The 133,630-nt window shown below is 51.1% G+C and overlaps 7 protein-coding genes across 43 annotated transcripts; 5 read left to right on the plus strand and 2 right to left on the minus strand.

Annotated features, from left to right (window-relative positions):
- Window positions 1-1,173: 1,173 nt before the first annotated feature.
- Window positions 1,174-19,733, plus strand: DDX6 (DEAD-box helicase 6). Of its 6 annotated transcripts, none has more exons than XM_087778266.1 (14): window positions 1,174-1,261; window positions 3,526-3,989; window positions 5,517-5,580; window positions 6,060-6,164; window positions 7,436-7,565; window positions 8,050-8,196; window positions 8,434-8,532; window positions 9,289-9,407; window positions 9,877-10,005; window positions 10,337-10,453; window positions 12,039-12,102; window positions 13,019-13,120; window positions 13,896-14,083; window positions 15,460-19,733. In XM_087778266.1, the coding sequence occupies exons 2-13, from the start codon at window positions 3,790-3,792 to the stop codon at window positions 14,069-14,071; spliced, it is 1,452 nt and encodes a 483-aa protein (XP_087634392.1). In that variant the 5' UTR covers window positions 1,174-1,261; window positions 3,526-3,789; the 3' UTR covers window positions 14,072-14,083; window positions 15,460-19,733. The 6 variants fall into 6 exon arrangements, with proteins under 6 accessions (XP_087634392.1, XP_087634389.1, XP_087634394.1 ...); XM_087778263.1 differs by having other exon boundaries at window positions 1,192-1,321; XM_087778268.1 differs by having other exon boundaries at window positions 1,192-1,321; window positions 15,746-19,733.
- A 1,531-nt stretch (window positions 19,734-21,264) lies between these two features.
- Window positions 21,265-30,850, plus strand: VPS11 (VPS11 core subunit of CORVET and HOPS complexes). Its single transcript, XM_087778256.1, has 16 exons — window positions 21,265-21,522; window positions 21,684-21,832; window positions 22,023-22,158; window positions 23,224-23,387; window positions 23,487-23,734; window positions 24,141-24,342; window positions 24,625-24,776; window positions 25,764-25,950; window positions 26,357-26,500; window positions 27,012-27,200; window positions 27,504-27,665; window positions 28,145-28,284; window positions 28,593-28,795; window positions 29,332-29,503; window positions 29,616-29,838; window positions 30,567-30,850. Exons 1-16 carry the CDS (start codon window positions 21,369-21,371, stop codon window positions 30,729-30,731), a joined length of 2,790 nt encoding a protein of 929 aa, XP_087634382.1. The 5' UTR covers window positions 21,265-21,368; the 3' UTR covers window positions 30,732-30,850.
- Window positions 30,851-30,880: 30 nt separating this feature from the next.
- Window positions 30,881-41,134, plus strand: HMBS (hydroxymethylbilane synthase). Of its 11 annotated transcripts, none has more exons than XM_087778271.1 (14): window positions 30,881-31,041; window positions 31,119-31,172; window positions 32,964-33,036; window positions 33,731-33,780; window positions 33,880-33,935; window positions 35,049-35,126; window positions 35,446-35,523; window positions 36,743-36,818; window positions 37,525-37,638; window positions 38,178-38,216; window positions 39,299-39,418; window positions 39,658-39,711; window positions 40,316-40,402; window positions 40,679-41,134. In XM_087778271.1, exons 1-14 carry the CDS (start codon window positions 31,018-31,020, stop codon window positions 40,850-40,852), a joined length of 1,077 nt encoding a protein of 358 aa, XP_087634397.1. In that variant the 5' UTR covers window positions 30,881-31,017; the 3' UTR covers window positions 40,853-41,134. The 11 variants fall into 11 exon arrangements, 10 of the variants coding, with proteins under 10 accessions (XP_087634397.1, XP_087634400.1, XP_087634399.1 ...); XM_087778273.1 differs by having other exon boundaries at window positions 30,961-31,041; window positions 32,852-33,036; XR_015709142.1 differs by having other exon boundaries at window positions 30,967-31,041; window positions 31,119-32,505; window positions 32,852-33,036; window positions 39,658-39,793; window positions 40,679-40,699.
- Window positions 41,135-41,692: 558 nt separating this feature from the next.
- On the minus strand, window positions 41,693-44,845 carry H2AX (H2A.X variant histone). Its single transcript, XM_087778297.1, has one exon. It carries the CDS (start codon window positions 42,533-42,535, stop codon window positions 42,107-42,109), a length of 429 nt encoding a protein of 142 aa, XP_087634423.1. The 5' UTR covers window positions 42,536-44,845; the 3' UTR covers window positions 41,693-42,106.
- A 153-nt stretch (window positions 44,846-44,998) lies between these two features.
- DPAGT1 (dolichyl-phosphate N-acetylglucosaminephosphotransferase 1) lies at window positions 44,999-50,405 on the minus strand. Of its 3 annotated transcripts, none has more exons than XM_087778270.1 (9): window positions 50,135-50,405; window positions 49,911-50,031; window positions 49,613-49,826; window positions 48,921-49,067; window positions 48,704-48,788; window positions 48,060-48,248; window positions 47,329-47,416; window positions 46,809-46,964; window positions 44,999-45,349 (listed from the first exon to the last, which is right to left on the minus strand). In XM_087778270.1, the coding sequence occupies exons 1-9, from the start codon at window positions 50,287-50,289 to the stop codon at window positions 45,326-45,328; spliced, it is 1,179 nt and encodes a 392-aa protein (XP_087634396.1). In that variant the 5' UTR covers window positions 50,290-50,405; the 3' UTR covers window positions 44,999-45,325. The 3 variants fall into 3 exon arrangements, with proteins under 3 accessions (XP_087634396.1, XP_009467361.2, XP_087634395.1); XM_009469086.2 differs by having other exon boundaries at window positions 44,999-45,610; XM_087778269.1 differs by lacking the exon at window positions 44,999-45,349 and adding an exon at window positions 45,620-46,188.
- Window positions 50,406-50,778: 373 nt separating this feature from the next.
- C2CD2L (C2CD2 like) lies at window positions 50,779-75,216 on the plus strand. Of its 6 annotated transcripts, none has more exons than XM_087778257.1 (15): window positions 50,779-51,215; window positions 59,117-59,212; window positions 59,709-59,828; window positions 61,708-61,818; window positions 62,722-62,838; window positions 63,470-63,587; window positions 63,753-63,876; window positions 64,414-64,478; window positions 65,039-65,166; window positions 65,460-65,631; window positions 66,373-66,474; window positions 67,095-67,228; window positions 67,732-68,014; window positions 69,457-69,666; window positions 74,802-75,216. In XM_087778257.1, the coding sequence occupies exons 1-15, from the start codon at window positions 50,964-50,966 to the stop codon at window positions 75,029-75,031; spliced, it is 2,262 nt and encodes a 753-aa protein (XP_087634383.1). In that variant the 5' UTR covers window positions 50,779-50,963; the 3' UTR covers window positions 75,032-75,216. The 6 variants fall into 6 exon arrangements, with proteins under 6 accessions (XP_087634383.1, XP_087634384.1, XP_087634388.1 ...); XM_087778258.1 differs by having other exon boundaries at window positions 62,725-62,838; XM_087778262.1 differs by lacking the exon at window positions 74,802-75,216 and adding an exon at window positions 69,909-69,980 and having other exon boundaries at window positions 62,725-62,838.
- On the plus strand, window positions 70,513-87,635 carry LOC148052854 (uncharacterized). Of its 15 annotated transcripts, none has more exons than XM_087778286.1 (12): window positions 70,513-70,644; window positions 70,731-70,775; window positions 76,649-76,850; window positions 79,197-79,307; window positions 79,674-79,835; window positions 80,415-80,548; window positions 80,869-80,979; window positions 84,700-84,951; window positions 85,123-85,232; window positions 85,685-85,764; window positions 86,026-86,139; window positions 87,025-87,635. In XM_087778286.1, exons 4-9 carry the CDS (start codon window positions 79,220-79,222, stop codon window positions 85,189-85,191), a joined length of 816 nt encoding a protein of 271 aa, XP_087634412.1. In that variant the 5' UTR covers window positions 70,513-70,644; window positions 70,731-70,775; window positions 76,649-76,850; window positions 79,197-79,219; the 3' UTR covers window positions 85,192-85,232; window positions 85,685-85,764; window positions 86,026-86,139; window positions 87,025-87,635. The 15 variants fall into 15 exon arrangements, with proteins under 15 accessions (XP_087634412.1, XP_087634417.1, XP_087634422.1 ...); XM_087778288.1 differs by lacking the exons at window positions 70,513-70,644; window positions 70,731-70,775 and adding exons at window positions 76,098-76,457; window positions 78,600-78,651; XM_087778294.1 differs by lacking the exons at window positions 70,513-70,644; window positions 70,731-70,775 and adding exons at window positions 76,098-76,457; window positions 78,600-78,651 and having other exon boundaries at window positions 79,680-79,835.
- The last annotated feature ends 45,995 nt before the right edge of the window (window positions 87,636-133,630 follow it).

A 133,630-nucleotide genomic window follows, 5' to 3' on the forward strand; every position in this document is an offset into this window, starting at 1 on the left:
AGGGGCTCCGCACCAGGGGCGACCTCTCCGCCCCCAGGGCCGGCAGTTCAGCACATGGCAGCAGCCCCCCAGCAGAGCTGCAGGTAGTCTGGGAGTGAACGAAAGAAAGAAATGAAGGACGAGGCTGTGCTGATCTGGCTGATGTTGAGGGCAGGGGTAAACAACAATCCAAAGGCGGCTGTAGATGTGAGGAACTAGGAAAAAACAGCAATGCGAGAGGAAACAAATGGGTTTCCCTGTCTTTTTGTGCCTGTTTTGGAAAAACATTTGAAGAAAAATTTGCCTGCAAAAGAGTTTTGGAATTACCAGCGGTTTTAGGCTAGTGTTTTAAGCTTGTTCACCGAAAGGGTTGTCAGGCGCTGGAACAGGCTGCCGAGGGAAGTGGCTGAGACCCCATCCCGTGTAGAGGTGGTGCTTAGGGACGCGGTTTAGTGGTGGACTTGGCAGCGCTGGGTTAACGGTTGGACTCGATGACCTGAAAGCTCTTTTCCAACCTAAACGGTTCCATGATTCTGTGATTCCGTTCCTGTTGTGCCTCAGCTTTGTCAAAATCCTTGTATAAGTAAGAGCTATCTGAAAAGGAACGGTTTCCAAGCTGTCATGCTCGGTGGTTATGACTCCTGCCTGCTGCGGGAGTCAGTCTTTCACCCTTATGTTGGCGTTAGCTGTGTTGCTGCGACTACGCAAGGCAGTCGCGTTACCTTTCCCGGCTGCTTCTCGGGAAGCAGGAACGTGTTCGATAGCTTCGCTATGTGGTCCGAGCCGCGTGCCGCTTCCCAGCCAGAGAAGTCGTCGACGCCCGTGGGTTCCACCTCTGTCACTCTGCGTGGCTTGAGGGACCCGTAAACCAGCAAAAGCGCTTCCGTGGCGGCAGGAGCAGTGCCGCCCCGGCGCTAAGAGAGGATGCGGCTGCCTCGGCTCACAAATATTTCTTCTTTTCGGGCCAAGCGGAACGGCAGCAGCCCCGCCCCCTGCAAGCACGCCCGCCCTGTGCAGGGAGGCCAGAAGCGCCCGCAGCGGGCGCGGAGCGGCTCCTCCCGCCTCGGGGTTTCCCGCCCCGCCCCGCCGGCGGAGCGGCCGCGGCCCCAACCGGCACCGCGCGCAAGGCGCGCGCGGTCACGTGGCCGGGGCCGCCCGCGCGGGGCCGTGCGTGATTGCGTCGCGCGTGCGGGGCGGGGCTGGCCTGCCCTGCCGGGAGGGGGAGGGCGCACGGGAGGAAGGAGGAAGCCGCCATCTTGGAGCGTCGAGTCGCCATAACAAGGCACCAAGGGGGAGCGAGAGGATTTTATACCGGGGCGAGGGGGGAGCGCGGCTAGTGGCGGTGAGGACGGGCCAGGGCGCCGGGGCGGGCGCGGCCCCGCGGGAGCGGGGCGGGGGGGGCCGCTGCCGCCCGGTCGAGCCTCGCGGCCTGCGGCGCGCCGCGGGAGCGGCGGGGCCTGAGCGGGGCCTGGCGGCGCCGAGGGGCCGCGAGCGGGGCGGGGGCGGCCGGGCCGGGCCGGGCCGGGGGCGGCCGGGCCGCGGGGCGGGGCCGCGGCGGCGCTCGCCGCCGGCCGGGGCGGCGGGCGGGGGCCGCTCCATTGTTCGCAGGCGGGAGGTGCCGGTGTGGCGCAGCTGCGTTTCGCGGGCGGCGCCGGCCCCGCCGCGGGACCCAGGGGCCGCGCCGCTCTCCGCCGCGGCGGGGGTGACGCCGCAGTGCGGCCCGGGCTTGCCGGAAACAATGGGCACCGCGGGGGCTCCTGCGGCCGGGCGAGCTGCGGGGCCGCTTTGTGCCGGGGCCGGCTCGGCCCCGCTGAGGCGCGGGGGGGGGTTGGCTGCCGGCAGAGGAAGGGAAAAGTCTAGCGGTGGCTGCCCGGACCGCCCGCCCGCTTGCGTGGTTTGCGCCTGGAGAGAAGAGGGGTGTCGCGGGGGGGGGGGCTTTTTTCCGTCGGACCGCCGGTTTGCGAAATGGTGGCGCGTCTCGTCTCGGAAGGGGGAGGTTTGTTGGGTTCGATGAGGTTGTGTGTTCTCCTTTAATCTCTGGCCTTTTAAAGCGTAGTTCGGAGCGAGGGAGGTTAAGGGACTGGTAGGTTCCGTCTCCTGCAACATTGGGGAACTCCTCGGCGTTAGTATCCGGGTCTTTTAGGCAGCCCTCGTTACTTTTGTGACTCCTCCGGTTTTTACAAAGTTAATGGGCAGGAGAAATCTCTCTTCGAAGATGCCTTGAAATAGCGCTTCCACTCAGGAAGATAACTAGCAGGAAAAATCCTAGTTCTGCAAACTTTAAAGTTTTGCTATGAAGCTAGAATTGACACGCTTGGGAACAGCTGGGAAGTCTAGGAAGAGTCTGAATTCCTCTTCTGTCCTCTTCAAATGCTCTTGAACATGCCTATTATTCACTGGGGAAACGCGTGCTTTTTGTGGACGCTGAAGGTAGGCAGCAGTAGTCTGCTGGTTTTTCCTTCGCGTTTTCCCAAGATGCAGATGCGTGGTGATGAGAAATTGTACAGGCAAGCCTACTTTCTGTTGCTTCCGGAAGGTTTCGGGCTAGGAATGTCTGGGGTCTGTAATATCGTCGTAACGAGTTTTTCAGCTCTGATCTGTTGCTTACTTTATGTAAGGTGCAGACTTTGTATTCTCTCTTGACGGTTTTGCCAACCTTTCTGTTAAACACGGTGTCAATATTAAGTCATGTGTACCAAATGTTATCTTTTGAACGCAATATGAGTTGTTACTGACAGCTGGAAGGTAACGTCACGTGGAACACATAAGCAGGAAGCTAGGTATCTAGTGCAAATGTATATTACTCACTGCTTCAGTTTAGGCTCAGTCACTTAGACTTAACAAAACAGGAAGCTGCTGTCAATTCAGCTTGATGATATCGTTAGTTTCGCTATTGCGAATGGTGTTAAATCAATACCCAATTTAAAAGTTTGAGTAAGCTGGTTGAAGTAACTTCTGGGTTGGAGGAGGGTAAGCTGTTTGTTTGGGTTTTGTCGTGGTTGTTTTTTTTTTTTAATTAAAAAAAAGAGAACGTAATTTCTGTTTCCCTTTTGAAATGAAAAGGGCGATCAGAATAACTTAAGGGGTTTGTCAGTTCTGACTGGAATGTCCACTCGATATTGTGGTCTTGCTTCCTCTCATAAACTTGTGTGTAACGTTGTTGCTTAGCATTTTAGGGCTGCTTTGCCGTGTCCCAGAAGTGGGGGAATTTCAAGAACTGGCAAAGCAATTGATATAATTCACGTTTACTTTCGGGGGGGGGACAGGTAGTATTTTTCAAGCGGTTACTCACTGGAAGGCTGCTGAAAGTACAGATGTTTAGAAAATTATCTTTGGTGACTGAAGGTGGTGGGCGCAGCTTTATAGAAAGGGGAAAAAGGTTTGATGTGTACCTCGATGATTATGACCAAGAAAACAGAAAAGCGAGTACCGTTGTTGCGTGCTGCCTGGGAAGAAGCGATTCTTAAAATACAAAGGTAAACTGATGCGGTGATTTACGTAGACGAAAATCCACATGCTAATTGTTATCGTCTGCTTCTCTTTCAGATTGAAGCAAGTGAATTCTGATACGACTCAACTTTGTTAGAGGGCTTTTTTTAAAAAAAAGTTGATCCACAGTGCATCAGAGCAAGTTACTACTTTACTTTTGAGTGACTTACAGGTGCTTGCCTGCATTGCAATAAAGGACTCATATATTGAGCAAGACTTATTTATCTCTTCGTTTTGGAGAGTCTAATAAACTGTTATTACAGTTTCTGTACTGACTTTCAAAGTTTTGAAGTCTAAAAAGACATCTTTAAAAATACAAACATGAGCACGGCCAGAACAGAGAACCCTGTTATAATGGGTCTATCCAGTCAGAATGGGCAGTTGAGAGGCCCTGTAAAACCCAGCGCGGGCCCAGGGGGTGGAGGCACACAAACTCAGCAACAGATGAACCAGCTGAAAAATGCCAACACAATCAATAACGGCACTCAACAGCAAGCACAGAGTATGACCACCGCTATCAAGTAAGTGTTTGTATCAGCTGCCACAAAAGGAACGTTTGAAAGTCATGTATGGGAAAGCGTTCTTGGGTTCCCATTTTAAAAAGTTTTTTTGCTGCTGTTTTATGACGTTGGCCGTTAGAAGCATCCTGTGATGTGCGTTATGAAAAGAAAGCTGTTTTTCTGTGCGTGAGCTCCTCTCTGACAGTGATCTTTGCAGCGTGTTCATTGTGAAAATCGAATTCGACGCTTTGGTTTTCAGAACGCGTAGCTGCTTGTCAGAGGTGGCCCGCTGGGCAGCAGCAGCAGCATCCTGTTTTCTTTGCTCATTGCGAGTGGTATGAGAGGGAAGTTGGGGAGTGGGAAGGAACTGAACTGAAATTTAAGACAGAGGAAGAAATGCCACCTAGTCTCAGTCCAGTTGTGTATGCCTTTTCAGTTGTTAGTTGCAGTTCTTTCTCATGGTGAGAAATTCTTTATGAAGTCGGTTATCTTTTGTCATTGGTCTTAAATAGTAGCGCTTGCTCTCCTCAGTGTAACGCTCTGGCTTTAATTCGTCAAAGCCTGAGCTGAGATAATACGGTACTACTGTGATACCCTCCTACCATCAAACTGGTTTTGGAAGTGTGCTAATAAAACGCGAGCGTGCTGGTTGGAAATTCTGAAAGACGTAAAAGACTTGGATGGTACGGTAGCATGTTCCTTTTGTTTTTTCCTGTGGCTCCTCCTCCCCCTGAACAACATTCGCTTTTGCTTTGTTACTCAGTTATTTGTGAAGGAAATGCCAGCTGTCACCAGAGAGCGCATAAGGGAATACCCAGGTTCTTAAAATTTGCCTAACTCATTTTTTGTTTGTGTTTGTTTGTTTGTTTGGTTTTTGTTGGTTTTCTTGTTTTGTGCGTGTTTGTTTTTTTTAATGGGTTACTCTAGTGAAACTGATGAGTTAAACCCATCAAGATTCACTCATAATTTCCTGGGATTGGGGAAGAGAAGGACTTACTCTCCTCCGTACAGTGGCTTTCAAGAGAGGATGGGTGTCTGAATCTCATTGAGAGCAAAAGATTGACTGGTCAACAAGTGGAGTGTGTGCTTACTTTTCTCTGTAGAAGTGTTTTTGATCTTCTCTCACTGCTCACAGATTAAGAATGGATGTTCCCTGGGCAAGAGAATTTTTTTAAGTGATGACATATTCTCGTGTGGATTTATTATAGCCAGTTTCTGTCATATGACTAAGTCCGTGCTCAGTTTTAAATCTGTGTTCTACTGGATTGATTCAGTGCCCTAAAAACGGGGCTTGAATCACGACTGGATAAAGATTTCACAAATTCTCTGTGCGCTTGGCAGACTGCTGATTTTCTCTGTTTACAATTTCCTGCCTGTTGCATCCTGCTTAGCTCAGAGAAGACTTGAGCTCATATGTGTAGGCGCTTTTAGCTTTCAGGAGGTGAAAATATTACGTGTTCATCACTGTATCTAAGAAAACAAAAATGCAAAATAAAATTATTAAACCAGATTTTTTTAAAATTTATTTTTGCTTTATTTTTGCTATAGACCTGGTGATGACTGGAAGAAGACTTTAAAACTCCCTCCAAAGGATTTGAGAATCAAAACTTCGGTAAGGATGGTTGACTTGTAGGAATAAATATTAAATAAAAGATGTGGGAGAAGCTGCAGTGGCAAAACATTTGTCCTAAGCAAAGATTCAAAAGCAGTTCAGCTGTTGCTGTTTTAAAGGAAGAATTAATTTGTTCTACAATTGCTTGGGAGAGACGCTGCTCTTGGAAAGCTCAAAAACAGAGTTTACTGTGGATTTCTTACTTTATTAGTGTCACAGCATGGGACTGATTGTCAGTGTCTCTTGCAAGGCAGATTGAAAGATGTCAGCGTGTATTCACGGTACTGTATTTGGTTATGAGAAAGCTGACGTTTCCTTCTCCGCTGTATGGTATCACACAGATTGGTGGGAACTCCTATACAGTAATGGAATGTGCTTTGTGGTCTTCCTGCATAGGCAGTCTCTCCTTGAGTCAGACCAATCTACGGCTGCGGGTTGTATGACCTGATCTTATGGATGTGCTTTTTTTGATTACTCAGGACGTGACCTCCACAAAAGGAAACGAGTTTGAAGATTACTGTTTGAAACGGGAGTTGCTGATGGGAATTTTTGAAATGGGCTGGGAAAAACCATCTCCTATACAGGTTGTTTACAAACATACTACCTACAAGCAGCGTTTAATTTTTATTGAAAATTTATTGAAATTCTTATTTGTGCTTAAACGTCGGATACTTGTGCCATGGTTTGGGAAAGCTGGGGTTGTGAACGGTAGAACTTGGTGGCCCTTTGGGGAAGGAGAACATTTCTAACGCCTGACTAAATCACTAAGTCGTGCAGTGGGTGACTTAGAGACAGGACTGACCTATGCTTTAGAGAAGTTAACCTGGATTTTCCTTTTCACTCTGGAGGTATTAGTGTGTTAATCCTCTGTTCAGTCACATCCTTCACATAAGTAGTCCCAGTGAGAACAGGGCTGTTCTGTACGTTTTCCGGAAAACTGAGTTACCGTAGGCTGCGTACCTTTAGTTGTTCCAAAGATAACTATGGCTTGGCTTTTTTTATCGTAAGTGTCTGGAAGGAGCATAATGGAGATTATGGGAGAGAGATTAAAACGTTAGCAAGTTTACTTTTCTGACCCTCCATCTTGCTTTTACTTTTAAGGCTTGTTCTATTAAGAACTGTTGATGTGTAAACTTCAGGGGGGCGGGGAGGTTGAACGCTCTTTTAATTGCTCTTTGGAGGATTATCATTTACACAGCTCTGCCACTTTATCTCCTTAAGGCATGAGAAAGCTCTGGCTTTTAGGTAATCTGTCTGCTTTAAACCGAATCTAACCATGCTGCCTTTCCAAAAGGCTGAGGGTTCTTTATGTGTTGCTGTAAAAGACAGTAAAGAGAAAAATACCTGGGGCCTGTGCTTAAATGGCTGAAGTTTCAAAAGGAAAGCCTGCTGGTTTTATGAGAACTATATCACAGGAGCATGCAGGTTTGAGTTACGTGGGCTGAGGTGGTTCTGATGTTAAGATATAGGTGGGTATCTTTTTCCATAGGAGGAGTTTGCTAGCGACTGTCATTGTCTCTGCTTTTTGCCCTGATTTTTTGCTTTTTTCCTAATGTGTCAGTTACGAGTTTACTGTCGCTGTGGTACCTGATCCCTGGTTCTCTTCTGAGCAGACAAGATGAGGACTTTTAGGTGGGATATGGGGAGCGGAGCTATCACTTTGTTGCGGAACTCTTTACTGATAGGTTTAACTCCTTCCTGCTGTGAGTCTGCGGTGCTTGCGGTTGCAGGATATTTTGTTCATGAAACAATTGGATTTCACGTGATACTGTTAGCGAGGGGAGTTAAATTTGGCCAGCTTGTTTAGCGAGTGTGGCTTATGGTTGCTCATGCATTGTCTGTCATTGCATTTCAGGAGGAGAGCATCCCCATTGCTTTATCTGGTAGGGATATCTTGGCTAGAGCGAAAAATGGAACAGGCAAGAGTGGAGCCTACCTCATTCCTTTACTTGAACGGCTAGACTTAAAGAAGGACAATATACAAGGTCAGTTGAGATGGATCTCGCTTAGCTGCAGCCAGGTAATGGTAACAGTTGCTGTCTAGCAGACTCGAATCTAAAACCGGTCAATGAAATTGAGCAGCGTAGGTTATCTGCTTGTGCTTTCAACGAAACTTACTGGGGAGTGGTGGAGGGGAGGGGGAATTTTATAAGTCCCACAGTTGCTTTCAAAACCTTGAAATGGAAGACGTCTTCTGGACTTTACTGTCTTGCCCTGGAAAGTGGATTTGGAGTAATAGGTGAGTGTGCTGGCCAGGGGACTCGTGCGGAGGGAATATCAAGGGATGAAGAACCCTGGCACAGAATTTGCCTTGTCGTAAGCAGTTTCTAGGTCTTGTTCAGGATATGCAGAGTGGAACTGCAAAACCATAGAAGTACAGCTTTCATAAAGTCTCTGTCTCCTGTAAGGATTAGTGGTTAAGGTACGGTGTGTTACTAGTAACTCACACTGCCGCTTTTAACTTTTCAGCAATGGTGATCGTTCCCACCCGTGAACTAGCCCTGCAGGTCAGTCAAATCTGTATCCAAGTCAGCAAACACATGGGAGGTGCCAAAGTGATGGCAACAACAGGAGGAACCAATTTGCGAGATGACATAATGAGGCTTGATGATACAGGTCGGAGTGCTTTTGCTATGCTACAGTTGCTGTTTGTTTGTGGCTTTTACAGTGTGGCAGTGGAATTTCTGCTTGTTGTTATTGTTTGCCTGTTACGGAACAGACTACAATATGTCTTGTTCGCTGTTTGTATGCTGTTGTTATTCTCTCAAACTGTTTGTGTGAAACACGGCCACGAATGCCGGAAACATTGTTTTAGTCACCTTAACCATTTTTTTTGCTCTTCTAACCTTACAGTGCATGTGGTGATAGCTACCCCTGGGAGAATTCTCGATCTCATCAAGAAAGGAGTAGCAAAAGTTGAGCATGTCCAGATGATAGTATTGGATGAGGCAAGTTGCTCATGTTAAACATTTTGGGATTGTAACACCAAGCTAAAGCAATGATGTGGCTCAGCGAGTATCCTCGTTATGCAAGCAGCAAATCAAAAACTTTGCTTAGAGACACTATGAGGTTACAGCTTATCCATTTCTCAGTATTTTTGAGAGGGTGTTTTGGCAGAAGAATTTTTCTGCACGTGAATCTTTTAAGAAAACAACCTAGGAAGATTTGCCTTTCCTGTCATCTTTGTTATTCCTGAAGAATAGATTAACAGTCTTTTCTGAAATGGAGTGCATTTCATTTAGTTTCAGTTTATAATGAGCGAGCTGTGCTTACCACATAATTGTATATAAAACTGATTTATGAACATCCAATAGCGTATAGGCTTCTGAGTGAGAGGTTGAGAAAATAATTGTGTGAAAGCTCTTGGATGACTCTGATAGCAACCCTGATAACTGTTTCCAATTTAGATTCATTTACTTTTCCTGAATTTGATCCTGTTTAAATCAAAGTGCTGAAAAACAGGAGCAGGTAAACTTCCATTTACTGATGAATCCTGTCTCCAGCAGCTAAATCGCACATCTTTTGGAGCGTGCTGTGTGCTCCAAAGGGGACGGTCCCATCGTAAGGGCAGGGAGAATGCTCCTAGTGTTCTGTTTTGGTGTCGTGACTCCCGCCCCGCCCCCCCCCCCCCATGTGGTACTACCAGAAGACTGGAATCTTGCCCCATTAATTTAACTTACTCTTTATTACTTCTGTTGTTGCAGGCAGATAAGTTGCTGTCTCAAGATTTTGTTCAAATAATGGAAGACATTATTCTCACGCTACCTAAAAACAGACAGATTTTGCTCTACTCAGCCACTTTCCCTTTGAGTGTACAGAAGTTCATGGTGAGCGCAGACGTATTCATATACGTATGATGGTGGTGACATTGCATGTGAAGCGTGTGAATGAGTGGTGCATAGCTGTTAGTGCTCGTTTTTTAAATGCATCCAAACTTCACCAATTTAATCTAAATCAGCCTAAATCTAGGACAGAAGTTTGAAAATAATTTTTGACCCGCAATTAATGTGCGCAGTTCTTGCCTAGGAGGTGCTGTTTTCCACTTTGTACATCAGTTGTGTGCCGTCTGCACTGATTTGCTTCCAGAGGGTGTTCCTGTTTGGCCTGCTCGGTTGCCTGGGATTTATAAGTAATCCTTTGTGAAATTTTACCCACCGTGTCTGTTTTGTGTATAGCATGAAGAGTGAGCAGCTAGGTAGTATATCCTTGCCACGAAGGAAGGTAAATGTGCCAGAGGGTGGGAAGTACTTGTGTTGTTTTGCATGTAGCTATGCCCACTTTATCTCTGTTTTTCAGAATTCCCATTTGCAGAAACCCTACGAGATTAATCTGATGGAGGAGCTGACCTTGAAGGGAGTTACCCAGTACTACGCCTATGTCACCGAGCGTCAGAAAGTGCACTGCCTCAATACGCTGTTTTCCAGGGTAAGCAGTAGGGCTGGGTCAAGAACATACAGAAGCTTTTTTCCTTTCGGAACCAAGAATAAGACCGAGGGTGGCAAAGACTGCTTAAGGACACTTTTTCCTTGTCAAAATGTGCTGTTCAGCTGAAGCTAAAAATGCGTACTTCTTGACCCGCACCTTTGCGTTATAGAACTTTGTTAGTTTTTTTTACCTCTTGTACAAAAAAATATACTGTGTAAATTACCAGCAGCATACTTGCTTCGCTTTCTTTCTGGAAGGGATTTAAACTTATGCCTTGGATCATTTGTTAGTAAAATGCTGCGTTTACTGAGCACACTACTTATATGTTCAGCTCCAGATTAACCAGTCGATCATTTTCTGCAACTCCTCTCAACGGGTTGAATTGCTAGCCAAAAAGATCTCCCAGCTGGGCTATTCCTGCTTCTATATCCATGCTAAAATGAGGCAGGTGAGTATGAAGTCTACAGCCGTTTATTCCACGCCACCCCAAGCTTTACTGCATAGCTGAATTAAGTCTCGTGCTTGCTTTAAATTTGCATGTTCTTTGAAAACTGAAATGTGTTGCTTTGCTGTCGATTTGTTTTTAGACTCCCCTGCCCCCAAACGTCTTTCCAGACTATGCAGTGTAGCTAGTCAGTTGGTATTTAAGAGTACTTCAGGTCAGGTTAATGAGTCCAGTGTAAGCACGGGCTGCGGCCCGAAGGCGTGATTCTTAACTGCTGCCGCCTTGCTTTTGCCAGCATGGTGAGCTATGGGAGACCGCTCAGTGTAACTGACACAGGTGAAAACGAGCCTGATTTAAAACAAAGGACAAAAAACCCAATAGTGAGCTGACTGAGTGCCCTGCGTGGCTTTGCAAACAGTAAATCTTGCGCTGTAACTGCAGGGGAATCCGAGAAGTCGGGGAGGTGGCTTTGATCAAACCTCTTGGCAAAAGCCGCGACTGGTGCATGGCAACTGAGCACCTGTGGCCTCGATGTAGATGATGAAAAATGCCAACGCAGCTTTGCTGGTGCAGAGGCTTCTGTTAATTGTACGTTAGCTCACGTGTCCTCGAGCTTCATACTCGTAATTTCCAGCAAGTGTACTATAAGATGTCAGAAGCTTGAAGTGACGCATGTAAAACAGTAGAGCTTTGAAGTATTTTTTCCATTTTATATGTAAGCTAGAACAAATTTGAATGAAAGCTTTAGAGGAAACCTAGATTGCTGTTCATGCAACTGACAGGTAATGCCAATGTTTGCTGGACCATATGCAGACCGGTAATTAATTAAGCAGAAATAGAAGCGGTGTCAGTATTGAGAACAGAGAGAGATGCGAATGGGTGCCTTGAAGTCTCATTTTTGTATGCTTTTGATCAGGCAGTAGATGATCTTTGTGGCAAAATGCAGGGGGGTGTGTGTGTGTGGAAACCTTCAACTTGTTCATTCCAGCTGTTAATTTCACTCCTTAACAGTGATACTACTTAATCTTTGTGTGGCCCAAAGTGACTCATTTGTGAGAGGAGAGTTTTCACAGACAATTGACTCCTCCCACCCCTAATTCTGAATCGGTAGTGAAAAATACTCCCTACTGGAAAATGACATTACCGACGACTTCTGTTTTTAAGCGAATGAATAAAACACGCATTGAATTTGGCAGGGGGCTGGGGGAAGAGAATGTTCAAAATAGCAGTTTAACTTCCTTGATGCACATTTCACGTAATTGTAGCTTAAGATACTCCTGTTCCGAGATGGCTTTGATGCAACTATAGGAGGCTTTAAAACCGCAGTCAGTTAAGTGTCTTTGTCTACAAGTGGTACCAAGGGCCCCTTTGCTAAGTTCTTCAGCACATATGGGTAAGAAGTGCTAAAAAGTACGTACTAGCAGCTTTGTTTGACTCAGCTGTTCTCTAATGATGAGGGGGAGGAATTCACATGGTTGAAGTTCTGTGTTTGTAACTTGAATATACCTGAGAGTCACGGCTGTTTGTGTGCTTCTTTTGTTTGTTTGGTTTTTGCTTTGTGTTGATATATCTATATATGTGTTTCCAGGAGCACCGCAATCGTGTGTTCCACGATTTCCGAAATGGCTTATGCCGCAATCTTGTTTGCACTGGTAAGAGTTCCTAAACATTTCCCTATTTCTAAAGGTTGTGGTAGAAAGTGGATTAGCCGTTGGCCCAGGCAGAACAGATCACTCGATTTGTAATAAAACAGTATGTTTTGGTAAGATGTCTTTGTCAAGCCTGCGTGTAGTAGGGTGCGGCACTCCTTTAGGCATGTGGATTTTTGTCTTTTGTGACAAACTGAGGGCGCAACTTGCTAACAAATCATTTTACTGTGGTAGTATTCCTGCACTGGTTGTGTTTTCTGTATGTTTTCATACGTGAGTGCTCTCCCGAGTTGTTGGGCCGTAAGCTTTACAAAATACCGGTAGAACTGGGGCCAGCATCCCCCAAGTAAGTTTTGCCGATTCTTTGGATGTTTATAGCTCATCTAAATATTTTTATAGTTTTGATTGACCTGTGTATGATCAGAGCTCTCCATTGTACGGCCTGTTTGGGCAGTACCGTGGCAGTGTCTGCTGATCACTACACGTGCCTGGGTCGTCTTAACAAAAATTGCTAGAAGCAGAAGAAAAACAGTTGAGCTAGTGGGATGTAGTTTGGATCTCAAGTCTGTTGTGACATTGGCAATGCACAATCATGTGTGAGGAGATGCTCGTATAAGACGACCTGCTCAGAAATAGTCTAAGGTGGAAAAAAACTAGCTTTGTGCTAATTGCTTTTTCGGCATAGATGTGCAGATCTGGTGTTTGGTCGTTCTTCTTGTATTATTCATGTTTATAATGGATAAAGAGCAAGAAGAAGCCGTAACAGAATTGTATGTAAACGGTCTTTGATACAAGGGAAGCTTCTATCTGGAAATTAGCCCAAGCCAATGTTAATCGTTGTTAATCATTCCATGCGAAATACTGTCAGCATTTGATCTCATTGAAATTAACTTTCTTTGTGACTTGGATTGTCTTTCAGATCTGTTTACCCGAGGTATTGATATCCAAGCTGTGAATGTGGTGATAAATTTTGATTTCCCAAAGCTGGCAGAGACTTATCTCCATCGTATTGGCAGATCAGGTGAGAGGAAAAACATCTTTTAGGTACAACTTTGCTGATGACTGTGATGTTTCTTTGGCTTCTGTTTATTACTGTATCTGAGAACTATTTTAGTTAGCTTTGATTTTTCTGACAAATTTATTTTTGGATATCATCTCAGATGGTTATCCTCGCAAATATCTGATTAAAGGGCTGTTCTCTCAAGAGAATTGGCCTGAACAGCCAAATGAGGAAAAAAAAAAAAAAGCAGATTTTGCTTTAATCTCAGGAGACATACTGATGCTCCTCTTTACAGTTTGGGAAAATTCTATACTGAAAACTTGGCTTCTGTGGTGTCTTAAGCGTAGTTTCCTCCTGCATGTGCTCCAAGATATGTTTCTGATGTCTGGACATTGGCAAAGTATACCCTTAAAAAAGGCAGTGAACAAAGGAACTTGGTGTACTTGAACTTTGTAGTTCAGGCTTTTTCGAGAACTCCTATTGAAGAAGGGCTGGACATGCATAATGGAGTAGTGGAAGACTTTTCGCTGTAATTAAATGAGGAGGTTTGGTCAGAGCATTTTGAACCTCCTGGGTTTTTTTATTCCTATAACAGTATGAAGCTCTGTACCAAAAACTGATGTGAAAGTTGTAGAGACCTGTGGTGAGGTCTGGATTTGCTTTTGTCATCAGAGCGCGATGTTGTTAACTCCGCAGTCTGCAGACTTTTTCAATCAGCCTTCTATTACTCAGTCTTTTTTTTTCTTTTTTTTCTTTCTTTTTTTTTTTTTTTTTTTTTTTTTTTTTTTTGGTCAAGGTCGCTTTGGTCATCTTGGCCTGGCCATCAACTTGATCACCTATGATGATCGATTCAACCTGAAAAGTATTGAGGAGCAGTTGGGAACTGAAATTAAACCCATACCAAGCAACATTGACAAGAGCCTGTATGTGGCAGAATACCACAGTGAACCTGTAGAAGATGAGAAACAGTAAACGTGTGCGTATGTAAGTGCCTTCCTGAATAGAGATGTGTTGGATGAAAGAAGAGCTGATGTGTGAATGTTACCACAGGGGAAGAGGGAAACTGATGTGCTGAAGAGGCACTGAATGTGTAAACAAGGGTTTGAAATAGACTGTCAGTGCAAGGAATTCTGTGGGTGTGCTGCAGCTGGGAGGGGAGGATGAGTAATTTTTAGTTGTTTTAATTGAAATGCTGACCATATGCTAAGGAGACCACAAATGGGGGAAAAGGGGGAGTGGGGAATGGTGTTTGGCGAGGCCAGGGTGGCTCTTGGTAGCCTAAGGGATTCTTTCTGTATTGCTCAGCTAAAATGAGAAATTGGTGAAGGGCAGAGAGGAAGGTGGTCCTCAGAAAGGTGAGGAGAGAAAACGGATAGCTTTGAGAACAGAGCACCAACAGAAGAGCCTAAGCATCTCACCAGTTAGAAGGAAGAGGTTCAAGCTAAGGGTGCTGCATCTTTCGCATCCTTTGGTTCGTAGAACTCTTGCAAGTAAACACAGTAGGTAGCAAAGCTGTGATTTGTCTTTGCTGCCACTGGAGGTCGTCTACGTAGCTTTAAAAGAAAATGAGGTTTCGCTGTCGGAGGCTCCCTAAGCGTGCCCTTTCTGATGGTCGCCTAGGGAAAAACTGCCGAGTTGAGTCCTTTTATAAGAAAAGAGCTCGCCCTGGATTGTAGTTAAACAAAATAGCTACGGGATGATGTTTGATCTGGTTTTAGTAAAGGTGCTATATCATGCGAGATCAGTCACCATGCAGTTTCGGTTGGAAATCATTCTTTTGTATGCTCTTCTCAGAAACTATGAATTAGAAAGAGAATCCCAATGAAGCTGCTGAAATTATTGTCGGGTGACCAGGAAAGAAAAAAAAAAAAGCAGCCATAGAAGCAGACTGCTAGATAGTGTTAAAATGAACCTCTGTCCCTTCTTTGAACTCATTCAAGGATAGCCCTGGCCAGTCATGCCAAGCTGACTTGCAGCCTCTGCTTTGCTGGCTGAGCATTCTCCATGTTTTATAAATAAATAAAAAAAACCCAGGCAATGAACTCGGAAAGGGCTCTTGGGTGGCTTCCTTAAGGGGAATGCTGTGACCTTGCCTGAGAACTGTTCGCCGCTTCCTAAAGGACAAGAAACCAGTAGGTAGTCATGCTCCATAGGTATAGCAGGGCGTTAGCAGCACCTCTTTCTGCAAAGCTGTGGTTGAGGTTGAGCTGTTCCAAATGCCCTTTGCTTTTCCAGAGCTGCTAGATAGTCAGTGTGATTCATTACTTGCATTTTGGTTTTGCATAGAACTGATTTAACTGTGGGTGTTGTGGTTGTTTTTTTTTGTGTGTTTTTTTTGTTTTGGTTTGGTTTTTTTTTAGGCTTTGATTACACATGCCAGAAGGTGAAGCCCTTTGATCCAGATCTGTGACACATCGTTTCTTTGGGGATACCCTTCTCTTTGTGGGTTTTTCTTCGTCTTTTCATTTCGGAACTATGAAGACTAAAGAGCTCGGCCTTTTTTTCTTTTTAAATTTGGCAGCAAGGAAGAAAGAAGATAAAAGGAGGAATGTCGTTTTGTTTTTCCACTTGTTTGCACTGTGTGCTGATTGAACATTAGTTGCACTAACTGCTGGTTTTAAATTTTTTTTTTTCTTTGGGTGGGAGGGGCAGCAAGGGAAGAAGAGAAACCCTGAAAAGAGAAGAATCTTGATGAACACGAGCTTGTCTGCTATTTCAAATTCTTCAACCATCGACTGAGTGCATTTCAACTTCTCCCTGGTTACTCATCTGTTTTTAAGCTAAAGAGCTTGTTACTTATTCGTGCAAAGTGCCTTATGCTATGAGACCATTCAGAACATCACCTTTCCGTCACAGCCCAAGGAATCAACAGCCGTTTTTGGTTTCAGGTCAAAGTTCCCCTCTCTTCCCCCTCTTCTCCTCCCCAAGTACTCAAGCCCAGGGCTGGGAGGTGAAACATATTGGTAATACTACTTTTTTTCTTCAACTTTTTTTTTTTAATTGGAGGAGTTGATATGCATCTGCAGTTCACCCATGCTGTAAATACCTGTATTTAAAACGAAACCAACTTAAAATCTGGGCTGATTAGGTGCAGCATCATAGCTCCAGAAGGAAAGAGTAGCCTGTCATCCTTTGCAGGAGCCATAAGAAAAGCCCTATGCTCTAGCAGAACACTAAAGACTGGTTTCCGTAAGAGTCTCCATTAGTAGTTACAGCACTTGATATGTAGACTTGTTTCAGAGCCATGGCCCTCTTTCCTCTGGTGCAGTGTGTCCCATAGAAAATCAGATGTGTATATTGTACAAACTTTGTAAATATGATTTTTTTTTTTTCTGTTTGGGTTCATATATAACTTTTTCTTTTGTGATGAAGGTTGCTGGGGTTAAAGGGATTAGACTGATTATGGGAGCAGCTAAAGATGAGAGGGGCTCAGTTTTCTGCAACACTAAACAATGAGAAGTGCTCTGACCTCTGTGAAGAGCAGGCCTCTGCAAGCGTCCCTTGTCAGGGTGGGTTTGCTCTGGTGCTAGCAACACTGTCCTGTACCGCTCATACGGAAGAGATCACTTGTGGGGCTATGAGGCCTCAAAATCTGTAGCTCGGCCTGCTGGGAGATGCTCTTCGATTTCCCCCTTAGAAACTTCAGGAACTTGACAAGCTCTGAAGGGGGCCATGACCTGTGTTCCACCATGGCGTGAGGGAAATCCAGTGGGTGTCAGTGTTGCTGAGCAGTATATGCATAAGGCGTGGATTTGGGTTTAAGAGAAACCGTAGAAAACCACTTTACGTGCATAAACTGACAGTTCTGGAGCTTTGTGGGATTGATTTACTTCCTGCAGCATTGTGCGTTTTCTGCCCAGAGCGGCCTCTATCCAGACCTGTGAGCAGGTAATGGCAAACCCCTGTTAATGTCAGAAGCTGCAGAAAGCTGCTTGCCATCTCCTCTGTTTTGGCATGAATTGCTGTCTGTCATTTTGCATTGTATATTGCTGAAAAGTGCTTTCTGGTCAAGTAGTGTTGCTTTAAATTGTGCCCCTCCCAACATGCTTGATGTTTGGCCTGATCTACAGGCAAAAGGAGTGAGACAAATCAAAAAACGTACTCTTTTCAAATTCCCTTTTAGCCTGTTCACCAACACTGTCAGGAGGCACCTGGACGATTGCAATCCCTTTTGCTCAGTCATTTATTGTGTATACAGATGCTGCACTCGCACCACGCTCGCTTACCTTTTGAGGCAGGAATTAATTGTCTTAATTTCTCCCCATTTTGACACTTTTTCTAAATTCAAGTAAAATTGTTCGGGACTACGAGGTGGACTTAGCCATCCATTTCCTTGAGGATCATAAATAGAAGCCAGGTGCCTCCTGACAACAACTTTACAGGATGGAAAGGTTTTTGCGTTTGGGATTTTTTTTTTTTTTATTTTGTCAGCAGTGACTCCATAATTGTAGCAAATGCTGCACTAGAGTACAAACTCAAGAGCTTGGTCACAGACACTCTGTGAGCCACACAGCTTACATCTGACTGGCAGGTACTAAATGTAAACAATATTGGGGTGCTTTTTGGGGGTGGGGGGTGGGAGTTTGCGGGTGGTAACTTTGACCAAAAGTAAAAAATCTTGCTCTTGTACTGCAGCCAGCGTATGATTTTCCAGAGAGACAGAAGAGGGATCATTTTAGTGCAACAAAGACATGAAAAATGTAAATAAAAGTTTTGTATCTTGCCAGGGCATGCACATGTAACAAGAACAGGATAGCGATGTTGAGTCAGATGTGTGTGCTCTGCTTGGATTTGTGGTAGGTTAGCCTGGTGCCATGCCTTGATGGTCCCTCTTGAAGCACAGAACTTTTGAAAGTATTACTTGGCCTCTAATTGAGGATTGGCACTTACCTAAACTATCGGGGGCACCATTTTTAGGTGGCTTCTTGTCGAGAAGGAAGCAGCCTATTTTTGGTGCTAGTAGGCTATCTCTAATGGATGCGATCTTGCAAATGGAAAGATGCTCCAAAGGACTAGGATAATCCTAGTTTTTTTTTTTAATTATTGTTTCGTTTTTGTTGTTTTTTTTTTTCCCTACCCAGGAGCATGTATAAATCTTGGCTTCCTGAGATTCTTTGCGAGCTCCTGTTTTTGCTGGTCACGTACCAGCCTTTACATTTATGCAGTAGTCGGAGCCTTCAGTGACGAGCCCTAGGTCAAATACTTCCTCTGACAAAGACAACACGAATGAGAATCTCTTGTATTTTGCGCTTTTCCCCTCGGAAGTCTAAAAGCGTAGCTCCGTGCATCTGATGAAATGGAGCTTCACAGCTGGGTGAAGTGGCTGTGAAGAGGGCGATGCGAATCTTCAGCCAGCTTACTCGAGAGAAACTGCAGGCTGGTCTCTGGGTGTGCGCCGTCAGCGAGCGCGCTGCGGTTGCTGGAGGGCTTTTCCCAAAGGGAGGGGGGTGGGTTGGTCTCAAATACATGTTTCAATTTCCAGAATGAGATGGGAGCATCTTTCCTTTGCCCTCTGTGACTTTTTTTGTGGGTAAGAACAGGAAAGCTCAACATGAATTCATGTTGCGTACATGTTGGTATCAAATCATCTCATTCTGATCTTTTGTTCTTTATTTTTACTTGGGATGGGGGAGGGTGTCTGCTCCAAGGATTTAAAAATGCTTCACATGCCTTTTTTTTTTTTTTTTTTTTTTTTTTTAAATGACTGATAGGACACAAACCTGAGCAGACGGCTGTCCTGCCTCGGTTTCTGTTCTAGAGGTTACAGAGGTGCCATGCCACGGCTCCTGAGCTGCCGTCGCAGTGGTTCTTGTCCTGGTGCTGGACTCTGTAATGCCGCTGGGGCCCAGCAGCTGTTGCTTTCTGAGGACGGAGTGAATTTTGTTCTCGGGAACGCCAGCGGTACGGCTGCTGCGGTAAAGGTTGGGCACCAGTAGTCTGCACAGGGAGTTTTCCGATTGCCGTGAACTTCTGGTCCATCTTTTGTGAATCACAGTTTATCTTCATAATAAACTAGGTCTCTGGACCAAAGAGCACGCATCCGATCTTCAAAATGAGGCTTCGGCAGATTATCCTACAGGTTTTGCTCAGTTCACCAGTGTGTTGCTAAAACGTCCCTACGTGGAAGCATTGTTAAATTCTGATGTAGACAAGTCAGGGAAGGGTAAGGAGGGGTGGGGGGAGGGATGGGGTTTATTAAGATACAGCCTTGCTGTATTTTAACCAGTAATTACGGGGAAGGGGTGTCAGGAGAAGAAAATAGTCACTGTTCCCTTTATTGAAAGAAACTGGAACTTTTATTTCAAGAAAAGAAATTATTTGCAATTCAGGTGGAACGTCGTAATCCACTGGTCCCTAGGCAAGAGGTTGGTATTCTTACTGTTAACCAGCAAACAACATGGACTAGTCCTTGAAAACATTCAGGGGAGGGAGGGGAAAATTGGCTTTCTGTTGAATCGGTAATTGGCAAACTCTCCAGTGGAGCTCAGATTTTGTTGAGACTGTGTTTTTTCTGGCTGTATGCGCGTCGCAGCACTGACTTGTGAAGAGCTTCATGAGTTCCGAGTGCAAAAAAGATGAATGGTAAAATCCTGATTTTGTTGATTAAATTCAATAAAAGCTCCCTGGAACTCCAGTTTGATCTCGTTTTCTCTTTTAACTGCGCTGAACGGAAAGCGTGCTGACATCTTTCTAGAGAACCCTGGCCCACGTCGGATGCTTGCAACGAGCTTTGGAGAGAAGCCTCAAGAAGAGGAGTCGATCTTGATAAACGGAAAGGCGCTCTGCGCTCGAGAGTGACGCGCAGCTGCAGGAGGTGTTCTCTGTCCGTACAGACCCTCCAGCCGAGGCGGCGTGCGCTCTTCCAGTGTCCAAGGCTCCACAGTCACATCTCAGCCGGACTGGTAGGCTTTACCTGACATCTGGTTGCGGTGCCGAATCGGCCCTGATGGTGACAATGAGAGTTCCTGTGAGGGGCCGGAGCAGCGCTGCGCAAGTCTGGTGGGGCTGTGGCTTGGCATCTTCAGTCAAGAGTCACCCCTGCACTGCACTCTGCCTTGCTGGCGGCTTGGGCTCCAGGAAACCTCTCGTCTGTGCTGTGGTTCTGGTCGCGTTTGTTCACAGGCAGGACAGCTGCACGAGTTCCACAGGTAAGCGGAGGGTGCGGGAGGCAACGGGCTCTTCTGACCAGAGCAGCTTGCGGTCTCAGCTGAAGTTACCTGTGAAAGGTGCACTGCTGCTTCTCGCTTACATCAAAGGGAAAGCCGGCCAGAAAGGGAGGGAAAGCTGTTGCCAGCCTTCAGCATATACATTAATGCTATATTCCTGGCCCGTGGTCAGTTCTCTTCTTGGCGACCAGAGTAGGTGAGCGCCAGCAGCAGTTAAAACGAGGAGCGAGGTAAAAACTGTTCAGGTATCCTTGTGGGAGAGGCCTTGTAAAACATGCCCCGTGCATGTAGCTGAAGCACGGTGCGAAAATTTCAGGCAAATCTCAAAAGTGAGACTGCAGCTTTTCATCAGAGAGCTCTTTACGTCGTTGGGTGGGGGAAAAGGGTTGTCCTGTTCAAAGCATTTGAACCTTAAGCTGGCAGTGCTGTGAAAGCTCTGAAAACAGCTTGTAAGGTGTGACCGTGGGTACGTGACAGGCAATGGTGCGAGACCTTCCGGAGACGAACTCGCTGGCGGCTCTTTGAAAACCTCCCGGGTAATCGTCCAGCATGAACACAGCGTTAACTGTGTACGCCAGTTTCTGATTCAGTAGATCTGGAGTTATTCCACCTGATGGATTCTTCAGCTAGAGCCGGCCTGATTTGCAGTAGCTGCACTCCAGCAGTGTGCAGGCTTGCATAAAACTCGAGACGTTTTCTCTTCTCTACTGGCCAGTGAAGAAAAGGGAATGAAGACTGGAAATAAAGTCACTACGAAGGACAGTGACTTTTGCAGGTTTTTAAAAACTTGTGAGGGGTATTGCTGTCACCCACTCTCAGTCAAAACTTCCTTAGACCAAAGCATGAAAATGGAAGTCTATTAAGTACTTTTAGTCTGATTTAGAAGTGTAAACGGACAGCTCAACTGTGCTAGGAGCTCACATGTCAATATTTTTGGGGGAGGGGGGGAAGCCGGTGCTACTGGAGGGCTAGGATGTACCAGCGGGGGCTGCGGGGAAGGCCGGGCCGCGGCCTGCAGAGCCCCCGGCGGCGCTGCCCGTAGGAAGGGAGGGGCGGGGAAAGCGGTCACGTGAGACGCGAGGGGCGCTCGGCCCCGCCCCAACATGGCTGCCTACCTGCAGTGGCGCCGCTTCGTCTTCTTCGACAGAGAGGCGGTGAAGGAGCCGCCGGGGCCGGATGGGGCCGGCGGGAAGCCCTTCGCGCTGCCCTCGGGCATCGCGGTCTGCGACTCGGGCCGGGGCAGCCTCGTGTTCGGGGATATCCCGGGAGGCGGCGGCGCCGGGCGCCTTGGCCTGCGCGGGGCTCGGTGGGGCCGGGGCTGCAGCGGGGTGGGGCGGCTCTGGTTCTGGTTCTGGTGGGGGGTTTTGTTGTTGTTGGTTTTTTTTTTCTCTCCTTTGTGTGCCTTAACTGTGATCTACATATGGAAGGTCAGATTTGGTTTTTGCCTCGCTCCCTTCAACTCAGTAGTTTCCAAGCTTACAAGCTCCGGGTGACGCATCTGTACCAGCTGAAGCAGCACAGTATCTTGGTTTCTGTTGGGGAGGATGAAGAGGGTATTAACCCCTTGGTAAGTCAAACGACAAAGAGAGGAAAATGCATTTGTGTTACGGGTCTTTCTTAGAGACTACTGCGACTACCTTGGTTGACCGTTCTTACCTTAAGGAGCTTGTGCATTCTGGGCCCTGTTCTGTTTGATGCTAGGTCTTGGTCTCCTAATACTTCACATTTTGCTTATGCCAGATCGTTGTCATTTGTAGGTTAAAGTCTGGAACCTGGAGAAACGAGATGGTGGCAATCCTCTTTGCACACGAATTTTTCCAGCAATACCAGGTAACAAGCCCACAGTTGTATCCTGCCTAACCGTCCACGAGAATCTTAACTTTATGGCTATTGGTAAGTAAAATTGAATTGTAACAGCTGAAGAAAAATATCACGGTCCTTACTCAGATGTCAGGAAAGAAATAGATAGCACAAAAAATCAGCGTAGTCTGTCCTGACGGTTTTTCTTCTCACGCAGTTTTGATGTTATTCTCACAGAGAGAGAGCGTATCTTGCGCTGTCAGAGAGCTTGAGGAGATAAATACGTAAATTTAGCCTGAGTCTGTATGCATTACAGTAATAACTTTGATACTTAAAAGGGAAGCACGTATTTTTAGTTGATGTCATCTTTCCCTGCCAGTCAATGTTAGAGGTTATGCATGTATTGAACTTGGTACTAAATTTAGCTTTTGTTGTAGTACAGGAAAAAAACATAGGTTTTGCGATACCTAACGTTACAGAAAGATTTTTTTTTTTTTTTTTCCCAAGCACTGTATAGAAACCTTTTTTTAAAAAAAAAAAAGCCAACTTCTCTTTTTGGATTTAAGCATTCCCTTGTGATATTTCTTGCTTAACTTCTGACAGAGTAAGAGCAGTAACGTTGTGAGGTTGCAAGCGCTTTCAGTGAGTTGGTCCCTGGACTGAAATCAAAAATCTTTCTGTATGTGCGTTGTGGCCTTCCACCCTGGATCAACTTGCAGGACTGGGGCTGTCGGCAAGCTGTGAAAACCCCACGTTTTGCTCACTCTTAGGAAATCTCCCTCTAGTCTTTTTACAGCGTGTAGTATGTTTCGAAAAAGCTAGTGAACAATTGCCAGATGAGAAAGCTGTTCGTAAAACAAAATACAGACAGACTCAAAAAAAATAACCTGCAGGTGAAGTTTGTGTGTGGAAAGCGAGTTGAACCTTGCTGAACGGTGACATCCTGCATGCAGTCGGGTAACAGCTCTGAACCGTAACAGGAGCAACCGGGGGTGGTTTGGCACATACTTCCTTGACACAAGAACCTGCGGCAGCCCTATTACTTAATACCTTACTGGCGAGCAAGGTGTTGTCACCGACTGGAGCCGTCCTAACTTACGCTGGGTAATATTTCAGGTTTGCCATATAAGTAACAGTTTAGTCTGTTCCCTTCGCTAGGCTTTGCAGATGGGAGCGTTGTACTTACAAAAGGAGACATCACTCGAGACCGGCATAGTAAGACGCAGATCCTACACGAAGGCAGTTATCCGGTTACTGGCCTCGCTTTCCGACAGTCTGGCAAAACAACGCATCTGTTTGTGGTGACCACAGAGAACATCCAGGTGGGAAGTTAATTGAAAAAATGAGACTCTGACTCACAAATTGCATTGACTTCAGAGTCTAGTTCCGAGCGATCCCAAAACCTTGCGTTTCCTCTGTAGTCTTATATGCTTTCAGTGAAAGACTATCCTCACCTGGAGCTGGACACTCACGGTTGTGGACTGCGCTGCTCATCTCTCAGTGACCCCTCCCAGGATCTCCAGTTCATTGTGGCAGGAAACGAATGCGTGTACCTTTATCAACCAGATGAACGTGGCCCCTGCTTTGCCTTCGAGGGACAAAAGCTGATTGTTCACTGGTATCGGGGGTACCTTGTCATTGTCTCCAAGGACCGAAAGACTTCTCCAAAGTAGGGCTCCTCAGAACAGATGAGTTCTTTTCGGTCTTGCACCTTCCTGCTTTCCCTCTTTTTCTGCCTTCCCTGTGAAGCTCCGCTCCTGGGGGCCAGTTGCAACTTTGTCAGAGGTTGTTAAGATTCATCCGGACCCGTGTATCGATTAACTTCTGTTGTGAGAGTAGTGCGGTTAAGCGTGCTGAATGAGTGGGGTTTTTTTTTCCCGTCCTATGAATTTCTCAGCCTCACACATAGATGGAATTTGCATATAAATACATGGTGTTTTGCCTCTGGATCCGCTTAGTTTAATCGCCCAAATGAACCCTATTTGTCTTGCTCTCTGGACATCCCTAGTTTGCATAGGTATCAAGGATTCAAGTTACGCTCTCCTTGTTTTCTAAAACTTTATTCTGCTTTCCAGGTCAGAGTTTGCTGGGAATGAGGCACAGAATTCGGACAAACAGGTCCTGAATATCTATGACTTGTGCAACAAATTCATTGCATACAGCTCAATCTTTGATGATATAGTGGACGTCTTAGCAGAGTGGGGTTCTCTGTATGTACTGACCAGAGATGGGAAGATTCACGTACTGCAGGAGAAGGATACGCAAACCAAGCTCGAGGCACGTAAATCTGTTTTGTTATTACTGTCTGCCTTACGTCTGCAAGATTGTACTGGCTCTGCAGATTGAAAACTGGAACCATTCGGGTGAGTGAGTTACATAACACGTGCCCCGATAGCTTTTCAGCATAACCAGTGTGATAAGGCATTCGGTATTTAAAAGCCTGAGCACGTGTATGTGCACAGCACCAAACAGAAGAAACAACTTCTTTTCCAGGTGCGTCTGAAGGTGTTTTGCGGGGTGGTGTTTCCCTCATTGCTGCTCTTACCCTGTATTTAACAGATGCTATTCAGAAAGAACTTATTTGAAATGGCCATTAACCTGGCCAAGAGCCACCACTTGGACAGCGATGGTTTGTCAGAGATTTTCCGGCAGTATGGCGATCATCTGTATAACAAGGGGAACCATGATGGAGCCATCCAGCAGTATATCCGGTAAGCAGGGGTCCTGTGGAGCCACGATGGTGTAGTACAGGTAGGAGTTACGGAGGCCTTGGTTTCTGCTTCAGCCCAGGAATAAACCAAACCAAACAAACAAAAAAAAAAAAAGCATGACTTGAGGTGAAAATTCTACCAGTAGAGAGAAACGTGTCAGTGAGATTAAAAGTCTCACAAAAAAGTTGCTTGAAAATGGCTCTGTGCGCCTTAGGATAAAGTTCTCCTCTTTGATCATACTTTAACACGAACAGTGAAGGCACGTTGGGATGGAGTGGGGCCTGGCGACGTCATTGTAAACAAGGGATCTCTCTAGGTGAGATGGGTGATGTGATTTGACCATGTAGAGCAGTCGTCTTGGAAAATGCTCAAACAGCTGAATGTCAGTTTTAAAACATCTCAAGTTTTTTAAAACTTGGAGCAGCCTATTTTGGGGCTTACTGAAAACTTCATGTTTGATCTCTTCTTTAAAATGCTACAAAGCATTACGTTCATGTAGAACTGAAACTTTGGAGTCCCGACATCTAGCGCGAGTCGGCATGTAGTTTATTGTCAACTGGCATTAAGTGTCGGGATAACTGTGGCTAAACTGCTCCGTGTGGCCAGGAGCTTTTAAAGTTGAGTTTGAGTTACGTGACTGAAAGGAAGGAAAATGTAGCTTTTGTTCCCCTTTTTTTGGGCTTCCCAGTTAGCTGCGGTCAGAGCGTAGTTCATCTCCTCACTGCCTCCTTTAAAGGAGGATTAAGTCCTTGTGTGCTGTCGCCACTGTCCCGATCGCGGCCTTTGTAGAGGGTGGTTTGTTTCACCGTGCGTGCGGATGGGCGGTCTTACACCGTAACTAGTTGTTAATTCTGATGCGTAGCTGAGTGGTCCCGAGTGGGTTAGTGCCTGCTGAGGTTAAAGCTTCTCCGTGCTCTGGGGTTAATTTCTCCATTTCTTCTGACTTACCGGCTATATGGTCTCTTGCAACGTGACTCTCCCCTCCAGAACTATAGGGAAGCTGGAACCGTCTTACGTTATTCGGAAGTTCCTGGACGCTCAGCGTATCCACAACCTCACTGCTTATCTGCAGACGCTCCACCTGCAGTCCCTGGCCAATGCAGACCATACTACACTTCTGCTGAATTGCTATACCAAACTCAAAGACAGCTCGAAACTGGAGGAGTTCATTAAGGTATTGGGGGAAGGTGAAATCGTGCCAAGTTGTTATGTCATCATTGTAATTAAAAAGGGGTAGCGGTGACATTGTGAATTGGCTCCTGTGGGGCTCTTGAGAGAGAGAGGAAGGGATTTCTCCCTCAGTACCCTTGTCTTTGCTCCTTTATTGCCAAGCTCTTGGTCACATCCTCAGTTTGGCTGGCTTGCCCTCTGAGTCTGGAGTGTGCTGGCTTTTGCCAGTGTGACTGGCAGCCTAATGAGAGGTGGTTAGACTACTTCCTTTCTGCACGTGTGATCTTCCCCTTGCATGAGAGGTACTAAGTTGTCCCTGCTCTGGCTTTCCTCCTCTTACATAAACGATTGCTGCTTGTGGACCGTGGGAATGTCACTGAGGGACCATCTTTCTGCTTCTGTTCTTGTAGACGAGTGAGAGCGAGGTCCACTTTGATGTGGAAACGGCCATCAAGGTGCTTCGTCAAGCGGGTTACTACTCCCACGCTGTGTACCTGGCAGAGAAGCACGCGCATCATGAATGGTACCTCAAAATCCAGCTAGAGGACATCAAGGTGAGGAGACGTTACTGCTCCCGTGTTCTTATTGGGGAGAATACCACTTCTCTAGGCTCTTTAGTGAGAATACCATTTCACTGAGCTCTTCCCTGCGGCTAGTGTGCTGACAGGACTGCTGAGGCAGCAGTAACCACGCCTGCTGCTGCTTGCATGTTAGCTTTCTGCTTTTGGCTTGTGCGGTAGACTAGGGGTGGAAATCGGAGGGGCTTATTCGTTCTGTTTCAAATGTGGCTTTTTACAGTGCCCTTTAAGAGGAGGGAGGGTCGTTACTGAGAGATTGATCTAAATGGCGCTCTCTTTCCCCTGGGCCACAGCCAGTCTTCCTCCCTGAGGAGGAAAACAAGCAGGAATAGTGAACGATAATTCAGAGCAAATGGCGTTTAAGGCATACTCGCAGTATGTATTCCGTGCTTTATGCCCTAACCTCAAAGTGGAGAGCAGAAGCCAATGTCGTGTGATCCCCGCCCCCCCCCCCCCCCCCTTCCCCCTTCTTTGGCTGCCTCCACAGAACTACCAAGAGGCTTTGCGCTACATTGGAAAGCTGCCTTTTGATCAGGCAGAGAGTAACATGAAGCGGTATGGTAAAATCCTGATGCACCATGTCCCTAACGAGACCACGGAATTGCTGAAGATCCTCTGCACTGATTACCAGCCTTCGGGAGACAATGAAGGCCCTGGGATGCTGGAAGGAAAAAAGGTACGGTTTGCGTTGACTGAGAATTGTTGCTGTTGAGTAGTAACTTCGCAGCAAGCGAGTGCTCCTGTGCACCTCGTGGTGCAGGCCTGATGGTGTAATGAGAAGCCCCGTCCTGGTAGTCCCCGAGACAAGAGGCTGCTTAAAGCTATTGCTCAGAACCAATTCCTGCTGTAATCGACATCCCGTGCCGTGCTGTATCCGTAGCGTCGCAGACGGTGGGAATGAGCGCTCTGCACAGCAGGGAAGAAGCGCCAGTCTGGCTGCGACTGATCTGGGTGCTTGACTTTTCTGGCTGTGTTATAGGCTAATTCAGAGGAGTTCATTCCAGTCTTTGCAAACAACTCCCGAGAACTGAAGGCTTTTCTGGAGCACATGACTGAGGTGCAGGCTGACTCTCCGCAGGGTGTCTATGACACTTTACTGGAACTTCGACTCCAGAACTGGGCACATGAACAAGATGAGCAGGTTTGAGCTCCTCCAGCTTTGTGTTTTCAGAGGGGGACTTGGTGTCTTTGCATCCTATTTGCATTCCTGCCAACCCGTAACCTTTGCAGATGGGCATTGACAACATGAGGCAATATGTAACGCTGTGCTGGACAAATGGCACATAAATGGGAAAGCAGCCTGCTAGCTGGGAGAATACTCCTTTCAGTGAGGCTGAGCTTGTTTTGCATGAATCTCATTTGAGAACAGATTGCAGACAATACAACCTCTGTGGGCAGATGCCTCTCCCACAAAAGTAGCTCCGTTTGCTTGCTGGGGTCTCTGAGGATGCTGGCTGTTTGGGCAGAAGTCATGTCCTGTTTGCTTAAAAGGGATAGAGGGCAAACAGCAAAACTGTCCTCCTCTTTGAAAGAGCTGCGGATTACTCTCGGGTCTTGGTGCAAAATGTTCTCTGTGCGTGTGTGCATTGCTCTCCCCGACCTCTTCCCCCTTCTCCGTAGATCAAGGAGAAGCTGCACAATGAAGCCCTCACCCTCCTGAAGAGTGGAAGGTTCAAAACGGTCTTTGATAAGGCCTTGGTCTTATGTCAGATGCACAATTTCAAGGATGGTGTCCTCTACCTCTATGAGCAGGGCAAACTGTGAGTGTTGCTCTTGTCCCTAGAGTCCTATCCCTCCCCCCCACCCCGCAGGGATTTCCGAGCTGTAAGTGTCCCTGCCTTGCAATGGTAACCACCTCTTCGGTGTCTCGAGATGGGAACTGCAGATCATTGCTCAGCTGAGCATATCTTGTTGTTAGAGCAGGGCAGTTACGTAGAGAGCGAATGACAGACCTGTCTTGGCTTCTGTGTGAATGTCCGGGGCTCGCGTGGCTGGCTGAAAACCTGACGTCCCTGTAACCACTCAAAAGGAGAGATCGTTGCAGCTGACGAGTCTCTCTCTCCCGTAGTTTCCAACAGATCATGCACTACCACATGCAGAACGAGCAGTACAAGAAGGTGATTGAGGTGTGCGAGTTGTATGGAGACCAAGAGGCTTGTCTCTGGGAACAGGCTCTCGGCTACTTTGCACGGAAGGAGGAGGACTGCAAAGAGTATATCGCTGCGGTGCTGAAACACATTGAGAACAAGAATCTTATGCCTCCGTTGCTTGGTAATAATGACATGTGGCACCCAAAAAGAACCTCCAAAACCCAAACTAGTTGATAGCACGCTCTGTAGGTTAGAGATTTGAGAGAAGTATCAATGAAGTTTGAGCCCACCGTTTGAAGTAATAACCTGCTCTGTAGGGAAAAGCGATGCCAGTCCCAGCTCCCTAATTAGAGAAAAAGATCTGCGGTGTCAGTTGTAGAGATGTCTGTACCTGGTTTCTGTTCTCTCAGCGTGGGGCGGCAAAGGCCTTGCTGAAACCCCTGCTGTGTCTTAGTGGAGAAGTTGGAACGGAATCCAATCTGCTACATCCTTGCTTTGCCCCTTTTGGTCGGAGCTATCCAAACATGCTCCCAGTCACCCATTTCTGGAGGAGGCCAAACTGAAATCGAGTCTTTAAATGAGCTCTCCGATTCTGTAAGAATGCTGACTGCCTTTGCCTGTAAGTGGCCTTTTACTGGAGAGCGGGCTGTCCAGGTAGGACTAGTGTAGCTGCGGGTTTTTCGCTTGTGTTTAAACTAACGCCTCGGTTGCTCTTAGTTGTGCAGACGCTGGCTCATAACTCCACAGCCACACTGTCTGTGATCAAGGATTATCTTGTCAACAAGCTGCAGAAGCAGAGCCGCCAGATAGAGCAGGATGAGCAGAGAATTCAAAAATACCGAGAAGAAACTACAAGGATCCGCCGGGAGATTGAAGAGCTAAAAGCAAGGTGTGGGCCAGTGTGCTGTCTCGTCTTACGTGGGATAGAACTCTTGTTTTCTTTTATTAAGGAAAAATATACTTTGTCTTTCTTGCCCTTCTGCCTCCTCTCACTCTCTCAGTCCCAAGATCTTTCAGAAGACCAAGTGCAGCATTTGCACCAGCGCCCTGGAGCTGCCTTCAGTCCACTTCCTGTGCGGTCATTCCTTCCACCAGCACTGCTTTGAAAGCTACTCTGAGAGCGACTCCGAATGTCCTACTTGCATGCCAGAAAATCGCAAAGTGATGGACATGATCCGAGCCCAGGAGCAGAAGAGAGACCTGCACGACCAGTTTCAGCATCAGGTAGGGTAACATTGCCTGTCTTAGCAAGTTTAAATAAATAGGGTTTAGATTGGTTTACAGATCAGGGTAAGGCTGAACGTATTTTGTAAATGAGGTCATGTTGATTGCAAATAATGAGGCATTAGGCCCTAGGGTGACTGCGTTATGTACGGGGCATGAAGAGTCCCCGATGCTCTCCAAAGATGAAAGAGGGGCTATTCTCAACCAGGGCCTGAAATGGAGCGAGACCTATCGGTCAGCGTGACAGCTGGTTGACAGGTTGTATAGAACAAATGAGGGAGAAAGGAAAAAAAAAAAGGTGTGTGGATTGGGACGGGGACGGGACGGTGCAGTTGGGGTAGACCAAAAGTGTTGCGTCTGCATCGTGTTTCCCAGGGGTGAAGCGGCGCGGTTGAGAAGGGGGTCTTTAGCTAGAACATGTTAACGTACGCGGAAACTAGAGTAGCTGAGGCAGTCGCTTTCCTGCTTAAGAGAATTGTTGTTTACCTCTTTGGTGCGTGGCTCAAATGGAGGATTGAAACAAGAGGTGGAACGGCCAGCGGCAGAAAACCTTAGCAGAGGAAAGCCGCTACTGCGGCACTTGCATTGAACTAGCAGAATAGCTGAGGAGCGGCTTGGGCTGCCGCGTCTCCAGTAAAGGGGCTGTAAGTGCAGGGGGCGAAAGGAAAGGGGCTGGAGGCAAGAGGCTCTGGAGGCTTTTACTGATGCTGCTGCTTTGCGTCCGGCAGCTCAAGTGTTCCAACGATGGCTTCTCCGTTGTTGCCGACTACTTTGGTCGAGGCGTCTTCAATAAGCTCACCCTCATCACCGACTTGCCCTCGGGAAAGGCGGCTGCGACTATTGAGGCTGGCCTGCAGCGGGAGCTGCTCATCCACACCAAGCGCAGTACCTGACCCTGCGCCGCCCTCCCGCCTTGGACGGGCTTCCCCCGTGTGGCCTCGGGCAACCTGTACGCGGGCTTCACCCTGACCTGGCCTTCAGCCCCTCAATAAACCGGACCAGCTGGCCACTGCGCCGCGTGTGCCGGGCCTCCGGGAGGGGCGGGGCGGGGCGGGGCGGGCCTCCGGGCTTCCTCAGCGCCGTGGCCGCCCGTCGGTGGCGTCGGCAGCCGGACGTGACGTCTGGAGGCGGAGTCCCGCCATGGGGCAGTGCGGGGATCGCTGAGGGCGCGGCGGCGTGATGGCCGAGCGGGACGCGGCCGCCGTGAGTCGCGGGCTGGCGGGAGGGGGCAGGGCGCGGGCGCGGCGCTGGGGCGGCCGCTGACCCGGTTGTTGCCGCAGGGCGAGAACGGCGCGGGCGGCAGAGCGGTCCGCGTGGGCACCCGCCGGAGCCAGGTAGGCAGCGGCGGGGCCGGGGTGCGGGGCGCGCGGAGGGCTCCCGCCCACGGCACCCGCGGCGGCGCGGGCAGGCCGCCGCCCCGCCGGGTCCCGGCCGTTCCGCGGCCGGAGCAGCAAGGGCTAGCTACGGCTCGGCGAGCGGGGGTCGGAGGGGACGCCGTCCGGCGCCGCGGCTGCGGGCTCTCCCGCCCGTGGGCGGCAGGGAAAGGGCGAGCTCCCTCGTGGGAGACCCGAGAGTTCACGCGTGCCCGTTCCTTTCCTGGGTCTCCCAGGCGAAGTCCCGAAACGCTTTCGGTGGAGGCCAGGTGACGGTCGGGTCTGCACAGTGCTGCCTCGGCGGAGTTAGCGGAGGGCGAGGGTGCGAGCGCCCTTCGGGGGATAACGGGGGTCTTGCTGTGGGCTTTTTAACTTGCGAGGCCTATGCAGCTCTTCTCGGGAGGCGGGAAAAGAAAAAAACAACCGCCCAACAAAATCCCCCCAGCAACTAGTGGCTTCAGCCCACAGAAAGGACGGGGAAGGGACGTGTCCGGAGATAGGGTGGGTATCTCTTGCCAGCCGGCTGCAGCAGGGAGGAGCAGGCTCGCAAAGGGAGATAAATGTCCTTCAGGCCTTTGTTCTGAGCTAATCTTGTTCGTTCTGGTAGCACGTTCTAGGAAGAATTCTGGACTTTCAAGAAGGTGCTGTGCACGTGTACTACCTCTTTTTTGGACCTGAGGCTCTTGTGGCACTTCACAGAGGGAAGCAGCTACTTATGCACACTTTGTATGTAGGGAAACTACAGTCCTGAGAGTAAAGTTAATTGCCCCAGGGTACACAGCTCATCAGTGGGAGAGAAGCTGAAGCTCGCCTGCGGTTGCTTGAGTGTGCTGCTGCTTGCATGTGTGGAATGATCCTCTGCTAGTGTAATTCTGTTTTTATTTTACTTGTTTCTGCTGTCCTTATGGAAGGGAACGTTCTTCCTGCACTTTATTGCTTTAAGATCTGTTGCTTGCTGTGCGTGTAGACCTAAGCTGTTACTTTTATTTTTGTCTGTAGAACCTCTAAGTAGAGCTCTGATCTTGCAGAAGATAAGTAGCTCATATTTACCAGTAACTATAGATTTTTCCAGCAGCACGGTGAAATCCTACTGGCTTCTCCCAAAAGTTGCAGTATTGGTAACATGCGTACTCTTAGAAAAAGCAGAGGGTGCCCAGCATGCGATATGACTTGTTCTTTTGTCACCGAGCAACAGGGGGATGGTTTTTGCTTACCTTTCTGCCCGCTTGCCGACGAGCGGGCATCTTTCAGCAGTCGCAACCTGCAGAGGTGAAACCAATTGGCTCAACGTTAGGTAGGTAAATGAGTAAGGGCACCGAGGCGGTATAGAGAAGTGGAATTTCTGACTGGGGGACAGCTAGCGACCTTAATAACACAGCTGGAAGTAGAGCGTGTGAATCCTGACGCGCAGTCTTCTGCTCTAGTCGCTCTTCCTAACTCGATAAATGCTTTGCTTTGCCTTGTCAGCGCTTGGATCGCAACGGTGCTGGACAAGGGGAGACATTATTCAGCCACTTAGCTGACAAAACCAATTCTCTGGTGAAATGCTCTGGTCACGATAGGAGTTCACATGGTTCAAGGAGTTTGTACGTACGAGCGATTTTACTTGCGGCTACTTACTTCTAACGCTTTCGATTTAGAGAATGTAGCAGTCACGCGTGCCTGACCATCGAAGAATGGCAAGGTGTATGGAAAGCTACTGTATGGATGATGTGCTCTTTGTATGGGGCTTTGCTTTCTGCTTCGTTGCAGCTGGCCCGGATTCAGACTGACAGCATAGTCAAGATGCTCCGTGAGCTATACCCCGACCTCCGCTTTGAGATTGGTAAGTTGTTTTTGGATGCTGCCCTAGGGTAGATGGCAGCGGGAGCTAGCCGCTTATCTTTGCGTGCAAGAGTTGTGTGTAGAGCGCTGTCATGAGCAGGAGGATTCGACCCCGCTTATCTAAGAGTGCTGTCTGAATTCAGTTAGGCTGTGTGGCTGGCTGAGCAACTGCTGCTGGTTTCTTCTAGGAGAGAAAGGCGGATTTCACAAGCTCCTGATGATTGAAGTTCTGAGTATGTCATGCAGACGGTGTTACGTTTCTCCATTTGAGAACCTGGTGTCACCCGGGCTGCACCCCGCTATGCATTAGGGACGTTTTCGTGTCCGGGGCTTGAGGCGTTCAACAGTGCAGGAATAATGGGCGCCCAGCCTTGCACTGAAGAGAACTGCTGAGTACCTGTTTACTGGCGCTCCAAAGAAAGACCGTGGCGATTTCCGTTGGGTCAGCTCTTCCCAAAACCTGCCCTCTTTCCCCTCGCTCTGTTTTTGAGGACAGTGAAGGAAGCCTCAGTTTCACTTGCCTTGAGCACAGTGTATTTCTAGAAGTGAGCTGCTCTTATATTTATCTCGAATCTGTGTTCATGCAGTAGTCTGTGATGCTGTACTGCTCATTACATGCTACGTTGATATTTCCAGTCTAGGCCTACGTGCTCTGACCAAGCCTCACGTTTTACTTGTGCTCTCTCTCTGAGCAGTTGCCATGTCCACGACTGGAGACAAGATCTTGGATACAGCACTTTCCAAGGTAAAGGTTCTCTTCTTCCTCTGCACAAGAAGCGATTGTGTTTGATGATGTATTTGCAGATTTTTCTTTTGTGATTCATGTTTCTCCATTTACGCGTAGATCGGGGAGAAGAGCCTCTTTACCAAAGAGCTGGAAAATGCACTTGAAAGAAATGAGTAAGAGCTCGTTGTTTTCTCTTCTGCCTCTGCAATTTGTGGCGCTCTTTGGACATCTTTGGCTTGCTGCGTATGTGATCTAGTTTCCTTCTGTTCTGGTACCTCTCTGGCTAAGAAATCCTTTGATAAGTCATTGTCTTTTTCTCCCCGCCCTTTTCCCCCCGGGCTTAGGACACACATTTTGAAGCGGAGTTGTTGCGACACTTGGTCTGCTCTAATTAGGTTTTTTACTCCTGTGATTTGTGTTTTACACGTGCGTCAGAGAGGATGTAATCTAATCTAATTCCTGCTTACGAGTACGTTCTTTTAAAAATGCTTTGCTTGGTGGTGTTAACATATTGCATAACGTATTTAACATTTATTAACCTATTTGCATGCTAAATATGCAGGAGAATTGGGCATAGGCTGCAAGTTGTGCTGCTTTCTGTGTAACTTCTTTCTACAGAAAAACTGGGTTCAGGCTCCTGCTGGAGCAGAGAGAGATTAGCACTTCTTTTTTTTTTTTTTTTTTTTTTTTTTCTTCCCCCTCTTTTTTACTTTTTCAGTATCCTGAGGAGGGTTTCAGTGGTGCTTATGCCTTAGTTAAAGTGGGTTTAAAAACAAAGATATTCTTCTGCATCTCTGACACGTAGGCACACGATGCTGCATTTTCAAGTAAAGTCAGTGAAAAAATACTGGAGACTTAAGCATTTGCAGTGATGTTTGCTGGCCTTGTAACGAAGTAGATAGCGTTCACTTTGGCTAGCTATTATTTTCAGTTTGAAACGTAGTATCAGACAACGTACTGGTTGCATATTGGTACGATGAGTCTCTCTGTGGGAACGTCTCCAGCGTTTTCCCCTCATTCAGCCTGATTGTTGCGATGCGTCTTGCATCGTTGCTGGGAGGAAGGCGTTGTCTTAATTTTACAAGTGGGAAAAGAGAGACAGAGGAAGGTGAAGTCGCTTTTCTGGAGCAACACTGGAATTCTATAGTAATTCTGGCTATAGAATCCTGAAATTCCTCCCTCTTCTCCAAATGAATTCCCAGGGTGGATTCACACTTTTCTGTAGATGACCTGCAGGCCTCTGGTAGGTACCGACTGTTCAGTGATTACTGTCCTCTAATTTTTAGAGTTGACCTTGTGGTTCACTCCTTGAAGGACCTGCCGACTTCTCTTCCTCCTGGCTTTACCATTGGTGCTGTCTGCAAGTAAGTGTGGGCACAAGGCTTGATTCTCTGAGGGACTTGCATTTCACAGTGGTGGTGGTAGGAAAGCAAAGGCAGCTTAGGTCTTTTTAGGCATTCAAAGTTTGACCACCCTCCGATTAATCTCTGAAACAGTGGAAACGCTAGAGCTGTCCTAGTGTTTGTAGCCAGCAGGTTTGCTGGAAATTCTTGCTTTTGCAATGATGATGGGGTATTTTGGAGCCAGAGGCAGTTCCTCTAGGGACTGATAGCAGAACTGTTAAGCTTAACAGCCTTCCGTTAAATGATGTGTCAGCTATTCTGCGCTTGCGTTATTTTGCAGAAGGGAAAACCCACTTGATGCTGTTGTCTTTCATCCTAAAAACCGTGGGAAAACACTGAGCCTCCTTCCTGAAAAGAGGTGAGTGAGGAGAGGCAGGGGAAGACAGTCAGGTGTAAAAACACAAGGGAGGAGTTGGTTGATACTTCCCAGCGGCAAGTCAATGAGCTCCTTGCTTTATCCTGTAGTGGTTTTATGCTGCCTTCTGTTGGCTTTCCATAGACGTGACACCGAACCCACTTGCTGAAAAGAGCAACGCTATCTCACAGGAGTGCTGCACGCTGACTGAGGTTGGATCTCTCGAGCCACCCTTGAGTTGCAATGTTTTCTCAAGTTAGACCCTTTCTTATCGCAGTCTCCAGAGTGAATTCCTGCTCCTTTGCGTTGCGCGTACTGCAGGGGAATGCATACAATATGGGCAGGGTGTCCGGTGCAGTATTTTAGCTTGCGTGGGCCTGAACTACGCTCTTGTTCTCAGCCAGCCGGTTCTGATGTCTTCGTTGTTTTTTTGGCATCACTCTGTTACGGTTCTGGTGGGAGCATGAGCAGTTTCTCCATTTTGAATTACCTGCCTTGTCATAGAGGTTATTGGAGTCTTTTGTCTGAGACAGCTGAGTGACATTACTCAGATTAAGGTAACTATTAGAAAGATTTTTTTTTTTTCTATGTTAAAGTAAAAGAAACAAACTAGCTGTGACACAAACATAGATTCGCGCTTCCGTGCATCTGGAGAGCAGGAAAATCACGTCTGGTTTAGGTTCCAGGGTGCCAAGAAAAGTGAATAGCATACATCTCTAGAAAGGAAATGCTTACTGCCCCGGCTGGTAGTTTTCTGTGGTTTCCAGTTGCGCACCCTGCTGTTTCCAAAGGTTCTTCTCCCACTGCATTTCTGTCATTGATGAAGTCCCTCCATTTTAGTAACTTCAGTTGTCTGGCTATGTCTGGTTCAGTTTGGGGCAGCCAAGTCTCTTTTCTGTGACAAGCGTTGTGGTCTTTAAATGAGGTTTCATCAGTCCTTGACGGTGGCTAGGGGCTGCCCTCCAGAAGCATCTCCTGTAGATCGGTTCCTTGGGAGTGGCTTGCCTGCATCTAGCTTCAGCCAGGCTTTGTGCTAAACCTCACAGAGTGGTTTTCTTTCTTCTAAGGAGATATAAATCATTGGCAGGTTCTTGGATCTTTATTTCAATTAAAAAAAAAAAAAAAAGACGTCATTTGTTTCCTTGACATAGTTCTGACGCATCTCTGGCTGGAGGCAAGCGTAGGAGTATTCTGGATTTCATTGATTTTATTTTCTCCACAGTGTGATCGGAACCAGTTCACTTCGGAGAGCAGCCCAGCTCAAGAAGAAGTTCCCTCAGTTAGAATTCAGGGATATTGTATCCTTTCCTGCCAAAACATGGGAGCTGGGTAAAGCTGCAAACAGGAAAATATAACTTAATGGGAAAGCTAGAATCAAGGCTGATTTATGTCACCTGACCTACAAGAACAAACTGCTTCCTCAAAGGCTGCCCTCCATTAACCTGCTCCGAGACGGTTGTATAGCGTACCGTAGCCCACTCTGTCCTCTACTTTCTCACGAGGCTGTAAAGAAGGGGCCAGCCTTAATCTGGCCGAGATTCAGGATGCTGATGAATTTTACATTACGGAATGTTTGGAAAAATGCTTGACGGGTACCTACCGTGTGTTTGTTGCGGCGGTGTGGCCAAATGCCAATTGGTTCCCAATACCCTCGATGCGATGTGGGCCACTGAACTAGTGGTAAAAGGCATCATTGCTTTGGTCCTAGTAACCTAGTTCTTCACTAGGCAAAAGGAGTTGGTGCTGGGAGTTAATAACGTACTTAAATGACACACGTATCTTTTGAGACTCAGTGCGTGAATTAATATTCCATAATGCTCAGCAAAATTTTATGTGAAGAAACGATTGTCCATATTGAACCCCTTCTTTCAGGACGCTCCTCTGACTGATTCTCATTTGGAGGCTGTTGGATTCTGTACATTCTGTAAAGACATTCAAACAAATGTTAAGTGGTTATAGGACTGTTTGCCTGCTGTTTCTGTGCTCGCTTAACTGCTTCTACAGAGAGGGAATTTAAATACTCGCTTAAAGAAGCTCGATGAGAAGGAAGACTTCGGTGCCATCATCCTGGCTGCTGCTGGGCTGAAGAGAATGGGCTGGGAGAATCGCATTGGCCAGGTGAGGGGCAGCAAAGCAGAAAATACCATTCTCTGCCAAACGGTCAACTGCTTCCCTTTCAGACTTTCAGACCTTGCGGTTGTCCTGTCAAAGATGAGCATGCAGTCTCCTGAATCCATTGCCACGCTAGCTCATGGTTTGATGCGCTTCACAACGGATAATTTCTTTTTTTCTGCTTGGTTGGTTGGTTTTGTTTTCTTGGTACAGAAATTTATACTGCTCAGCTTTCCACAGTGCAGTAACAGTTTGTAATCTGATTGTCTCCCAGCATTTCACAATACTTGTGTCTAGCAACGCAGCAGTGTTCATGACTAAGATTTTTCTGACTAGCAAATTCACAGACTTTTACAGTCCAGGTGAAGGACAGCGCATTATCTTACTTCAGCGGTGGAAACGCTGAGGCACGGGAAGGGGGAGGTGATATCTCTTTGGTCAGGCACAAAATCAATTGATGTTAGAGGTGAGCATAGAATTGGGCTCTCGCTTCCTATATTCTGAACAGCGCAACTTGAGTTAACTCTGATTTTGCTTTCTTCCAGCTCCTAAGCCCTGAAGATTGTCTGTATGCTGTTGGACAGGTACGTTACAACTTTTGTATCTTAAGCCGTAGTGCGTATTGAAAGCTGGCAGCAGAACGACATGTCAGAGTAGTTAATCGTGCCGAATACTTCTCACGTGTTGGTTGCCAGAGAACGACTACGTCGATCTCTTTTGTTGGCCGTTACGCTGTTTTAGGCACAGCTTGTGGGAAGAACGGTAGTCAGCTCCGTTACCTGGTGTGGTGGGGGCTGATTTCCATCAGTAATGGGAAAAACAGTAAAAGGTAAAGGTAACGTGTGGCTCAGCTACACTGGGGCAACACGGCAGATACGGGGCAGGCTCCGGCAGGGTCAGCATTGCGCTGTAGCAGGATAATTGTGCAGAGCCACCGCAGTACCTTTGCCCTGTTGTCCTAACTCTCGTAGGGTGGAGCGGAAACACCTGCCTTGGAGCACATTCTTAGCGCTCTTGTTTCTAGGCAGGCAAACTGTTCCTGCCCGCGCTGGCCGTGCGGCTGAGTTTACTCAGTGTTGCACAGTGGGTATCAAACTTGCTAAACCCGAGGTGGCTACACATTAGTGATTGCAACTGACGAATCTGCAAATTCAGTCTGAAATAGCGATTTTGATCATGTGTTTGTCGGGTACTGTGCAGTTGCTCCCTGCCCCCCCCCCCCCCCCCCCCCCCCAGGTCTCGTTTCCAGTTTAGGAAAGAATTGTTTTGTCACCGTTACTCATTCAGCACTTGATCTTTATCTTGAGAAAAGGTTGGGAAGCTTGGATTTATCCAGCCTTCTCGTCACAAAGGGACGTTGGGGTGGGTGTTTCTATATATGCAGTCATAACTGAGATAGGTTTTAGAATGGTTTGAGGTGACAGCATGATCTCGAATGCTCGGCTGAAGTAAGTTCTGATCTTCCCTTTGCAGCAGCTGCTATAGGATGTCTCTGCAACCAGTAGATTGTTTTGCAATTCATTTCTGTAAATGTCTAAACATTGCTCCCTTAGTGAAATGCACCCAAGCCTCCGAGTTCCGTTTTCCATTTGACCAATGCTGAGTGCACACAGAGATGCATGAAGTTGAGGAATTACAATGACTTTGTTCGTGTTTCTTCTTCTAGGGTGCCTTAGCAGTGGAAGTTCGTGCCAAAGACCAAGAGATACTGAATATGGTATCTGCCCTGCATGATGCAGACACCGTGTTACGCTGCATCGCTGAGAGAGCCTTTATGAAACGTTTGGTAAGCGTGGCATCCTTGCTCTTCTGCCTGCAGCAGTAAATACTGCTCTGCTAGTTGACCTGGCACCATAGTATGGGAAATCTTGTTACGCTTCCTAAAACTGCGAAGCAGAGATTACTTCTGAATCGAGAAGGGCCTGAAGAGCGATAGGCGGGGTTGTGTGCAGCCTAAACTTTTCAGAGGCCTCCACTTTGAATGCATCAGGTAGGAGCCTCAGTGTCAGTTGCTTTCTGTTTTAGGAGGGTGGATGTAGCGTCCCTGTCGCTGTCAACACCGTGCTGAAGGATGGCCAGGTGAGGAGTACTTTGTCATTATCTGGGATTATTTCTGAAAACCTGTTCCAGTGTGTGCGTGTTCCCTGATCCTTCCCCGAAGGTAACTGACTCCAGCAGATACCTTTATAGCTAGTTAGGGCAGATAGGCTCCTGACTTGAGCCTTCCTGGTTTGTGTCCAAAGCAGGAGTATGCGAATGGGTCTGGCTAGTTGAAGCTCAGTCTTCCAGAAAATGCCCTTATAAGAAGAAGTACCAGATTTCCCCCCCTTCTTCTCCCTTCTTTAAAGGTAGTGTTGCCCTGAGATCTGAAAGTCTTGCTTCTGACCCCAGAAAATCAGTGGTTTTTACACAACGGAGTGCGATTTAAGGAGGTGGGAAGCTAGAAAAAAAATCAGTTTTTTTTCTTGGGAAGTTGCATCTTCCCTAACAGAGATTACTTTCCTTATAGTTGTATTGTACTGCTGTTCTTGCTGATCCCACTGCACTACAGAAGCCTCCAGATGTAGCTTCGTCTGTTGTGTGGTTTTTGGTTTTGGGTTTTTTTTTTTTTTTTAAAAGGGGGTAGTTGGCTTTCTGTTTGTTTGTTAATGTGGTATTAATCCCTTTTGTATGTCTTTCCAAGTTGTATTTGACAGGAGCAGTCTACAGTTTGGATGGATCTGATAGCCTGAAAGAGACTATGCAGACCAGTGTTAATTATCCCCAACAGGTATGTGAGCCTCGGGGGGGGGGGTGGGGTGGGGGTGGGGGGTGGGTGGGTGCGTGGGGGTGGGGGTGTGTGTGTGTCTGTGTCTGTGTGTGTTCAAAATCCAAACCTGAAGCTGAATGACGGAACCAGACCTTTTGAAATCTGTTACTTTTGGTCTGGTTCCTTGGAAGCTGTAACGGCACGCTGTACTCGAGGCTCCTCAGACCACAGGTTTTTACCCCGTTTCACGTGCCCGCTCCTTCCCACTGCCTCACCTCGAGGCGTTTATATTTGCAGAGTGAAGATGGGCCGAACGACGATGTGCAGCATGTCGGCATCACAGCCAAGAATGTCCCTGGTCAGGCCCAGGAAGCTGCAGAGAACCTTGGTGTTGAACTAGCTAGTTTACTTCTCAGCAAGGGAGCTAAGCATATCCTTAGCGTGGCAAGGCAGCTCAACGATGCCCGCTGAACCTGTGGTGTGGTCGGCACGATTGCTATGACTCAAGCAAGTCTTTGCAGTTACGCTGTCATCTTCCTTTGGAGGAAGGGATTTATTTAAGTGTTCACGCCGGTCCTATCTGATGTTTGGGCACAAAAACTTGAAATACGAAGTTGACTAACTTAAGTAGTTTACACTGTTCAGGGTTTTCATCCCCCTCTGCATTTCTCTAAATTGCAAAGTGTCTCTGAAGTTTTTTCAACAATCGTTGTAGCTAGGAAGTTAAAAAAAATTAAAAAAAACCCAACCCTCTTTAAGCGTTCTCCTGTTTCATTTAGGAACAAGGCACTTGTTACAGATTATAATCAGAGACTCAACTGTGACGGTACTGAAGTGCTGTACTGTGCTGACAGTACTGAAGTACTTTAGGTAGTCATTAATATTATTTGGGCCCGTTCACTCATCAGAATGCTGAAGAGGAAGCCTGCTATTAGGTTCCTAATACCAGGTTTGTCATGGTAAAGTAGCATGGGTGCCATGTTCATCATAGGTCTCAATTAAGGTAAGAAATTAAGTTTGCAGTTATCAGATGCAAATTTGTTGATGGGCCAGTAATAAATTAGGAAGTCGGTGGACAGCCAGGCCCCTTCCCTTTGTATGCTCGTCTACAAGGATTACTCTGAGACAGTCATTCATCTACACTAACTCGTCACCAGGGAGCTGAAGAGGAAGCCCAAATTCGGACTACTGCGCCTTTCTTTATAACCCTTAGCCTTTTACTGTGGCTCCTCCCACTCGCTATTGGGTTGCCATCCTCTCAGCAGGGCTCGTGTTACGGTGCCTCATAGAAACACTGAAATGGCACCTTACTGGGGTCCCGTTTGGGAAATGAAGTGTTGTTTATTCTCTATGCAACGTCCGCTTAATATAACAGACGACAAATACGGTGAGATTACAAGCACCCCAGTGTAAGTATATAAGTCTTTGCAGAGCAGCTCTTGTGTTCACGGTTTCTGACTGGATCGCAGCGGGCCGGTTCTTCCGTTGCCCGCCAGCCTCCTGCGGCCACCCCGCCGCTATGCCCACGGGCCGGGCCGGGCCGGGCCCAGCACCGCCTCCGGGCACGGCGGCGGGACAGAGCCGCGCCTTCCGCGTCCCCGCGTCCGCCCCCCCCGCCCCCCCCCCCCCCCCCCCCCCGCGGATCGCAGCTCTTCCGGTGAGCAATGGGGGTGGCCCTGAAAAGGGCCTTTGTGTGGTGCCGGGGGGGTCGGCCGGCCGGCCGCCCTAGTACTCCTGCGACTGCTGCCCGCTGCCCTTCTTGCCGGCCTTGGCGGGGCCCGCGCTGCCGCCCGTCTTCTTGGGCAGCAGCACGGCCTGGATGTTGGGCAGGACGCCGCCCTGCGCGATGGTGACGCCGCCCAGCAGCTTGTTGAGCTCCTCGTCGTTGCGCACCGCCAGCTGCAGGTGACGGGGGATGATGCGCGTCTTCTTGTTGTCGCGCGCCGCGTTGCCCGCCAGCTCCAGGATCTCGGCCGTCAGGTACTCCAGCACGGCGGCCAGGTACACGGGCGCGCCGGCCCCCACCCGCTCCGCGTAGTGCCCGCGCCGCAGCAGCCGGTGAACGCGCCCGACCGGGAACTGCAGCCCAGCCCGGGACGAGCGAGACTTAGCCTTAGCTCGGGCCTTACCGCCGCTCTTGCCACGGCCAGACATGGCGCCTCGCTACGCTGCGGGCACGGCCCCCCTGTGCTCCGGAGCTCTGCGGCGAAGTGAGGCGGGAGGCCCCGCACCCAGCCCTTTTATAGCCCTCCGCAAAGTAGGGCTCAGCTCGTTGGACAGCGCCACCGCGCCTCGCTATTGGTGCGTCTGTCGGAAGAATCTTTTTGCTGATTGGTCGCCCGTGCGATGCCACCGCGCTTGCCCCGAGTCTATTGGCGGCGGAGACCGGCCAATAAGAAGGCAAGGCGCCAAATTCATACCGTGCTGAGGCGGTTGGTGTGCGGCGGCGGGGCGGGGCGTGAGGGGACGCGGCGCCGTCGCTCGGGCCGCCCCCGCCGGCCGCCGCAGCAGGACTGGCGCGGTGGCGGGCCTGCCTGCTCGTCAGGGAGGGGCCGGGCACGCCGCTGCGGTGGGCATCCGTGGGCTGCGCTCGGGAGGAGCCGACTGTCTTGCAGAAAGCCCCTCGTGCTTCCCATCCACCCGTGGGCAGCCAAAGCAGCTACTGCGCGAGCGCTGATGCTCCTGACAGGAGGCGATAACGCTTCGAGATCGGTTCTGCGTAAGGAGCTTTGACTGTGTTACCGCTTAGGTTACATGCGTGAGGGCTGGTGATGGTAACCCAAAGGGGCGGAGGAGTGACGATAGATAGGGTGCTCCGATGACCGAACTCGCGTGATGCCACCCTGGCTGGGCTGCTCCCAGAGCTTTTCGAGGAGTGGAGTCGGTCCCTGGGCCCAGCCCCTGGTCTCAGCCTGGCTCCCCTCCAGCGTGAGGCAGGGGGGGTCCCGGGATGCCTGCAGACTGAGGAGGATCCCCACCTGTAGGAGTGTTGGGCTTACGGTGGTGTACAGGGGAAGAGCATTCGGGGATGTGTATAACCTACTGTGAGATCCTTTCTAGGGGATTGCGGGAATGAGAGAGATGTATTGCGGCTTGTTTAAGGGAAGTGCCGAAGGTGGGGAAGGAGTCAAAGTGCACTGTGAGGAAAAAACACGGGAACGTGGAAGAAAAAGCAGGGTGAAGAAGGCAGTGGCGTGTGAACGCGTTGCTGATTGGTAGCCTTTATCGCTGCAGTCCATCCTGTCTCACTAAACTCCATTTCTAGTTTTTTTTTTCCAGGGTGAGGGGACTGTCTACCCTGTGTGCATATGTACGTCTGGAGGCCTAAGCGCCAGCAACTGGTGTCAGGCCACAAGTCAAAGGGGCCAGTGTCTATGTGGTACTAGCAAATGCGAGGACTGGAGCATGTGCAGAGCGGGGCCGGGGCTAGGCTGGAATGCCAGCGTGTGTGATCACTAGCAAGCGAGCCACGCTAGCGAGCGAGTAGGATAACAGGCTTTGGAGCCAGGTATCCAGGACCAGATAAGGGAGAGATTGGGGTCGGCAGCTTGCTTACTGGAGTTAGGTCTAAGCCAGCTTACTGGAGAAAGCCAGGTGGCCGTCTGAGAGTTGGCTACTGGAAGGCCATACATCTGGATCAGCTAGCGGAGAGATTAATTTCTCTCTCTCTCTCTCTCTCTGTCTCTCCCCCCCTCTCTAAGTGAGAAGATCGGAGTAAGAGCAAGCAGAGTAGTACTGCGGACCTCGGGTATTCGTATGCCCCGGTGCCAGGAAATCCAGTGGCTAGTTACTGGACAGACTAAGTGTTTAAGGCCAGCTACTGAAGGGATTCATTATGTTTGTGTGTGTGCATGTACGTGTTTATGTTTACATGAATCTACTCTAGTAGCAGACTTCCAAACTGATCGGCTGGAGAGGAGGAAGAGGAGGCGGCCACTTGCACCATTCACGTTCGAGTGCTGTGTGTTAGATTCTGTGTTGATCAGTGTCACCGGACATGCGCATTTTTGCCTACCGGGAATGCATTCCCAGCCTCGCTACTGGATGGACTTGGGTGCGTGGAAGCGCAGCAGCCTTGCATCTATTAAGGTACTGGACTCAGCAACGTCTGCTGTCACCCATCTCAGCGTCCCTGTCTTTGCTGTTGCATTATTTCGCTTTTCGCTCCTGTTAATCTCACGCAGATTCTTTAGCCTGGTACTCCAATGGCCGTTACGTGTTTTTCTGTCAGGTAGGCAGCAATTCTGTGGTGAACTATGGTGCCAGATGCGGCTATATAAATAATAATTTGTATTTGAGGAAAAGGTAATTGCAGCCTGCAGCGTCTTAGTTCCATGTTAATTTAAGGCTTTTACCGATGTCCTCTGTTAGGCAAGGACACAGCGATCCTTACTCTGCTAGCCCGTTCCAGACGTGTCCCATTCCACGAAGGAAGGCAGATGATAAAGGTGCTCGGAAATAAAAGCCCTTCGGTGGGAATGTTCCCGGTAGCTGTGAAAGAGGAGGGAGTCTACTGCAGAAATGATCAGCCCCCTAGTAGGGTAGAAGGCCACAGAGACGTATCGTGTGACCTAGTTTCACTGCGCGTTGATATTCTCGAGGCAAAGCACTGAAGGGAAAAGGGTGTCACGAGTTATTTTATTCTCAGAGTGCTCTGAGTTTTGGGTATGGTTTATAACACGTTACTCTATGTCCATGGACCAAAGACAGGATCGGAGAAGCCAGGAGAGGATTCTGGTTTACTTGTTCTGCTGTACAAAGTCTCACAGAAATTGAAGTTCCCGTCTTCTCTCTCGGGGAACAGCAACGTGGTTGTGAGATGTATAGAGATTTCACCTTTCCCACTTTCCCTAAGTGCTGCGAGTAAACATTTGGGTCATTTACTTCCCCTCTGAAAGGTATTCCCAGTAACAACGATGTCCAAGTAGCAGCGAATCTTTTCTGTCAGCAGAATCGGATAAAAGCCTTCTGTGCCCAAAAAAAAAAAAAAAAAAAAAAAATTACGGTTCAAGACTGGCCCGTGCAGCGTAGTTGCTTGCATTCCGACAGGTGTCCTGAGGTTTTCTCGGAGGGCCGGAGTAAGACCGGTTCAATCATTTGGTCAGCAATTGGAGAAAATTGACCGGCAGGTACGAGACTTTCCCCTGCTTGCTGACAGCACAGTCAGACATCATAAAACAAGCGCACTAGTTGGTACCGGATTGAAAATGCAATCGTGCTGCCCAGGACCTAGGTAAAAATCAGACAGAGAACGGAAATGTTATAGTGTTAAATACTTTACAGGCTGGCAGATTCCTCCTTTCCAGATGGATTTGCTATGCTTTCCAGCATGCCTCGTTTCACTAAACAACAACATTTAGGCTAAATTTTTTAGATGAATAGAAAGAGGAAAGGCAGAATTCTAGCCAAAGTCCTCGGTTCTTTCTCTGAGAATCGCAGCTATCCACGGGGGATTTCTGCATGTGCCTATGCACAGTTACACTGTGAGAATAAGTGGATGAGACGAATGGTTGGGAACATCTCTTTCCTTCTTAAGGCGTCTATATTATAACATAAACCCTATGGTTTGTCACGGAAAATACCTCATGTCAAAGCTGCGATTCGGCATCCTTACAAGAAGGCGCTGCCAAGACTCCTCTGCTGTTACTGGGCTCAAGATCAAGCGGTATGTACTTCCCGTTCTCTCCCATCCCCGATGCCTAAGCCCTGTTTGATCTCCAGGTTGGTTTGTTGGAAGTCCTTCCTCCTGAATGGGAATTTAGCTAAGTGTCTCTTCTCTTTCCTAATAAGAATCTCTTACCTTTGAGCTGAGGATGAAAAAAGAATTTTATTGTGGGCAACTAAGCAATGCGGGCCTTTCCAAAAGCAGTCTTTCTACTACTTTACGCCCGAGAGTTCACATGCTGAACAGAGGTAGCGGCAGTATCTGTGAGGCACGTTATCCTTGCGCTTTAAGTTGCTTCAAAACGCTCCCGGCACTCCGCTCAGATTCCAGATACCACTGAGCTGCGTGCCACACTCATGCAAGTCCGCCAGCCAGAGATAACTCTGGGACTGTGTTATTTGGTATAACTGAAAAACAGGAACGTGGAAAAAGGCTGTATCGGGTCAGAGTGACAAGGCACTCTGCTTTCCTAATGTTTTTCTAGCGTCCAATGATTTGTGCCTCGGGAATCTTCTCAAGCTAACTGTGGGACTTTGTATTTATTAGCTCTCAATGAATGGGGCGGGGTGGGGGAGGAATCTGTTTCCTCCTTGAGCTGTGTAAACCTCCGATTCTCCTCAAGTTTCACAGCTCACGTGACTGCATCTTGCGTGAAGAGCGTGATACTTTACTTCCCCCTTTCCCCTTAAAACTCTTGAGACCAATTTGGATCTGTTTCTATTGCAGAGGACATCCTTCTAGCGGAGGAACCATTTGTCTGACCTGAATGAGTAGCAACAGGAGAGTGAGATTTCGCTCGTGGGTGGGTCCAATCAGCTTTATAACAAAGTTAATAAGCGTCATATTATTGCACTCGGTGTATTCACCATCTTCATCCGTTCCACTCCTCACATCTGCTACGTGCAAGATCTTGGCTGCCTGGAGAAAGAAATATCGCACGCTATTTCACCAGGTACATTTGATGCTCACTGGCTGCTTTTGCTCAAGATCCCTTTTGCTGTACCATCCCTGAAGTCTGGCTCGTGCTCTTACTAAAAAGACGGGACAGGCCTATGATGGTCCTGGGACACCGCTATGTGTGGTTATTCTGAAAGACTGATTATTAACCCAATCGAGTGATCGCGAGGGACGGTGATGGACCAAGCAGAATATTTTCTTCTGGATTTGAGCCAGGAAATAACCAGTGAACCCAAAGGTTCTGCATTCCCTCCCATCCTGTTCCTCTTGCATTTGATCACTGCCTCAAAACGCGTCTGGATTTTGAACGTTTTCCGGATATTACCTTCAGAATGTTTGTTCCCAGGGCAGAGAGGCTCTTAGTTTTGAATTTGGAGTAGCTCATCTCCAACTTCCCCGTATTAGGATTGAGCCTAAAAGAAACATTAAAATTTTAGTCTGCATAGAGCAAGGAGAGAGAGAGATCCCTATGTAAGCAGACTTAGATCCCTAACTGAGTAGTTGAGAAAGAAATCCAGTGGTGGAAAAAGCAGGAATAATCCAATACACTTAACAACAGCTGCCGATACCCAGTCCCTCGGACTGGGCAGAGTCAGAAGGAGATTCCTCCCCACTGCACCCCCAATATGTGGATAAAGCTGTATAGTTTTAAGAATAAAATAGAAGAATCTAATGTCTGCAGAGACAATCGCTGATGTGGCATAGTGCCACCGAAGGCTTGCTACTAGGAAATCTTAGCAGATCCTACTGCAACAGCATTAAAAGTGGCCTGTATCGATTTCTCTTACTCTTGTAGCTGAGAATAATCATATTCTAACATCGTTAAAAATCACTCTTCTGTATCTGGGGTGGGGTGGGGTGGTCAGAAAAGTTAACTTCTTTGAGAAACCTACTGTATGACTCGACCGTAGCTGGCAGAGCGAGCCATCTAACTTTTAACTATAAAACTTACTTTGATGGCTTTTAAAAAGAGTGCCTACTATCACCTTTCTCGGCTGGCGTTGGAGATAAAAGGCACGATTTGTGGTACCGTTATAGGTCACTCAGGTACATTACCTCGGCAGCCGGTGACGGGGACAAGGAATGATGTGGAAGAGTTGAGGCAATGAGTAGAGGAAGTTGAGCACTTGCGGGATGAAAAAAAGCAGCATTGTTTTGCTGAAGTGCCCCAAGATCCCCACCACGGCGAAGGTCATGCCGGCAAAGTAGCAGAAGGTGTCCCCAACAAACGCTCGAGATGGGTACCTGCAATCCACAGGGCAGAAAAGCAAAGCTCTGTCATGATTGCCATTGCTGTGCAAATGACTTTATAACCACTGAATGTATTCCCACATGGCAGGTTAGGGGCCAAGAGGGAACCGCGGCAGATCTACACAGTGAAAACAACTGCAGGTATTTATGCTAAGAACTGCGGGACTGGGACACACAACCTGGCTTGCGGAAAATACGGTATGAAAAAACAGTGAGCGAGACGCATGAGGGAGCATATTCCGCACATTTTGGTGAGCCGGTGTGACCGTAATTGTTCTAATAAAAACAAAAGCTACCAGTGCATCGATGCTTTGTGCTCCTGGTTCTGGCAAGAAGCCTGTCCACGCTCCAGCGTCCCACCTACACGTCGGTAAGTGTTTTTGTTTGAAAAGGGAGAAAGTAAAGGGAAAGGACGTTTCTGAAGAAAATCTGAATGTCCATCCTCTTACCAGTTGTGGTAGAACAGCCCCAGTGTGGTAAAAAAAAAGGGAATCATGAAGTAGAGAGAAAAAATGTGATCCTCTCGATAATCCCCTGTAGAAAAAAGAAAAAAACGCGTTTGTCATAAGACAGGACTGGTTGATAGTAATACCAGATACTGAAATCTAGGATTCTATCTCCCTTTGCTTTTTGCACCCGCAAACATATATATGTTATCTTCCTTACCGTTTAACTCTACAATGTTGAATACAATAATGGAAGCAGCTATGACCAGAGACTGCCCTGCTTCGATTCCATTAATTCCAGCGAGAATGTTGATGGCGTTCGTGCAGAACACTGCTAGCATGCCCATGTAGACGTAGTACAGGATACCTGCAGATCAGAGCGAGCCAAGTGCTTTAGCATTCATAGGCGAAGCGGGCCCTGGTCCGATTCACCGAAGCTCTCGCTTCCTGCTTTGTACATCGACCCATCACCTAGCGATCTCGGCGAGCTTTGGTATCGCTAGCTTACTAATAAATCACTCCCTCCCCTGCGAAATCAGCCGTCACGTGTACACGTACGTACAATACGGCGACTGCAGCGAGCCGTTGCGACACGGTGGCAGACTGCAGCACTCTGTTTCCGTCCTTCGGTCGTTCTGGTGTTGGCAGCCGAGCGCCGCATGTGCCTGGCGCTCGGCTGTATCGCCAGAATCCTGGAAAAATGACTGGTGCCTATCTATGCACGGCTGAATGCATGCCGGGTTTCTGGATGTTCTTTCCAGCCTAATATTTAGCGGGTGGAGTTGCGCCCTCTCACTGGTTACTTGAGCAAGTCCTTCGTGTGTTCCCTCTGCAGCACAGAGTGCCGTCGGGTGACCCCTTCCACCGATCTCTCGCCACTTGGATGCCGGCTTCTGGCGATTCATAACTTACCCAGGTCCAAGTGCATGCCCAGAAGCACCCGGAAGGGCTTAGGCACCACAATGGTCGTGTTCCCAAAGCTGGTGAAGTAAACCATGAGCAGCGGGAGGGAAGCCATGGTAGGAAGAAGGAGCTTGTGGCGCCAGCGCAGGTTCAGAACGTCATCCGCAAAGCCCAGGAAAATCATGCAGCAGATGGCGAGGAGCGAGCCGATGAGCTCCACGAACTGCAGGACAGGGAACAGGACGTCGATTACCGGTGGCCGTTCCCTGCCCGTGCCTGCGCGCCCCCAGCGCCAGGCCAGCCTCACCTCGTCGTGAGGAAAGGCCACGCACTGCTCCTCCACGAAGCACCTCAGGAAGGGCACGGGGATGAAGCAGAAGAGGATGATCAGGAACACGGCCCCGCTGATCACGCCTTGTGCTTCGGGACTGAAAGGCAGGTAAGGCGGGGAGTCAGCCCGGCCGATCCCGGCCCCGGGGCCGGCCCGGCCCGGCCCTGCGGCGCACGGTTCGGCGGGGCAGCGCTACTCACACGGGTCGCCGTGAGGCCTTGTTGAGGTCTTCGCCGAAGAGCCGCGCGGCGAGGAAGTGGTCCTTGAAGGCCGGGATCAGCGTGAGCGTGGCCGCGAAGCCTAGCAGCGACCCGCCGAGGTTGATGAGGAGGGGCACGGCGGGCCAGGCCGCCATGGCCACGGCGGGCGCTGCCCCTGCCAAGGGCACAGAGCGGGGCCGGGCGCGGAGCACCGCCCGCCAGCGCCTCCCGCCGCCTGTTTCCAGCCGGACGCCAGAGAGGAGGCGCCGGATGCGCGACCCCCCCCCCCGCCCCCGCCCCCGGCCTGTCAGGAGGGGAGCGCCATCTTTGGCCCTGGCGTGAGCCGCCTGCTGGCGCGGGGCGCCGCTCGGACGCCGGCCGGCACCGGGGCCGGTAGCACCTTCGGCTGCGCTGAGGGCGCGTGTAAGCGCCGGTGCCCGGCGCTGGAGTCTGCGTGGATCTGCGCCTGCCCCACGAAGCCAAGCACTCCGCGCGGGAAGCGGCGCTCGCCCTGCCCTGGGGGCCGCCCTGCCCTGGGGGCCGCCCCGCCCGCAACCGCCATGGCCGCCTCGGCGCCCCTCCAGCGGCGCGCCGGCGCCGTTCCGCCCGCAGGCACGTCACTTCCCCCCCCCCGCGGGGAGCGGGCCAGCCCCGGCGGAGAGGTGCGCCGGGCCGCGGCAGCGCGCGCCCGCCCTGGTGCGAGGTGGCAGCTGGCAGCGGCGAGGTGGCAGCTGGCAGCGGCTGGGCCGGCGCCGTAGCAGCGCCGGGGCCGGGCGGCGGCCCGCCCGTCATGCCTGCCGGCCCGCCGTGAGTCGCTGCGCGCCGCGCCATGGAGCCGGATCCGGGCTGGGCCGCGCTGGTGCTGCTCTTCGCCGCCTCGCTGCTCACCGTCGCGGCCTGGCTGCTTCAGTACTGGCGGTCCGCGGCCCTGCGGGCGCCGCGGCGGAACGGGCCGGCGGCGGAGGAGGCCGGCGCCGGGGCCCGGGCGCTGCTCGCCGCGCTGCTCGCCCTCCGGACCCTGCGGGAGCAGTGGCAGCGGGCCTGGGTGCGAGCCCTCAACAGCCAGGCGCGCCGGCACGGGGTACGGCGGGGCCCGGGCGGGCGGCGGGGGGGGTGGGAAGTGGCAGCGGCTTCTGGGCGGGCGGGGCCGCCTGCCCTTTGTTCTCGGGCGCCGGGGAAGCCTTCCTCGCCGGGCGCCGTCAGGGGCTGCGAGGCCTTGGCCGAAGGGAGCCGCAGGCGCACGGGGAGGCAGCGTCGCTTTTCGAGCAGCTGTGCGCCAGCCCGGCCGGCCGGGAGCATCACGAAACGCGAGTATGGGGCGTCGCGAAGGCACGGGAGGGTAGGTGTTGGGCACCTGAGCCTGAGTCAGGTCTGATGGAACCGGCCGATGTAGCCACTTTGAGATTTCCACAGCAGCCTCTTCTGAATTTTCTGGTGGTTTTTCCCTTTGATCTCCCAGCGTTACCGTTGTATCGATCTGCAGGTTTGAAGTTTGCGAAGGAGAACGTGCCTTGCTGATTCCGTAGGGAAATAATTGCACAGCAGCTTGCGCTGCATGCGAGGCGGGGGCTTTTGCCTACAAAAGCTGTGGTCCCAAGTCTGTCGTAGTCTCCTTTCTTTTCTGTCATGTGAACGGGGAGCCTTTCTGTTAAGTTGCGTGGGAAAAGTGAGAGCTAAAAAAAAAGGCTAGCGTGAAGCTAATGCGTTTGAAGAAAAGGAAATTAAAGTCTTGAAGAATGTGATGCGAACTCTTGTTTGAGTTTTCTGACAAGATTGGAAAAATCTCTCCCCTTTTGACAAAGTGAGTTAAATTCTGGACTAGAGGCAGGACAGAAAAGCAGATCTCTCAGTACAGCACGACCGTGTGAAAAAAATCAGGCGATTGGTGAAGGTGGGGAGGAATGAGAAATTATTACTCTCCCTGCCCCCAACCGTTGTTAGTTGTGTCAGCGTAACAGGCTTCGTAAAGTCTAGCCCCGTGGGTAACGTCATGACTTTGGCTCCTTTGGGGATGTCTGCCCAGCAGTTTTTCCAGTGTACCTTCTGCAGCTCCTCATTTCTCTGTCTTTTCATCTGCCTCAGTGTAATCCCCTGGTAATTACTTGCTGGGATGAGATGAAGAAACTGGATCTTTGAGGAAGGCGACTTAGGAAGAAATGATTGGTTTTTTTACGTGTTGCTTGCGTGGTACCTGTCTTTTATTGGGGAAGTCCTTTTCAGTTACACAGCATGTAAGCCACACCTGTGCGATACAGCCGTTTGAATAAAGGCTGCAGAACCTGAATGAGTGTCCTCTGCGGTGTGACCAAAGGAGGCCTTAACTTCATCAGCAAGTATGGGGCAGTTCAGTTTTGGCCTTTTGTTCTCCGGCTTAAGGTAGTTAGCGTTGTCTGGCATCTTGAGAGCAGAAGGGTTAATAAGGCTCGTTAAGCAGTTATACTTGAAGGTAATGGCACAAGACGGAGCAACTCTTAATTGCGTAGGTAAAGCGTGGTGTTCTTCGAGTTTTCTAGTCCTTAATTTGTTTCGAAAGGATTTAATCAAATGATCTCCTTCAAAGTGCAGAGCTAGGGCTGTGATTGTTTTCAGGTGATGGTTGCCTCCTGGCATTAGGAAGCTCAAAATGACTGGAACGGGATATCTGCATGTAACGAGCCACCTTTGCGTTCCTTTTCCAGCCTCCGACCGGGAATGTTTTTGTTTTACTGGCGTCAAGCATTGTAGCGCAGAGAATATTTAAAAGCAGTGTCCACCGCTCCTTTTGAAAGGATGTATGAAGTCACCTAAGACCACGTAACGTGGATTTAGAGCGCAGACTGTTACAGGTTTCGTAAAGAAAGCTATAGCCGATACGACCCGCTCCCGGTACCCTGTATGTTGGCCATGTGGGAACGGTGAGTTTTCTGAGAGACTTTGTTGCCTCGTCACTTCTATGAGGCAAGACGCTTGAGTGTTACTACTTGGGAGAAGAGCAGCGTGTCTCAAGGGAAGTTTTGTTCTCGTAAGAAATACATAGAATCGGCCTCTACAAGTATTGTGCAGGTGTGAAAGCGGGTGGGCTGTCTGCGTCGGATTGCGTACCCCTGTGAGCTGGCTGATGTTTTTACCTGCTAAATTATATCTTCTGCCTGTTATAGGTGGATCAGGGAATTGACTTGTTCTGGACGTTACCTTTCTTCACGCTTGTCTTATGTATGTCACGTCTTCCTATTTTGAGGTGTGTCAGAGACCCCACTCGTGAAGCTGGGTGTTGCTTCTTGCCACTGTCTTGGACAGATTTGGTTCATTGGACCTGTCTCACTGATGCTCCCCAGCTAGTTTTTATTGTTTTCCTTTTGAAGAAAGAATTTTTTTTAAACTTGTTCCATTGTGTTCAGGCCTTTGCTTTCTCACCTGAAGTTCTCTCCCCTCCGTGATTTCTCACCTCCTCCTTTTGCCCTGTTAGATTGACTCACCGAACGTTAGATTGACTTGGGAAGGTTGGCAGAGTTTCTCCTTTGTTGCTACTTGTGATAAATGAAATTGTCCTTTTCAACGGAAATATTGCGGCACCGGGTCTCTCTTTCCCGCCTCAGATCTAGCTGGCTAGGTTAGAAAATGGGAATGGATGTTTGTATCCCCACCCAGGCTCTGATGGTGTCAAAGGACAGAGTATTCAAAGTTGTTCATTGGTTTTAGGATGAGCTTATCCTCTTGATGGGTTTTCAAGAGATCGAGTGCTCTGTTCCCAAGAGCTTCAGGGAAAAATGGGTCTTTCTGCAAAGGCGTGGTTGATCTGCCAGACCCCAAGTTAACCATTGAACCGTAAACTGTGCCTGCTTTTGTGAATTCGGCCCTTCCTTCTCTGGTGGTTCTTTGTCTTTTAATTTCCTTTAATGTCATCAATTGCTCGTGCTTAGTTGTCAACGACCAAGAAAATGGTAAGGTGCCTGTTCCAAAATAGGGTAAGAAGTTTTCATAGAGGGTGGGGGGGGGGAAGATCGACTGGCCCTGTTGTTGTGTTCACATCCCATTTCTTGTACTAGTTACTTCGAACGAGTTCAGAAACCTTCATCATACTCTTAAGAGAGTCAGAAAAAGAGTCACTTAAGTAGACCAAGGGCAGGAGGAGTCCAGAGTGTGGGCCTGACTCCTCTGAGAGAAGGTAGGACTGATTATGAGCGGTAGCCTAACGAGCAGTAAGCGGGCTGTGTTCTTGATCTTACAGGATGAGGTACAAGAGGAATGAGAGGGTGGTGCTGTGTAAGGTGGCTGCGAGACTACCTGCTGCAGGCTGTTGGAACGGAATCTTTTGTCTGGAACTAAACGAGACTAGGTTATGTACTGTAAGATTATGCTCTCGATAGTTACACTGGGTAAGATGCGAGAAACTTGATCTGGTGTTTAACATGTCAGCTGCTAAAGTTCTTCCTTCTGCCTCCCTCCGTTCCTTTCTCCCTCCATCCTCCTCCCCGCCTTTCCCTGGTCATGCAAATAGCCGGGTGCAGCGTTGAACCTGAGATCTGCATCCCGAAAAAGCGGTCCCTTTTGTTGCGGAAAACTTGTGAGTGTCAGGATACGCTTGGCCGATTTAGTGTACAGAAGCAAGAACCCTGCAGACCCTGCTGCTGTTGAACCCTCAAAGCCAGCTGTTTCTTTTTGTGACCGAAAGTAAGTTCGTTCTGATACAATGCATATTGCATTGAGGGGACTCGCTGCCGTGAGTGACGCTCAGCGGCCCCCCTGCGGCTGGCTCGGTACAGCGGCTCGCGGAGGGCGAGCCACAGCAACGGCTGCTTCTCTTTTCAAGACCTGAAGGGAAAGTTGAGGGCCGTTCTCTGGGACGGAGTGTGCGCAGGCAGCGGCCTTCCCTCTTTGGAGAGAGGACTCGGCAAGGGACCGCGCAGAGGCGAGAACATTTGCGAAGCGCCTCCCGCTGTAGAAGCGCACCCTCTCCTTCCATGCCCCTCTCGTCAGAATGCTGCGGTCGTGGTGGTCAGGTGTCAGCAGTCGCCTATATCTGATACGCTGCGTTCTTCCGTCGCGCACTGAATTCCTCAGATTCTCACAAAATGACCTGAATTTTTAAGTTCCAGAATTTAGAACTGCTGTAAGGTGAAGATTAGCTGATGGCTGAAATGGCACAGAGGCCCCTGGAGGGCCGTGCTTCAGTTTCTGCTGCAGTTGCTCCTCATCTGGAGCAGGTCTACTCAGAAAGTGGCATTGCCGCACTGAGTTGCTGGGTCTAAAAGCTGTTCTCTGAAGTGGGGCCCAGTGGTTATCCTGGGGGGGGCTGTGTCTTCTGTGGGATTCTGGGTAAGATCGGGAGTTACCTGGAGCTGCTTACATCTGTTTAACTGGGAAAAATACTCCATCTCAGACCTTTTTCTTCTCCTGCCCCTCAGGCATCCCATTCCTGCCAATGCCCTGCTTTCCAGCCACAGAATTCCAGCACTCTGGCCGCCTCGGTCCTCGTAAAATGGGATAAAGTGACTGATGGTGCTTAACTGGGAAAGAGATAACCACGATCTTTTTGCTAGCATTTCCTCCTTGAACCTTGGAATTAAGACATGGAAATTCTTTTCGGACACACAAGAAATGGCACGGACTTCCGTCAGGGATGGAGGTGGAAGACTTAGCGTGCGCCCTGAATCCAAGTAACGCTCGCAAAGCCACAGAGATACGTGATTCTTTTTCAAGATAACTATTTATGTAACGATTTCAGTCGCATCTAAACTTTGTGATCCACGTAGAGAGTTACTGTATTGCGACGTTTGGCCTAGACTCGCAGCTATCCTTTATAATGGAGTTGGTTTTGAGGTATCTCTTTTTGTCAGGTGATAAAACAACTGAGCATTTTGTCTTTTTGCTAGCGCTTTGGGGCTGAGTTTTTGCGAGGTGCGTTCTGCCGAGGACCTCTTCGCTGACTTACATGAGAACTTTCATGTTACAGCCTGTAGCGTCAGGAGACTGTGCCAGTAGAAGAAGAAGTAAGACCGTTTTAGTCTCGGTCGTTGCAACTTTGCTAACATATTGCAAGACTGAGTAACTTTTCATTGCGTGCCCTGAGGAATTATGTTTCTGAGCAATCTAGGGGGCTGCCAAATGAGAAGAGAGGAGGGACTTAATAATATGAAAGCGCTAACTGTAACTGAAAAATATTTTTAACAATACCTCTCTGGTCTTTTAAAAGTTCAGTGCGATTAGGTGAAGTCAGCCCCGGGTTGACTACAGCCTTCCCGTGACGTCCACGCACACCTTCCGAAGACGGCAGAACAGGAGACTTGTTCTGGGCTGGGTGTGTGTTAGGTTTTATTTGTTTTGTTTTTGTAACGAAGTTGCACAAAGGATAGTCCTGCTGTCTGCCGAGATCTCGGAAGAGAAGCCGCGTCTCCTTTTTTGTGGTGCGTTGTAGTTTTCAGGTAAATCTCGGTTCAGAACCGATGGCAATTCTGTCTTTGAAAATGTACTAGCCTTGTCATAAAAAGCATTCCCTGGCGGTCCCATCCCTCCCCCCCAGTCCCTGTCTCCTACGAAATTATTCTCGCATCCCATGGAGGAAAGAGACATAAGGCCTCACAGAGCTTGTTGCAATTGGCAGTGGCTCCTTCGCCGCTCCTGGTCTGACTCCACCCCTGCTCTCCTTGTAAGTCCTAAGGGGAGTCGGGGATAGATTTATGCTTAGAAGCGAGCGATCTCACTTTCTCCCGGATAGACCTATTCTTAGCTCCTTTTGCCATCACTTTTTTTTTCATTTTAGCTGTATCGACTGGCAAAAAGCTGTAAGGAAATGTAGCTCTGCAAAGCTGGGTATAATAGAGGAATTATTGTGGAGGAGTGGATGGTTGTGAGTGCGTCAGGTTCTCAGCATGGACGCGGAATGGTGGAGGGTCTCGGCCCTCAGATTGATAAGCCCGCTTCCACAGGCTTGTTGGTATGGCTGGGGAAGAACTGTAGATTCCTATCTTGATTGCCTGCTCAAGAGCCATCTTTACCATCCTGTGGGTGTGCTGTCTCATTTTCCGTTCTGCGTAGTCCCAAGAAAGGGAAAGGAGAAGGCCGAAACTGGGGTAGAAGACTCATGGTTTGCCATAAAAGGATAACGGAGAGAGGCTGGCGTTCCAGAGTCGTAGTCCTGGAGGAACGCTGCTCGGTCGCTTCTCTTCTGATAGTCTGTTTCCTTCTGTGGTTTTGTTGTTTCTGCCTGGCTTCTTTCAGCTTGGTGAATTTTAAAAGAGTACATCCTAATCTCATTCAGGTCTAGATGTGCCCACATTTCCTCGTGTTTCTGAATCATGGTGAATGTGAGAAGGTAACGCGTGTGGTAGGAGCTTTATAGGAGCGTGTTTGTGGTCAGCGCATGCCAGCATTTGAATTTGGGCGGATTCTGCTAGCAGCGTGATCTGAGGGAGTCGACAGCAGGCAGATGAGGGTCCGTCCACCGCCCTGCTGCGCCTCATTCTCATCCCTGGTACTTGAGAGAGCGGCTTCAGTCACAAGGTGTCGCTTTTTTCCCGTAGATCTTTAAATGGTAGCATCTGGTATTTCTTATTTCCTGTTTGGATTTCAAGTTACTTGCCTTAAAACAGGGCAAAGACTTGAAAGGCATTGAGTTGCCTCTCAAGTGCGTGCTACCCTCCTCATTTTATTTTTCCTCTGTGTTTTCTCCCTGCCTTGGGGTACGTATAGATTCACACTACCTTGCGTGTGCGGTTCATTCCGAGTGGGCAGAGTAACGAGATCTTTTGAAGTTGGCCAGCACCTCCCAGTTTGGTGAGACTGTGATGTATTGGGAAGAACAGGGCAACAGCTTGCCGCTGATGATTACGTACTTGAGTCATTGGGCAGAGGTTCTGGTCGTGGAGAGAAAGGGCTGATCTGATATTGCGGAATGACCTGTGTGGGTGAGCGCACGGCTCTGGTGGAGGAGGCTTGTGAGAAGAAGAAGCGACAGGCGTTACTAGTATGAAGCAGCGGGGAGCGATCTGACATTGTTTCTCCATTGAGTCTTTCAGTTTTGAAGTTTGGTCGCTGGGAGAGCTGCTTCGTTTCTGCATTGAGAGGAGGGCATGCATCCAGACTAGTTTCTGGAGAGCAAACGGCTCTTCAGGTTGTAATACGTATGCCGGTCAGATTATTGTCCGAGAGCCCCTTCCACCCCCCCTTCTGCCTGTCACCTGTGGCGGTGCGCGGCCTCGTTCGCTTCAGAAAAAGAGTGCGGTTTCCCACACGTTTATCTTCCCTCTCGGTCACCCTGGCCCTAAAACACGAGCAGCTCGGCAAACGGTGGTGTCCTTGTGCTCAGATTGGCTGCTCGCTCTCTCTTTTTGCCCCTCGTGAGCAGAGGGAATCTTTGAGGGATAGGTTTCGTGCAGGGATGCTCTCAACTCTTTATCTTGGTCTTGTATTTCTTGAGAAAGGTTCTCTGTAGAGAACGGGTCCTGTTGGATGGGGAAATCCTCAAACAAAGAAGAAGGATGCTTCTGCAGGGGAGACTGTAACCTGATAAACCAGGAGAGGGTGGAAAAAGGGAACAAGTCGAGCGCAGGAGCTGATGTACCGTATGCTGAGGGTGGATTTTGTTGTTGTTGATTTTTGGGGGAGGTGGGCGTGTGTGTTGGTTTTTTAACTTGGGGCAGGATTAGCACAGAGAGGGGGGAGAGAGAGAAGAAAGAGTAAAGCTTCTGCAATGAAGAAGGGTTAACGTGCTTGACTTATAGTTGACTGCTATCCAGAACAATTTTCCATTCTCATTTGGGCTTGCCTGTCTGAAATTAACATAGTGTTTGTGAGTCTAAGCCTTGACCGGAGACCTTGTTTCCTTTCTCTGTCTAGACAAGCCAAGGTGGGTAGAATTGCGCTGCGCGATGGTTCCGCGTGCTGGCCAGATTCATGGAAACGGACCGGAGCGTCTCTGGGGCCCCATGTCAGAATCGTTCATCCTCTTTGCAACTATCTGGGATACCTTGACCACTGGGAACTAATGGAGTTCTCTTTTCGTAGAGTTCAGTGCAGATCACATTTGAAGAGGGTCCTCAGTTACCACCAGCTGGGTGTATAAGTCACGTGACGTGCGAGGGACAGTCGGATCACAGCATGGTAAGGCTTTGGTGTTCTGAATTGTACGGTGTGGGGTTTCTGTGTCGACTGACGGTGTGTTCGATAGAGATTGCCGAGGCCTGCGTGATGGGGATGGTGGAATCGGGGAAGTCTCAAGCGAGATCTGTTGTTGAGTTTGGAGGCCTGACGACGGGCTCGTGAGATTGCGGCTCTGGGGCTGCATGTCAGTGAGCTCTGGGAGAGCCCCGGTGGGGGGAGATGTGTCGGTGGAGCTGGGGCATGTGGATGCTGAGCCCAAATATTGGGGTCCTACAGCGGAGAGGAGAAGAGAGCTCCTGTCACCGATACGTCTTTACCGCCTCACGTACAGAGTCTGAAATGGCAGGTTTGCAGTGTGGAACTGGGTGTGGGAGTAAGCCTGAGGTTTCTTTCCTGCCACAGTGGGTCAACCTTGCTGGTCGCTTTTAGACGTTTTGCCGTCGCATGGCTGCCTCTCGCCAAGGATATCAACTCATCTCCTTCCTTTTCTCTCTAGGTGCTATCCTGCCATCTGTCAGCTGAAGCTGTGAAATTCCCTGTCTCTGTTACTCAGCAGTCCCCAGTTGCTGTTTCTGTGGACACCTATCATGTCACTCTGGCTGTGCTGCAGGCTCAGGTAACGGTGGTAAAAAGTTAGCCATTGAACTTGTTCTTTCACCCAGCCCCATGCCCATCGAGGAAGGAGGACCCGATTTAGTGCAAATGAAGGCCTCACTGTGCTGGAAGAAGCAGCGTGCTGTCACTAATGTGGCAAATATTCCTGATCCGCGTGCCGAGTTCTGCTTTCTGAGTCTTGTTCTGCAGATCTTGGCTATGTAATGTAGCCGTAACAACATCCAGAGAGTTTTGAGGCATGGCAGCGTTCTATACTGTGTTTTTAAGCGGGTGTTTAAGAAGCGAAAGGTCCACAGGGTCCAATTTCTCTCGCGGTGTGATGGATAGGGAAAGATGTGTCCTGTGCCTACGTACAGTTATGATGTCGTCCTGCTTGTTGGTGTGAAAAAGAAATCCACGGTGAGGAGTGGTTTGCTTGTCAGTCGGTGCTCCCCTTAATACATTCGTAAGGGCGTGATGCAGATTTTCTTCTGTGTTGAATATTGGAGGTGCTTCTTCCGGAACAAAAGCTCTACGAAACTGCAATGGGTGGTAACTCCATAGTCACTTTCTGGCTGGATTTGCTTCTCTGAAATGTGATTGTGTTCCCATCGTGAAGAACGGCTTGATGCTGGAGACGGTATCTTGCTTGGAGACCGTGCGCTCGTTTGCGCTAGAGGGAGACGCGGTGAAATTAGAAGTAACTCTGCGGTAGCAGAAGCCGATCCCATGCTATTGCAGGTATTGCACTTGGAAGGTTGTTCTAGAACCCCTTTGTTCTCAGAAGCTTTATTAAAGTTTTCAGCCTACATTTATCAGGTCATCCCGGTTTGGTTTTGTGTCTCCGTTCCATGGTTGTTTAAATAGCTCCCCCGCCCCGGCCTTTAGCACGCCTGCTGCCGGTCTAGTCGTGGGCGGCAACTGCGGTCGCTTTTCATCTTTGCCTAGTCTCTGGGAGCCAGGTGGACTTTGTCACGTCTCATCAAATTGCTCCCCTACTCGCTGGCATTTTCTAGGTCTCCTTGTCTGTGCCTGTTGAAGTGTTGGGTTGATGGTTCCTGTAGAGAATTGCGTGTGGTATTCTAATTGAGGTCTTGCTGCTGCGTTGTGAAATGCTGGTAAGGTTACCGTATGCCTATCGGTCAGAATACTTCAAGTCCTGTATTCCCAAATGTGCCATGCCTCTTTTATGCGCCTCTTGTTGGTTACTTACCCGGCTGCTGTGTCCCAGATCTGTTGCTTTCAACTGAGGACGTTCTGTGTTTGTGGTAAATAAGTGTCAGTCTGTCAGTTGCTTTGGAACTATGTTAAATTTCATTCCCCTGTTTTTACTAGAGATATGGGGTCAGGAGTTCTTCCCGTGTGGTTCTGTTTCTGTCTGTTTCGTTAATGATGCCTTTCAGGTGTATGTGTGTGCAACTTTGCAACTGAACTATGGGATGGTGTACGGTCTGGTTTGTTGTTGCAGACTATTGGTGACCTGGATGAGTTTTCAGTGTGAGGATGATCTCCTAGAGTCTCATTGCTAACTTGCAAACAGCCGTGCTTAGGTTTGGCAATGGTTAATTGATGTAACTCAGTCAATATGCCCTGTCAGTGCCCACCTCGCTCTTTCGGATTGTCCTGCAGGCTTTTTCTTCAGCCAAAGAAATAACCTGTGTTTTTTCCCTCTGACGGGGTCTGTGCATCCAAAGGCAGCGAGGAAGCCAGATCTCGCTATGGAGCGATGAGGCTTCTGTAGCTCCTTCTTTCCGTAGGCCCGGGACCACTTTTGTTCTTATGTTCTGTCTGTTATTGTTGCACTGGTGTGAGGGCCTTTCGGTTGCTGAATTTTAAGTGGGGCAAAAAGCACTAATGGAAACAGAAACTGTTCCTGACCATGGGTATTTGTTCTGGGCCAGGTGGAGATCCACTTGGAGGAGATACAGAACGAAGGTCTCCTGGTGTCGTGGACCTTCAAGGACAGACCAGACTTGAACCTTTCGGTTCTTCCGAGACTTCAACTTCGCGAGGTAAGCGGCAAACAGTGGGAGGCCGGACTCGAGCGGAGGAAGGGCGGGAGGGGCAGAAACAGCACCGAGCCAAGAGGAAGGCTGCTGCGGAGGGGAGAGGTTGGCGACTCCCTGTCGTGGCCTTTTAGGGTGAGGGAGGGGATTCTTTCGCCCTGGAATCGATACTAGCTCAGCTCTGCCAAAATAGCACAACCTCAAGAGGGCCGAAGCAGTACCGATGTCTGTTGTCCGAGTTTGGTGTAACAGCTGAATGGGAGTCTGCATAGTGAAAAAGGCTTTCTGTCTATGTAGGTCCTCCTGCCGTTGTCAGATGTAGAACTGCAAAATGAGCTGGGTTGGTTTGTTTGTGTGTGGGTTTTTTTTTTTTGGGGGGGGGGGGTGTTGATGTTGTTTGCTTGTTTTTGTTTGGGGTTTTTTTGAGAGGTTAGTGTGCGGAACCCGTGGGTATTAGAGGTTTAACGAGCTGAATGCGGGTGCGCTTGCGCTTCTGTGATCCAAATAGGTTGGTCGATTTGTTGGTTTTATTGACACCCTCGTTGCTTTATCCTGGGTAGATGTAGGAATCTGGCTGTTCTCCCGAAAGCGCGGTAGTACCATCTCGTGAGGTGGTGAGAATGTGGCAAACTAAAAGCTGTACTGTCGAAATTTGCAACGGGCAGACTACAGATGTAGAGGCTCAGTTTGTCTCATTTAGACAACTTACATTTGCCTGCAGCTGTTAGATGGAAGCTTTAAGCACTGGGGAGAGTGAGTACAGGATATGGGAAGAGCACCTGGGAGGCTGTTACTGGGAGGAAGACTGTGTAGCATCTTAGAGGCTCGAGGGGCAGTTGGAGCTGTATGAGGAGAAAATGTGTCTGCCTCATTATGACTTTCCTGCATTTCCTCTTCATTTGCGGAGAGAAGAATGAAGGGAGAGCGGATCTGTCCACCATAAAGGATCTGATCGAGGATACCATTGTCAGCACGCAGCCAGCCATGATGGTGAATCTGAAGGCCTGCACCGCTGGAGCCGGTGCGGTAAGGCTCTCTCCTCGTGTCATTCTTGTGCCTCAAACACTGTGTCCTGGGGGGCTTCTGAGGGCCGAGGCTCGGGCAGGAATCCAAGGGTCAAGACTTGCTGCTGGGCGACAGCGGCATCCTGGCCTGCGCTGTCATAGGAGTCAGGGTACTTTGGCACGGGGAGTAGGGATAATTAGAAACTGCTCTGAAGGGCAGCTCTGTTTGTACCTTGTTTCCTGAACGCCGAGTGCCGGTTGTGTTGAGGTGGAGCCGGGCTGCCTGAGACGCATCTCTGTTTTGGCAGTCTCTCTGTTGCTCTGAACACCGAGGCTCTGTCCAGGGCGGCCTTTGCAGGCATGGAATGGTCTGTGGTTTGTCGTCTTCAGTTGTCTGTCTGGCAGCCAGCGAGCTTGTTCTTGTCTGTCTCTTTTCCTGTCTGCCTTAAATTTTCCGTCCGAAATGACACGGGGGCCCACCGGAGGCCAATAGCTTGGGGAACCTGCAGCATCTCTTGATGGCTCTGTGGGTATTCCCCTATGTTGGTGTGAGCAGCTGCTTAGTAGATGCAAGGACAAACGTCACGCATCTTGCTGCTGTCTGCTGGCGAGTGAACGATAAAGGCATCGGTCTCGCTCTCGTCATTCCTCAGGTACCCATCAATAAGTTGACTCGAGAGTCCCCGTCCGGAGTAGCAGCAGCCCCTCTGGGTTCTAAGCTGTTGCTCCGGAATCTTCGAGTGCTGAACTTGGGCTGCCAGGGGAAGGGAGGTAAGCGTGAAAACATTGCTGATCTGCAGGGGCAAGTGTGCAGGTGGTGAGATTGGAGTGAGTGGATGTTTTGGGTGGGTTTGAATGGAAAAGAGGGGCGTGCGTCTGCTGAGCCGCTGCCTCGTGTTGACGAGCGCCCGCGTGTGCTCTGTCCCTCTGTTGCAGGAGTCGGGGAGATACACTGCGTGGCAGGGCTAGACAGCCCACCCCAGCAGAAGCAGACGAGGCCGGTGACAGCTGGCAGTGCCGGCGCTGCAGCAGAGATGGAGTGGAATGAGGAGCTCTTTCTGTAAGTGTCTGCCCTCCTTCCGGTTGGCATGGTCTCTGGGTGCCATTACCGTGCCGCGATAACTGATGCGGGCGGCGCAGAGGTGAAGTCTGCTCTGCAGGGGCAGCGTATGTTGGTGCTGCCTGCGTGCCAGGCTACCGATTCCGGCGATTGGCCTCAGCTTGCATACGTATTTCCTGCTCCCCTGGACACTCTGTGTTTTAACTGGATGGGCAGAGGCGCCTATTGATTGTAGCATGTGGGAGCGGCAGGTGCAGAAGGCCTGGAGCATAAATCTCAGCCTTACAGACAGATCGCCCCCTCAGCTTCCCTTGGCAGCCTACACAGCCCTGCAGGGGACACGAACCGGAGTTCTCTTCTGTGTAGCGTGCTGCCCCTTGTCGTGTCCTCCAAAGTAGCGCACATGTACTGGAGCTTTGGAAAAGGTGATGAGGCGCGTGAGATTCGAGGGAGGGAAGATATGGAACGGGGTTGTTTGCTCCGTGACTGTTTTGCAAAGATTGCCTAATACCAGCCTGTCTTTTTCTGTTTCAACAGGGAGTTGGGACCTAGAAGTAAAGAGCTGAAGCTGCAGGTGCTGGGGAACAGTGACGGAGGGGGAAGTGAGTACGGGTAGCCGTGAGATGGATTGTAAGACGGGAAGACAAAAATGTCTAAGGGACTTTCTGTGCTTTGAGCCTGCGGTAGTTCTGTGACGGTATGACGTGTGGTGAACTCCACAAAGGAGTCTGTTCTTCTTAGTGAAACGCTCTTACTTTGACCTTTTGGTACCCGGGAGGTTCCCGTGGCCCACCCGTCTCCGCTCTGAAGCAGGGAGAGGGAGGCGGGGATTTGCCCCCTGTGTATTGGAAGAACATTGCAGAAGGCTCTTAACTCTGTTCATTTGTACTTGGTCGGGGACTAACTGCAGCACCTATTTTTGATGGAGGCTGCGCAACGGCCACCTCTTTAAGGGAGTCGATTTCTGGATTGGTAAAGAGGAGCGGAGGAGCGCTGCCCGCCCCCTCCCCGCCTCAAACCTGGGAGCTGCCAAAGTCGTGGGGATCTGCTTTGTGGGGATCTGCTTCGCTGGCTCGCAGGGCTGCTTCCCAAAAGCAGGGGTTGCCTAGGAGACATCTGAGGTGCTGAGGTCATGTGGTGTTTTCCTGTTTCCTTCTTGCAGATGTGCTGCTGGCACATGCCACGCTTTTGCTTGATTCTTTGGGCAAACAGCCATCTGGGAGACAGGTCTGCTCGCTGGCCCCAGCAGCTGGGCAGTCACTGGCAGCTGAAGCTACCATTATATTGGAGGTGAGTTCACGACTCGGTAAGCTTGGCACAAACGTATGCTCTGGAAGCGTTCACGATGTGAGCCTCTAGCTGGAGACAAGCGTGATTAGGCCTGGGCTCGTCGCAGGCGAGTGACAGACCCTTAGGCCGAGGAGGGGTGTTGCCTGGCCCTCTGTCCCTGAGCCAACCTCCATTCGGCCGACACTGTAGCAGTGACTCCTCGGTGCCCAGAGCAGTAGCTTTTGTCACCCCTGTGCCTGCCTTTCCGTCTGGGAGGAGAAGTGCCTCTCTGACCTGTGCTTTACTCTTTGTAGCTGCTATTCCAGGAGTCTCCTGCATCTTTGAATGCTCAGCATGCCACATCTCTGCGAACCAGCATCACTCCCACTAAGAAGGTGGAGATGGACCGGACCATCATGCCCGATGGCACCATCGTGACTACTGTCACCACGATTCAGTCCCGGCCCAAGGCAGACTGCAAACTGGGTGAGGCTGCCCCGCGACAGGCATCCTCTGCGGGTGGCCGCTATGGGGGCGCAGACTCGGCCGCAATATTCCCGAGGCCGCTCACGCGGGCAGTAGCAAAACTGTCTAGCCGTTGTATGTTGTGGTTGTCGCAGACTCGCGCCTTGTGTGGCGCTTTTGGCTTCTGGGTCGGAATGTCGCCGTTCCCTTAGCGACTTGTGGCTGGCTGGAGACTCGTGTGTAGCCTTGGGGGAGGGAATTGATGCAGCCCTGCGTTTGGGGGGAGGTGAGAGAGGGATGAGCCTCTCTGACACCCTTTGGTGGTGGGAGGTCCCGACTCTTAACGTGTATGCTGCCGCATAACGTCTGCGTGATGTTGGGCTAAGTGTTTTGCCGCTCTCCCTCTATTTCCTTTACTGCTAAAGAAGTGACTCTGTGTGTACTGAATGCGGAGCGAAAGCATGTTGACCTTGCTCGCTAGCGGTTGTTGCCACTTGCGGTCTGACATCCTGATGAATGTGGTGCTGGATAGTCCACGAGGTGGGGCTGGGAAACAGCATGAACGGGGTCTCACGATGGGGCTGCTTCACATGTCTTTTTCCAATAGGCTTCTTACTACCTTGTTGCCACAAAGCCTCACGGAGCCAGCCTCTGCAGGCTCTCCGCACGTTTTTGAGGCTTTTTGGGGGTGTGTGTAGGGGGCCTAAGCTTCATCGCCGCTTACTGGCGTCTCTCTGTCTCTGTCTCTCTTTCGCTGTGAAGATTCACCATCAAGGTCGCCTTCCAAGGTGGAAGTGACTGAAAAGAAGACAACAGTGCTTTTGGAGAGCAGCTGCCCTCGCAGCCCCTTGCCCAGCGGTAGCCGTAAGTGCTTGCAAATCCGAGGCTCTTACCGGAGCGACTGCATTCCTTAGCCTTTCTTAGAGAGCAGCGGTCTGAATGTGGGTCACTGAACTCATCTGCGTTTGCTGCGGAAGAGAGTGTCCAAGTGCCCAAGTGAAGGCTTGGGCTGAGGGGTGCTGGCGGGTGGGGGCAGGTAAAAGAAATTCTGCTTTGGCTATCCGGTCTGTGACTCTGGGTGTTTCCTTGCTTGACAAGAATGTTCCAGGCTCTCCAGACCCAAAGAGCTTTGCTCACTCTGTACTCGGGGCTCTGATTGTCTCCGGGACAGAGCGCTGTGGCCATTTTGATGGTTTGCAGCCAAGGCTGCCCAAACTCTAGGGAGTCTTTGGAAGTCTTTGTTGAGCAGGAAGGGTATTTTAGTGGTATGCCTGGTGGGAAATCAAACTTTTCAGGTGCATAAAAGAGCCAGGAGTCATATGCAGCCTCCTTCCTTTGGTTTATTCGGGCAAGTCCGTAATAGATACTGCTTTCTACCTTCGTGCACATGTAGTTGCCTATTACAAGCTTCATGGTCAGCAAGCGACCTCTTGCACATGCTGAAGGTCGCCACTTCAAGCATTGGTATCTTTTTTTGTGCTCAGGGGATAGCCATATGCCCAATGGCTTGGATCCGGTGGCCGAGACGGCGATCAGGCAGCTAACCGAGACGAATAACAAGCCCGTCAAGAAGACCCCAACAAAACGTAGCACGCTGATCATCTCGGGAGTTTCCAAGGTCTCTGGTAGTTAGGGGGCTCCCTTTCCAATCTGGGAGGTGTGTGTTAAACCACCCTGTCCCATAGGGACCGGTGTGGGAAGGTTCCAGCACAGACGCCTTTCTCGGCAGAACCCTTTTGCCGCTTCCTTGCGGCTTGTCGCTGCTTCCCAGTGAGTGTCAAAGGTACCTCGCCAGTCTGCAGGGCAGCTGCCGGCGGGAGTTCACAAAGGGCAGCCGCAGAAAGGGAGGCTGCTGCCATAGCCGGTTGTGAACCTCGTGGAGAATGTAAGGGGTTCTCCTTGGACTTCCCTACGGGAGCGAGGGAGGTGCTGTGGAATGCTTTGGGATCGGCCGTGTTCCGGTACGTTTTGGCAAGAGAATGACGATTGCGCATCAGTGCTGTCTAGCACCGATGATTGGAACTGGAGCATCCATATGTAAGTGTGGATGGAAGAAGGGAGATGAATGTGATTCTTTAGACCCCGTCTTCCCGTCTGCCTGACCTTCTAACCTCCCTCCAGGTACCTATCGCTCAAGATGAAATGGCACTTTCTCTGGGTTATGCCGCATCCCTGGAGGCCACGTCATATGGGGATTCTGCGGCGGAGGGCACAGCTGACCAGATGCACGATTCTACTGAATCGTCACAGCTGCTGGAAGCGTCGCCGTCAGGACAAAGGGCCAGTCAGGAGCTGGATGAGACAACGCGATCGGACATCTCTGAGAGACCGTCGGTAGAAGATGTTGAGTCTGAAACCGGCTCCACGGGAGCCCTTGAGACCAGGAGCTTGAAAGATCACAAAGGTAAGGATGGATTGTTAGACGGTAGCTAACATTAGCCTGTGGTACTTGAGGACAAAGTGACGTGCGAGTTCCCTGCCCGACCACAGGGGCTGCAGTCAGCTTTCGGTGTGGCGAAGGGTGGCTTCTGCTGGAGCCTGGAAGAGCCTGCCTCTCTCTCACGGTTCCTGCTGGAGTGGTTCCAAAGTCCTCTCTTTGCAGGTGTCCGATTCCTGTGGCCTTTTCGGTTTCTGTGCTCTCTTAGATGGGAACCCTGCGCAGTTCGCGTGTTCCCGAGAACCCATTTTCACTCCCTGGCCTCTGGGTCCGCAGGTCAGGTGCGCATCCGTAACTAATGATTCCTCCTCCGAATTAGGCTGCCTCCGGCACGGAAATGGAGGCCACCCAACAACGTGGATTGTACGGGCCTTGCTGCCCTCCCTCTTTCTCCGTTGGCATCAAAGTAGCTAGCATCTCTGACCTGTGGTACTATAGGATGTCTGCACGAACTCTCTGCTTTTAAACGATAGAGTGGGTCTGCCCTGACCGAGCTGCTGTTCTGGACTGTCGGGGCCTGTGTAAGTTAGGCAGATGGCGCAGCTTGGATTTGTCTGCTTGTAGCCATGACGGTTTGTTAGCTACAAACTTAAATAAACAAGTGCAAGCCAAAATCTCAATTGCTCAGAATACGAGAGCGAGACAAATTTTGGGGGGTTGTACCCGGTACAACCAGGTACAGTTTGAACTGTGGTGGCCGCTTGTTGTTTGCACATCAGTGGGCAGAAAGGTGTGTGGCCCAGACTCTTGAGAGACCTGGCGGGCGGGGAAGAGAAGGAAGAAAACAGAAAGCAAGCCCCCTCTGTAGGAAATACTGTTGTAGCTTTGTATGGTGTGCAGGTTTTGGATGTGCTTTTTTGCACCCGTTTGGGGCTGACGGTGATCGGCATCTCCGTCGTGTCCTGCCCACGGGAGTCATCCGGAGCCGTTGCTGTTATTTGTCTCCAGATTTGGGCATCTCGTGAAACCGCGGGCCGTTGTTCCGGGGACTTGACAACCGGCTAATCTGGGCACCCTTGAGGCGGGCTAGTCCGAGGCGCCTTTTCCCTGTTGCGTGTTCCTCCCGGTGTCTCCGCATGCGGACATTCTCACTTGTTTTCCATTCGTATAAGCCTTAGCTTTCTATTACTGCCCTGCATGCGTCCGCCGGAGGGAGGACATTGTGGCATAAAAGGAAGTTTACGCAGAGGGGACACCTGACGGGGTGCTTAGTGAAGCAGCCTGTTGGTGTTGCAGTCTGTCCCGAACGTAGACTTCGCCTTGCGGTTGGGAGCTGGGATTGACGGACCTGCCGCGCGCTTGCGCCGCTCGGGGCGGAAGAGGTCTTTGCTGCTCGTCCGAGAGCCCCCCAGCCTTGCCAGGGCAGGGTACTATTGTGGTTTCCGTCTCCTTCCTTTCTGTCTTTGCAGTTAGTTTTCTTCGGAGTGGTACCAAGCTCATCTTCCGGAGAAGGAGCAAGCAGAAGGAAGCAGGCCTGAGCCAGTCGCACGATGACTTGTCCAACGTCACCGCCAACTCCGTTGCCAGGAAGAAAGCCGGCAGCTTCTCCCGCCGCCTCATCAAGCGCTTCTCCTTCAAGTCTAAATCCAAACCCAAAACTAGCGACGGCACAACAGCAGGTGAGAACTGAAGGAGGGAGAAGCTCGTCAGAAAGATTGCGCAGAGATCCTTTCTAGTCTCTTGTCTTCCCGCTCCGCGGTATCTGTGACCTGCAGTCCAGTTCCTTCCAACCTTGGCTGAGGGAAGACACCCCAGTGCTTTACGCCATTTGGGGAGCGGAGGTGGCGAATCCGGGGCTTAGGCTGCTCGTCTGCCTTGGCTTAGCCTTCTCCGACTGTCATACCCCACCGTGCTCTCCCAGAAAATCCAGGTGGCATGCTAATCCCTGTGGGGGTCCCGGGAGCTGCAGAAGCGACTCTGCCTGCGTAGCTGCGCGGCGTAGCCGGGTGCGTCCTGGAAAGGGGGAGGGCGCCTCTCAAGTGGCAACCCTCAGAGTTAAAGATCAAGAAACTGCCGGGTTAGCCACATTGCCAAGAAGCGTGGGATGTAGCCTCGCTCAGCTCTTCTAGCGAGAGAGAACGACGCGGTCGCTGGCCGTCTAAACGCTCTCGTTGCTTCTGCTTGGTGCAGAGGCCATAACCTGACTGAGGGGCGGGGCGAGATGCGTCTCTGGTTCGGACAGTGCTGAGGGATGCCTGCTTTCTGTGCTATGCTGATGAAGTGTCGAAGAAGAAGGAAGTTTTAACCACTGGGCCAGTTTTTGGAGGAGCCCGGGCCCTTGCAAGAACGTCTGGTCGGTGCTGCCACCCTGTGATGCAGCCCTCCTTCTGTATCCGTGTTCTTGAACGGGGAAGGGGCTGTGCCGCACATGCGCACCAGCCGTTGTACGAGCGGAACCCGTTCCCTCAGGGGCGGTTGGGGGCGTTGATGGCGGGGTGCCAGGCCATCTTCTGGACCCACGGAGCGCCTGGCCTCTCGCACTTTCGCAGTTCTCACGCCGAGGACCGGCAGCACGCTGGGGATGGACGGCAAGGAATGTGGCGATGCTAGCGAAAGGGCGGTCTGACGTGGAGCCTCAAGCTACGTGGCGGAGAGAGGCAAGAGTTGAGGCGTTTTCACTGATGAAAGGGTTTCCTGTAGTAGGAGCCTTTCTTGATTGCGTCTGGTATTTCCTTTCTTCTAGCAAACCCAATCCACCACGTTCAAACAGCAGGCGTTTCTGCAGCAGGTATTTGCGGAGGGAGAGGCGTGCGGGAGAAAATCGATTCTTTGCGTGGGGGGAGGCTGCCCTTCTAGATGAACGGTTTTCTGGTCTCCTGACGCGCACACTGTGAATATCCCCAGAGGCCCCGTTCGGATAGCGTAATGACGCTCTCTGGAGAAACGCTTGTGCCCTGTCAGCATGCGTGGTTTGAACGGAAGCTCCTGCTCTCCTGTGGGTTGTAGAGTTAAGGAGGTGGGGCAAAGGGGAGGAAAAACCTCACTGAAGAGCGATTGCCTACGCCTGACTGGATTCGCTAGCTCTGCTCTCTTGTTACAGTACCTCCCGAGGTGGGGGCTGTTGCCTCACCTTACGCAGGATGCGACCAACTGAAAAAGCAGTTGTTCTCTTGACGGTGCGCGTAAAACAACAAGTCGTGTCCTTCAGAAGGACAAATCCTGGCTTAATGATATGGCTGCCGTGTGCCGTTTCCAAAGACCGGAATGTGTTTGGTATGGCGCTGAAAGGATTTATAGCTGGGAATTTCCAGGCGTCTCCTGAAAGTGTCTGGAGGTAGGGAAGAAGGCCAGAGTCGCCCGGGGCTTGGATTGAACCGGTGCCGGTGTGTACCAGCAGGAGGGACTCTCTCTCCTGTTTCTTCTGCCGATTCCCCACGAGGTTGGGCATGTGTGAGAAATCGGACTGGTCCAGCTGGCTGACGAGGAACCTCTTCTCCATCTGTTTGTTTTGGTCCGGGAGTCTTTCTGTCATCCCCGGGCTCTTTCATGTCTCTTATCCTTTGTTTCTTTCCTTGTCCACACGGTACTGTGGCTTTGTTCGCAGCTCCGTGTGCCATGGTGTCGAAGAGCTTGCTGTTTCATGCTGAAAATCATTCTCCTTGATGCGAGTAACCGGTTCCTGCTGCAGCGCTGGTGGAAGCTGGCAACCTGCGGCTCACAGCTAGCGATCTGGCCGCCGGTTTGACGTAGCCTTCCTTTGCTGGGTGGGTGCGGTGTCACACGCGGCGCTGTCCTTCGCAGGCACACCCTTGTTCCCAGAGCCTTGGAGTTTGGTTCCAGTTCGGCATTCTGTCTTGGACCGTCCCCGCTACGACTCTGCCTCTTGTTGCTAACGGTATTTGATGCTCTGTTTTTGGTTTTTTGTTTATTCTTTTTTAATACCATGTCAGGGTTGCTTTGAATGAAGAGTGCTGGCTGAGCCCAGACAGCACCGCTTCTCTAGTGGGATGGCTGTGAAACCTTGCGTTGGAAATGGTGGTTTGAACGGAATGGAACTTCCAGAAGAGCCAGCAGCTCTTCGGTTGTGGGTTTATCACAGGACCTTCCACGAGTCTCCTTTAATAGTCCTGTGCTCTTTTCTTTAAACCGCAAGAGCAGCTTGAGCCGTCTTGGTGCGAAGCAGCTGGAGGCGAATGCCCTAGGCTTCCACCAGCGCTTCCGAAGCGTGAATCTGGGGCTCGTGTACACGAGGAGGGCCGCGAGGGCTAGTGAGCATTGTCTTTGTTGTTGTAGACCAGAGACAGAAAAGGCAAGCAAGGTTCATGTCCGACAAACACATACCTAGATTTCGACCGGAATATTTTGGTCTGGCTTGGAGAAAGGAGGCGATAGGAAATCTAGGAATAAAACCGAAACTTGAGTTCCTCACCGGCCTTGGAGACCGAGGATCCCTTTCTAGCTGTGTTAAACTGGCAATTCCTGCTGTACGTCCGTGGGCTTTCCTGAATTTGTTCCCGGTTTGTTGGCTCCGGGCTATGCCTGCTGATGAATTGCAGGGGAGGTACTGCTTTTGATTTTGAGCTTTGACCTGGCAGCACGCTTACCTGGTCCGTGGAACAAACGGCACGCGGCACGCATGACGGTTGGTGTGTATCTTCCCTTGAATTTTTGGCAGTGCTCTTTATCGTGGGCAGTAAAATGCTGTGAAAGTTGGTATCTGCTTTCAAAGGAAACTTGCAGAGGAAAGGGATATTGTCAAGTGCTGACAGAGCGCATCCCCAAACATTAATTCCCACACCCACTCCTGTTTCCTAGCGGAGATGTACTTTCTGCCATTTCGTTGCTTCTCAAAGTCATGCAGCGTAGGACTGATATTGTAACCTTTTATCTTCTTCTAAATGTTCTCGGTAAGTGCAGAATGTTTATCAGGGTGTTTGGGTAAACTGCTGTTTGAAGGACAGAGGGGTAAGGGGGAATAGCTCAGCTGTGTGCACCGGGAGTTTTTCAGTTCTGATGTGCTCCTGATTAACGTGTTGATCCTTTCTCTTCGTATCCGTACATGGTTTCCTTTCTCGCACGCGCAGTTGTTTTCATCCCCCGAGTAGTAGGTGGCTGGTTTTGTTAGTCCCAGCTATGCGGGCAGGGGTGACTCTCCCGGCTTCCCGAAGCCAAGAACGGTAATGAATCTGCATCGTGGGGGAGGTGTGATTATTGGCGTGAGAAACGATTCTTCTATCCTAATCTTCTTGGAAGGAAAGGGAAGGTCACGCGAGTCTTTGGCCTCCAGAAACTGTAAAGACAGAATCCCAGGGAGTTTTCCCCCATAGAACTGCTGCTTAAAGAAATCTCTTTTGTATTTAATCCCTGCTTGTGCTTCTGGCTTTAGGACAGAAGAAATGCTATTTGAAATCTGCTTTTCCCTGTTTAACTTCTTCCGGATACCCGTGCCCTCACCTTGGTGCCATTGTGGGGTCTGTGGCATTTTGTAATGCCCGGGACCGTGGAGCAATCCCAGTGTGCAGCGCAGGCCGCCGTCTAACTTTTTAGACCCGAATGATCTGCAGTTGCGAGGTTGCTGTCTCAGGGTAGGCTCAATATTTGCACCTTGTGAAATGGGTCCTTGACCAAATATGTGGGAGAAGAAGAGCGGCAGAGCGGTGGGCTTGAATGCACAGAGGCTTCCAAAGGAGTTTGACCTGCTTATGAGGGCCTGCGTTCCAAATGCTGCGTTTCGCTGCTGGCTACACAAGTAGAAACGGTGACTGGTAAATAAAGCCAAAGTATACGTTTTGGGTTTTGCTTTGGGTTTGGGTTTTGTTTTTTTTCCTATTTTGGCTGAACAGAGTTACTAGAACTTACGTATGCTGTGTATTTTTACTTCTCTGAAGAAAACAGATTTCTCTAGCTGTGAGTATGCTTGTAAGTATATTTCTGCCTGGATACGTCCTCTCCCCATGTTCTGGTAAGGCTTTTTAAGAGCCTCCCCGTCAAAAAAGCCCTCAGCATCGGCCCGCGAGGGATATCCTCTTGAGGCGAGAGAAAACAGGCACGGGAAGAAGTGGAGGAAACTGCAAAACGTCAGTGTTTTGGGGGGTGCTGTGGGCTTTAGCGTGATGGATGTCTGACTGAGGCCCGATACTTGGAGAGGGCGCTGAAAGGCTGCGCGTTTGAGGGCAGAGGGATCGTGCGCATGCACGTGTGTTTGCACGCGCTTGGAATTAGAGCACGCTCTGCGAATGCCTGTACCGGTCACGCTGCCGAGGGACTGAGGACGACAGGGCTGATCGGTGGGTCGGGAGACTGGTCTTTACCAGCTTCTGTGGTATCCACAAAGTATTTCTTACACGGACCTCCGCAGGGGCGGACTTGAGCAAACAAGCCCAACTTCTGCCCCTGCAAGCACCCTCACGCTGCTTATATAGTTGAGGATGGGGTTTTAGGCAGATTGGCTGAAGCACGGGAGAGCGAGAGGAGACTACTCGGGTAGAGAGCTAGTCGGAAAACAGTTCAGCGGAGGGGAGCGTAATGAGAACTTCTTCAAACCGATAATAAGAGGGCCACGGGCACGCGCCGTTTCTAGACTAGAACTGGGCGCACAGCAAAGCGTATGCTTACAGATATTTTCATTCTGCTTTTTTGTCTTCAGTGATGCCGGTTCCTTCCCGCGACGGCTTCTCTCGGTTTGTTGTTTGCTAAACCTACAGAGAAGTCCTTTCTGGGTAGCTGGCGAGACGCTTGAATGTTGGGTGGCTGGCGTTTGGGTGTTTTGGGGTCTTTTGCATTGTTCTCCGCTCCCTCCCTCCCTCCCCCCTAGGTCACGGTGAGTGTCATGGTAGAGTAACAATCCCAGCGGTGGTCAAACTTCTGGAAAAGGTCTTTGTGTACCTGCGATATCGCATCTCCTACAGGCATGACTGCTCCACGCCGCCTTTCCTTGCTCGTACAGGTACTGGACCAAATACCCACGCTGAATCTGAATTAGCGCCCCTCCTCGTGCGTGCTCTTTTGTACTTGGATGCCTTTTCTCTGGGTGGATTATTTTAACCCCAGATTGTTTAGAGGAAAAAAAATAGGAACTGTGTAGCTATTTAAGAGATGAGAATAAAATTACTTAATTCGGACTAAATGAATGAAGTTCTTGCACCTTTGTAAATGTTGAAGAAGAGTTCCATTGCTGTGTAATGGCTGAACCTGTTAACTTATTAAACCACATGGAAATCAAAACCTAACCCTGAGTCTGACTTCATACCTGCTGGAATGCGGTGAGTTGGGCTTTGGCTTTCTAGAAGTTCAGGGCGGTAGTTGATCTGTAGCCCTCTTGTAAGACTGTCATCTCTGAACAGCCCTTTTTGCCAAATGCAGATACGTGGGTTTACGGTCGGTAAGACGAGGGCAAGGGCTGTAGCCTTTGCGGTGCTCCTAGGAGGCAAGGGATTCCCGAGACGGCGACATCGGCCCCGGAAGGTGTGAGCGGCGCTGAAACCTTCAGCAGAGCCCGGACACACGGCAGTACCCTGGGAGGGTCGGTTACGGCTTTTCGGGGTGCCTTAGCAGAGCAGGGAGAGCCCTGCCCGCTCCCTCATGAGCGCCCACTTCGGCATTTGCTTCTCCCTTTGCCTGCCCTGCTTTGCCTTGTATCTCGTCCTCGCTTTGTTGCAGGACCTACAGTTCCAGCTGTGAAGTCCAGGTAGGCCAGGGAGGTCGCGGCTGCGCATTTCTGCTGCGGGAAGGGCTCATCCTGCGGGGAAGGAGGCGGTGTCGGGCCAGCGTGCTGGCCTTGCCGGCTGGGGGTGGGAGGCTCGTCTCCCCCACGGTTCCCGTGGCGTGAGACGCCGTCTGACCGCCGTAGTCGGCACGCTGAGCGGCCGTCAGGGGCTGGCAGACGGGCGCGGGGCTGCGGGTACGAGGGAGAACCGGGTCAAGGCAAACACCGCGCCGGGGAGAGTCCTTGCTCGCTGCTGTCGCCTGGCGGCCGCGGTGCGGTACTGCGGCGCCCAGGCCACGCACGCGCAGTGCTGCCGAGTGCGCGCCGCTGCCGGCGTTCGCCCAAGCCCGGGTGCTGCGCGGGCGCGGTGGCCCTGCCGCGCTCGCTGCCGCCAGCCCCGCCTTGGCGCATGCGCACCTCCCGCGAGCGGCCTCTGGCCGGCGCATGCGCGGTGCCCGGGAGCGGTATGGCGGCGGCGGCGGCGGCGGTGGCGGGGGGCCCGGGCCGCCGGTGTGGCGAGCGAGACCCTTGAGCGGCCGCGAGCTCGGCGCTGTCTCCCGCCCGCCCGGGGGTAGTGGGACGGCGGGGCTCGGCACCGCGGTGCGCGGGAGCTGTCGGGAGCGGGCCAGGGCCCTGCCCGTACCCCGTTCGGTTGCGAGTCCCGTTGCCGCCCCGGGTGCCCGTGGACACGGGCTGACGGGAGCCCCGGAGAAGGGCGGCGTCGCGGAGGCCCGTGGGGCGGTTCCAGCCTGGGGGTGAACAAAGGTAACTGTCGGTAACAGTTGCTCGTTCTTTTCGTCTCCCGGAGTGGCCCTGAGGACTGAGTTCTCCGTTCCTCCTCTGGGGGTGTCGCTGGCTGCATCTGGCTTAGGTTTGCTTGTGTCGGCCCTGGCTTGCCTTGTTGTTGCAGTGGGGTGTGTGAAACGGTAAAGGTCTAATACTTGCTGTCTTTTTAGACTAGCTCCTGTGACTGAAGTTGGAGAGAACAGAAAAAGGCAAACCGGCTGAAGAACGAAGCGAAATGGATCCAACTCGAAGCCGTCTCCATCTGCAGGATAGAGAAACCCTGCCTCTTTGAGTGAGGAACGATCCCAGTTAATAGTCCTCGGCAGGCTATATCACTAACATATAACGCAGGGTCTGTATGTGTATCCAAAGGTACGGGACGTCCGCGTATTTTGTGTGTGAGTGAGAGAGAGAAATGCTATATATCTATGAACTCTCGCATTTAAAGAGCTGTAAGACACTAGCTGTACTCTCTTAGATGGATGACAGTCAAGTAACCCGAGTTACAGAAGGGGGAGAGAGAATCGTCCAAATCGTACTTACCTGTACTCCTTTTCTCTCTATTCTTATGTCCAGCTCCCTGTCCCTCTCTTTATTCCTTGTTCCTGGTCCCCATCGCTCTTTCTTGTTGCTCCGCCTCTCTGTCCTCCGTGCCCCTGTTTTTTCCCCTGGTCCATCTCTCTGTCCTGCTCCCCGTCCCTCTTTTTCTGTCCCTGTCCCTCTGTGCTGTTTGCTGCCCCTGTCCTTCCCCCTCGCCAATTCTCTGTCGTTCTCCCTGCCAGCCCCCTGCCACCGTCTCTCCCCCTGACTGTCCTGATTGCTGTCCCTCCCTTTTTTCCCGTATTTTATTTTTTGGCTGCCTGTCCTTCAGCTTTTATTATGTTCCTCCTTTCCTTCTTTTCTGCTATTCCTCTGTTCTTCTGCCTGTCCGTCTCTTTTCTTTCGATGTCTGCTTTTATCGAGATCTCTAACCCTATATTTTTATTTCCTGTCTGTTCTGTGTCACGTTACTTTTTTTTTAATATATCTACTTTTATCCATTTCACTGTCTGTGCTTTTTTTATGTCACTCTAGTCTGTACCCTGTCGCTCTTTAAATTTTGTTTCTATGTCTTTGTTTATTTAGCTTGCTGTGCCTGTTTTTTAATTTTTTCCCTTGTTTCCTGAATCTCGTTGCTTTTTAATTTTTTTTCCTCCAGCTGCTTTTATCCTGTTCCTGTCCCTATTTTTTAATACTTTCTTGTCTGTTGGGTACTCTCTCGATTTTTCAAATTTTTTTCTATGTCTGCTTTTATCTAGTTTTCTGTCCCTATTTTTAAATTTTTTTGTCCCAAGCCTTCCTTTGTCCATCAGCCCCCCTCAACACCCCACTGCTCACAGTCACAATGCCTCCTGAGACCTTCCTCGTTCTCCACAGCACCTTGTAGCACTTCATCTCTTTTTCCATCTCTGTTCTGCCAGAGCCTCCTGTCTTTCTTTGCTATGTGTAATTTTTGATAATAATACTGCTATTGCATTTAATGAGCTACTTTAATGAGCTACGTAGTTTAGTATGGCATCTGTCCTTTTCTATCTACGTCCCAGAAAAATTAAGTTTAATCTCATATCCGGTCACATTGCTGTTGCAATAGATGTAGTTGTAGTAAAAGAGCTGGCATCGGCGTTTCCAGCAAGGGTTGCTTTCTCTGTTCAGTGCTTTGCACGCTATAAGATTAAGGCAGAGCCACAGCCTCTCCTCAGGGAGCTCATTCTGCTCCTGGGCTTCTCTGGAGTCAGTGCTCTGCTGTTCTTTCAGTCAATTGCAGCTTTTGAGCTAGGCTATTTGGGCAGGTGTGTTTTGACATTTAGAGAAGCGCAGGTGTCTGTCTGAGGTAAGGGCTTCAGGATCAGTCAAGGTTCAACAGCATATATAGTAGAAAGTACACTTGTATGCAGCTTTTTTTTTTTTTTTTTTTTTTTTTTCCCCCCTCCAGGTTAGTAATTTTGTATTGGGTGTTCAGGGGTGGCATGATGATTTAATAGTATGTTTTCGGGTTTGTGGTTTTTTTTCTTCTCTCTAAGTGCTTTGTATTTTTCGGACTTCCTGACTTTATTGAAGATGGAACCTTGTTTTTTTCACCAGTTTTGCTGCATACCGTGCAAGTTGTTGACACCATCTCTTAATAGGACTGATGGTGAGATGATCTAGCAGGGGTTAAGGCGGGCATCTTGTATGCATCTGTATATGGAGTTTTAGCGTTTCTCAAGAAAGCAGCAGGGACATAAGGTGTGGTGTCTTTCAGGGTATGGGACAGCTCATCGCTTTTCCCGTTCGCCGACGGAGTACCGTGTTTTCCCTAGAACCTTTGCAGTTTGCGGCAGGCCCTTTGTAGATTATAGGCATCAGGACTTGACTTTATTTTTGGGCCTGAAGCAGAGCCCGGAGTCTGTGGGAAGATAGAAGAGAGGAGGTGCTCGCAAAATGCAGGGCACAGCTGGGAAGAGCAGCTCCCGAGGAGCGGCCAACACGGGGGGTTTAGGGGTGCAAGTACAGGGCTGGACCTGTCGGGAAGGAGTGGGCTTTCTTCCCTGACAGTTCAGGAGAAGAGAAGGCGTTTCTCAAGTTTTGGGAGCGTGGGGTGGTTGGGAAAGGGAGGCGGGTTCATCAGCCTTTCTCAGATGGGTTTTGCAGTTGGATTTGGGTTTCGCTGAGGTCTGTTCTGTTTTTGTCTCTCCATAGGCGACGGGAGGTACAACAAAGTTATGAGAGACGCAGTGTACGCTGTCCGGGCCTCCGCATCGCAACGCGCGGGGCCAAAGGTCAGACACGTCTTACCTCGGAAAGTGTTGGGTATGTTAAGATACATTAAAATATACTGTATATTATGATATACTGTGGCGCGCGCCTCCCTGCGCCGGCCTTCACTGGCTACGGCATCTTTGTTTCCAGTAAGGGTCGCTTCTCTGTTCGGTGCCTTGCGTGCTGTAAGCTTAAGGCAGATGAGCGAACTCCCTGCCTCTCCTCTGGCTACCTTTGTGCCTTCTGGTCATTTGCCCCGCCCCTTTCCCAGGGGATTGTGGGAAGGATGGTGGGCGGGGCCCGGGGTACATGAGCCGCAGCCTCTGTACTCTGTGTTCTCCTTTGTTCCTGGTCTAAGTATTTCTGAAGGTGTTGCTGCTGTGGGTTTGCAATTTGTGTTACTCTCTTTTTGTGGAGTTCCAGTTATGGATCACTTGTACTGTGGCAGAGCGTCAAGATACGGTTTTCAGTTTAAAGCTTCAGAAATTACGTTCGCTGAAATCAACGTAGGTGAAACTGATCTGGAGCGTGCAGCTCTGCTCGCAGGGAGGCTCGGTGGCTCCTCATCAAAACGGCAAGGTGAGTGTAGACATCCGTAGGGTCGTGCTCTGGGTCTGAGAGCGTTATGTATTTTTGCTGTTGGAAGATGGAATAGAGCGTGTGCCTGTTAAATGTAAGGACAGTCAAAAGCTGGGAGGGACCCTAAGCGGGTTTGTTGGCGCAACTGCAGTTTTGAAAGATCTTGAGTGTTGGGAGAAACGGCCTGAAAAAAAATCATTCCTTTTTTGCAAGGAGTCAGTTCACAAGGACGGATGGGTTGCTGGACTCTTTAACAAAAAATGTTCAACTTGGGATATATGGGGTGAGGAAGTCTTGGCTATACGTAGGCTTGAGAAAATGTATATAGGTATCTGCGTCTGTCACCTGCGTGTATCTATGAAAGTGGTTCTAGTGAAACTAAAGCTACCAATGTGTCGAAAAAAGGCACGGTTATCTAAAAAAATGCAAAAGCTGTGGTGGCCTGTATCAACAGCTGTACCAAAGATGATGCAAAATACTTTTTCCTCCACACAGTTGTTGTCTTCACAAACCTTCACAAAAAAAGGAAGCTTTAGATTCCTACCCAGCTTTATGCTGAAGGTGTTTTTCCTCTCTCAGCAGAATGTCAGCTGCCACCATTTCGCCACGGTCGCCCTTTTTTCTGCCGTGAAAGTACAAGACAGATGGAAAGGATCCGTAGCGGTCTGCGAATACAAGGCACGTCTGTGATGCGTGTCTGCATTTTTCCTAAGGTACTCGTAATATGGACTTTAAAGTTAACGTCAAGAATGTACCAACTCTCCTTCTATAGTTTTTCTATGAAATATTCTAACGCAAATACTAAAAATAAAATAAGGTCTGTTCTGGAGCACGTTACGCCTATGCGAAGCTTGCTTCCCTCTGTTTATTTTCTCTTTCTGAAAGAATAGTCTTCTGTTTCTGTGTGCTTACTATTAAATGATACTGTGAAAATGATTTTGTACTAAAAGAGGGAAGAAACTGTTCTTAAGAGTTCAGATGTTCAGAAGAAGCAGACTTTGTTTTCGTGATAAAAAGCTTTATGCTTTTTCAGTCAATACGTTTTTTAAATATGAGGGGCATCGCTGGGCATTATCTGCTGTGGATTCGTTCTCTGCTGTGGATCTGTTCTCCGGAGCAGAATATCCGTTGCGGCTTATCCCAGGTGAGTTACCTGCTGTGGATTATGCCGGGCGGACCCCCTGGTGTAGGTCATCCGCACCCGTGTCCCCCCGTGCAGCTTTCTACCCACACGTAGCCGCCGTCCGTCCGTGTCCGCCTCCTCCCCCCGTCCCCCTCTGCGTGTCTCTCCACCCTCCCAAATGCTTTCCACCCAAACGTCCCCCGCACAAGGTTTTTCCCCCCGTGTGGTTTTTTTTTTTCCCCGTGACGTGCCCCCCACGTCCCCTGCCCTCCAGTCTCGTGCCCCCACTCCCCTCCTCCACCCCTCCCATAACCGCTTTGCTTCTGGACCCCTGGGGCGCTGCCCGCACCCCCCATCTGCCCATTGCCCCTACCCAAAGTCTGACTCCCCCCCCACCCGCTTCCCTGCACCCCGCTTCCGCCCCACTCTCCCTGCTCCTGTGTTTTGGATTTGTGCTGGAAAAAGTGTTGATAATACACAGAGGGATGTTTTAGTTACTGCTGAGCAGCGCTTGCACAGAGTCAAGGCCTTTTCTGCTCCTCACCCTGCCCTGCCAGCGAGTAGGCTGGGGGGGGCACAGAAAGTTGGGAGGGGACACGGCTGGGACAGCTGACCCCCAGTGACCAAAGGGATATCCCACACCATATGATGTCATGTTCAGTAATAAAATGAGGGGGGAGGCTGGCGGGGGGGCTGCTCCTTGGGGACTGGCTGGGCATCGGTCAGTTTGTTGTGCGCAATTGTTTTCATTTGTATCGCTTGTCTTTCTTGGGGTTTATTTTTCTCTCTTTGTGGTGTCCCGTCCGTCCGTCCCCCCTTTCCTTACTGGTGGGTGGTGGTAGTAGTTGTTGAACTCTTTTATTTCAACCCATGAGTTTTTTCACTTTTACCCTTCTGATTCTCCCCCCCACCCCACTGGGGTAGTGGTGGGGGGAGGGAGTGAGCGGTTGCGTGGGGCTTAGCTGCCGGCTGGGGTTAAACCGTGACACAAGGTCAGTTGCAAGCCCTGCCTGGCTAATGCTTTAGGCTCTCCTTGTTATTCCTGCCATCTTGATAGGCCGTCCTTGTTTTTCATCGCTACTTTATAGTGCCTTTTGCTCCGTAAGCAGCGGTACTCATGCCATGGAAACATAGCTGTTTCCCAGCCTCTGGGAAGTAAGTGTGCCAAAGACACAGAGCGAAACAGCCACGGCACAATCCACAGCAATTCTGCTTCTCAAGGGACCCAGCAGGCCCCTTCTCTTGCCTCTTACTCTGTCCAGCTAGGCTGGAAAGTGCGGTTGTTGCAGAAACTGCTACACCCTGTGACTCCTCAGGTTGTTAGCTTGGCCCTGTGTACAGGCTGCCGAGGTCATCGACTCTGCATGGGACGCAGGCAGCCTGCAGAGCTTTACACCGAGCCATGCCTTTCCCCTTTGGGCAGCAGTGGTGCTGCTGCTGCTGCAGGCAGCCACTTTCTCATGGGCAAGGGGCTGGGACAACCGGAGGCTGCTGCACGCTCCCGTCCGACTGAGACGCTGTTCCCGGGGGACCTGGCGCAGGGAAAGGCGAGGTACTCTCCGCACTGCCGGTGGCTCTTCAGAAGGGAACCGCGCTCTGGTTTTAGCAGAAGAAGGTGTCACGGGCAGCCGCTGTGCACAGCTGTTTGGCAGGTGTCTTGCTTGTTCGAGTAGAGGTGCATTTCTTGCCTTGCAGTCTTGATGCCAAAACAATCGGGGGGGTTCAGGTTCCAAAAGCCTTTTGACATCAAAGCAAGATGACAGCTAGATTTCTACCAGCACTGTATTTCAGCTGTGTTGCTAGCTGAAAATGGCTTGCAGGCCAGGAGATATTTAGAAAGGTCTGAAATACAGAAAGCAAATGTTGAAGCGATTGTTTTAAGGTGGCAAATTAGGCAGCCGAAGGAACTGAGCAGCTCACCTGACACATTGGCAGAACAGCCCATCCAGCCTACCGAGTGTTGTGTGTTGCAGGCAGCAAAGTGCAGCTGCCACGCTTGCTGGTGGGAGCGGCAGGGAGTGCAGAGCTGCGCTCCTGTACAGAGCATCGATGGGACCTCCAGGGCTGTACAGTCATCTGCTGAGGACGGCCAATATACCAACATGTCTCTTTGCTTTCCCTGTTTCACGTCTAATTACTCTGCATGCTGGAGGGCAGGGAGGTAAGTAACATCATGCAGCGTCTCTTATCTGTGTGATCTTGGATCTTATCTAAGCCCTGCACGGGAAGCCTTGTGTGTACGCCGGATTAGGAGAACAGAGTACTGATAGCACAGAGGTGAGGAAAGGTGCAAAAACTGCAACAAAGCCCAAGGATCACAGCGTACCGCTCATTTGCGGATCATCCATTTGCATCGGGTCTGCTCGGATGCACTGTTTCCTGATTAACATAGCTGCCCCTCTCACACCAAACAAACAGCTTTCACTATTACCTTCAGGGTGCCATTTGTGTTGCTTTAAAACAACAACAAAAAAAAATCTCTTGACTCGCTCCTATCGCTCTCGGAACCCTGATAACACATGCGGTCCAATATAGCAATCCTGGGGGCTTACGCGGGGGGGGGCGCCCTATTCCGCAGGTTTGCTGTGCTGCTTCTCCTCCGTAGGCCATGGGGTGGGGGCATGAACGGAAACAGCCACCACACTTTTAAAGCAGCCAAATGCCAAGGCCGCAACTGCTCAAGCCAATTGGATGCTTTTTGGTATAGAGGCAAAGAATATTGCTGCCCGGGCTGTGAGTCGGAAACGGCAGAGAAACAGCAGCTCTACTCCCAGTAAGAAGTTGGCTGCCGCTTGGCGACCGGGTGCGGGTACTGCAGCTCGGAGTCCGCGCATGCGCGGTGGTGCGTTTTGCAGCTCGGTGCTGCCACCTGCCGATCAAAAGTCGGTACTGCCGCTCCGCGCCGGCGCACGGGCGCTGGCGGTGCCATCCGTGTACTTCCCGCAGTCGGCGCCGGTAACGGCGATGGGATACTGCGGGGTGATGCCGCCGCGCTCGTTGCTGCTTCCCGGTAAGGAAACGCCGCTCCCGCCCCCCGGGCGCGCTGTCGGCGGGCGCTCGGCCCGCAAAACGCGGACGGCGGCGCCGGTGCCGCCCCTGGGCAAGCGCCGCGCGCCGGGTGCTCTCTGCTGCTGCTGCCGCCGCCGCCTCCTCTGCTGCTGCTGCTGCTTGCAGCGTGGTGGTTTGCCGGGCGCGATTGCCGGTGGTGGGTGAGGGCCGGGAGCACTGGGGACGCGAGCGAGCCCTTTTGAGGGTGCAGGGGTGTCTCCTGCCTGCTGGCTGCCCGGGGGTGGTGGGACGGGAAGCTTCAACCTGCCCGCTGCGGCAGGCTCTTGGTCTACTGGAGGCGAGCTGGGCCAGGGCAGCCCCAGGGAGTTACCCGAGAGCTGATCGAAGGGACGAGGGGAAGGAGGCGGGTATCCCCCAGGCGCAGAGGCCGGGCGCCTCCCCGACTCGCCAGAGCTCCCCCTGAGCCTCTCCTGGCCCCGCTCACCCCGTGCAGCTGCCCCCTGCTCCAGCACCTCCCCTGAAGCCTGTCCCATAGCACCAGATCGCTCCCAAGCCCTGTTGTGAAGACCACAAGCTGGCTCTCAAGCGGGCTGTATTCTCCCTTAATGCAGGTGCCGTTACCAGCAGTGCGGGGAAGGAGCAGCGTGTCCAGAAGTCCCTGTGGAAGGAGAGGCTTCAGCCAGGGGTGATCTACGGTAATAACGGTCGCCGCTTTTTCTTTCCCTGTTCCAGAGGCTGTCTGTTCCTCCCCTGAGGATGCCTTTGACTGTACCCGCCTCAGGCTCATGTGGGTTGTCTCTGCCTGACCTCGCTCTCCTCGCGGCGTGGGGGCGAAAAGGGATGGGCGGAGCGCTTACTGGCTGCAGACAGGAGCTGCTGCGGCTGCATCTGGAGAGGCCGGAGAAGAGTAGAGAAGAAGAAATGGAAGGCCATCCGGCCAACAGCTGCCTCCTGCTGCGGGCAAGAGAGAGCCTGCCTCTCCAGGTGAGGAAGGATCCCTCTTTGTAGTCCACAGCAGGCCAGACTGCCAACGTGCACCGCAGGGTCTGTATGCGTAACCCAAAGCGCGGTGTGGCCGCTTAGCGTGTGAGTGAGACTACGTGTCTAGGAAGCCTCGTCTCGTAAGAGCTGAGAGATGCCTACATATTCTTTTAGGTGGAGGACAGCCAAGCGACCAGAGTTACGGAAAAGGAAGGGAGAAGAGAAGGAGAAAGAAGCATCTGAACTGGCCAGTTCTCCCAGCAGTGCTGAGAACGAGAGCTGCGGTGAGTGCCAGGCCCTCGGGGCCCTGTTACCCCTCTTCTGCGTCCTGGGCCCTCCCTACCTCTTCCCTCGTCCCCTCTCTTTTGCACACTGCTGTGACTCTCCTCTCTATTCTCCTGTCCTGCTCCTTTGCCCCCTTTTTTCGTTCTCTGTCTCTGTCCTCCAATCATTGCTGGTTTTTCCTTTTCTATCTCTTTGTCCTGATCTGCATCCGTCTCTTTTTCCCCGCAATTGCTCTGGCCTGTTTCCTGGCGTTCTGTTCCTCTCTGCACCTGTAAGTGCCGCTCCATGTCCCTGTTTTTTTCCATTCCGTATCTCATCGTCCCTGTTCTCCTTCCTGTTCATCTCTTACTCTCTCTGACCCTTTGTGCTGCTCTCCACCCCATTTCCTTTCGTCCTCCGTCTCTCTGCAGGGCTCCTAATACCTCTCTCTTTGGCCTCGTTCTCCTAGCAGCACGGTCAAAAATGACAGCTGGACGCTTCCTGGCTGTGGAGGGGAGCTGCCGTGGCTGAAGCTGGAGGGGCCAGAAAAAGGTAAAGCGGCTGAAGAATAAAATAAAAAGGAGCCAGCTGGCAGCTGCCTGCAGCTGCAGACGGGAGACAGCCTGCCTCTCGGCGCGAGGAAGGATCCCTCTTTAGCGTAGTCCTTAGCAGATCCGATCGCCAACGTGCACCGCAGGGTCCGTACGTGTAACCGGAAGCACAGTACAGCCGCGTAGCGTGTGTGCGTGTGAGGCTACGTATCTGGAAAGCCTTATATTGTGAGAGCTGTAAGACACCGATCTATTCTTTTAGGTGAATGACAGTCGAGCGACCGGAGTGACGGGGCGGGGGAGAGAGAGAGAGAGAGAGAGAAAGACACGTTGGAACTGTCAAATTCTCCCAGCAGCTTTGAGAGCGGGAGCTGCGGTGAGTCCTGCACCCTCGGGGCTGTGTCGTCCCTTTTCTGCATCCCGGTCCCTCCCTGCCCCCCTTCTCTTTCTCTCGCTGCTGTCATATTTTTGCTTCCCTGCACCTCTCCCTTCCTCGTTCTCCAAGTCCCCCTCTTTCTCTGTTGTTACGCCTCTATGTTTTCTTTTTCTCTCTGCGCTTCTGTTCCCTGTCCCTCTTTTTTTCATCCTCTGTCTCTCTTGCAGTCCATAACTAATTTTGTTTTTCTCCATCTATCTGTCTGTCCCCCTAACCCAGCTTTTAAAATTTCTCTCCCTCTGCCCTTTAGCCCTTCACAATTCCCACCCCGCCACCTCTCTCTGTTTGTCTCCGTGTCCCTGTTTTTTAATCCCTCTATCTCTGCCCTGTATTCTAGATATAGTTTTTCTTTCTCTCATTCCAGGTCCCTGTCCCTACCTTTTAATTTCTTCCCTCTCTGTCCCATAGCCCATTTTGGTCTTTATTGTTCTCTCTCTGTCTGGCTCCCTGTCCCTATTCGTTAATTCCTTTGTCTCTCCCCTTCAGCTCATCGAGTTTTTTTGGCATTTCTCAGTTCATCTCTGTCAATTTCACTGTCCCCTTTTTAAAATCCTCCCTCTCTGCCCTGTGGCCCATCACTATTCTTTGTTTATCTCTCTCAGTCTGGTTCCCTGTCGCTTCCTTCTCTCTGGCCTGTAGCCCATTGCTATTTTTTTTCCCCTGTGGCTCCCTTTCCCTATTTTTTCAATCCCCCTTCTCTGTCCTGTAGCCGATGGCTGTTGGATTGGGTTTATGTGGCAAGGTTTTGTTAGCTGTGGCGGGGCAGGGGCTGCAGGGGTGGGTTCTGTGAGAAGACACCAATAGTTGCCCCAATGTTGGGCACAGCCAGTTCCAGCCAGATCTGCCACCGGTCCGAGCTGAGCCCATCGGCAGCGCTGGTTTCGCCTCTGGGATGGACATTTAAGAAAGGGAAAAAGTGCTGCGCAGAAGCTGTGACAGAGAAAACGTGAGCGTGAAACAGCCCCGCAGACGCCAAGGTCGGCGAAGAAGGAGGGAGAGGAGGTGCTTCAGGTACCGGAGCAGGGATTCCCCAGCAGCCTGTGGTGAAGGCCATGGTGAGACAGGTCGTCCCCCTGCAGCCTGTGAAGGACCCCGTGCCGCAGCAGGTGGATGTGCCTGAAGGAAGCTGTGACCCCATGGAGAGCTTGCGCTGGAGCAGGCTCCTGGCAGCACTTGTGGCCCTGTGGCAGGGACCTCACACCGGAGCAGAAGAAGAGCCTGAGGAGGAAGGAGCGGCAGAGACGACACGCGATGAACTGAGTGCGACCCCCGCTCCCTGTCCCCCTGCGTTGCTCGGGGGTGGGATGTAGGGAAGCCAGGAGTGAAGATGAGCCCAGGAAAAAAGAGCGAGGCGTTTTTTAGATTTGTTCTTGTTTCTTGTTGTCTTACTCCTGATTTTGATTGACAATAAATTGAATTGATTACCCCAGGCTGAATCTGTTTTGTCTGTGACAGTAATTGGTGAGGGATCTCTTTGTCTTTATCTCGACCTACAAGCCGCTTTGTTGTATTTTCTTCCCCCGTCTTGTCGAGGAAGGGGAGCAATAGAGCGGCTTGGTGGGCACCCGGTGGCCAATGGTTTCCTTCTATCAGGCTCCCTGTCCCTATTTTTTATTTCTTGCCTATGTTTCTTGTACCCCATCGCTTTTGAAACTTTCTATCTCTCCATCCTTTTTTTTTTTTTTTTTTAAATCTTGCATATGTTTCTCAAACCCAGTCGCTTTTCAAATTTTCTTCCTATGTCTCCCTCTATGCATCTCCGTGTACTTATTTTTTAATTCTCATGTATGATTCTCGTATCCTGTCACTTACAAAATTTTCCTTCTAGGTCTCCCTTATCCATCTCCTTGTCTCTAATTCTTAAGTCTTCCCTCTCTGTCCTCTACCCTGTCACTTTTTACGCTTTCTTTCTACATCTCCCTCTTTCTATCTCCCTGTCCCTATTTGTTAGTTTTTCCCTATGTTTCTTGTACCCTGTTGCTTTTAGAAAATTTTCTTTCTACATCTACCTCTATCCGGCTGTTTCTATTTTTTCTTTCTTGCCTGCGTTTTCTTTCCCCTATCGCTTCAGAATTTTCCCCTATCCCTCGTCTTGTCTCTATCTTGTCCTCCTGGTCCCTTCTGCCTCTCTCTCCAGCTCTCTGTCTCTCTTATTTATTCCTCCATCTCTCTTTCCTTGTTTCCCCCTGCAGTCTCTCTGCTCGCCTCTCTCTACACAGTCGACCTGCTCCCCGTTCCTCTCTTGGTCACAGCGTCCCATTTTCTGGCTCCCTGTCCCACACCTCTTCTCTGTGTCCCTCTGTCCTTCCTCCCGCTTTTCTCTTGCCTTTTCTCCCTCTGTCCTGCTGCATTTGGGCACTGAGCCTTGCAGCCAACTCGCTGCTGGGATTTCTTACGTGCGTCAACGAATAAACTTCTCCTGCCTCGTCTGTGCCCCTGGATGTGTTTGCGGCCCCTGGGTGCAGAGCTGGTGGCTGTGGAGAGGTGCAGGGGAGGGGGTGATGTGCTGTGGGGCTTGGGCAATGGACCCTATTTCTCGATGGCCTCCAGCTGGGGCAGCTTCAGGTGTGGCCAGTGAGGATGAGGATGAGGATGGGGCTGGCCCTGCTGTGTGAAGGGGCTCTAGCTGTAAAGGGGGCTGCCTGGGCACCCCTGCTTGAGGAGGGAAGCTAAGGGGATCCTGCAGGCAGGTGCCTCCCGCAAGGAATGGCTAGTCCCCATGGTGAAGCAGGAGTCCTCCGAGCCGTCCCCGACAGAGCAGACACCAGCACACGGTGCTAGGAGCTCGGCGCCTCTGTCGGCTACGCGCGTGAGCCACCGCGTATCGAGGAAGCCTTGCGGATGAGGAGCATTGAGGCGTCTGCTGCGCGCTGCTGAATGGGTGAGGGGCGGGTGGGCGGCACGGCAGAGAAGGAAGGGGCAGAGAGAGAAGCGTCGGCCGGTGAAGGTCTCCTGCCGGCACGGGGAGCTGTGGTGAGTCACGCGTCTTCTCCTCTGCGTCCCGGCCTGTCTCTGCCACCCTTCTCCAGATGTCTGCCTGCCTCCCTTCCTCCGTCTCCCTCTCTGCCCACCTACCTGTATGGCTCCCCAAAACTTGTTACTCTTCCGCCAACTCTGCCCAGTACCCTGTTGCCTTTTAAATTTTTTCTATGTGTCTCTCTAACCGGCTCCCTCTCCCTGTTTTTCAGTTTTTCTGCACTGCCTTGTACCCCATTACTTTTAAAATTTCATTTCTATATCTCCCCCTATCCAGCTCCCTGACCCTTTTTTTAAATACCTTCCTCTGCTTTGTACCCCACCGCTTTTCAAACTTTCTTTCTATGCCTCCCTCTATTTGAGTCCATTTCCCTTTTTTTTTTTTCTTCTCACTCTTTCCTTTACCCCCTCGGTTTTAAAATGTTCTTTATACATATGTGTCTCTCTCGCCGGCTCCCTGGCCTTATTTTTCAGTTCTCACCTGTGCGAATTGTGCCCCATCGCTTTCTGAATGTTCTTTCTCTTTGTCCCTCTATCTTCCGCTCTGTCCCTCTTTTAAAATTCTTTCCTGCGTTTCCCGTCCCCCACCAATTTCTGATTTCTCCATGTATCCCCCTATCCGTCTCTCTGTCATTATTTCTTAATGTTTTCCTATCTGTCCTGTACCCCGTGGCTTTTTAAGTTTTATTTCTACGTCTCCCACTATGCGGCTCACTATCCCTATTTTTTTAATCCCTCCCTTTAGCTGGGGAAGGGTCTGTCCAGGCACGCCTGCCTGAGGGAGCTGATGAAGGGGAACTGTCTGAGGAGGGAATCCCAAGGGGGTCCCACAGGCAGCCGCCTCCAGCAAGGAATGGCCAGTGCCTGCAGCGAGGAGGGATCCCTCCGAGCCGTCCCTGATAGAGCGCGCCGCCAGCACGTGGTGCCGGGAGCTCGGTGCCTCCGTCGGTCGCGTGTGTGAGCCGCCGGGAAGCCTCGCGGTGGAGGAGCGTCGAGGCACCCGCCGCCGAGGCAGAGAGAAAAACGTCGGGGCGGTGAAGGCCTCCCGCCCGTGCCGGGAGCTGTGTCTAGTCGCGTGTTCTCTCGTGCGTGTCCCGGTCCATCTCTGCTGCCCTGCCCTGGATCTCTGCGTGCCTGCCTGCCTGTCCCTTCTTCTGTCTCCCGCTCTGCCGTCCCGCCCGCCTGTCCAGCTCCCAAAAACTTGTTGCTCTTCTGCCAACTCTGCCCTGTACTGCTTCACCTATTAATTGTTTTTCTACGTTCTCCTGTCTGCGGTTTCCTCTCCCTATTTTTTAACGCTTCCCTGTGTTTTCTGTACCCCGTTGCATTTTAATTTCTCTTTCTGTGTTTCCCTCTCTCCGGCACCCTGTCCCTACTTTTTAATTCCTCCCTCTGTCCTGTACCCTGTCGCTTTTTCAATTTTCTCGCTATTGTTCCTTCTATGCATCTCCCTGTCCCTGTTTTTTTAATATTTCCGTGGTTCTTGTACCTGATAGCTGTTTAAATTTTTTTTCTGCGTTGTCCTCTATCCATCTCCCTGTCCCTATGTTTTAATTCTTGTCTATGTTTCTTGTACTCAGTTGCTTTTAAAAATTCCTTCTAGGTGTCCCTCTGTCTGGCTCCCTTTCTTGTTTTTTTTTTATTCTTCCCTATATTTCTTGTACCCTGTTGCTATTTAATTTCTCTTTCAAGAATTCCTTTTATCTGGCTCCCTTTCCCTAAATTTTAATTCCTCCCTTTCTTCCATGTACCCTCTCACTTTTAAAATTTCCTTTCAATGTTTCCTTCTATTTTCATCCCTGTCCCTATTTTTTAATTCCTCCCTTTCTGTCCTGTACCCGGTTACTTTAAAAATTTTCTTTCTATGTCTCCATTTATTTAGTTTCCTGTCCTTCTCTTTAAGTTTTTTTCCTGTCGATACTACGCTCTGTCAGTTTTTAATTTTGTTTCTATGGCTACTTTTACCCAGTTCCCTGTCTTTATTTTCTGATTTTCTCCTGTCTGTCCTGTACCCTGTCGCTTCTTCGATTTTATTTCTCTGTCTGCTTTTATCAAGCTCCCTATCTGTATTTTTTTAATTCTTTCCTGTGTTGCCTTTTAAATTTACTTTCAGGTGTGTCTCTATTTTTTCCCCATTTTTATTTTTTGATTTATTCTTGTCTGTCTTTAAAGCCGTCGCATTTCACGTTTTCGTTCTATGTCAAAGTCTATCCGCTTTGCTGTCCGTATTTTTTGTTTTCCTGTCTCTCCTGTACCCCGTAGCTTTTAAAATTTTCTTTCCGTGTCTCCTTTGACCAATTCACTGCCTTTTTTATTTGTTTCTCGTCTGTCCTGTACCTAATTGCTTTTGAAATTTTCTTCCTAGGTTGCTCTGTATTTTTCTCCCTATTCTTATTTTGTAATTTTTCCTTGCCTTTTCTTAATGGCTCTGCTTTTATAATTTTCTTCCTATGTCTCTCTCTATCACCCTACCCTTACTTTAAAAATTGTTTCTTGTCTTTCCTTAATGCCTTTGCTTTTAAAATTTTCTTTCCGTGTCAACTTTTATCCAGTTTTCTGTCCCCCTTTTTATTTTTTGCCCTGCCTGTCCTTTACCCAGTTGCTTTTAAAATTTTCTTTCTATGCCTACTTTAACCATTTCACTGTCTGTCTTTTTAAACATTTTGCTGTCTGTCCTGAACCCCGTTGCTTTTTCGGTTTTCATTCTAGGTCTACTTTTATCGAGATCCCTATCCGTATTTTAAAATTTGTTCCTGTGTGTTGTGTACCCTGTCACCTTTTAAGTTAAATTTCCACGTGCGTTTTAAACAAAAAAGAAATTCAAATGTGCTTTCTCTATTTCTCTTTTAATTTGCTGCCCCTGTTTTTTAATTTTTCCCTTTATTTCCCTAATCCTCATCGCTTTTGAAGTGTTCTTTCTAGGCCTACTTTTTCCCCTTCGATGTCTTTATTTTTAATCATTTCTTCTCTTTCCTTAGCGCTCTCGCTTTTAAAATTTTATTTCTACATCTCTGTTTCAGTTCACCGTTGACGTTAATTAATTTTTCCTTATTTCTTTAATCACCATTGCTTTTAAAATTTTCTGTCTACTTTTATTCCGTTTGCTGTCTTTATATGTAATTATTTCTTGTCTTTCCTTAGTGCCATCGCTTTTTAAAATTTCTATTTGTGTTTGCGTCATAGATGGCCGTTGCTATTTTTTAGCGCTTTCCTCTCTTAATCCTTTGGCTTTAAAAATTTTCTACTTTTATCATCTCGGTCGCTGTCATTAGACTTAATTATTTCTTCTTGTTTTTTTTTTTTTCTTAGTGCCGTCGCTCTTACGATTTTATTTCTACACCTCTGTTTTAGTTCACCGTTGCAATTTATTAATTTTTTTGTTATTTCCTTAATCCTATTTGCTCCTAAAATTTTATGTCTACTTTTATTCTGTTCGCGGTCTTTATTTTTTATTAATTTCTTGTCTTTATTAGCGCCTTTAATCTTTAAATTTTCTTTCTACGTGTCTGTTTTAGTTTGCTGTCCCTATTTCATAACTTTTTTCTTCATTGCCCTAATTCCCATCGCTATTTAAGTTTTTTACTTTATTTTGCTGTCTTTATTTTTTAACTCTGTCTTGTCTTTCCTTAGCGTCCTTGCTTTTGAAATTTCGTTTCTGCATCTCCGCTTTAGTTTGCCGTCGCTATTTTAAAATTTTTTCCTTATTTCCTAATCACCGTTGCTTTTAAATTTTTCTGTCTCCTTTTATCCCATTCGCTGCCTTTATTTTGCTCTATTTGTTTCATTTCTTGTGTTCCCTTAGGGCCCTTCCTTTTTTAATTTTCTTTCTCCATCTCTTTTAGTTCACTGTCCCTATTTTTTAATTTTTCCCTTATTTCCGTAACGCTCATCGCTTTTTAAGTTTTCTTTCTAGGCCTGCTTTTATCACATTCACCGTCTTTATTTTTTAATGATTTCTTGTCTTGCCTTGGTGCGGTCGCTTTTTAAAATTGCCGTTGAGGTCTGCGTTGGAGTTCGCCGTCGGTATTTTTTAGTTCTTTCCTCTCTTAATCCTTCGGCCTTCAAAATTTTCTATTTTTATCTCATTCGCTGTCGTTAGTTTTTAATTGTCCTTTCTTGTTTCTCCTTAGTGCCGTCGCTTTTTACATTTTTTTTTCTCTGTCTCAGTTTTAGTTCACTGATGCTATTTTTCAATTTTTTCCTTATTTCCTTAATTGCTATTTCTTTTAAAATTTTCTGCCTCCTTTTATCCCGGTCGTTGTCTTTATTTCCCTGGAGTTACGTTTTAATCATTTGTCTTTCCTTAGCGCTCTCGTTTTTTAGATTTTCCTTCTCTTTAAGTTCGCTGACGCTGTTTTTTAATTTTTCCATTTATTTCCCCATCCCTGTCGCTCCTTAGAATTTTCTACTTTTATCCCATTTCTGGTCTTCATTACGTTGTCTTTTCTTTTAATTACTTCTTGCCTTTCTTTAGCACCTTTGCTTTTTAAATTTTCTTTTTTCATCTGTTTTAGCTCGCTGTCCCTATTTTTTAATTTTTCTCTTTGCCGTGGTTTAACCCCAGCCACCGACTAAGCACCGCACAGCCGCTCGCTTGCTCCCGCCCCGGTGGGATGGGGGAGAGAATCGAAGAGTAAAAGTGAGAAAACTCATGGGTTGAGATAAAGCCAGTTTAATAGGTAAACCAAAAGCCGCGTGCGCAAGCAAAGCAAAGCAAGGAATTCATTCGCTACTTCCCATCGGCAGGCAGGTGCTCAGCCATCCCCAGGAAAGCAGGGCTCCATCACACGTAACGGTGACCGGGGAAGACAAACGCCATCATGCCGAACGTCCCCCCCTTCCTCCTTCTTCCCCCTGCTTATATACTGAGCCTGACGCCATACGGTATGGAATAGCCCTGGGGCCGGTCTGGGTCAGCTGTCCTGGCTGTGCCCCCTCCCAGCTTCTTGTGCACCGGGCAGAGCACGGGAAGCTGAAAAGTCCTTGACTGTATAAAGACTACTCAGCAACAACCAAAACATCGGTGTGTTATCAACATTATTCTCATCCTAAATTCAAAACACAGCACTATACCAGCTACTAGGAAGAAAAATCAACTCTGTCCCAGCTGAAACCCGGACACTCTTTAGTTCCCTATTCCCCCCGTCTTTTAAAATGTTCTTTCTATGCCTACTTTCATTACCTTGGATGCCTTTATTTTTTAAGTATTTCTTCTCTTCCTTAGTACTGTCGCTTTTAAAATTTTCTAGCTGTGTCTGCCTTTTATTTTGATGTAGCTATTAATTTTTTTCCCCTCTCTTAATCCTTTAGCTTTTAATATTTTCTACTTTTCTCTCATTCTCTGTCTTTGGTTTTTTTTTTTCTTCAGTGCTACCGCTTTTTAAATTTTCTTTTTATGTCTCTTTTTTGGTTCACCGCTGCTATTTTTAAATGTTTCCCTTATTTCCTTAATCACCTTTGCTGTTAATATTTTTTTTTTTGTCTACTTTTATCCCATTCACGGTCTTTGTCTGCCTTTATTTTTTAATTATTTCTTGTCTTTTCTTAGCGCCGTCCCTTTTTAAATTTTCTTTCTGTGTCTCCATTTTAGTTTGCTGTCCCTATTTTTTAGTTTTTCCCTTTATTTCCTGAGTCCTTCTCGCCTTTTAAATGTTCTTTCTAGTTTTTTCCCTTTGATGTCTTTATTTCTAATTATTTCTTCTCTTTCCTTAGTGCCTTTGATTTTCAATTTTCTTCCTATGCCCCCATTTTAGCTCGCTGCCTCTACTTTTAAAGTTTTTTTTCTATTTCCCTAAACTCTGTTGCTTTTAAAATTTTCTGTCTACCTTTATCCCGTTCGCTGTCTTTTTTAAAAATTATTTCTTGTCCTTTGTTAGTGCGGTCGCTTTTTACAATTTCTGTCTGTCTTCATTTGTTTAGCTTGCCGTTGCTATTTTATAATTCTTTTGTGCCTTAATCCCTTGGCTTTAAAGATTTTGTTTCTGTGTCTGCTTTTATCTAGGTTGCTGTCTCTGCGTTTAATTTTTTTTCTGTTTGTCCTCTTCCCAGCTGCTTTTGAAATTTTCTTTCTATATCTACTTTGATCAAGCTCCCTATCCTTATTTTTAAACAGTTTCTGGTCTGTTGCATACCCCATCGCTTTCTAAATTTACTATGTATGCGTCTCCCTCTCCCTCTCTCTTTGTCACCCTGTCTTTATTTTGGAGTTTTTTTCTTGTCGTTCCTAATAGATGTGGCTTTTATTCTTTCTATGTCTAATTTTATCCCATCCGATGTGCTTATTTGTTAATTCTTTCCTGTCTGTCCTGCAGCCTGTGCTTCGCTTTATGTGTTTTCTTCGTGCGTCTCCGTTTATTTAGATTGCCGTCTCTATTTTTTCATTTTTTCCTCTCTTAATCCCTTGGCTTTTCAAATTTTGGTTCTATATGTACCACTAATCTAGTTTGCTGTCCCGGTTTTTAGTTCTCTGCTGACCGTCCCACACCTCTTTCTTTGCATTTTCAAGTTGCCTTCTATGTCTACATTTACCACGGTCCCTATCCCTGCTTTTTAATTATTTCTTGTCCCATCCCTTTTGATTTTTTCTCTCTTTCATCTTTTATTCAGTTTGCTCTCTCTGTTTTTTTCCTGCTTTCCTTACCCTGTTGCTGTTTTAAAGTTTTCTTTTTATGTCTCTATTTATCTAGTTCCCTTTCCCTTATTTTTAATGCTTTCCTGTTGTGTACCGTGTTGCTTTTAACATTTTATTTCTATGTCTCCATTTATCTAGTTCCCTGTCCCATTTTTTTTTGTTTCCTGTAGTCCATTGCTTTTTATTTTCTTTTTCAAATCTCCCTCTACGTATCTTCCTTTAACAATTTTTTAAAATTTCCTGCCTCTCCGTCCTGTTCCCTTTCTATTTCTCGCTCTGCCCATCTTACATTTTCTATTTTTTAATTCTTTCCCATGTTTGTCACTTTTTAATTTCTATTTCTGACTGCCTCTATCCAGCTTCCTGTCACTTAAAAAAAATTCTTTCCGCTTTGTTCCCCTTTTGTAGTTTTCTCTCTGTCTCCCTCTATCCAGTTCCCCATTGTTGTTTTACAATAATAAAAATTCGTATGCCCCCCCCCCCCCGCTGCCTGCGTGTCTCTTACTTTCTCTATCCCTCTCTGCCATTCCTGTTGTCCTGCTCGGTCCCTCCCATCTCTCTCCCCAGCACCGCCCCCCACCCCCGATTTATTGCTCTGTCTCTCTGTTCCCATGGTTCTCTACTTCATCTCCCCATCCTCCTCCTTGCTGCGCTCCATTTCTCTCTCTCTCGGCACCCTTGTGCGGTTCCCCTTCCCTCTGTTGTTCCCAGTATCCTGTTTTCTGGCTCCCTGTCCTACACCTCTTCTCTGCCTTCCTCTGTCTGTCCGTCCATCCATCCATCCATCCATCCATCCTTCTGCTTTCCGCTTTCCTCTTCCCTCTTTTCCCTCTGTCCTGCTGCCTTTGGGCACCAGGGCTCATAGCCTATTCATTGCCAAGGTTTCTGACATACGTGAAGGAACAAACATTTGCTGCCTCCTTTGTGATCCCAGATGTGTTTCCAGCCACTGGGCTCCGGGCGAGCGGCTGTGGTTGGGTCCAGGGGATGCAATGATGTGCTGCAGGGCTGGGGTGATGGCCTCAGTTCCTGATGGGTTCCAGCTAGAGCAGCCCAGGTAGAACCGGTGAGGTGAAGATGTGGCTGGGCCAAGGGTTTAAAAGGGCTGCAGGTTGGGCTGGGCTGGGCTAACCCCAGGTGCAGCTGGTGAAGCTGACGATGGGGCTGGCTCTGCTGTGCCAAGGGGCTCCAGCTGGTGAGGGGGCTGCCTGGGTACATCTGCCTGCGGGAGCTGGCTGAGGAGTGAAACAAAGGGGCTTCTGCAGGCAGCTGCCTTCAGCCAGGAACGGCCGGTCTCTGCAGCGAGAAGGATCCCTCCCAGCCATCCCTGACAAAGCGCACGACGCCGGGAGCTCGGTGCCTCTGTTGGCCGCGTGTGTGAGCCACTGTGCACCTAGGAAGCTTCATGGGAGAGGAGCGTCGAGGCACCCGCTGCTTACTCCTGGGTGGGAGAGGGTCGGGCAGCCGGCACTGTGGAGGAGGAACGGGCAGAGGCAGAGAGAGAAGCCTCGGGGCGGTGAAGGTCTCCCGCCAGCACCAGGAGCCGCCGTGAGTTGCGCGTCCCCTTCTGTGCGTCCGCACCCATCCCTGCTGTGCTTTTCCAGATCTCTGCCTGCCTCTGCCTGTCCCTGCCCCTGTCTCGCTTTTGGGCTGTCCGGCTCCCCAAAGCTTTTTGCTCTTCTGCTAGCACTGCCCTGTATGCCGTCGCCTTCTCCGTTTCTTTTCTGTGCCTCTCCCTTTCCGGCTTCTCATCCGCTATTTTATTTCATTCTCCCCACGCTGCCTGTTTCCCAATTGCTCGTGAAAAGTGCATTTCTAGATCTCCCTCTACCCAGCGACCTGTCTCTGTTTTCAGTGGCTCCCTTTACACCCCGTCGCTCTTCCGATGTCCTTTCCCTGTGGCTGTTTATCCGGCTCCCTCTCCTGATACTTAACTTCTTACCTGTATGGCCAGTACCCTGTTGCTTTCTAAAGTTTTTCTCTCTGTCCCCATTTATCCAGTTCCGTGTCTGTGGCTTTTATTTCTTCCTGCATGTCCTCTACTTCATCACTTTTAAAATTTTGTTTGGATGTCTTTAGTTTGCTGACCCGATTTTAAAGTTTTTTTCCTCTCTGTTCTTAATCCTTTTGCTTTTTAGATTTTCTTTCTACGTCTCCGTTTTAGGTCGCCGTTCCTATTTTTTAATTTTTCCCCTTTATTTCCCTAATCCCCCTCACTATTGAAATATTGTTTCTGTGTTTACTTTTATTCTCTTCCTTTTTTTTTAAAAATTATTTCTTGCCTTTCCTTAGTGCCCTCGCTTCTTAAATTTTCTTTCTCTATCTCTTTGTTTGCTGTCCTGACTACATAATTTCTTCCTTTATTTCACTAATGCCTATCGCTTTTTTAATGTTGTTTCTATGCCTACTTTTATTCCCTTTGCTGTCTTTTTTTAATTATTTCTTGACTTAGTGCTATTGTTGTTTAGATTTTATTTTTATTTTATATTTTTATTTTCTGTTCTTATTTTCTTCGTGCATGGTGGAGCCCCCGCGTCGGCCTTAGCACTTTGGGGCATCATTGTTTCCAATAAGCGTTGCTTGCTCTGTTCGGTGCTTTGCACGTTGTAAGCTTAAGGTAGATGAGCAAAATCCCTGCTGCTCCTCCGGCAGCCTTTATGCCTTCTGATGGTTTGCCCCTCCCCTTTCCCAGGTGAATGTGGGAAGGGTGGTGGGCGGGGCCAGGGGTATATGAGCCGCAGCTGCTCCTCAGGGAGCTTGTTTTGCTCCTGGGCTTCACAGGTGTCAGTGCCCTGCTGTTCCTTCAGTTGACTGCAGATTTTGACCTGCCTCAGTTATCTGGGCAGGTGTGTTTTGACATCTAGAGAAGCGCAGGTGTCTGTTTGAGGTAAGGGCTTCAGGACCAGTGAAGGTTGAACAGCATATATACTAGAAAGTATACTTGTATGCAGCTTTGCTTTTTTTTTTTTTTTTTTTAAGGGCAGTAATTTTGTATTGGGTATTCGGGAGGGCGAGATGGTTTAATAATCTTGTTTTCCTCACCAGTTTTGCTGTGCAAGTTGTTGACACCATCTCTTAATAGGACTGATGGTGAGATGATCTAGCAGGGGTTAAGGCGGGCATCTGTATGTGGAGTTTTAGCATTTTTCAAGAAAGCTGCAGGGTCATAAGGCGTAGTGTCTTTCAGGGTACAGAACGGTTCATCGCCTTTCTCGATCGCCGACAGAGTACCACATTGTCCCTGGAACCTTTGCAGATTGCAGCAGGCCCCTCCTAGATGACAAGCTTCAGGACGTCACTGATTTTGTGAGTCTGTTCCAGAGCCCGGAGTCTGTGGGAAGATGAAAGACAAGCCGGGCTCGCAGAACACGGGGCGCAGCTCGGAAGAGCAGCTTCCGAGGAGCGGCCGACACAGGGGGTTCAGGGGTGCAAATACAGGGCAGAAAGTGTCGGAAGGAGCAGGCTTCCTTCCCTGCCAGGTCAGGAGAAGAGAAGGTGTTTCTCAAGTTTTGGGAGCGGGGGATGGTTGGGAAAGGGAGGCAGGTTCATCAGCCTTTCTCAGATGGGTTTTGCAGTTTGATTTGGGTTTTGCCGAGGTCTGTTCTGTTTTTGTCTCTCCGTGGCCGACGGGAGGCACAATGAAGTCATGAGAGGCGCGGCGTAAACCGTCTGGGCCTCCGCACGGCAACACACGGGGTTGAACGTCAGACAAGTCTCGTCTTGTAAAGCGTTGGGTACATTAAGGTACATAAAAAGATACTCTCTGGAACTCTCGAGTCTCTGCTCCTCCGTGCCCTTTTCTCGCTTCATTCCCTGAGCTAATTTTTGTATCTGGCCCTTCGTTGTCCATCAGGACGTCACAGAAACCGTTACTTAGAGGCATTGACTGGGCACTTACTTCCAGCGCAGGCTTGTGTCGCCATCTTCCCTTGTATTTCTTGGAGAAGAGGATGTGTATTATTTGTGCTCTTAAAAATCTCCAAGGAGGGGTGTGTCTTCTATCGTGGTCCTGGGCATGCAAGCTTTTTCTGTTATTCTCTTTTTGCCTTTTTCCTTGAGTGTCCGAGAAGGCTTGCTCTAGTGTCGGTCATGACAACGATGTTCTTGTTTATAGTGTTTTTAGCACCGGTTTCTGTAGCCATAAGGTGTCCGTTTCAGATCTCTAAGTCGCCGTGTCACACCGTTGTGGTTTCTCCATCGGCAGGCCGCGGCTGTAATTCCCTAAGGGGCTTTGTAGGTCGTCGGGCTCGAGGGTCTCGAGCTGCTCTTGCGGACGACCTCTCGTCCTCGTGGTGTCGTCCGTTGGGCAGTCTCGGTTGCAGCACAGTACGATGTTCTGAGCTTTTTTGAGCTTCCTGGGTTTTTCAGATTTTCTGGGTTTGGGTTAGAATTTTGTCTGCGTAATTTCTGTTGTTTATTCCTGTAGGTGAAGTCAGGTGTTCTTTTGACATCCAGGTTGCTGTGTCTCTCTTTCCTCTCTCTATTTTTTTTTTTTTTTTTCCTCTTGTAGTTGTCCTCACAGGTGTGAGGCTGAGTGGCAGAGAGGGGAGTGGTGCTCGGGGGCATCTGGGGAGGTAGTGTGAGGATTCCTCCTGTGTTTGCAGGTCTGGCCCTGAGGAAGTCTGGTATGCGGGTCGATAGCATGAGTGCCTATTACGTGGGTGCGCTAATCCCTTTCAGAGTGTGTCAGAGAGTAAAGATTTTGTTACGGTTGGTGTAATGTTGTTGTTTTGTGTATTTCTTGAAGATGAGTTTTGTGTGGGAGGAAGCCGGCTATCTGACGGGTTTTGGGATCAGGTGGGGTACGCGTGTTTTTAGGTTGTATCTTATTTGCCGGGTGTTTTGAACTAATTGTATCTGATTTTCCCAGTGACTCGCAAATGGGTTTGGGGCACCCCGTCGGCAGGTGCTGCTGCAGAGATGCAAAGCAGGGTCATAGCACAGTTTTTGCATTTACGGGGATGGGCTCGGCCACTCCCGGCACAGGGTCCTGTTCTGTAGCGATCGGGGACGGTAGCTTTCTCCTGATTTCTCGAAGAACGAGGGGAGGATGGAGCGTGTTGTAAGAGCGTAATCGTTTTCTCTTCCTTTGGCAGTACAGGCATCCGAGGGCCAGTCTGCATTTGACGAACAGGAGCAGGATATCGGTGTCGACCATCAGCAGAGGAAGGAAGCTTCTTTCGGAGGCCAAGGTGATGAAGTAGAGTCCTTATTTGTTCGGTTTGATTTTCATCGTGGAGGTGGCCAGGGGCCTGGACATGAAAAACACTGTCCCAGATGGGGGAGCCGTCTATTACGTGGGAGGCCGTGAGAAATATCACGGACGCCACTGGACAGGCATTAGAACCCAGTGCTTGGGTCCGACTGACCTGGCAGAACTGTCCTGCCATCCGAAGTAATGCATGCTTCTGTATGGAGATTTTAATAGCTCGGTCCGCATCGCCTTTGGCTTTTCCTCATTGAGCTTGCGTTTTGGCAAGAAACGTCTCTCATCAAGCGTTTGGGTCTGAGGGGCCTCAGTGAGATTTTTGGCGCCCGGCTCCGTGAGATTTTGTGACCTTCGAGTCATATTTGGCATCTGTCTGCTGTCTGGTCTCCTGTAACCGCAACGCAGTTTTGGCTTAAGACTTCATAGTGCCGTGTTACCTAATGGCAGCATTGTGTATGCAAGCAGCTTCCGGCAGCCCGGCGTCCTGTCCTGTCCTGTACGTGTCGTTGCTTTCACGTGAGCATGCCGCCTGCCGAGGGGTTCTCCGTGCTGCAGTTTGTGGAGTCCTTCAGGAGTTACTTCTCCATAAAGGAAGAGTCTGTCGTTATACCAGCCACGGTCATTTGCTACTTGCAGCCCTTTTGGTGTTTGGCCTATCGTCGGTCTTTGCCTAATATTTGAGTTATCTGGCAGTAAGTGTAATTTTTGCGTGTTGGTGTGTGGTTTGACTTAATCTTGCGGTTTAAGTAACAGGTCTGGGCTAAGCAGGACGGTCGAGCGAGGCGCGACAGCGAAGGCGAGCGGACAGCGTCGTGGGCCGTGACGAGGGTTGAGGTTGATCGTTTGGGATTTGTGCTTTTGGGCTCTCTGTGTTGCCCGAGTATGTAAGTCGGTCCAAGGGATTTGCACGTCAGGCTCTCTCTTTTGGAAAGTGGTATGTAACACCTGCCTGTGTCTCCGCAATCTCCCGAGGCGGGCCTGGCATCGAAGGTTACGGTTCCTGAGTCATTGGAGACGGACCGACTTTATGAGCGGGCACCTGACATTGACGCTGACCCGGAGGCGTGGCATGGGAGGCGAGCGGAGCTGCGTTAGCGGGCCGGGGGAAAGGATGAGTCTGGCATGCGGCTACTGGGGTAGGGGAAAGAAGAGGGAAGTTTGTCTCCTTCTTACGGGTATTACTGTTTGTCTTTTTTTTTTTTAAGTCGCTGATGTTGCCGTGTCAGCATGGCAGATCGGAGCGCAAAGCGCGGATTGACGAGGTTAGCGGGGCGAAGAAGTCAGAATGGGGAAGGCTCGCTGTTTGCTAGGGTATCTGTCAGTACCCGGTTGACTTTGTTTTGTTGTTGCTGTGGATGCGCAGTAGGGAGCCGGACACCGAAGGGATGAGGCGAGCGGAGCATTGCCAAAAGGTGGGTCGGTGCGTGACAATGGAGAGGATGCGCCCCTGTCAGCGCCTACGCATCTAGCTAGTGCTCTGTTTTGAAGGCGTAAAGAGACTCGCAAAACTACGTGCTGAGCAGAATGTCCGCCCCGAGCTTGTCGGGCGAGGTGAGCAATGGACAGCAAATCATAGCAGCGGTTATTTTTGAGGTGCGTAAGAATAGTTTGTGAGCGGGCGACCGCTTCCAGGCACAACGGTCGCTTTGCATCTCTGGTTTTCTAGGTGCCACGGGCAATGCCGGCCGCAACATCTGGCGTTAGACCGGGAGCGAGCGGAATGCCATGGCGCTTCTGAGGAGGGCGTCCTTGCGGAAGAGGTCAGCGTTGACTGGTGTGACGCTGAGTGATCGCGCTCCACGTTTGCAGACGATGAAGAGGCTCTGGGTGATTGCAGCGACATGCTAGGTAGCTGATGCGGTCTTTTTAAAAGATGGTTTCCGAGCCCCAGCCCTCTGAAAGGCGAGTTGAGGGGCCGACGCCATCTTTGCGCGGGCGGGTGGGGGAGGTGCCGGTGGGGCGGGCGGGGGTTTTAAAATCAGCGTAGCAGAGAAGGCGGTTTGAGATAGGGCACATTTGGGCAGCGAGAGGGCACGGGGTCCTTTCTCTAAAACAGGAGCGTCTGCCGGGCAGGGCAGGTCCGGCCTGTGTCTGTGTTACTGTGTAGTCTTTGTAGTCTGTTGTCTGCGTCTCGTAGCCTACCTTACTCGGGTCTTAACGTCTCCAGTCTTCTCAGTGCCCAGCGGGCGCATCGGTAGCGGTATCGGGGGTCTCGCAAGCTTCGGCTCATCAATGTAATGCTAACTGAGCGCTTCCTTTCTCACGTTTTAAGTCTAACACGTGGGTCTTTCGTGCACATCTCGCATATTAGAAGTTCACAGATAGTCATCTTTTTGCGGTCACGATTCAGGCAGCATTGGTGCACGGAGGCGAGGCGAGCGCTGTAAGAAGGTGGGTCGGTGTGTGGTATTAGAGGGAAGGTGTGACTGGTGGCTATGCGACTAGTTTATGGTTTGGGTTTTTTTTTTTTGCTTTATTTTGAACGTGCGAAGCCATGTGGGGGCTCTTGTTTTGGGTAGTATCTCAGCATGCGTTATTTGCTTTGATTTTTGCAGATGACGCGTGTAGCGTCAGAGGAGTAAAGCAGCACTTTGAGTGGTCCGAGAAGGTGAGGCAGCTATGGGCCTATTGGCGCCTGAGAGTAAAGTATCTTGCGGCAACTCGGGGAAGCTTTTCTCTTTGGTTTTGCAGGTTCCGCGTGGGCTGTCTTTGGAATCGGACGAGCATTTGAGGTGAGGTGGGAAGTAGAGAGGAGGGGCGCGGGACTGGTGACTTTGCACAAGCGCAATGGTAATTTTGTCTCTTAGCGTCTTAAGTGCCACAAGGAATGACGGCCGCAGAGTCCGACTCTGGAATGGGCGTGGAGGAGGGGAGCGGAATGCCACGGTGCTTACGAGGGTGAAGGTGGTGCGGAAGAGGTTGGCATCCACAGTCACGATGCTTACTGCTGGTGCGGTGGGGTTTTGCAGATGAGGAAGAGGAACCTGGCGACCGCAGGAAAATATCAGCTAGCTGATGGATGCAGATCCCCGGCCCTCTGAAAGATAAGTTGAGGGGCTGATGCTGGGAAGGGGGCGAGGAGATGAGGTTGGCAATTGCAAGAAGGGGTTTTAAAGGTAGCGCATGGGAGAGGGCTGTCCGGCAACAGTCCCCTCTGGGCAGGTAAAGGGAGCAGGTTATTCTTCAGCTCGATGCCAGCGTGTGCTGGGCAGGGCAGTTCCAGGCTGTGTCTGTTGTTGTGTAGTTTGTGTAGTCTGCGTTTCTGTGTCTTATGCCTTCCCCGGGTCTCGATGTCATCTTTATGCCCAAGGAGGGCGGAACAACGCCTTGGGCGTCATCCCTAACGTCTCGAACGCCTGTTCTCGTCGGCACAGTGCTGATTGGGCGCTCGTTTTCTGGCGTTACGAGCGTGCGGCGTGGATCGGTCTGGCGTCTGGGAGGTTTCCGGGCGGCCCTAATTTGCGCTGTCGTCCCCGGCTGCGTGAGCAGCTCTGCTCTCTTCCTGTCCGTTTTTGCAGACTGGGCTTTCTTGCCTGCATCCTTACGTTCTTAGGTCTTGAAGCTGCGCTTGTAGGTCTACGTCCTTTCAGTTTGGAGAGAAACTTTTTGTTAGGGGCTGTGACGTTCCACTTTTTCTTTCCGGGGCTGCCGTACAGCCTCGTCACATCGCCGTTGTGGTCCCGCAGACTTTTCCTTGCTGGACGGCGTCTTCCGTCCGGGTGTCGTTCTTCTTCCTGAGAGTTTCTTCTCGTCTTTGAGGCACGTTGTTTGTAGCGTTCTGGGGGGTGTCAGTGTGCGTGTGTGTTTGGCGTGGAGCCGCCCTGCCAGGGGGCGTAGAGTCAGGGGGTAGGTGGGAGAGCAGTGAGAGTCTATAGTTAATGTGTTGATATGCCTAGAGTGTTGAAGCAAAGGTTGTACGGTCATTTTGGACGGAGTAGCTGAGGGATGAGAGGGAAGATGTGACTGGTGGCTATATGACTGTATGGTGGTGTTTGTAACACTTCTATCTAAGATTGTTTTATCTAAGGTTTATGTCAGTATCTCAGCATGTGCCTTTTTGCTTGGGTTTTTGCAGGTGCCGCACGTAAGCTCGTAGGGGTGACGCTGCTCGTAGGGGTTCCAAGCGTGGAGCAATATCGGGTATGGGCCCTGGAGCTGACTCAGGTAAGGTGAACGGGGATTGGTGGCCTGAAGGAGGCGTTATTTTCCAGGTGTTGCGTGCTGCTGGTCCCGTTCTAAGCAGCTTCTGTTGTTTGGGTCTTACAGGTGGTGCGTAAGCCTCAAAGCGTCAATCCAAACTGACGGAGGCGGGGCGTACGAGCGGTCAAGGAAAAGGAGGGCGAGATGAGGGTCGGTTTGGGCAGTATATTAGTACGTGCCTCTTTACTTGTGTTTTTGCAGGTGCCGCACGTAAGCTTGTAGGGGTGACGCTGCATGCCGATGAGTGGTCCCAGAAGGTGAGGCCGTGGTGGGCCGGGTTGGCATCTAATAGCCAAGTATTGTATCGCCACTGAGTTGCTGTGTTTCTCTCTGGTTTTGCAGGTTCTGTGGGGGCTGCCTTTGGAAGCGGATGAGCGTTTGAGGTGAGCTGGGTAGCAGGGAGCGTGGGGCTGGTGATTTCTTGCAAGCGCAAAGGTAGTTTTGCGTCTGTCGGTATCCTAGGTGCTGGAGGCGATGACAGCCGCGGTGTCCGACGCGGGAATCGGCACGGAGCGGGTGAGCGGCACGCCACGGCGCATCCGAGGTGGCGGATGTTGTGCAAAAGGCCCGTGTTGACCGACGTGATGCTGACCGACGGCAGTGTTTTTGTTTTGCAGACGGTGAAGAGGAACCTGGCAACTGCCGGATGAATCCATCAGGCTGAGTGTGGTATTCTTTGTCGAGGATGGATTTGGACTCGCGGCCGCCTGCAAGCTAAGCTGAGGCTCCGGTGCTGGAGAGGGGTCGGGGGAGGGAGGGTGCAAGGCTGGCCGTTGCAGGATGGGGTTTTTAAATGTAGCGCGGGGGAGAGGACTGTCGGGGAACGGTCCCCTCTGAGCAGGTTAGTCTTCAGCACGATAGCAGCGTGTGCCGGGCAGGGCGGTTCCAGGCTGTATCTGTTGTTGTGTAGATTGTGTGGTCTGTCCTCTGTGTCTTAGACCTTTGTCAGGTCTCATGTCATCTTTATGCCCAAGGAGGGCGGAACACGCCTCGGGCGTCATCCCTAGCATCTCAAATGCCCGTTCTCGTTGGCATAGCGTCGATCGGGCGCTCGGTTTCTGGCGTTATGAGCATAAGGCGTGGATCGGTCTGGCGTCTCGGAGGTTTCCGGGCAGTCCTTTTTTTGGCGTCGTTCCTGGATGCGCGAGCAGCTCTGCTGTCTTGCCGTCCATTTTTGCGGCCTGGGCTTTCTTGCCCGCATCCTTGCGTTCTTAGGTCTTGAAGCCGGGCTCGTCGCGCCTATGTCCGATCAGTTTGGACAGTAGCTTCTTGTCAGGGGCCGTGATGTTCCGCTTTCTTTCTCTGGCTGCCGTAGAGCCTTGTCACGTCGCCGTCATGGTCCCGCAGGTGGTCTTACTCAACGGCGTCTTCCGTCCGGGTCTTGTTCTTCTTGCCGAGAGCTCTCCCTCGTCTTTGAGGCACGTTGTTTGTAGCGCTCTGTGGAGCGTCAGTGTGTGTGTATGCTTGGCCTGGAGCCACCCTGCCTGGGCGTGAAGAGTCAGGAGGTAGGTGGGACAGCGGTGAGAGTCTATGGTTAATGTGTTGATATGCCTAGAGTGTTGAAGCAAAGGTTGTACGGTCATTTTGGACGGAGTAGCTGAGGGATGAGAGGGAAGATGTGACTGGTGGCTATATGACTGTATGATGGTGTTTGTAACACTTCTATCTAAGATTGTTTCATCTAAGGTTTATGGCCGTATCTCAGCATGTGCCTTTTTGCTTGGGTTTTTGCAGGTGCCGCACGTAAGCTTGTAGGGGTGACGCTGCATGCCGATGAGTGGTCCCAGAAGGTGAGGCCGTGGTGGGCCGGGTTGGCATCTAATAGCCAAGTATTGTATCGCCACTGAGTTGCTGTGTTTCTCTCTGGTTTTGCAGGTTCTGTGGGGGCTGCCTTTGGAAGCGGATGAGCGTTTGAGGTGAGCTGGGTAGCAGGGAGCGTGGGGCTGGTGATTTCTTGCAAGCGCAAAGGTAGTTTTGCGTCTGTCGGTATCCTAGGTGCTGGAGGCGATGACAGCCGCGGAGTCCGACGCGGGAATCGGCACGGAGCGGGTGAGCGGCACGCCACGGCGCATCCGAGGTGGCGGATGTTGTGCAAAAGGCCCGTGTTGACCGACGTGATGCTGACCGACGGCAGTGCTTTTGTTTTGCAGACGGTGAAGAGGAACCTGGCAACTGCCGGATGAATCCATCAGGCTGAGTGTGGTATTCTTTGTCGAGGATGGATTTGGACTCGCGGCCGCCTGCAAGCTAAGCTGAGGCTCCGGTGCTGGAGAGGGGTCGGGGGAGGGAGGGTGCAAGGCTGGCCGTTGCAGGATGGGGTTTTTAAATGTAGCGCGGGGGAGAGGACTGTCGGGGAACGGTCCCCTCTGAGCAGGTTAGTCTTCAGCACGATAGCAGCGTGTGCCGGGCAGGGCGGTTCCAGGCTGCGTCTGCTGTTGTGCTGTTTGTGTGGCGTCTTCTGTGTCTTAGGGCTTTGTCGGGTCTCGATGCCGTCTTTATGCCAAAAGAGGGCGGAACGCCCCTCTGGCGTCACCCCTAGCGTCTCGAATGCCTGTTCTCGTCGGCACAGTGCTGATTGGGCGCTCGTTTTCTGGCGTTACGAGCGTACGGCGTGGATCGGCGTGGCGTCTGGGAGGTTTCCGGGCGGTCCTATTTTGCGGCGTCGTTCCCAGCTGCGTGAGCAGCTCTGCTCTCTTGTTGTCCATTTTTGCAGCCTGGGCTTTCTTGTCTGCCTCCTTATGTTCTTCGGTCTTGAAGTTGGGCTTGTTGCCTCTATGTCCAATGGGTTTGGAGAGTAACAACTTCTTGTAGGTCCGTGTGTCGTTCTTCTTGCTGAGAGTTCTCTCTCGTTTTTGAGGCACACTGTTTGTAGTGTTCTGTGGAGCGTGCGTGTGTGTGTTTAGCCTGGAGCTGCCCTGCCCCGTGGGTGTGGATTCAGGGGATAAGTAGAATAGCGGTAAGAGTCTATGGTTAATGTGTTGCTGTGCCTAGACTGCTGAGGCAAAGGTTGTACAGTAGCTGACGGATTAGAGGGAAGATGTGACTGGTGGCTATAGGAGTATAGCATGGTGTTTCTAACTGTTTTGTGGTTTCTTTTTCTTTTTCTTTTTTTTTTTTTTTTAAATGTGAAGGTTCCAAGTGTGGAGCAATATCGGGTATGGGCCCTGGAGCTGACTCAGGTAAGGTGAACGGGGATTGGTGGCCTGAAGGAGGCGTTATTTTCCAGGTGTTGCGTGCTGCTGGTCCCGTTCTAAGCAGCTTCTGTTGTTTGGGTCTTACAGGTGGTGCGTAAGCCTCAAAGCGTCAATCCAAACTGACGGAGGCGGGGCGTACGAGCGGTCAAGGAAAAGGAGGGCGAGATGAGGGTCGGTTTGGGCAGTATATTAGTACGTGCCTCTTTACTTGTGTTTTTGCAGGTGCCGCACCTAGGCTCGGAGGGGTGATGCCGCGTGCCGAAGAGCGGTTCCAGAAGGCGAGGCGATGGTGGGCCGGGTTGGCGTCTAATAGCCAAGTGTTGTATGGCAGCTGATTTGCAGTGTTTCTCTTTGGTTTTGCAGGTTCCGTGGCGGCCGCCTTTGGAAGCGGATGAGCGTTTGAGGTGAGCTGGGTAGTAGGGAGCGTGGGGCTGGTGATTTCTTGCGAGCGCAGAGGTAGCATTGTGTCTCTTGGTATCCTAGGTGCCGGAAGCGACGACAGCCGCGGCGTCCGACGCGGGAATCGGCGCGGAGCGGGAGAGCGGCACGCCATAGCGAGTTTGAGGTGGCAGATGTTGATGTGATGCCGACTGATGGCTTTGGTCGGTTTTGTTTTGCAGATGGTGAAGAGGAACCCGACGACCGCGGGGTGAATCCAGCGGGCTGAATGTGTTTTTCCTTGTCGAGGATGGATTCGGACTCGTGGCCGTCTGCAAGCTAAGTTGAGGCTGCAGTGCTGGAGAGGGGTCGGGGGAGGGAGGGTGCAAGGCTGGCCGTTGCAGGATGGGGTTTTTAAATGTAGCGCGGGGGAGAGGACTGTCGGGGAACGGTCCCCTCTGAGCAGGTTAGTCTTCAGCACGATAGCAGCGTGTGCCGGGCAGGGCGGTTCCAGGCTGCGTCTGCTGTTGTGTAGATTGTGTGGTCTGTCCTCTGTGTCTTAGACCTTTGTCAGGTCTCATGTCATCTTTATGCCCAAGGAGGGCGGAACACGCCTCGGGCGTCATCCCTAGCATCTCAAACGCCCGTTCTCGTCGGCATAGCGTCGATCGGGCGCTCGGTTTCTGGCGTTATGAGCATAAGGCGTGGATCGGTCTGGCGTCTCGGAGGTTTCCGGGCAGTCCTTTTTTTGGCGTCGTTCCTGGATGCGCGAGCAGCTCTGCTGTCTTGCCGTCCATTTTTGCGGCCTGGGCTTTCTTGCCCGCATCCTTGCGTTCTTAGGTCTTGAAGCCGGGCTCGTCGCGCCTATGTCCGATCAGTTTGGACAGTAGCTTCTTGTCAGGGGCCGTGATGTTCCGCTTTCTTTCTCTGGCTGCCGTAGAGCCTTGTCACGTCGCCGTCATGGTCCCGCAGGTGGTCTTACTCAACGGCGTCTTCCGTCCGGGTCTTGTTCTTCTTGCCGAGAGCTCTCCCTCGTCTTTGAGGCACGTTGTTTGTAGCGCTCTGTGGAGCGTCAGTGTGTGTGTATGCTTGGCCTGGAGCCACCCTGCCTGGGCGTGAAGAGTCAGGAGGTAGGTGGGACAGCGGTGAGAGTCTATGGTTAATGTGTTGATATGCCTAGAGTGTTGAAGCAAAGGTTGTACGGTCATTTTGGACGGAGTAGCTGAGGGATGAGAGGGAAGATGTGACTGGTGGCTATATGACTGTATGATGGTGTTTGTAACACTTCTATCTAAGATTGTTTCATCTAAGGTTTATGGCCGTATCTCAGCATGTGCCTTTTTGCTTGGGTTTTTGCAGGTGCCGCACGTAAGCTTGTAGGGGTGACGCTGCATGCCGATGAGTGGTCCCAGAAGGTGAGGCCGTGGTGGGCCGGGTTGGCATCTAATAGCCAAGTATTGTATCGCCACTGAGTTGCTGTGTTTCTCTCTGGTTTTGCAGGTTCTGTGGGGGCTGCCTTTGGAAGCGGATGAGCGTTTGAGGTGAGCTGGGTAGCAGGGAGCGTGGGGCTGGTGATTTCTTGCAAGCGCAAAGGTAGTTTTGCGTCTGTCGGTATCCTAGGTGCTGGAGGCGATGACAGCCGCGGAGTCCGACGCGGGAATCGGCACGGAGCGGGTGAGCGGCACGCCACGGCGCATCCGAGGTGGCGGATGTTGTGCAAAAGGCCCGTGTTGACCGACGTGATGCTGACCGACGGCAGTGCTTTTGTTTTGCAGACGGTGAAGAGGAACCTGGCAACTGCCGGATGAATCCATCAGGCTGAGTGTGGTATTCTTTGTCGAGGATGGATTTGGACTCGCGGCCGCCTGCAAGCTAAGCTGAGGCTCCGGTGCTGGAGAGGGGTCGGGGGAGGGAGGGTGCAAGGCTGGCCGTTGCAGGATGGGGTTTTTAAATGTAGCGCGGGGGAGAGGACTGTCGGGGAACGGTCCCCTCTGAGCAGGTTAGTCTTCAGCACGATAGCAGCGTGTGCCGGGCAGGGCGGTTCCAGGCTGCGTCTGCTGTTGTGCTGTTTGTGTGGCGTCTTCTGTGTCTTAGGGCTTTGTCGGGTCTCGATGCCGTCTTTATGCCAAAAGAGGGCGGAACGCCCCTCTGGCGTCACCCCTAGCGTCTCGAATGCCTGTTCTCGTCGGCACAGTGCTGATTGGGCGCTCGTTTTCTGGCGTTACGAGCGTACGGCGTGGATCGGCGTGGCGTCTGGGAGGTTTCCGGGCGGTCCTATTTTGCGGCGTCGTTCCCAGCTGCGTGAGCAGCTCTGCTCTCTTGTTGTCCATTTTTGCAGCCTGGGCTTTCTTGTCTGCCTCCTTATGTTCTTCGGTCTTGAAGTTGGGCTTGTTGCCTCTATGTCCAATGGGTTTGGAGAGTAACAACTTCTTGTAGGTCCGTGTGTCGTTCTTCTTGCTGAGAGTTCTCTCTCGTTTTTGAGGCACACTGTTTGTAGTGTTCTGTGGAGCGTGCGTGTGTGTGTTTAGCCTGGAGCTGCCCTGCCCCGTGGGTGTGGATTCAGGGGATAAGTAGAATAGCGGTAAGAGTCTATGGTTAATGTGTTGCTGTGCCTAGACTGCTGAGGCAAAGGTTGTACAGTAGCTGACGGATTAGAGGGAAGATGTGACTGGTGGCTATAGGAGTATAGCATGGTGTTTCTAACTGTTTTGTGGTTTCTTTTTCTTTTTTTTTTTTTTTTTTTTTTTCTAAATGTGAAGGTACCAAGTGTGGAGCAATATCGGGTATGGGCCCTGGAGCTGACTCAGGTAAGGTGAACGGGGATTGGTGGCCTGAAGGAGGCGTTATTTTCCAGGTGTTGCGTGCTGCTGGTCCCGTTCTAAGCAGCTTCTGTTGTTTGGGTCTTACAGGTGGTGCGTAAGCCTCAAAGCGTCAATCCAAACTGACGGAGGCGGGGCGTACGAGCGGTCAAGGAAAAGGAGGGCGAGATGAGGGTCGGTTTGGGCAGTATATTAGTACGTGCCTCTTTACTTGTGTTTTTGCAGGTGCCGCACCTAGGCTCGGAGGGGTGATGCCGCGTGCCGAAGAGCGGTTCCAGAAGGCGAGGCGATGGTGGGCCGGGTTGGCGTCTAATAGCCAAGTGTTGTATGGCAGCTGATTTGCAGTGTTTCTCTTTGGTTTTGCAGGTTCCGTGGCGGCCGCCTTTGGAAGCGGATGAGCGTTTGAGGTGAGCTGGGTAGTAGGGAGCGTGGGGCTGGTGATTTCTTGCGAGCGCAGAGGTAGCATTGTGTCTCTTGGTATCCTAGGTGCCGGAAGCGACGACAGCCGCGGCGTCCGACGCGGGAATCGGCGCGGAGCGGGAGAGCGGCACGCCATAGCGAGTTTGAGGTGGCAGATGTTGATGTGATGCCGACTGATGGCTTTGGTCGGTTTTGTTTTGCAGATGGTGAAGAGGAACCCGACGACCGCGGGGTGAATCCAGCGGGCTGAATGTGTTTTTCCTTGTCGAGGATGGATTCGGACTCGTGGCCGTCTGCAAGCTAAGTTGAGGCTGCAGTGCTGGAGAGGGGTCGGGGGAGGGAGGGTGCAAGGCTGGCCGTTGCAGGATGGGGTTTTTAAATGTAGTGCGGGGGAGAGGACTGTCGGGGAACGGTCCCCTCTGAGCAGGTTAGTCTTCAGCACGATAGCAGCGTGTGCCGGGCAGGGCGGTTCCAGGCTGTATCTGTTGTTGTGTAGATTGTGTGGTCTGTCCTCTGTGTCTTAGACCTTTGTCAGGTCTCATGTCATCTTTATGCCCAAGGAGGGCGGAACACGCCTCGGGCGTCATCCCTAGCATCTCAAACGCCCGTTCTCGTCGGCATAGCGTCGATCGGGCGCTCGGTTTCTGGCGTTATGAGCATAAGGCGTGGATCGGTCTGGCGTCTCGGAGGTTTCCGGGCAGTCCTTTTTTTGGCGTCGTTCCTGGATGCGCGAGCAGCTCTGCTGTCTTGCCGTCCATTTTTGCGGCCTGGGCTTTCTTGCCCGCATCCTTGCGTTCTTAGGTCTTGAAGCCGGGCTCGTCGCGCCTATGTCCGATCAGTTTGGACAGTAGCTTCTTGTCAGGGGCCGTGATGTTCCGCTTTCTTTCTCTGGCTGCCGTAGAGCCTTGTCACGTCGCCGTCATGGTCCCGCAGGTGGTCTTACTCAACGGCGTCTTCCGTCCGGGTCTTGTTCTTCTTGCCGAGAGCTCTCCCTCGTCTTTGAGGCACGTTGTTTGTAGCGCTCTGTGGAGCGTCAGTGTGTGTGTATGCTTGGCCTGGAGCCGCCCTGCCTGGGCGTGAAGAGTCAGGAGGTAGGTGGGACAGCGGTGAGAGTCTATGGTTAATGTGTTGATATGCCTAGAGTGTTGAAGCAAAGGTTGTACGGTCATTTTGGACGGAGTAGCTGAGGGATGAGAGGGAAGATGTGACTGGTGGCTATATGACTGTATGATGGTGTTTGTAACACTTCTATCTAAGATTGTTTCATCTAAGGTTTATGGCCGTATCTCAGCATGTGCCTTTTTGCTTGGGTTTTTGCAGGTGCCGCACGTAAGCTTGTAGGGGTGACGCTGCATGCCGATGAGTGGTCCCAGAAGGTGAGGCCGTGGTGGGCCGGGTTGGCATCTAATAGCCAAGTATTGTATCGCCACTGAGTTGCTGTGTTTCTCTCTGGTTTTGCAGGTTCTGTGGGGGCTGCCTTTGGAAGCGGATGAGCGTTTGAGGTGAGCTGGGTAGCAGGGAGCGTGGGGCTGGTGATTTCTTGCAAGCGCAAAGGTAGTTTTGCGTCTGTCGGTATCCTAGGTGCTGGAGGCGATGACAGCCGCGGAGTCCGACGCGGGAATCGGCACGGAGCGGGTGAGCGGCACGCCACGGCGCATCCGAGGTGGCGGATGTTGTGCAAAAGGCCCGTGTTGACCGACGTGATGCTGACCGACGGCAGTGTTTTTGTTTTGCAGACGGTGAAGAGGAACCTGGCAACTGCCGGATGAATCCATCAGGCTGAGTGTGGTATTCTTTGTCGAGGATGGATTTGGACTCGCGGCCGCCTGCAAGCTAAGCTGAGGCTCCGGTGCTGGAGAGGGGTCGGGGGAGGGAGGGTGCAAGGCTGGCCGTTGCAGGATGGGGTTTTTAAATGTAGCGCGGGGGAGAGGACTGTCGGGGAACGGTCCCCTCTGAGCAGGTTAGGCTTCAGCACGATAGCAGCGTGTGCCGGGCAGGGCGGTTCCAGGCTGCGTCTGCTGTTGTGCTGTTTGTGTGGCGTCTTCTGTGTCTTAGGGCTTTGTCGGGTCTCGATGCCGTCTTTATGCCAAAAGAGGGCGGAACGCCCCTCTGGCGTCACCCCTAGCGTCTCGAATGCCTGTTCTCGTCGGCACAGTGCTGATTGGGCGCTCGTTTTCTGGCGTTACGAGCGTACGGCGTGGATCGGCGTGGCGTCTGGGAGGTTTCCGGGCGGTCCTATTTTGCGGCGTCGTTCCCAGCTGCGTGAGCAGCTCTGCTCTCTTGTTGTCCATTTTTGCAGCCTGGGCTTTCTTGTCTGCCTCCTTATGTTCTTCGGTCTTGAAGTTGGGCTTGTTGCCTCTATGTCCAATGGGTTTGGAGAGTAACAACTTCTTGTAGGTCCGTGTGTCGTTCTTCTTGCTGAGAGTTCTCTCTCGTTTTTGAGGCACACTGTTTGTAGTGTTCTGTGGAGCGTGCGTGTGTGTGTTTAGCCTGGAGCTGCCCTGCCCCGTGGGTGTGGATTCAGGGGATAAGTAGAATAGCGGTAAGAGTCTATGGTTAATGTGTTGCTGTGCCTAGACTGCTGAGGCAAAGGTTGTACAGTAGCTGACGGATTAGAGGGAAGATGTGACTGGTGGCTATAGGAGTATAGCATGGTGTTTCTAACTGTTTTGTGGTTTCTTTTTCTTTTTCTTTTTTTTTTTTTTTTTTTTAAATGTGAAGGTTCCAAGTGTGGAGCAATATCGGGTATGGGCCCTGGAGCTGACTCAGGTAAGGTGAACGGGGATTGGTGGCCTGAAGGAGGCGTTATTTTCCAGGTGTTGCGTGCTGCTGGTCCCGTTCTAAGCAGCTTCTGTTGTTTGGGTCTTACAGGTGGTGCGTAAGCCTCAAAGCGTCAATCCAAACTGACGGAGGCGGGGCGTACGAGCGGTCAAGGAAAAGGAGGGCGAGATGAGGGTCGGTTTGGGCAGTATATTAGTACGTGCCTCTTTACTTGTGTTTTTGCAGGTGCCGCACCTAGGCTCGGAGGGGTGATGCCGCGTGCCGAAGAGCGGTTCCAGAAGGCGAGGCGATGGTGGGCCGGGTTGGCGTCTAATAGCCAAGTGTTGTATGGCAGCTGATTTGCAGTGTTTCTCTTTGGTTTTGCAGGTTCCGTGGCGGCCGCCTTTGGAAGCGGATGAGCGTTTGAGGTGAGCTGGGTAGTAGGGAGCGTGGGGCTGGTGATTTCTTGCGAGCGCAGAGGTAGCATTGTGTCTCTTGGTATCCTAGGTGCCGGAAGCGACGACAGCCGCGGCGTCCGACGCGGGAATCGGCGCGGAGCGGGAGAGCGGCACGCCATAGCGAGTTTGAGGTGGCAGATGTTGATGTGATGCCGACTGATGGCTTTGGTCGGTTTTGTTTTGCAGATGGTGAAGAGGAACCCGACGACCGCGGGGTGAATCCAGCGGGCTGAATGTGTTTTTCCTTGTCGAGGATGGATTCGGACTCGTGGCCGTCTGCAAGCTAAGTTGAGGCTGCAGTGCTGGAGAGGGGTCGGGGGAGGGAGGGTGCAAGGCTGGCCGTTGCAGGATGGGGTTTTTAAATGTAGCGCGGGGGAGAGGACTGTCGGGGAACGGTCCCCTCTGAGCAGGTTAGTCTTCAGCACGATAGCAGCGTGTGCCGGGCAGGGCGGTTCCAGGCTGTATCTGTTGTTGTGTAGATTGTGTGGTCTGTCCTCTGTGTCTTAGACCTTTGTCAGGTCTCATGTCATCTTTATGCCCAAGGAGGGCGGAACACGCCTCGGGCGTCATCCCTAGCATCTCAAATGCCCGTTCTCGTCGGCATAGCGTCGATCGGGCGCTCGGTTTCTGGCGTTATGAGCATAAGGCGTCGATCGGTCTGGCGTCTCGGAGGTTTCCGGGCAGTCCTTTTTTTGGCGTCGTTCCTGGATGCGCGAGCAGCTCTGCTGTCTTGCCGTCCATTTTTGCGGCCTGGGCTTTCTTGCCCGCATCCTTGCGTTCTTAGGTCTTGAAGCAGGGCTCGTCGCGCCTATGTCCGATCAGTTTGGACAGTAGCTTCTTGTCAGGGGCCGTGATGTTCCGCTTTCTTTCTCTGGCTGCCGTAGAGCCTTGTCACGTCGCCGTCATGGTCCCGCAGGTGGTCTTACTCAACGGCGTCTTCCGTCCGGGTCTTGTTCTTCTTGCCGAGAGCTCTCCCTCGTCTTTGAGGCACGTTGTTTGTAGCGCTCTGTGGAGCGTCAGTGTGTGTGTATGCTTGGCCTGGAGCCGCCCTGCCTGGGCGTGAAGAGTCAGGAGGTAGGTGGGACAGCGGTGAGAGTCTATGGTTAATGTGTTGATATGCCTAGAGTGTTGAAGCAAAGGTTGTACGGTCATTTTGGACGGAGTAGCTGAGGGATGAGAGGGAAGATGTGACTGGTGGCTATATGACTGTATGATGGTGTTTGTAACACTTCTATCTAAGATTGTTTCATCTAAGGTTTATGGCCGTATCTCAGCATGTGCCTTTTTGCTTGGGTTTTTGCAGGTGCCGCACGTAAGCTTGTAGGGGTGACGCTGCATGCCGATGAGTGGTCCCAGAAGGTGAGGCCGTGGTGGGCCGGGTTGGCATCTAATAGCCAAGTATTGTATCGCCACTGAGTTGCTGTGTTTCTCTCTGGTTTTGCAGGTTCTGTGGGGGCTGCCTTTGGAAGCGGATGAGCGTTTGAGGTGAGCTGGGTAGCAGGGAGCGTGGGGCTGGTGATTTCTTGCAAGCGCAAAGGTAGTTTTGCGTCTGTCGGTATCCTAGGTGCTGGAGGCGATGACAGCCGCGGAGTCCGACGCGGGAATCGGCACGGAGCGGGTGAGCGGCACGCCACGGCGCATCCGAGGTGGCGGATGTTGTGCAAAAGGCCCGTGTTGACCGACGTGATGCTGACCGACGGCAGTGCTTTTGTTTTGCAGACGGTGAAGAGGAACCTGGCAACTGCCGGATGAATCCATCAGGCTGAGTGTGGTATTCTTTGTCGAGGATGGATTTGGACTCGCGGCCGCCTGCAAGCTAAGCTGAGGCTCCGGTGCTGGAGAGGGGTCGGGGGAGGGAGGGTGCAAGGTTGGCCGTTGCAGGATGGGGTTTTTAAATGTAGCGCGGGGGAGAGGACTGTCGGGGAACGGTCCCCTCTGAGCAGGTTAGTCTTCAGCACGATAGCAGCGTGTGCCGGGCAGGGCGGTTCCAGGCTGCGTCTGCTGTTGTGCTGTTTGTGTGGCGTCTTCTGTGTCTTAGGGCTTTGTCGGGTCTCGATGCCGTCTTTATGCCAAAAGAGGGCGGAACGCCCCTCTGGCGTCACCCCTAGCGTCTCGAATGCCTGTTCTCGTCGGCACAGTGCTGATTGGGCGCTCGTTTTCTGGCGTTACGAGCGTACGGCGTGGATCGGCGTGGCGTCTGGGAGGTTTCCGGGCGGTCCTATTTTGCGGCGTCGTTCCCAGCTGCGTGAGCAGCTCTGCTCTCTTGTTGTCCATTTTTGCAGCCTGGGCTTTCTTGTCTGCCTCCTTATGTTCTTCGGTCTTGAAGTTGGGCTTGTTGCCTCTATGTCCAATGGGTTTGGAGAGTAACAACTTCTTGTAGGTCCGTGTGTCGTTCTTCTTGCTGAGAGTTCTCTCTCGTTTTTGAGGCACACTGTTTGTAGTGTTCTGTGGAGCGTGCGTGTGTGTGTTTAGCCTGGAGCTGCCCTGCCCCGTGGGTGTGGATTCAGGGGATAAGTAGAATAGCGGTAAGAGTCTATGGTTAATGTGTTGCTGTGCCTAGACTGCTGAGGCAAAGGTTGTACAGTAGCTGACGGATTAGAGGGAAGATGTGACTGGTGGCTATAGGAGTATAGCATGGTGTTTCTAACTGTTTTGTGGTTTCTTTTTCTTTTTCTTTTTTTTTTTTTTTTTAAATGTGAAGGTTCCAAGTGTGGAGCAATATCGGGTATGGGCCCTGGAGCTGACTCAGGTAAGGTGAACGGGGATTGGTGGCCTGAAGGAGGCGTTATTTTCCAGGTGTTGCGTGCTGCTGGTCCCGTTCTAAGCAGCTTCTGTTGTTTGGGTCTTACAGGTGGTGCGTAAGCCTCAAAGCGTCAATCCAAACTGACGGAGGCGGGGCGTACGAGCGGTCAAGGAAAAGGAGGGCGAGATGAGGGTCGGTTTGGGCAGTATATTAGTACGTGCCTCTTTACTTGTGTTTTTGCAGGTGCCGCACCTAGGCTCGGAGGGGTGATGCCGCGTGCCGAAGAGCGGTTCCAGAAGGCGAGGCGATGGTGGGCCGGGTTGGCGTCTAATAGCCAAGTGTTGTATGGCAGCTGATTTGCAGTGTTTCTCTTTGGTTTTGCAGGTTCCGTGGCGGCCGCCTTTGGAAGCGGATGAGCGTTTGAGGTGAGCTGGGTAGTAGGGAGCGTGGGGCTGGTGATTTCTTGCGAGCGCAGAGGTAGCATTGTGTCTCTTGGTATCCTAGGTGCCGGAAGCGACGACAGCCGCGGCGTCCGACGCGGGAATCGGCGCGGAGCGGGAGAGCGGCACGCCATAGCGAGTTTGAGGTGGCAGATGTTGATGTGATGCCGACTGATGGCTTTGGTCGGTTTTGTTTTGCAGATGGTGAAGAGGAACCCGACGACCGCGGGGTGAATCCAGCGGGCTGAATGTGTTTTTCCTTGTCGAGGATGGATTCGGACTCGTGGCCGTCTGCAAGCTAAGTTGAGGCTGCAGTGCTGGAGAGGGGTCGGGGGAGGGAGGGTGCAAGGCTGGCCGTTGCAGGATGGGGTTTTTAAATGTAGTGCGGGGGAGAGGACTGTCGGGGAACGGTCCCCTCTGAGCAGGTTAGTCTTCAGCACGATAGCAGCGTGTGCCGGGCAGGGCGGTTCCAGGCTGTATCTGTTGTTGTGTAGATTGTGTGGTCTGTCCTCTGTGTCTTAGACCTTTGTCAGGTCTCATGTCATCTTTATGCCCAAGGAGGGCGGAACACGCCTCGGGCGTCATCCCTAGCATCTCAAACGCCCGTTCTCGTCGGCATAGCGTCGATCGGGCGCTCGGTTTCTGGCGTTATGAGCATAAGGCGTGGATCGGTCTGGCGTCTCGGAGGTTTCCGGGCAGTCCTTTTTTTGGCGTCGTTCCTGGATGCGCGAGCAGCTCTGCTGTCTTGCCGTCCATTTTTGCGGCCTGGGCTTTCTTGCCCGCATCCTTGCGTTCTTAGGTCTTGAAGCCGGGCTCGTCGCGCCTATGTCCGATCAGTTTGGACAGTAGCTTCTTGTCAGGGGCCGTGATGTTCCGCTTTCTTTCTCTGGCTGCCGTAGAGCCTTGTCACGTCGCCGTCATGGTCCCGCAGGTGGTCTTACTCAACGGCGTCTTCCGTCCGGGTCTTGTTCTTCTTGCCGAGAGCTCTCCCTCGTCTTTGAGGCACGTTGTTTGTAGCGCTCTGTGGAGCGTCAGTGTGTGTGTATGCTTGGCCTGGAGCCGCCCTGCCTGGGCGTGAAGAGTCAGGAGGTAGGTGGGACAGCGGTGAGAGTCTATGGTTAATGTGTTGATATGCCTAGAGTGTTGAAGCAAAGGTTGTACGGTCATTTTGGACGGAGTAGCTGAGGGATGAGAGGGAAGATGTGACTGGTGGCTATATGACTGTATGATGGTGTTTGTAACACTTCTATCTAAGATTGTTTCATCTAAGGTTTATGGCCGTATCTCAGCATGTGCCTTTTTGCTTGGGTTTTTGCAGGTGCCGCACGTAAGCTTGTAGGGGTGACGCTGCATGCCGATGAGTGGTCCCAGAAGGTGAGGCCGTGGTGGGCCGGGTTGGCATCTAATAGCCAAGTATTGTATCGCCACTGAGTTGCTGTGTTTCTCTCTGGTTTTGCAGGTTCTGTGGGGGCTGCCTTTGGAAGCGGATGAGCGTTTGAGGTGAGCTGGGTAGCAGGGAGCGTGGGGCTGGTGATTTCTTGCAAGCGCAAAGGTAGTTTTGCGTCTGTCGGTATCCTAGGTGCTGGAGGCGATGACAGCCGCGGAGTCCGACGCGGGAATCGGCACGGAGCGGGTGAGCGGCACGCCACGGCGCATCCGAGGTGGCGGATGTTGTGCAAAAGGCCCGTGTTGACCGACGTGATGCTGACCGACGGCAGTGCTTTTGTTTTGCAGACGGTGAAGAGGAACCTGGCAACTGCCGGATGAATCCATCAGGCTGAGTGTGGTATTCTTTGTCGAGGATGGATTTGGACTCGCGGCCGCCTGCAAGCTAAGCTGAGGCTCCGGTGCTGGAGAGGGGTCGGGGGAGGGAGGGTGCAAGGCTGGCCGTTGCAGGATGGGGTTTTTAAATGTAGCGCGGGGGAGAGGACTGTCGGGGAACGGTCCCCTCTGAGCAGGTTAGTCTTCAGCACGATAGCAGCGTGTGCCGGGCAGGGCGGTTCCAGGCTGCGTCTGCTGTTGTGCTGTTTGTGTGGCGTCTTCTGTGTCTTAGGGCTTTGTCGGGTCTCGATGCCGTCTTTATGCCAAAAGAGGGCGGAACGCCCCTCTGGCGTCACCCCTAGCGTCTCGAATGCCTGTTCTCGTCGGCACAGTGCTGATTGGGCGCTCGTTTTCTGGCGTTACGAGCGTACGGCGTGGATCGGCGTGGCGTCTGGGAGGTTTCCGGGCGGTCCTATTTTGCGGCGTCGTTCCCAGCTGCGTGAGCAGCTCTGCTCTCTTGTTGTCCATTTTTGCAGCCTGGGCTTTCTTGTCTGCCTCCTTATGTTCTTCGGTCTTGAAGTTGGGCTTGTTGCCTCTATGTCCAATGGGTTTGGAGAGTAACAACTTCTTGTAGGTCCGTGTGTCGTTCTTCTTGCTGAGAGTTCTCTCTCGTTTTTGAGGCACACTGTTTGTAGTGTTCTGTGGAGCGTGCGTGTGTGTGTTTAGCCTGGAGCTGCCCTGCCCCGTGGGTGTGGATTCAGGGGATAAGTAGAATAGCGGTAAGAGTCTATGGTTAATGTGTTGCTGTGCCTAGACTGCTGAGGCAAAGGTTGTACAGTAGCTGACGGATTAGAGGGAAGATGTGACTGGTGGCTATAGGAGTATAGCATGGTGTTTCTAACTGTTTTGTGGTTTCTTTTTCTTTTTCTTTTTTTTTTTTTTTTTTAAATGTGAAGGTTCCAAGTGTGGAGCAATATCGGGTATGGGCCCTGGAGCTGACTCAGGTAAGGTGAACGGGGATTGGTGGCCTGAAGGAGGCGTTATTTTCCAGGTGTTGCGTGCTGCTGGTCCCGTTCTAAGCAGCTTCTGTTGTTTGGGTCTTACAGGTGGTGCGTAAGCCTCAAAGCGTCAATCCAAACTGACGGAGGCGGGGCGTACGAGCGGTCAAGGAAAAGGAGGGCGAGATGAGGGTCGGTTTGGGCAGTATATTAGTACGTGCCTCTTTACTTGTGTTTTTGCAGGTGCCGCACCTAGGCTCGGAGGGGTGATGCCGCGTGCCGAAGAGCGGTTCCAGAAGGCGAGGCGATGGTGGGCCGGGTTGGCGTCTAATAGCCAAGTGTTGTATGGCAGCTGATTTGCAGTGTTTCTCTTTGGTTTTGCAGGTTCCGTGGCGGCCGCCTTTGGAAGCGGATGAGCGTTTGAGGTGAGCTGGGTAGTAGGGAGCGTGGGGCTGGTGATTTCTTGCGAGCGCAGAGGTAGCATTGTGTCTCTTGGTATCCTAGGTGCCGGAAGCGACGACAGCCGCGGCGTCCGACGCGGGAATCGGCGCGGAGCGGGAGAGCGGCACGCCATAGCGAGTTTGAGGTGGCAGATGTTGATGTGATGCCGACTGATGGCTTTGGTCGGTTTTGTTTTGCAGATGGTGAAGAGGAACCCGACGACCGCGGGGTGAATCCAGCGGGCTGAATGTGTTTTTCCTTGTCGAGGATGGATTCGGACTCGTGGCCGTCTGCAAGCTAAGTTGAGGCTGCAGTGCTGGAGAGGGGTCGGGGGAGGGAGGGTGCAAGGCTGGCCGTTGCAGGATGGGGTTTTTAAATGTAGTGCGGGGGAGAGGACTGTCGGGGAACGGTCCCCTCTGAGCAGGTTAGTCTTCAGCACGATAGCAGCGTGTGCCGGGCAGGGCGGTTCCAGGCTGCGTCTGTTGTTGTGTAGATTGTGTGGTCTGTCCTCTGTGTCTTAGACCTTTGTCAGGTCTCATGTCATCTTTATGCCCAAGGAGGGCGGAACATGCCTCGGGCGTCATCCCTAGCATCTCAAACGCCCGTTCTCGTCGGCATAGCGTCGATCGGGCGCTCGGTTTCTGGCGTTATGAGCATAAGGCGTGGATCGGTCTGGCGTCTCGGAGGTTTCCGGGCAGTCCTTTTTTTGGCGTCGTTCCTGGATGCGCGAGCAGCTCTGCTGTCTTGCCGTCCATTTTTGCGGCCTGGGCTTTCTTGCCCGCATCCTTGCGTTCTTAGGTCTTGAAGCCGGGCTCGTCGCGCCTATGTCCGATCAGTTTGGACAGTAGCTTCTTGTCAGGGGCCGTGATGTTCCGCTTTCTTTCTCTGGCTGCCGTAGAGCCTTGTCACGTCGCCGTCATGGTCCCGCAGGTGGTCTTACTCAACGGCGTCTTCCGTCCGGGTCTTGTTCTTCTTGCCGAGAGCTCTCCCTCGTCTTTGAGGCACGTTGTTTGTAGCGCTCTGTGGAGCGTCAGTGTGTGTGTATGCTTGGCCTGGAGCCGCCCTGCCTGGGCGTGAAGAGTCAGGAGGTAGGTGGGACAGCGGTGAGAGTCTATGGTTAATGTGTTGATATGCCTAGAGTGTTGAAGCAAAGGTTGTACGGTCATTTTGGACGGAGTAGCTGAGGGATGAGAGGGAAGATGTGACTGGTGGCTATATGACTGTATGATGGTGTTTGTAACACTTCTATCTAAGATTGTTTCATCTAAGGTTTATGGCCGTATCTCAGCATGTGCCTTTTTGCTTGGGTTTTTGCAGGTGCCGCACGTAAGCTTGTAGGGGTGACGCTGCATGCCGATGAGTGGTCCCAGAAGGTGAGGCCGTGGTGGGCCGGGTTGGCATCTAATAGCCAAGTATTGTATCGCCACTGAGTTGCTGTGTTTCTCTCTGGTTTTGCAGGTTCTGTGGGGGCTGCCTTTGGAAGCGGATGAGCGTTTGAGGTGAGCTGGGTAGCAGGGAGCGTGGGGCTGGTGATTTCTTGCAAGCGCAAAGGTAGTTTTGCGTCTGTCGGTATCCTAGGTGCTGGAGGCGATGACAGCCGCGGAGTCCGACGCGGGAATCGGCACGGAGCGGGTGAGCGGCACGCCACGGCGCATCCGAGGTGGCGGATGTTGTGCAAAAGGCCCGTGTTGACCGACGTGATGCTGACCGACGGCAGTGTTTTTGTTTTGCAGACGGTGAAGAGGAACCTGGCAACTGCCGGATGAATCCATCAGGCTGAGTGTGGTATTCTTTGTCGAGGATGGATTTGGACTCGCGGCCGCCTGCAAGCTAAGCTGAGGCTCCGGTGCTGGAGAGGGGTCGGGGGAGGGAGGGTGCAAGGCTGGCCGTTGCAGGATGGGGTTTTTAAATGTAGCGCGGGGGAGAGGACTGTCGGGGAACGGTCCCCTCTGAGCAGGTTAGTCTTCAGCACGATAGCAGCGTGTGCCGGGCAGGGCGGTTCCAGGCTGCGTCTGCTGTTGTGCTGTTTGTGTGGCGTCTTCTGTGTCTTAGGGCTTTGTCGGGTCTCGATGCCGTCTTTATGCCAAAAGAGGGCGGAACGCCCCTCTGGCGTCACCCCTAGCGTCTCGAATGCCTGTTCTCGTCGGCACAGTGCTGATTGGGCGCTCGTTTTCTGGCGTTACGAGCGTACGGCGTGGATCGGCGTGGCGTCTGGGAGGTTTCCGGGCGGTCCTATTTTGCGGCGTCGTTCCCAGCTGCGTGAGCAGCTCTGCTCTCTTGTTGTCTATTTTTGCAGCCTGGGCTTTCTTGTCTGCCTCCTTATGTTCTTCGGTCTTGAAGTTGGGCTTGTTGCCTCTATGTCCAATGGGTTTGGAGAGTAACAACTTCTTGTAGGTCCGTGTGTCGTTCTTCTTGCTGAGAGTTCTCTCTCGTTTTTGAGGCACGCTGTTTGTAGTGTTCTGTGGAGCGTGCGTGTGTGTGTTTAGCCTGGAGCTGCCCTGCCCCGTGGGTGTGGATTCAGGGGATAAGTAGAATAGCGGTAAGAGTCTATGGTTAATGTGTTGCTGTGCCTAGACTGCTGAGGCAAAGGTTGTACAGTAGCTGACGGATTAGAGGGAAGATGTGACTGGTGGCTATAGGAGTATAGCATGGTGTTTCTAACTGTTTTGTGGTTTCTTTTTCTTTTTCTTTTTTTTTTTTTTTTTTTTTTTTTAAATGTGAAGGTTCCAAGTGTGGAGCAATATCGGGTATGGGCCCTGGAGCTGACTCAGGTAAGGTGAACGGGGATTGGTTGCCTGAAGGAGGCGTTATTTTCCAGGTGTTGCGTGCTGCTGGTCCCGTTCTAAGCAGCTTCTGTTGTTTGGGTCTTACAGGTGGTGCGTAAGCCTCAAAGCGTCAATCCAAACTGACGGAGGCGGGGCGTACGAGCGGTCAAGGAAAAGGAGGGCGAGATGAGGGTCGGTTTGGGCAGTATATTAGTACGTGCCTCTTTACTTGTGTTTTTGCAGGTGCCGCACGTAAGCTTGTAGGGGTGACGCTGCATGCCGATGAGTGGTCCCAGAAGGTGAGGCCGTGGTGGGCCGGGTTGGCATCTAATAGCCAAGTGTTGTATGGCAGCTGATTTGCAGTGTTTCTCTTTGGTTTTGCAGGTTCCGTGGCGGCCGCCTTTGGAAGCGGATGAGCGTTTGAGGTGAGCTGGGTAGTAGGGAGCGTGGGGCTGGTGATTTCTTGCGAGCGCAGAGGTAGCATTGTGTCTCTTGGTATCCTAGGTGCCGGAAGCGACGACAGCCGCGGCGTCCGACGCGGGAATCGGCGCGGAGCGGGAGAGCGGCACGCCATAGCGAGTTTGAGGTGGCAGATGTTGATGTGATGCCGACTGATGGCTTTGGTCGGTTTTGTTTTGCAGATGGTGAAGAGGAACCCGACGACCGCGGGGTGAATCCAGCGGGCTGAATGTGTTTTTCCTTGTCGAGGATGGATTCGGACTCGTGGCCGTCTGCAAGCTAAGTTGAGGCTGCAGTGCTGGAGAGGGGTCGGGGGAGGGAGGGTGCAAGGCTGGCCGTTGCAGGATGGGGTTTTTAAATGTAGCGCGGGGGAGAGGACTGTCGGGGAACGGTCCCCTCTGAGCAGGTTAGTCTTCAGCACGATAGCAGCGTGTGCCGGGCAGGGCGGTTCCAGGCTGCGTCTGCTGTTGTGTAGATTGTGTGGTCTGTCCTCTGTGTCTTAGACCTTTGTCAGGTTTCATGTCATCTTTATGCCCAAGGAGGGCGGAACACGCCTCGGGCGTCATCCCTAGCATCTCAAACGCCCGTTCTCGTCGGCATAGCGTCGATCGGGCGCTCGGTTTCTGGCGTTATGAGCATAAGGCGTGGATCGGTCTGGCGTCTCGGAGGTTTCCGGGCAGTCCTTTTTTTGGCGTCGTTCCTGGATGCGCGAGCAGCTCTGCTGTCTTGCCGTCCATTTTTGCGGCCTGGGCTTTCTTGCCCGCATCCTTGCGTTCTTAGGTCTTGAAGCCGGGCTCGTCGCGCCTATGTCCGATCAGTTTGGACAGTAGCTTCTTGTCAGGGGCCGTGATGTTCCGCTTTCTTTCTCTGGCTGCCGTAGAGCCTTGTCACGTCGCCGTCATGGTCCCGCAGGTGGTCTTACTCAACGGCGTCTTCCGTCCGGGTCTTGTTCTTCTTGCCGAGAGCTCTCCCTCGTCTTTGAGGCACGTTGTTTGTAGCGCTCTGTGGAGCGTCAGTGTGTGTGTATGCTTGGCCTGGAGCCGCCCTGCCTGGGCGTGAAGAGTCAGGAGGTAGGTGGGACAGCGGTGAGAGTCTATGGTTAATGTGTTGATATGCCTAGAGTGTTGAAGCAAAGGTTGTACGGTCATTTTGGACGGAGTAGCTGAGGGATGAGAGGGAAGATGTGACTGGTGGCTATATGACTGTATGATGGTGTTTGTAACACTTCTATCTAAGATTGTTTCATCTAAGGTTTATGGCCGTATCTCAGCATGTGCCTTTTTGCTTGGGTTTTTGCAGGTGCCGCACGTAAGCTTGTAGGGGTGACGCTGCATGCCGATGAGTGGTCCCAGAAGGTGAGGCCGTGGTGGGCCGGGTTGGCATCTAATAGCCAAGTATTGTATCGCCACTGAGTTGCTGTGTTTCTCTCTGGTTTTGCAGGTTCTGTGGGGGCTGCCTTTGGAAGCGGATGAGCGTTTGAGGTGAGCTGGGTAGCAGGGAGCGTGGGGCTGGTGATTTCTTGCAAGCGCAAAGGTAGTTTTGCGTCTGTCGGTATCCTAGGTGCTGGAGGCGATGACAGCCGCGGAGTCCGACGCGGGAATCGGCACGGAGCGGGTGAGCGGCACGCCACGGCGCATCCGAGGTGGCGGATGTTGTGCAAAAGGCCCGTGTTGACCGACGTGATGCTGACCGACGGCAGTGCTTTTGTTTTGCAGACGGTGAAGAGGAACCTGGCAACTGCCGGATGAATCCATCAGGCTGAGTGTGGTATTCTTTGTCGAGGATGGATTTGGACTCGCGGCCGCCTGCAAGCTAAGCTGAGGCTCCGGTGCTGGAGAGGGGTCGGGGGAGGGAGGGTGCAAGGCTGGCCGTTGCAGGATGGGGTTTTTAAATGTAGCGCGGGGGAGAGGACTGTCGGGGAACGGTCCCCTCTGAGCAGGTTAGTCTTCAGCACGATAGCAGCGTGTGCCGGGCAGGGCGGTTCCAGGCTGCGTCTGCTGTTGTGCTGTTTGTGTGGCGTCTTCTGTGTCTTAGGGCTTTGTCGGGTCTCGATGCCGTCTTTATGCCAAAAGAGGGCGGAACGCCCCTCTGGCGTCACCCCTAGCGTCTCGAATGCCTGTTCTCGTCGGCACAGTGCTGATTGGGCGCTCGTTTTCTGGCGTTACGAGCGTACGGCGTGGATCGGCGTGGCGTCTGGGAGGTTTCCGGGCGGTCCTATTTTGCGGCGTCGTTCCCAGCTGCGTGAGCAGCTCTGCTCTCTTGTTGTCCATTTTTGCAGCCTGGGCTTTCTTGTCTGCCTCCTTATGTTCTTCGGTCTTGAAGTTGGGCTTGTTGCCTCTATGTCCAATGGGTTTGGAGAGTAACAACTTCTTGTAGGTCCGTGTGTCGTTCTTCTTGCTGAGAGTTCTCTCTCGTTTTTGAGGCACACTGTTTGTAGTGTTCTGTGGAGCGTGCGTGTGTGTGTTTAGCCTGGAGCTGCCCTGCCCCGTGGGTGTGGATTCAGGGGATAAGTAGAATAGCGGTAAGAGTCTATGGTTAATGTGTTGCTGTGCCTAGACTGCTGAGGCAAAGGTTGTACAGTAGCTGACGGATTAGAGGGAAGATGTGACTGGTGGCTATAGGAGTATAGCATGGTGTTTCTAACTGTTTTGTGGTTTCTTTTTCTTTTTCTTTTTTTTTTTTTTTTTTTTTTTTAAATGTGAAGGTTCCAAGTGTGGAGCAATATCGGGTATGGGCCCTGGAGCTGACTCAGGTAAGGTGAACGGGGATTGGTGGCCTGAAGGAGGCGTTATTTTCCAGGTGTTGCGTGCTGCTGGTCCCGTTCTAAGCAGCTTCTGTTGTTTGGGTCTTACAGGTGGTGCGTAAGCCTCAAAGCGTCAATCCAAACTGACGGAGGCGGGGCGTACGAGCGGTCAAGGAAAAGGAGGGCGAGATGAGGGTCGGTTTGGGCAGTATATTAGTACGTGCCTCTTTACTTGTGTTTTTGCAGGTGCCGCACCTAGGCTCGGAGGGGTGATGCCGCGTGCCGAAGAGCGGTTCCAGAAGGCGAGGCGATGGTGGGCCGGGTTGGCGTCTAATAGCCAAGTGTTGTATGGCAGCTGATTTGCAGTGTTTCTCTTTGGTTTTGCAGGTTCCGTGGCGGCCGCCTTTGGAAGCGGATGAGCGTTTGAGGTGAGCTGGGTAGTAGGGAGCGTGGGGCTGGTGATTTCTTGCGAGCGCAGAGGTAGCATTGTGTCTCTTGGTATCCTAGGTGCCGGAAGCGACGACAGCCGCGGCGTCCGACGCGGGAATCGGCGCGGAGCGGGAGAGCGGCACGCCATAGCGAGTTTGAGGTGGCAGATGTTGATGTGATGCCGACTGATGGCTTTGGTCGGTTTTGTTTTGCAGATGGTGAAGAGGAACCCGACGACCGCGGGGTGAATCCAGCGGGCTGAATGTGTTTTTCCTTGTCGAGGATGGATTCGGACTCGTGGCCGTCTGCAAGCTAAGTTGAGGCTGCAGTGCTGGAGAGGGGTCGGGGGAGGGAGGGTGCAAGGCTGGCCGTTGCAGGATGGGGTTTTTAAATGTAGTGCGGGGGAGAGGACTGTCGGGGAACGGTCCCCTCTGAGCAGGTTAGTCTTCAGCACGATAGCAGCGTGTGCCGGGCAGGGCGGTTCCAGGCTGTATCTGTTGTTGTGTAGATTGTGTGGTCTGTCCTCTGTGTCTTAGACCTTTGTCAGGTCTCATGTCATCTTTATGCCCAAGGAGGGCGGAACACGCCTCGGGCGTCATCCCTAGCATCTCAAACGCCCGTTCTCGTCGGCATAGCGTCGATCGGGCGCTCGGTTTCTGGCGTTATGAGCATAAGGCGTGGATCGGTCTGGCGTCTCGGAGGTTTCCGGGCAGTCCTTTTTTTGGCGTCGTTCCTGGATGCGCGAGCAGCTCTGCTGTCTTGCCGTCCATTTTTGCGGCCTGGGCTTTCTTGCCCGCATCCTTGCGTTCTTAGGTCTTGAAGCCGGGCTCGTCGCGCCTATGTCCGATCAGTTTGGACAGTAGCTTCTTGTCAGGGGCCGTGATGTTCCGCTTTCTTTCTCTGGCTGCCGTAGAGCCTTGTCACGTCGCCGTCATGGTCCCGCAGGTGGTCTTACTCAACGGCGTCTTCCGTCCGGGTCTTGTTCTTCTTGCCGAGAGCTCTCCCTCGTCTTTGAGGCACGTTGTTTGTAGCGCTCTGTGGAGCGTCAGTGTGTGTGTATGCTTGGCCTGGAGCCGCCCTGCCTGGGCGTGAAGAGTCAGGAGGTAGGTGGGACAGCGGTGAGAGTCTATGGTTAATGTGTTGATATGCCTAGAGTGTTGAAGCAAAGGTTGTACGGTCATTTTGGACGGAGTAGCTGAGGGATGAGAGGGAAGATGTGACTGGTGGCTATATGACTGTATGATGGTGTTTGTAACACTTCTATCTAAGATTGTTTCATCTAAGGTTTATGGCCGTATCTCAGCATGTGCCTTTTTGCTTGGGTTTTTGCAGGTGCCGCACGTAAGCTTGTAGGGGTGACGCTGCATGCCGATGAGTGGTCCCAGAAGGTGAGGCCGTGGTGGGCCGGGTTGGCATCTAATAGCCAAGTATTGTATCGCCACTGAGTTGCTGTGTTTCTCTCTGGTTTTGCAGGTTCTGTGGGGGCTGCCTTTGGAAGCGGATGAGCGTTTGAGGTGAGCTGGGTAGCAGGGAGCGTGGGGCTGGTGATTTCTTGCAAGCGCAAAGGTAGTTTTGCGTCTGTCGGTATCCTAGGTGCTGGAGGCGATGACAGCCGCGGAGTCCGACGCGGGAATCGGCACGGAGCGGGTGAGCGGCACGCCACGGCGCATCCGAGGTGGCGGATGTTGTGCAAAAGGCCCGTGTTGACCGACGTGATGCTGACCGACGGCAGTGTTTTTGTTTTGCAGACGGTGAAGAGGAACCTGGCAACTGCCGGATGAATCCATCAGGCTGAGTGTGGTATTCTTTGTCGAGGATGGATTTGGACTCGCGGCCGCCTGCAAGCTAAGCTGAGGCTCCGGTGCTGGAGAGGGGTCGGGGGAGGGAGGGTGCAAGGCTGGCCGTTGCAGGATGGGGTTTTTAAATGTAGCGCGGGGGAGAGGACTGTCGGGGAACGGTCCCCTCTGAGCAGGTTAGTCTTCAGCACGATAGCAGCGTGTGCCGGGCAGGGCGGTTCCAGGCTGCGTCTGCTGTTGTGCTGTTTGTGTGGCGTCTTCTGTGTCTTAGGGCTTTGTCGGGTCTCGATGCCGTCTTTATGCCAAAAGAGGGCGGAACGCCCCTCTGGCGTCACCCCTAGCGTCTCGAATGCCTGTTCTCGTCGGCACAGTGCTGATTGGGCGCTCGTTTTCTGGCGTTACGAGCGTACGGCGTGGATCGGCGTGGCGTCTGGGAGGTTTCCGGGCGGTCCTATTTTGCGGCGTCGTTCCCAGCTGCGTGAGCAGCTCTGCTCTCTTGTTGTCCATTTTTGCAGCCTGGGCTTTCTTGTCTGCCTCCTTATGTTCTTCGGTCTTGAAGTTGGGCTTGTTGCCTCTATGTCCAATGGGTTTGGAGAGTAACAACTTCTTGTAGGTCCGTGTGTCGTTCTTCTTGCTGAGAGTTCTCTCTCGTTTTTGAGGCACACTGTTTGTAGTGTTCTGTGGAGCGTGCGTGTGTGTGTTTAGCCTGGAGCTGCCCTGCCCCGTGGGTGTGGATTCAGGGGATAAGTAGAATAGCGGTAAGAGTCTATGGTTAATGTGTTGCTGTGCCTAGACTGCTGAGGCAAAGGTTGTACAGTAGCTGACGGATTAGAGGGAAGATGTGACTGGTGGCTATAGGAGTATAGCATGGTGTTTCTAACTGTTTTGTGGTTTCTTTTTCTTTTTCTTTTTTTTTTTTTTTTTTTTTTAAATGTGAAGGTTCCAAGTGTGGAGCAATATCGGGTATGGGCCCTGGAGCTGACTCAGGTAAGGTGAACGGGGATTGGTGGCCTGAAGGAGGCGTTATTTTCCAGGTGTTGCGTGCTGCTGGTCCCGTTCTAAGCAGCTTCTGTTGTTTGGGTCTTACAGGTGGTGCGTAAGCCTCAAAGCGTCAATCCAAACTGACGGAGGCGGGGCGTACGAGCGGTCAAGGAAAAGGAGGGCGAGATGAGGGTCGGTTTGGGCAGTATATTAGTACGTGCCTCTTTACTTGTGTTTTTGCAGGTGCCGCACCTAGGCTCGGAGGGGTGATGCCGCGTGCCGAAGAGCGGTTCCAGAAGGCGAGGCGATGGTGGGCCGGGTTGGCGTCTAATAGCCAAGTGTTGTATGGCAGCTGATTTGCAGTGTTTCTCTTTGGTTTTGCAGGTTCCGTGGCGGCCGCCTTTGGAAGCGGATGAGCGTTTGAGGTGAGCTGGGTAGTAGGGAGCGTGGGGCTGGTGATTTCTTGCGAGCGCAGAGGTAGCATTGTGTCTCTTGGTATCCTAGGTGCCGGAAGCGACGACAGCCGCGGCGTCCGACGCGGGAATCGGCGCGGAGCGGGAGAGCGGCACGCCATAGCGAGTTTGAGGTGGCAGATGTTGATGTGATGCCGACTGATGGCTTTGGTCGGTTTTGTTTTGCAGATGGTGAAGAGGAACCCGACGACCGCGGGGTGAATCCAGCGGGCTGAATGTGTTTTTCCTTGTCGAGGATGGATTCGGACTCGTGGCCGTCTGCAAGCTAAGTTGAGGCTGCAGTGCTGGAGAGGGGTCGGGGGAGGGAGGGTGCAAGGCTGGCCGTTGCAGGATGGGGTTTTTAAATGTAGCGCGGGGGAGAGGACTGTCGGGGAACGGTCCCCTCTGAGCAGGTTAGTCTTCAGCACGATAGCAGCGTGTGCCGGGCAGGGCGGTTCCAGGCTGTATCTGTTGTTGTGTAGATTGTGTGGTCTGTCCTCTGTGTCTTAGACCTTTGTCAGGTCTCATGTCATCTTTATGCCCAAGGAGGGCGGAACACGCCTCGGGCGTCATCCCTAGCATCTCAAACGCCCGTTCTCGTCGGCATAGCGTCGATCGGGCGCTCGGTTTCTGGCGTTATGAGCATAAGGCGTGGATCGGTCTGGCGTCTCGGAGGTTTCCGGGCAGTCCTTTTTTTGGCGTCGTTCCTGGATGCGCGAGCAGCTCTGCTGTCTTGCCGTCCATTTTTGCGGCCTGGGCTTTCTTGCCCGCATCCTTGCGTTCTTAGGTCTTGAAGCCGGGCTCGTCGCGCCTATGTCCGATCAGTTTGGACAGTAGCTTCTTGTCAGGGGCCGTGATGTTCCGCTTTCTTTCTCTGGCTGCCGTAGAGCCTTGTCACGTCGCCGTCATGGTCCCGCAGGTGGTCTTACTCAACGGCGTCTTCCGTCCGGGTCTTGTTCTTCTTGCCGAGAGCTCTCCCTCGTCTTTGAGGCACGTTGTTTGTAGCGCTCTGTGGAGCGTCAGTGTGTGTGTATGCTTGGCCTGGAGCCGCCCTGCCTGGGCGTGAAGAGTCAGGAGGTAGGTGGGACAGCGGTGAGAGTCTATGGTTAATGTGTTGATATGCCTAGAGTGTTGAAGCAAAGGTTGTACGGTCATTTTGGACGGAGTAGCTGAGGGATGAGAGGGAAGATGTGACTGGTGGCTATATGACTGTATGATGGTGTTTGTAACACTTCTATCTAAGATTGTTTCATCTAAGGTTTATGGCCGTATCTCAGCATGTGCCTTTTTGCTTGGGTTTTTGCAGGTGCCGCACGTAAGCTTGTAGGGGTGACGCTGCATGCCGATGAGTGGTCCCAGAAGGTGAGGCCGTGGTGGGCCGGGTTGGCATCTAATAGCCAAGTATTGTATCGCCACTGAGTTGCTGTGTTTCTCTCTGGTTTTGCAGGTTCTGTGGGGGCTGCCTTTGGAAGCGGATGAGCGTTTGAGGTGAGCTGGGTAGCAGGGAGCGTGGGGCTGGTGATTTCTTGCAAGCGCAAAGGTAGTTTTGCGTCTGTCGGTATCCTAGGTGCTGGAGGCGATGACAGCCGCGGAGTCCGACGCGGGAATCGGCACGGAGCGGGTGAGCGGCACGCCACGGCGCATCCGAGGTGGCGGATGTTGTGCAAAAGGCCCGTGTTGACCGACGTGATGCTGACCGACGGCAGTGCTTTTGTTTTGCAGACGGTGAAGAGGAACCTGGCAACTGCCGGATGAATCCATCAGGCTGAGTGTGGTATTCTTTGTCGAGGATGGATTTGGACTCGCGGCCGCCTGCAAGCTAAGCTGAGGCTCCGGTGCTGGAGAGGGGTCGGGGGAGGGAGGGTGCAAGGCTGGCCGTTGCAGGATGGGGTTTTTAAATGTAGTGCGGGGGAGAGGACTGTCGGGGAACGGTCCCCTCTGAGCAGGTTAGTCTTCAGCACGATAGCAGCGTGTGCCGGGCAGGGCGGTTCCAGGCTGCGTCTGCTGTTGTGCTGTTTGTGTGGCGTCTTCTGTGTCTTAGGGCTTTGTCGGGTCTCGATGCCGTCTTTATGCCAAAAGAGGGCGGAACGCCCCTCTGGCGTCACCCCTAGCGTCTCGAATGCCTGTTCTCGTCGGCACAGTGCTGATTGGGCGCTCGTTTTCTGGCGTTACGAGCGTACGGCGTGGATCGGCGTGGCGTCTGGGAGGTTTCCGGGCGGTCCTATTTTGCGGCGTCGTTCCCAGCTGCGTGAGCAGCTCTGCTCTCTTGTTGTCCATTTTTGCAGCCTGGGCTTTCTTGTCTGCCTCCTTATGTTCTTCGGTCTTGAAGTTGGGCTTGTTGCCTCTATGTCCAATGGGTTTGGAGAGTAACAACTTCT

The sequence above is a fragment of the Nipponia nippon genome, unplaced genomic scaffold, assembly GCF_047370975.1.
Source record: "Nipponia nippon isolate SJK-2023a ecotype South Korea unplaced genomic scaffold, ASM4737097v1 scaffold_43, whole genome shotgun sequence".
NCBI classification, from domain to species: Eukaryota; Metazoa; Chordata; class Aves; order Pelecaniformes; family Threskiornithidae; genus Nipponia; species Nipponia nippon.

What these genes read in the sequence shown, in the direction of transcription:
- C2CD2L (XM_087778257.1), top strand. Translation starts at nt 50,964, where the DNA reads ATGGAGCCGGATCCGGGCTGGGCCGCGCTGGTGCTGCTCTTCGCCGCC. An exon ending in TGGAATGAGGAGCTCTTTCT is followed by an intron (nt 63,877 to 64,413) that starts GTAAGTGTCTGC and finishes CTGTTTCAACAG; the next exon opens with GGAGTTGGGACCTAGAAGTA. An exon ending in GAACAGTGACGGAGGGGGAA is followed by an intron (nt 64,479 to 65,038) that starts GTGAGTACGGGT and finishes TCCTTCTTGCAG; the next exon opens with ATGTGCTGCTGGCACATGCC.
- DPAGT1 (XM_009469086.2), bottom strand. Translation starts at nt 50,289, where the DNA reads ATGGCGGCCTGGCCCGCCGTGCCCCTCCTCATCAACCTCGGCGGGTCG. An exon ending in AAGGCCTCACGGCGACCCGT is followed by an intron (nt 50,032 to 50,134) that starts GTGAGTAGCGCT and finishes CCTGCCTTTCAG; the next exon opens with TCCCGAAGCACAAGGCGTGA. An exon ending in TCCTGTTGCTACTCATTCAG is followed by an intron (nt 45,611 to 46,808) that starts GTCAGACAAATG and finishes ATTTTTACCTAG; the next exon opens with GTCCTGGGCAGCACGATTGC.
- HMBS (XM_087778271.1), top strand. Translation starts at nt 31,018, where the DNA reads ATGGCCGAGCGGGACGCGGCCGCC. An exon ending in CGACCTCCGCTTTGAGATTG is followed by an intron (nt 33,037 to 33,730) that starts GTAAGTTGTTTT and finishes CTCTCTGAGCAG; the next exon opens with TTGCCATGTCCACGACTGGA. An exon ending in AATGCACTTGAAAGAAATGA is followed by an intron (nt 33,936 to 35,048) that starts GTAAGAGCTCGT and finishes TCTAATTTTTAG; the next exon opens with AGTTGACCTTGTGGTTCACT.
- VPS11 (XM_087778256.1), top strand. Translation starts at nt 21,369, where the DNA reads ATGGCTGCCTACCTGCAGTGGCGCCGCTTCGTCTTCTTCGACAGAGAG. An exon ending in GCCATCCAGCAGTATATCCG is followed by an intron (nt 24,777 to 25,763) that starts GTAAGCAGGGGT and finishes TCTCCCCTCCAG; the next exon opens with AACTATAGGGAAGCTGGAAC. An exon ending in ACGACCAGTTTCAGCATCAG is followed by an intron (nt 29,839 to 30,566) that starts GTAGGGTAACAT and finishes TGCGTCCGGCAG; the next exon opens with CTCAAGTGTTCCAACGATGG.
- LOC148052854 (XM_087778286.1), top strand. Translation starts at nt 79,220, where the DNA reads ATGAGAGACGCAGTGTACGCTGTCCGGGCCTCCGCATCGCAACGCGCG. An exon ending in CTTACCTCGGAAAGTGTTGG is followed by an intron (nt 79,308 to 79,673) that starts GTATGTTAAGAT and finishes CTTTTTGTGGAG; the next exon opens with TTCCAGTTATGGATCACTTG. An exon ending in CTCCTCATCAAAACGGCAAG is followed by an intron (nt 79,836 to 80,414) that starts GTGAGTGTAGAC and finishes TTCCTCTCTCAG; the next exon opens with CAGAATGTCAGCTGCCACCA.
- DDX6 (XM_087778266.1), top strand. Translation starts at nt 3,790, where the DNA reads ATGAGCACGGCCAGAACAGAGAACCCTGTTATAATGGGTCTATCCAGT. An exon ending in ATTTGAGAATCAAAACTTCG is followed by an intron (nt 5,581 to 6,059) that starts GTAAGGATGGTT and finishes TTGATTACTCAG; the next exon opens with GACGTGACCTCCACAAAAGG. An exon ending in AAAAACCATCTCCTATACAG is followed by an intron (nt 6,165 to 7,435) that starts GTTGTTTACAAA and finishes ATTGCATTTCAG; the next exon opens with GAGGAGAGCATCCCCATTGC.
- H2AX (XM_087778297.1), bottom strand. Translation starts at nt 42,535, where the DNA reads ATGTCTGGCCGTGGCAAGAGCGGCGGTAAGGCCCGAGCTAAGGCTAAG.